The sequence below is a fragment of the Seriola dumerili genome, unplaced genomic scaffold (genome assembly GCF_002260705.1).
Source record: "Seriola dumerili isolate Sdu_G_001 unplaced genomic scaffold, Sdu_1.0 BDQW01000449.1, whole genome shotgun sequence".
NCBI lineage: Eukaryota > Metazoa > Chordata > Actinopteri > Carangiformes > Carangidae > Seriola > Seriola dumerili.
Window position 1 is genome coordinate 7142294 of NW_019174704.1, and position 141208 is coordinate 7283501.

At 39.9% G+C, this 141208-nt stretch overlaps 11 protein-coding genes across 22 annotated transcripts in view; 4 read left to right on the forward strand and 7 right to left on the reverse strand.

Annotated features, from left to right (window-relative positions):
• Positions 1-4882: 4882 nt before the first annotated feature.
• Positions 4883-19768, reverse strand: LOC111234453 (transcription initiation factor TFIID subunit 1-like). Of its 7 annotated transcripts, none has more exons than XM_022762558.1 (41): positions 19516-19768; positions 18113-18227; positions 17765-17888; positions 17559-17675; positions 17241-17363; positions 16692-16936; positions 16347-16562; positions 16002-16244; positions 15676-15919; positions 15442-15549; positions 15164-15331; positions 14878-15005; positions 14496-14603; positions 14197-14370; positions 13916-14089; positions 13656-13760; positions 13365-13565; positions 13141-13282; positions 12594-12724; positions 12415-12495; positions 12162-12311; positions 11951-12070; positions 11520-11695; positions 11204-11430; positions 10881-11088; positions 10295-10466; positions 9888-10099; positions 9611-9719; positions 9408-9506; positions 9134-9311; positions 8937-9004; positions 8718-8840; positions 8471-8563; positions 8260-8344; positions 8063-8130; positions 7666-7782; positions 7198-7305; positions 6886-6981; positions 6265-6487; positions 5885-6056; positions 4883-5704 (listed from the first exon to the last, which is right to left on the reverse strand). In XM_022762558.1, the coding sequence occupies exons 2-41, from the start codon at positions 18224-18226 to the stop codon at positions 5482-5484; spliced, it is 5973 nt and encodes a 1990-aa protein (XP_022618279.1). In that variant the 5' UTR covers position 18227; positions 19516-19768; the 3' UTR covers positions 4883-5481. The 7 variants fall into 7 exon arrangements, with proteins under 7 accessions (XP_022618279.1, XP_022618278.1, XP_022618281.1 ...); XM_022762557.1 differs by having other exon boundaries at positions 10301-10466; positions 11198-11430; XM_022762560.1 differs by having other exon boundaries at positions 9888-10093; positions 11198-11430.
• Positions 19769-20913: 1145 nt separating this feature from the next.
• Positions 20914-25981, reverse strand: fam76b (family with sequence similarity 76 member B). Of its 2 annotated transcripts, none has more exons than XM_022762452.1 (10): positions 25458-25981; positions 24420-24484; positions 24276-24330; positions 23964-24119; positions 23699-23883; positions 23498-23548; positions 23314-23391; positions 23046-23178; positions 22836-22937; positions 20914-22051 (listed from the first exon to the last, which is right to left on the reverse strand). In XM_022762452.1, the coding sequence occupies exons 1-10, from the start codon at positions 25542-25544 to the stop codon at positions 21962-21964; spliced, it is 1002 nt and encodes a 333-aa protein (XP_022618173.1). In that variant the 5' UTR covers positions 25545-25981; the 3' UTR covers positions 20914-21961. The 2 variants fall into 2 exon arrangements, with proteins under 2 accessions (XP_022618173.1, XP_022618172.1); XM_022762451.1 differs by having other exon boundaries at positions 23046-23181.
• Positions 25982-26970: 989 nt separating this feature from the next.
• Positions 26971-33222, reverse strand: mtmr2 (myotubularin related protein 2). Its single transcript, XM_022762775.1, has 16 exons — positions 32996-33222; positions 32222-32324; positions 32107-32130; positions 31905-31971; positions 31651-31745; positions 31463-31567; positions 31074-31178; positions 30905-30988; positions 30676-30825; positions 30396-30584; positions 30004-30189; positions 29723-29929; positions 29524-29616; positions 29321-29434; positions 29026-29202; positions 26971-28898 (listed from the first exon to the last, which is right to left on the reverse strand). The coding sequence occupies exons 1-16, from the start codon at positions 33073-33075 to the stop codon at positions 28734-28736; spliced, it is 1944 nt and encodes a 647-aa protein (XP_022618496.1). The 5' UTR covers positions 33076-33222; the 3' UTR covers positions 26971-28733.
• A 1208-nt stretch (positions 33223-34430) lies between these two features.
• Positions 34431-37340, reverse strand: cwc15 (CWC15 spliceosome associated protein homolog). The gene is made up of 7 exons (XM_022762541.1): positions 37274-37340; positions 36082-36226; positions 35766-35878; positions 35530-35630; positions 35331-35441; positions 35014-35174; positions 34431-34812 (listed from the first exon to the last, which is right to left on the reverse strand). Exons 2-7 carry the CDS (start codon positions 36210-36212, stop codon positions 34683-34685), a joined length of 747 nt encoding a protein of 248 aa, XP_022618262.1. The 5' UTR covers positions 36213-36226; positions 37274-37340; the 3' UTR covers positions 34431-34682.
• A 2703-nt stretch (positions 37341-40043) lies between these two features.
• On the forward strand, positions 40044-49128 carry LOC111234556. The gene is made up of 8 exons (XM_022762703.1): positions 40044-40087; positions 40797-40834; positions 40940-41051; positions 41329-41406; positions 47865-47924; positions 48117-48209; positions 48323-48818; positions 49075-49128. Exons 2-8 carry the CDS (start codon positions 40825-40827, stop codon positions 49126-49128), a joined length of 903 nt encoding a protein of 300 aa, XP_022618424.1. The 5' UTR covers positions 40044-40087; positions 40797-40824.
• LOC111234633 lies at positions 42439-46741 on the reverse strand. 3 transcript variants are annotated; one of them, XM_022762812.1, is made up of 3 exons: positions 46687-46741; positions 46440-46530; positions 42439-45346 (listed from the first exon to the last, which is right to left on the reverse strand). In XM_022762812.1, the coding sequence occupies exon 3, from the start codon at positions 45339-45341 to the stop codon at positions 44043-44045; it is 1299 nt and encodes a 432-aa protein (XP_022618533.1). In that variant the 5' UTR covers positions 45342-45346; positions 46440-46530; positions 46687-46741; the 3' UTR covers positions 42439-44042. The 3 variants fall into 3 exon arrangements, with proteins under 3 accessions (XP_022618533.1, XP_022618534.1, XP_022618532.1); XM_022762813.1 differs by lacking the exon at positions 46440-46530 and having other exon boundaries at positions 46607-46730; XM_022762811.1 differs by having other exon boundaries at positions 46432-46730.
• Positions 48778-50224, forward strand: LOC111234476 (LIM and calponin homology domains-containing protein 1-like). Its single transcript, XM_022762594.1, has 4 exons — positions 48778-49429; positions 49548-49610; positions 49779-49881; positions 49981-50224. The coding sequence occupies exons 1-4, from the start codon at positions 49233-49235 to the stop codon at positions 50083-50085; spliced, it is 468 nt and encodes a 155-aa protein (XP_022618315.1). The 5' UTR covers positions 48778-49232; the 3' UTR covers positions 50086-50224.
• Positions 50225-50375: 151 nt separating this feature from the next.
• Positions 50376-55560, reverse strand: LOC111234475 (myelin proteolipid protein-like). 2 transcript variants are annotated; one of them, XM_022762593.1, is made up of 7 exons: positions 55449-55560; positions 53271-53457; positions 53012-53168; positions 52578-52755; positions 52234-52307; positions 51966-52031; positions 50376-51276 (listed from the first exon to the last, which is right to left on the reverse strand). In XM_022762593.1, exons 1-7 carry the CDS (start codon positions 55450-55452, stop codon positions 51205-51207), a joined length of 738 nt encoding a protein of 245 aa, XP_022618314.1. In that variant the 5' UTR covers positions 55453-55560; the 3' UTR covers positions 50376-51204. The 2 variants fall into 2 exon arrangements, with proteins under 2 accessions (XP_022618314.1, XP_022618312.1); XM_022762591.1 differs by lacking the exon at positions 55449-55560 and adding an exon at positions 53831-54042.
• A 4363-nt stretch (positions 55561-59923) lies between these two features.
• Positions 59924-74621, reverse strand: LOC111234325 (neuroligin-3-like). The gene is made up of 7 exons (XM_022762339.1): positions 74475-74621; positions 70470-71141; positions 68470-68529; positions 67416-67565; positions 66354-66539; positions 63531-64320; positions 59924-61388 (listed from the first exon to the last, which is right to left on the reverse strand). Exons 2-7 carry the CDS (start codon positions 70948-70950, stop codon positions 60590-60592), a joined length of 2466 nt encoding a protein of 821 aa, XP_022618060.1. The 5' UTR covers positions 70951-71141; positions 74475-74621; the 3' UTR covers positions 59924-60589.
• A 6279-nt stretch (positions 74622-80900) lies between these two features.
• On the forward strand, positions 80901-86897 carry cchcr1 (coiled-coil alpha-helical rod protein 1). The gene is made up of 14 exons (XM_022762754.1): positions 80901-81000; positions 81101-81215; positions 81405-81515; positions 82158-82301; positions 82380-82490; positions 82748-82854; positions 82957-83069; positions 83175-83247; positions 84104-84222; positions 84329-84517; positions 85546-85647; positions 85812-85954; positions 86045-86186; positions 86300-86897. Exons 1-14 carry the CDS (start codon positions 80921-80923, stop codon positions 86428-86430), a joined length of 1680 nt encoding a protein of 559 aa, XP_022618475.1. The 5' UTR covers positions 80901-80920; the 3' UTR covers positions 86431-86897.
• Positions 86898-99673: 12776 nt separating this feature from the next.
• Positions 99674-141208, forward strand: part of LOC111234369 (glutamate receptor 3) — a 67821-nt gene continuing 26286 nt past the window's right edge. For both annotated transcript variants that reach the window (XM_022762421.1, XM_022762420.1), the window contains exons 1-8: positions 99674-99814; positions 100156-100314; positions 112871-113110; positions 127422-127609; positions 137133-137186; positions 137414-137575; positions 137956-138123; positions 138843-138947. In XM_022762421.1, the coding sequence (XP_022618142.1) occupies positions 99727-99814; positions 100156-100314; positions 112871-113110; positions 127422-127609; positions 137133-137186; positions 137414-137575; positions 137956-138123; positions 138843-138947 (1164 nt within the window). In that variant the 5' untranslated portion in view covers positions 99674-99726. The remainder of the gene's footprint in view (positions 99815-100155; positions 100315-112870; positions 113111-127421; positions 127610-137132; positions 137187-137413; positions 137576-137955; positions 138124-138842; positions 138948-141208) is intronic.

Sequence of the window (141208 nt, forward strand, 5' to 3'; positions counted from 1 at the left end):
AACACTTCAGATAGAGCAGTTCCTCCTTGGTGCATTGAATGTAAAGAGTTTAATGTCCTTGACAGCTAAATAGAAACATGACATACTCTGTGACTAAACCAAGAAAGCAAACAAATACTTGTAACAGCTTTTACCTTCACTAGCCTATAGGTATTGTTCACATTAGTCTTGATGGTGTGATGCTGGGTGGCTATTTTTCTTTCTTAGTAGCCACTCACAAACTCTTTAATCCACATAAGCTCATGATGCTTCTCTAAATCCATCCAATCTGTTGGGTGTCTATACTTAACAGCACTACTCAACAAATCTAGGTCAATATATGGCACAGTGAAGCTACACAGTTGCTGCTTGTGCAGACCGATAATGACCATAACTGGACCTTTAAAGAATCATATTATTTTAAAATAAAGATTTAGTCAGATGTAGCTAACATCGTCATTACTGAGGTGGAATAAACCAAAACTGGATGAGAGATTGAAGAAGTGAGAAGCATTGAGGATTTCACCAGGAAAATGGAAGTCCAAGACCAACTGAAGAGCGACTGGAGCCGGTATTTTTGCAATCAGTCACCAGTGGAGATCGATACAAGTGCAAACCACTGTCTTCTCTGCAGTGATCTGAGAAGCAACTCTGTAAAGCTGGAGGGCAGTTCAGATACGTACAGCAGCACCTGGACCGACACTGAGCCAGCAAGGTTTAAGAGTTGTAACAGTCGGTCGTTTGCCATGGATGCAAGGATAAGACTAGATCATTTGAAGTCGGGGTGTAAGTCTCCCTCACCTTGCTGTGCCATGGATGGGCCATTGTACAACTATAACTGTCAAAAAGACATCTTGGACCCTGAGCCAAAAGAAGAAGAGTCTGCTTTGGACTTGGTAGAGCTCCTTGATGTAGACGGTGATGAGCGGGATGAAGAGAGCTGGTTAGTAGCATCAGACCATCAATGATATTCTTTTGAGAGTGTGGTAAAAAAAAAATGTGTTTCATTTTTCTGTCTTCACTGTGGTCAGACTTTAAGTAAGGGACGATGTCTAATATAAAAATGACAAGAAGCTAGGTTTGATCTATTGTCCAAGTCACTACACAATTGAAAAGATATGTAAAGGAGCTAGAATGGTGGAGCTTTGAAAACTGTTCAGTCTCTTTTCTACCTGTGAGTGAATGTAGTCTCTTATTCCTCACAGGTTATATGAGTCTCCAAAGAAGCAGGTGACTGTGGAGAAAACAGAGTCTGCTCTCAGATGGTGTCGACATGTCCTAGACAACCCCAGTCCTGAGATGGAGGCAGCATGTCGTCTGCTGATAAATAGGCTTGATGAAAGTAAGCAAGCAGCACCTAGGCTCCATCAAATCAATCAAATTGTTTTGATTAAAAAAGAAAAAAGATTTTTCTGAGGGGCGATCATCCTGGTCGCAGGTTTACTTTATGCTCACTTTCTGTATTGTCAGGATCAAGCAGTCACTTCTACAGACGTCCTGCAGTTTTTCATCATACTGACACTGTTTGCTCTTTTATGGACAAATCATCTGTCAACACAACACGGAACACCTCTGAAAGTTTAGGTAATATAGTGATGACAGCTTCAGGATTCTCAACTTCTTTTTATACAAATAACCTGAGATATTCTTTATAATTCATCAACATTGATCAGTATTTTAGTTGCATATTTTGCATTTATTAATCTTCACAGATAACAGTGATCTGAGCAACTCCCATGACTCCATAAACACAAACTACAGACTGGATGACATCACAGATGTCCACATTATGGCTCGTATACAGGAGGCCAGTGGGTGTAGAGGAATCTTTTTGATTATTTAGTGTATACTGTATACTCACTGAACGTTGGGTAGAGATAACTTGAGTCTGTCTTCCAGGTTTACGACAAGACTATGTTTCTGCGCCTGCTGCTGCCTCACCTTGGAGAAGCCCTGAGTCACCAGCGATGCCTTCGTGTTATTTTAACACCACATTAGAAAATGTTGATGATTTCACTCCAGGAAATAAAACTGAGGTTTCATCTTCCTCTCGCTGGCAGCCTGCTCTGTTGTCACTGAGCTCTTCCTCTTCCTCACCAACATCAGCTGCTGAGCAGAACTGCCAAAGCCCAAACCTGGCCAGACTTCACCAGCAAGTCACCCAGTTCAAGCTGCTTAAACTCGCTCAGAATCAAGGTACACAGAGCAGGCGCAGTCTGACATCTACAGACACTCTCTATTCTGTTTTTAATTACACCCTACTATATTATCAGATCATCAGATTATCATATTATCAGACACCACGTTAGATTGGTGCAAGGCGTTATCATTATTGATTGATTTTGATTGAATAATCTTAGCTTTCGTGTGTGGTGGGTGAGGTCTCAGCCAAACAAAAAGGCTGTTTGTGGCTTTAATGAGATTTTCATGATCCCTAGATCAAATAGTTTTTTAGTAATAGGATTTGAACACTTTTTAAAGAAGTACTTCATTAATTTCTGCTTTTAGGTAGAAGAAATAGAGATACTGAATCACTTTGGAACAGGATAATAATGAGATGATATCCAATTAATACATTTTTTTTGTATAAAAGTTACTCCTATGATAAAGTTCATAATAAACACATTTTCCAGTTTGGTAAAACCCTTGACAAACTGTGCCTACAAACACAATGTTTTGGAAAAAACCCTGATGTGTTTTGCAGCAACATCACCAGGCAGGACCAGGTCGCCTGCACGGACCAGCCTCCGCTCCCTCCAGGCTGTTAGGAACAGCCGAAGTTTAGACACAGACAGCTGCCACCCTGCTGATGAAATAGTTCATCCTCCATCAGGTTTGGATCTCTTTCCTCACATTTCAAAAAAACAAATGAAAAAAGGTCCAAATTGGTCTGATTCGGTAATGTTACATGAGCGCTGAAACAGAGACACATAGCACAGTTACAACAATTTAAGGAAAAAAATCTCTGATTGTTTTCCTAGGTGTATCATCTACCAGAATGGGGTCAAGTCACTGGTCTCCATCACTTTCTGCAGCATCCATGAACTCCAGTGTTTTGTTGCAATCGGTGAGAGACTCCTCAGTCCGGGTCCCAGCCATGAAGAGACTGCAGAGGTCACAGTCTCTCAGCCCCTGCAGGATTCCTCACCCTGCTAAAGGATACCTGTCTGTACATGGACGTGTTTTTGCCTCACCTGAGAGGTCAACCGTTGTAGCTTGGGCCAGAAATGCACCATCCACTTAACGGTGAAAGAAGCCAACAGTGAATCCCTGAGACGTATTATGATGAAGTATAATTAAAACATAAAGAAGTCCATGTAATATTTTGTAATAATTGTATGGTTGTTGAGCCTGCATAATCATATATACATATCTTTACACTGTGAAGGAATTAGAGTCTGCGTTACAATCGTTTATTTCATGGCATGTTGCTTTTGGGGGAAGATATTGTATGTACGGCATTTGTGTGAACTTTTCATGCCAGAGTGTGAAGCTGAAAGTGTTGCATCCTGGAGGGGTGGATTTTATATAACTAAGACCCCTGTTGTGTTGTCTGAACAAAAACCTAAATAATGTGGACTATTATAAGAGTGTGAAGTCAGAAGAATGTAGAAATGTCAGCAACCTTGTTCTGCTGATAAATTGACCCATCTGAGATGCCCTTGAATCAATGACAGTGAAGACTGACGCTCCGTTCTGTGCTGCAGGACTCAGTACTGTATGTTCTGTACTATCAGTCATTTTGCGAGCATGCTGCATTGCATAAGCTCAAATAATTCTTAGGGCGGATCATATAATGCATCAACAGACGTAGTAGCACAATGTGATGAATTGAAAGTGTATCAGTGTAGGTCACAAACTGATTTGCTTATATGCTGATTTGAATGTGGAAGTGCAGTTATACTTTGCTTTAGATTGCAGCTGTTTTCTGCAGAGCTGTTGCAACAGGAAGTGGGCCGCTTGCTGTCACAAAAGAGACACTAAACAGGTAACCTATGCATAATAGGAAACTTGCTTGTTGCCAGGAAACAGAGGTGCAGCTTCTTTTGAAAATGTACTCAGTGTCATTCACTTCTTCAGTGGAGGCTACATTTTGCTGATAATTTGTGCTGAAAACATGATGTGGTTCAACACAACCAATGGATTTTCAGTTCAACTGTTTTCCAGATCTTTTTTAAAAATTCAAAACTACCTGAATCCTTCCAGAAGAGCAGTTTGAGCACTTGACATTGAATGAAGTGACTATTAAATGGGAAAAGCCTTTAGATGTTTATATATAGCACAGGTTTAGTACATGGTATAATTTGTCTCAGGGAAGCTATTTTTCTCATGTTGCTACATGTCATGTAAGGTCCAATGCCGTGTTTACATTGCTGTGGTTTTCAGCCTTTTCAGTCTTTTATTCATAGCAAATCTATCAGTCTGTTCAGTCTCTTTGATACCTTGTCATCTTTTTGTGCCTGAATGGGATCCAATGAGCCCTACATAGTGAACAAATAAAGTGCTTAAGGAATGACTTCTATGTTCAGATGTTTATCATAATGAATTGGTGAAGAAATGAGTGGATTAATGTAGCTGAGATGACACATTTGACGAAGAGGTTTTGCTCTTGTATTTGCACTTTTGGGAGCCTGCTTATTACCCTTCATTACACAAAAATATCAAAATGAAGTCATTCAGTCCAAAATAATTTGAAACCGTGACATTTCATTAGTGTGTATACTGGAGGTACAGAGTGGTGCTGGAGTACCCTCTGCTGTTGACTGTGAGTTTTGTTTATGAATTCAGAAATAGCTAAAAAAAAAAAACAAAAAAAAACAATTTGTTAATGCTGATAAATAATATTGATTATATGATACACTTTTCAAATTTTTTTTTAATCATTATCAGTAACATCCTATAACACAACTCAGTCATGTTTTATTCTTTCGTTGAGATATTCTAAGCCTTGTGTTTTGTCACACCTGCACAAAATGCACTTTGAGCACAAAACCTGTTGCACTTATGCTTTTATGACAAAATAACCTGAGCTCGTCACAAGTGCTGTGCATCTTTCATCACAATGTAGACAGATTAGAGGAATATGTAGACATATACAAATAGATTTTCTTTAAAAATCTGAGAAAAAGAGATGGTGCCTGTAATTCTGTTTATTCTATTTTTTAAATTGGCAGTGGGGGAGAACCAACAGAGTTGCTAAACTTTTTATGAGCGCAGGATATGAATGTGTTAAAGCAGTACAAAACAACTAAACACAAACTGCCAAGTCAAAATACATCATGATGCACATATAAAAGGCAAATTGAAATTTAGAATGTGTTGTGCTGTACCCTAGAGGCACAACAGAGCTAACAGTACATAAGAAAGCTATAAACATAAACCATCATTTACAAAATTAGAAAAATGTACAATATTTACCTGAGAAATCTGAATTTCTCGATTTTAAAACAATGTTTTCTTGATACTGTGTATAGAAAACAAAAAGAACAACAAAAAAGTTAACTAGTTGTCAGAGTCCATGTCGCTGTCTCCCCCGATAGATCTGAACTCTTCGCTCTCCTCGTCTTCACTGAGTTGGACCTGGGAGAGCACAGCTGGTCCTCTCCTCCGTGCTTCATCTTCTTCATCTTCCTCTTCCTCCTCACTGATGCCGTATTCTTCTCCATTACCCATGCTAGAAGGCTGCATCTGACTGCGGCTCTCTGTCTCCTCATAACTGCCGTAACTGATACAGGAGACAGAGAAAGTCAGAAAGAGGTGTTAAAGACTTACATCAGCATATAGCAATGCATGTGACAACATTTTAAAATTTGATTCAGAAAGGAAGCGTCCACTAATATAATATAATTTATCTATTCTTAAGCATTAGAGTACTTAGTAGTATTCACTCCGGGGCCTGTTGTACCTGACGTTGCTGTCTTCCATGTGAGGCTCATCAGGTCCATCACCATCGTAGGACATCATGCTCTCATCCTGCTCCATACCCATGCGTGCTGTCTCTTGAGCTCTCCGTGGAGGTGGAGGTCGCACATCCACCTCTCTGTCAGAGTCGCTGCCGCTCTCCGACAGGTGAATGGCTGGAGGGGACACACAACGCATCAGCATAAATGTCAAACACAAAGCACATAGACTTCACATATGAATGATTAATGATCGTTTATGCCATTAGGAGAACATTTCACTTAATTTTTCCCTATTCATCTCCATAAGATCTTGTGTTTCTTTACTTTAGCTGTGAACATGTCCTGCTTTAAAAGACCCCATTTCCACCTCAGGTGGACTTACAGGAGAAAGGGTTGTCGCCCTCCTCTTCACTGGCGTCATCCTCTCCATCAGACATGAGCAGGTCCTGGTACAGCACGCTGGCTTGGGCAGGGCGGTTCAATCTTCCTTCCTCATCTTCTTCCTCCTCCTCTTCTTCCTCCTGGTCGTGCACCCGTCTGCGAGGTGGCAGTAACATCTCCTCTTCATCATCTTCATCCTCAAGATCTCCTTCTGCATCCTCTGCCTACAGACATGGGTCAGACAAACGAGAAGCAATTAAGAAAGCCATAAGCAAATTAATTATGTAGATAAAATTCAATCAAAGAATAATGATTAGTTAAAACATATCTACACATTTCCTAAGACTGTGCAAGAATTAAACACATTTCCTAAATTTGTTAATAAAGTATTGCTCCAATACAATCAGTTGCTTTGGGGTGAGGATGTATGTGTCTACTTTGTTAAAGGAAAAGTTTTGTTAAATGGTCATTTTTAGCCACAACAGTGGAATGACTATAGAGGGAGGTGATTCTGATATAGTACTTATATAAATATGCAAGGTGCATTTTCATTCATTTATACATGTACATCAGTGGTGACCTCATAAGAACTCAATGACTTTTCATAAAATCAATGTCCTACAGGAGCAGGAGTCTTGGGTTTGCCATCATCTTCCTCCTCAAAGCCTTCAATGTCCACATCTGACTCTTCCTCCCCAGGTCTTCTGCTGTGGCGTCCCTGAGAAATAGGACCATAAAAGTCTGAGAACGCCCTTGCCAAATGACGAAGGCAAGGCGCAAAATAACAATTCTCATCAGTTATCTGTAATGTTCTTTGTAAGAAAGGGCTTGTACATAAGGTACAACAAAGTGTGTAAACAGGCCTGGTGCTCTGAGGATAGTTTGAGGAGAGGTGGCATGTGGTTGCAAGCCTTATTTCTGTCTCTCTCCATACCTGCCCCCCTCTCTTCTCTGGAGCAACCACTAGAGGTCCCTCAGAGAAAAGGCTGCTGGGCTCTCTGGGCAGACTCCCTGAAGCCCCGCTGTCAAACAGATCAGCAGGCTGGCCAACACCACACAGAGTGGCACACACAAATGGAGAGACAGGACAAGACGGTGGGATTGAAGGAGAAAAACAGGTTGGGAGAAAGAAGACACTACAGTGAAGAAAGTACATTGTAGAGAGGAAACATGAAAGTCTAGAAAGGAGAGTTAGTGCAGAGAACGAGAAAAAAAATACTAGGGGAGGAAGAACACTGCAAGGTGTGGCAAGGAGACTACTGTACGCAGAAAGGTTTTGACTACCTGGTGTGGCACATAAACAGCTAGAGGCCTTAAGTCTATTGTCAATGTGGAAAGATACCCTGGAAACCACCAATTGCCAAGCTAGTATATAAAAACAGAGTCCTCGCTGCTCTCCTACCTGTGGTGTGTATGGCCCTGGAGTCATTGGGTCCAGACTCTCCAAGTCTGCTGCATCCAGAGCTGCCTCTTTAGCAGTCGAGATGTCCTTCTCCAACTGGGTCAAGTGCTCATCGTACTGGAAACACAAAAACAGGCAATTCATACACTGATCAGTGTTTTTCCTGCTCATGAAAATACTGCTGGTATATATTTGCTGTTGTAATTTTCCAAATTTGACCCAAAAGAGATACACAGTGTTAAAGAACAACAGATTTTCACTTTTAAAATCCCTTTGCACTGTTCCCAGCTTTGCTTTGCAGGTGTTCTGATAATATGTTAAATCCCAGCCCAGTGTAATTCACTGCATAAATAGTCATGACTCTTCCCCTTAACCCACAGAATCAGACTCAACATACCTCCGCCAAGGTCTGCTTGCACACATTGACAATCTCCAGGGCTGTCTTGGTGTAAGGACTGTCTGGGCCTGTGAAAGACAAGTATTTGTTTTTACTGAACTTCAGAAATCTGTTTGAAGTTACTCACACAGTTTTTAAGGGACGCTGACTGCAGAGGTTTGGTTTGGTTTGGTTAACAGTGATGTTAATGTATTTACCATTGTACTTGATGCTGTTGGTGTGGATAAGACTGACATCTGAAAGGAAGGCATCTCGGTTCTGGTATTTGTGTTTTGAGATGTTCTGTTGATCCATGAAATACAAACAGACAAAGAGGAACATTTTCTGTTAAATTTCTTTGTATTGCTGATTTAAAAAATATCAAATGAGGATATTTGTTTGAAGGTTTACACCTTGTATGACCCTCACCTTGCGGATGGATTCCAGATCCATGGGGTTTACAATCACCTTATAATAATCGGGCACAAACTTTTTGTTGACAGGATGATGGAATGGCCATGACTACAGAGAGGGGAGGGATAGAGAATGAGCTGCAGATCATTACTTTTATTTAATGCAACCTGTTCAGTATCAAAAAAATATCTAACCTGATCAAAAAATAAATCAGTGACAGTGGTAAAGTGTGGTAAAGAAATGCTAAGAAGAGGTGACTCACATCAGGAACCACCATCATTTTCTGGGTCACTATGTTGTCCAGGATGAAGGAGAAGGCCACCTGATCATCATCATCCAGCAGTGGGTTGATGGCTTTCTCCAGCCTCACCAGCCTGTCCTCCTTCTGGACACACACACACACATACGTACATACAGAGGTGTCAGAGTAAATGAAAATGAACAATATGACGAGAAGTGGTGAAGTTATATTCACACTCACCTCCTTCAGTTTAGCATCGCACAGGTCCAGCATGGACTGTGCTACCTGTGTTATCGGATGCTTTGCCCCTGGTGAAACAAAAACAGAAAGCCATCTTGACACGCTGCTATAGGCTTAAAATAAAAGTCTTACTGAAGACTCAGTACGACATGAGTCACTTTTTGAGCCCTTTGTTAAATATGTTGTTTTAACTTTACCATTGTAGGTGGCGCTGTTTTTGACGATAACCTCCACTGCTTCACGGAACTCCTCCCTCGATGGGTACATCCGTTTGCGTACATTCTCCCTCAGTGTCTGCAGGTCCATGGGTCTAGTGATGATCTTATAATAGTCCTTCACAACCTTGGCGTTGACTGGTGTGTGGAATGGATATGTCTACGTAGAAGAGGTGAAGGTAGTAAAAGACTGCAGAGCTTTGTATGGGAACAATGAAATGTTGGGGTGAATGAGTGTTTTCATCACTGATCTTACATTGGGGTGATCGCGCATGTCATTGATGATGCTCTCTAGCACAGAAGACAAGGTCACCATGGGGTCAGTGCGTCTGCGGTGGATGGCCTTATGTGGTTTCTGTAAACAGAAACAATGGAAAACATCAGCTAAAGGTACTAAACTCACTCACTAAAGGTGAGTTCAAAAATTGTTAAAACAAGCTGTATACCGTCATTGCTTACATTGAGATAGTCGCAGTGCACAGCACTGCCTACACGCCTTTTCTTCTTTGGTGGGAGCTGTTGCTTGGGGAACTTGAGCACTAAAGACTTCCTGCGGACCTCATCAGCACTGTAAGAGAAAAAAATTGTTACAAACTGTAGGGAATAGTTTTGACTCAGAATCTCTGAAATACTTTTGAGGGACTGTTGCTGTCCATAGATCCCGTTTAGAAAATACTGCACTTCTGATAGGTAAAGAAAATGATAAAGGCAAGGAAGAACAAGGACAATCCACTACCTCTCAATGAGCTGTTTGCCAAGTACAATCTTGGTGCCCTCCACTTTGATCAGTTCCTCATTGTCGTTGTGGATGACGGTCTTTTCCAGCTCCTCCTCCTGCTCCTCTGTCATGGCAACTGGGTTAGAAGGCGGGGCATTGGTCTGATAGTACAGTGGGCAGAACTTGTTGGTCCTCATGTGTCCTATGGCTCCACATGCTCCGCACTTTAGCTAGGGAAAAGAGGCAAACATTAAGGAACACGACAAATAACCTACTTGTGCTATATGATGACAATGCTGAAAGAACAATACTACAAAATGACCAAAAGAAAGCAAATTGGCCTGAGGTTTTCATTTAGCTGGGCACTAAAAAGCTAATGAAGAAAAAAGTGAGAGAGGAGTATAGTACTGAATCAGCAAGCTTACTTTTACCTTGAGGTCTGGTCTCTCTTTGACCTTCTTGGCCTTCTTCTCTGGGGGTCCCTTGATCTTGTCCTTCTCTTGGTTTCTCTTCAGTCTCCTCAACTGCTCCTGAATACGTCTGCGCTCCTTCCTCATCTCCTCTCTGTGCTGCTCATCGAAGAGGGCGAACTTTCGTCTGCAGCCACAAATATAAACATCACTGGCTGGTTAATATCCTCTGGTTCATTTGTGGTGATTGAACGGACCTAATCTAGAGGCATTTCTACGACATAAGGTTCTGGCTTTCTGCTTAATGAGCTCCATTAATCTCAATTAGAGAATCCAGCATTATGCTGACCTGCTGGTTAACATTAGATGGTACACAATTACAAGTAACACTCAAGTATGTATTTGCCAACTATTTTAATGTAAATACATGATATAACAAATGTTTCTTTTCAAACATATGTTGCTCTATTGCATCAATGAGACACGGCTAAATAAAGATGAGACTTTGTGGCTGTGGCTATGAAACAGTCCACTGGGTTACTCTCTAGGATCAAATACAACTGTAAAGATAAAAAAGCTTCAAGTTTGATTAGAGACTTACATGAATTCGTCATCCTTGGTGGTTCTGATCCTGGTGTAGGCATCGATGACTGATGCCTTGCGTACTGTCTCACAGCGGACATATTCCTTGCCGTCCTCATCCCTGAAGGTGCGATAGATCTTCAGTCGTCGTCCTGTGGCCGAAGAGTTTAGGCTTGTGACAGAGGACGTATCGTCGTCCTTGTGCGAGCTGGTGGACAAGGAACTGGCTATAGAGTGAAGGAAAGTAATGTTTACAGTGAGAGACATGAGATTTTTCAACTTTACACAGTTAACGCGTGTTGTCAGTGAATGGAGAGAAGTTAGTATGAGAAGTACACAAGCCTTTGCGCCGCTCCTTGCGTCCCTTGTTGTCACGGTCACTCTCCTCGCCCATTAGCATCCTCTGCAGCTCCTTCCTCTCCTGCTCCTCCCTCTCACGCGAAAGCTGGGAGCTGGTCTTCTTGTTCTGCAGCATGTTCTCAATGTTCTTCCCCATCTCCTCAAAGTCACTGTCCTCTGCTGAGCTGCTGTCTGTGTCTGTGGAGAGCACCTCTGTCGATTCTAACACCCTGTGGAGGGAGTGCAACAAGGACAATGACTCCAAGTGTGCTCAGACAGAATTTCTAATGACAAATATAGCTCTAAATAAGAGTCTCACTTGTTCTGCAGGTCAAAGATCCTCTGACATTCTTCCTTGTAGCGCTCCTGGTGTTCAGCAACAGAGAAACGAGACCCTCTGGCAAACTTGCTCATGGGTCCCTCACCTGAACGTGCCTGCTCTGTAGACATGGTCCTGACCACGTCAATCACCTCCCAGCGAGAGAGCTTCTTGATCTAACACACATACAAACACGCAATAATTTTAAAAACCATAACATACCATATCAGAAGAGCAATGTCACATGCTTTTCTTACATACATATTGTAATGAGAATGATTAAAAAAAAAACAGGAGAATGGACAAGTTTAAGTTATCCATTGTTGTGATTAGTGGTTGTCATGGTTATTGCAGATCAAACATGGGATTCTCTAGTCTCACTGGACATTTCTACATCAAGGCCATGTTTTTGCATATCGCCATGCTCTTACTTCTTCCTCTGGGACACCGAACTTGCGCAGCAGCTGCTTGGCATTCTTCAGTGAGAGTCTCCTCAGGTCAGCGTCTGTCCCAGTCACCGTCTTCTTGACAGGCTGTGGCTCTTTGTCATCCTGAAAGAGCACACAGGACCAAAGTTTTCACCCTTTGTACCTACACAAAGCAGAACATGGAGTGGCAGAATTTTGCTTTAACCAGTCAGACCTTCTGCTGAGTTGGCTTGTTGGGCACTTTGACATAGGAGAAACCCTCTCCACAGCCTGTAGGATCAGCCACTCCTGTAACCTCCAACAGGCATTTCCCCTTCATGGCAGAGATGAAGGCTCTTGTTGTGTTCCATGGAGCTGTGCGCACCTATGATGTGAGACAGGATCAGCGTGGTGTAAGTCTTTTTGCTTTTTGTTAACTCAAGTCCAGAACACTTAACTTCATTATTGGGAAGCACTTGGATCAATACCTCATCGTCAATCTTCATTTGAAAGTCCTCTTCGTTCTCCTCCTCTGGAGCAAAGAAGGATTTCTCACCATATCCAGCATCCTAGAGGAGTTAAATAACTTATAGTGAAGCTGTGGACACAATACTCACTTATCTTAATCATCTGAATCAAGTTATTTAGTGTGAAACATGGTTGTTACCTTGAGTCTCTGCTCGGCCACCAGCATGCTATAGTAAGCGCAGCATTGCTCTGGAGACACCATGGCTCTGATCTCTTCTTCTGTAGGTAATCTGAAGTCAGGCTTCAGCACCCACCAGTTAGAGTCCATCCCTGGCATGTGGACAAGGAAATGTTCTCTTACCTGCCGTCTTACTCTTGATCACAGAATGCAGTAGAATAAGCAAAACCAAATCTTGTTCTCCATGTTCCCAAAACCTTGCTTGATTTGCAATTGTAAATAGTGAACATTTGTATCCTGTGTCCTTATACTGTCCTTAGACTACGTCTTACCTTCAGGATAAAATCCATAGTAGGCGTAAAAATCTCTGTCCCTGCTCAGATTCCTATCTGTCAAGTCAAGGTGCACACACAGTGCTGAGCTCATGCAGCTTCAAACAGCACATCTCTTTATAACCTCAACATTGCCCTGATACAAAACAACTAGGTTAGATTTTTGTCCTACCACATTGATGATCACTGAATGGTGAAAATACAGGGTGCAGAGTTAATGAATGAGCAAGATCTACCTGTACGTTTGAAGTCAGCACAGAGTTTTAGTCGTTTTCTGATGCTGCTCTCCGAGTGTGAAGGAAATGCTTTCTTTATATCCTCCATGCGGATCCTCCGGGGCCGATCCTTGCTCTTCCAGAACAAGCGGTAAATGAACACCTACAGAATACAGACATGACAGTTCAGCATTTGCAACAGCAACAGCTTATGTTTCTGGAAGAAGTCAGTAAATTAAACATACCTGAAGGAAGTCCCTGATGTGGGTATTGGCTCGTTTGGAGTTGGGACCAGGAACCTCAAACAAGGGGCACTCCTGACCAACCACAATAATGTCCACAATCTCTCTGATGTAGTAGCCATGTCGTGTTCGGAGAACCAAGAAATCAGTCTCTGGCATCTTGTGCAGGTAGATTGGAGCACGGAAAAGGTTGTTTTCAAACGCCTAAAAGAAAAAAATAATACATGTCACATATTTGCCATGATAACAGACCAGCGATGATAAATACCTAATCTGAATATTGACGGTGCTGACCTGGAGCAGCTGTCCAGGATGCAGAGAACCGAGGAAAGGGGATGTGTGGCAGTACACAGTCTCTCCATATTTACAGTCAGGTGCTCCAGGATCTTTTCCAGGTTTCTGAAGAATACAGTAACAACACCATGATGTAGTCTAACAACTCTTGTTAGTTTTCTTGTAAGTTTCTAAAACTTCTAAAATGCTATTTACAGCATTCTAAGATTTTTAAAGGCCTATGCAAAGTTGTGAGAGTGAGAAACAAAAACCAGACTAACCCTTTTGTAGTAGTTTTTGATCTTAGTGGCCATGCCGACCTGCATGATCAGAGGGGCATATTCCTCACTGTACTCTGCCAGGATCAGATCTCCATCTTTGCCTGTCAAGTCCTGTGGTGTTCGCATGAAGAACATGTCTCCTCCACCTGATGCCTGCCGTTCCTGCTCTCGCATCTATACAAAAAATATTAACATATACACCGCTGACATTGATCCAGAAATGGAAGAAAAGCAGCTGTGTGTTCAAAGAGTAATAATGCTTGTGCTGAGCAGGGCTCCACCTTGGCCTTCTTCTTGATGTGTTTAAGCAGCGGCTGGACAGCATGAGGACCTGGCTGAGCCAATGCTCCGAATGAGTACTTCTTCAGAGTTGGCCGATGAAACTGGCGAAGCTTCATGGGCCCCATGTGAGTGGGGAAGAAGGGTTGCCTCAGCTCCAGTGCCGGGATGGAGTGCTGTTAAAAACACAAAAGTCAATCAAATTACATGACATTCTACATTTCACAGGTCATGGCACTGCGTCCACTCTGTATTATTTGTCACAATTCCATCACAGTGTTTATTTTCAGGGGCTGCTGACCTGAATGATGTTTCCACCGAAGGTCCCCCTCAGGCCCTGCTGTTTGGGATAGTAGAACTCGTCATTGGAAAGGTTCCAGGGGTCCTTCACTTCAGGCTGGGACATGTTCTGAATTGAGAGAAAGGAATGTGATGCCATTCAAACCTTTTCTATTTTCAACTGCAATGCTTAACTACAATTTTGAGTCCAAAATGTCATAGTTGTTGCGGACACATTATGGTGGTTAAACTAAACTAAAATTTCTTTTTAACATATTTGCTGCTTCATTATGTAGCTCTGATCTTCCTTATTAGAGGCGAAGAAGAAGAAGAAGCACTGCTTTTTATCCGCCATTTCTCTTCATCAAACATGTTTATTCCCCTGCCCTGATAAAGCAGTATACCTGCTGTGGCTCATCTTTTATCACCCCAGTCTTTCCCAGTAGGATGCGGCTCTTTTTGATTGCATTTTCCTTTTTATTTTCTTTTGATGGGGAATGTGATGTTGTTTCCTCCTTTTCATCAGGAATTTCTACAAGAAACAGTTTTGGAGGTGTCACAATAAAAGAAAAAAAGAAAAAACAGTCTAAAAATAAGCTTTGGGTTAGCAGGTGTAAGGTGCCAATTTTGAATAAAGCAGAACAAAAGTGAACATGCAGTCTAATGACATGATTTTTTTTTTTTATATACCTAGAATGATATTCTCATCATTGGGATCCAGTGTGAGAACAGGTGGTATGAGCATGTGATCCATCTCCTGGTCATCCCAGATAATGTTGTCTTCCCAGCGTCCGTACACTAACTCTTCGTTGTCAATGGGAAAAATGGAGAACCAGGGACAGTCTTCTTCCTGAGAGGCTGCGGAGGAACAAACACAAATGAAAACAATGCAAACAATGAGAAATTAGCTCAAGGTGAAAAGGTCTGGTGAACCTATTACTTACATTTTGACCCAAAAATAAACTCACCTTGATTATCATGGTTGTTTTTTTCCCGCTTTGAGCCAGAGATTGAAGAAATTTTGGGCATGGGTGGAGGCGTAGGTGGCACCAACTGCGAATTACTTCTTGTCAGCCCTGTAAGATTAAAAATCTTATTACATTTCCTTTACCCACATGAAATATTACAGCATGCTGCTTCACCATCAGTTACCATTGTACACTAACAATTTTAGAATTGTGTATTTTTTCCTGGCATCTTACCCTGCTGAGCATTGTAAGCATTGGCGTTACGTGTCATACTAGAAGGTAGCCATCCTGCCAGGCTGGCTCGCTGAGTCTTTGTACCCTTGTGTTTTACGTCCTCCCCATTCCAGATAATATCATCCTCCCATTGCAGTTGAGTGACCATCAGGAAGAGCTCGTTCTCAAGGGCAGCTCTGTCCTCATCTCCATCATCATTATCATGATTATCACCATCATCATTGCTGTCGTCCTGCCTCTGAAACTAGAGTTATATCACACACAATATCAGTAACACAATCAGTGTAATTTCACTGTGATGGCTACAGATGTTCATGTCTGCGTACCTCCTGAGCAGTCTCGGTTATTTCTTTAGGTGTTTCCTGAATCTGAGGCTCACTGGACTGCTCATCTTTTAGCTTGAAGCCATAGTTGAAACTGCTTCCATCCTCTGGGACGCCTAGCATATCGTACCAGAGCTGGGCTGGACCATATCTCCATTCTGCTACTTTAGGTCGAGACTCGGTCTCCTTGTCCCCGTCACCACAAGTTTGTGAGAACTTAGATTCTACTGGAGCCATCATGGTTATCTGGATAATGCAGAAAAGCATGTAAAGTATTGAATACCAGTTATTTAAGTAGCAGGTGATATTATGAGAGCTTGATATAGCATGTAACATACAAAGATTTACCTCATCATCAGAGAGACATTGCTCTGGGGGTGGAGGAGTTGCATACTCATAAATCCATCCAGACTTCTTCTCCTGGTTTTGCTCTGTGGGCTCTCCTTCTGGAGGAGGTGTGCCAGGCTGAGCGTCCCGGTGCTTCCGTTTCTTCTTCCTGCGGGCACTCCTCCAGACTGATGGCATGCTCTTTCCAGGACCAAACAGCCTTAAGAACCTAAGCACCTAGTAGTACAGCAGAGAGAACGGGGTGTCAGTGCACTCCATGATTTTAAAATAATGATGATAAAATAAACCTTTGGTATGCCTAATGATAAAGTTCAAATCAGTACAGTGCCTGTGAAGATGCTTTACCTTTCCAGGCCTAAACTCTGGGAAAAGCTCTGTGACACTTGGCAGTGCTTTGGCAGCATCCTTCTGCATGATGCCAGCAAGAGGGAGGTTGAGCCTGTCTGGGGATCCTCCGACCCCGGAGCCCTGGCCGGGACGGTCAGTTTCTGACTCAGAGTCAGAGGAGCTGCTGAAGTCAACCTTATCAGCCGTAGAGGATGGTGCAATAATTGAGGGCAAGATGATGCCATCGCCCTCTTCACCGACTACTAGGATGACAGATCACAGCAGCAGTAGAGACAATCAAACTTCATCATTAGATATTTGTGATCTACAATACTTGAACCAAGTCTGATCTGCTATTGAATTTACTTCATAATCAAGTGTAAAATCTGTTTTTCAGAGGCTATCTAAACCTTTGACAATAACATTGCCCCTCATGAAGTACCCTTAGCAAATTCACTTTCTTACAGACTCCCGAGGTACAGCTTAGTAAACAGCAAACATCTATGGAAGGGGTGAGCCAAACACAATTCCTCCCCAGGGACTAATTATGAGTAAGCATGTATTTACCAGTTGTGGTCTGAGAGGAGGATTCATCTTTCTTAGCAGATGTAGGGAGACTTGGTGGTGGTGGAGGTGGCATAAGCTTAGAATCTATATCCTCACAGTCAGCATCATAGTCATCCTCATCATCTAGGATTAAGGAATATCAAAAGGTTTACATTAAACAAAAGAATAAAAATGAATTTAAAAAGTATGTAACATTCTCTAAAGATAAAAATATTTTCAATTTTAAAAATCAAATAAGTTTTATACATCATAAGACAAAATAATGTAAGCAAGAAAAACTAAAATAAATATGACTCCTGGGAGCTATAAAATGATCACCTGTTTTCCTGCTGGGCTTCAAAGACCCCATGGCCTGACGGTACTTCTTTGTCTCATCCTCAGCAACTTCACTGATGTCAGAATAATCAACTGCATCCTCAGTGCTTTTCACCCAACCTGAATGAGGCAAAATATTGTTAAAAAATATTACTCCATCCTGTTTCTGGCTACATTAATGCAAGGTTCCATGATATATTTGCCCTCACCCTCAGCATCCACACTACTAGAGTCTCTGTTTTCCTCCTGATCACCATCTTCATTAGCAGTAATCTCTGTAATGAGTGAGCCCAGACCCAGAGTACCCAAACCAGCCAGATGCTTTTTGGACTCCTGGGGTAAGGAAAAAGGGTAGAAACAAAACAGAACATTGCAATGAGCAGGTTTGAGGAGTTAATCATCAAAAATTGCATCCTACATTGTACATATTGTACATTGGATATGATGCATAATAATTTCCAATAGAAATTATGATCATATTTTAAATGCAATGCAAAATAACACTGATTAAAATTACTCTTAAATGTTGTGGTAGAAACTATCTTTAAAACACCCACATTGTCCAGAACACTGTCATCCTCTAGCTGCCCATCTTCGTTGATGTTTCCGAAGAGGAAGCCCGTTAGAGAGAATGGGCGATCTTGATCCTCGTCACTGTCAGAGTCTGACATCCTGAAGGGTCATGAGACATAACATTGACAGTATTGGCATTCGGCTCATCTTCTTATCCTAAGTGACTTTCAACATTAGTGAGACATCACTGTGTTCCCTGAATGATCATGCATGAGTGATGCATCCATACATACTGTTTATGTATCAACTGGTGTGGCTAAATCAAGGTTCAAATCTCTGCTCGGAAAACTTATTACTATACCAAATATAAATTGTCTTGTGTTTATCTCATACAAGATGAGAGAGATTTTGGCATGTACAGAGCAGACTTTAAGTATTTGTAGTTACACAAGTTTTGTTCTCCAGGTTCTGTGCTTTAACTTTCAATTTCAAATAAAATAATGGATACTACATTAAAGTTTCAGCTTTTATTTGAGTAGGTTTACATTAAAATACAAAGAACTTTGTGTAACACACAGCCCTGAAAACATAGTGCCTAAATTCAAAGGGTTCAGAAGTAACTAGACACTTAGACCTGGGGTGACTGTGCTGTCTAGTCAACAGCTTCAAAGCTTTGGAATAGTCTCCCACCAAATCTGAGATCCTTGGACTCTGCGGACTCTTTTAAAAAGCAACTGAAAACCCATCTATTCAGACAGGCTTTAAGATAATGTGGTATTTTATGCTTTTAACCAGTGTCCTCAATGTGTTTTTCATATGTTTATTTTTGTTTTTTATTTGATGAATTTGATTTTAATTCTTTCATTTGATTAAATTAATTTTGATTGTGAAGCACTTTGTGACAGTGCAACTTCTGTGATTTGCTGTTGTACCTAGAAATGGCCATGAATTTTTCTCTTTTGTGGGTGTATGATAATCCTGCTCTTGTCTTGGTTTCCACTCACATAGATGTTCTGATCTTCATTTCTGACTGGAAAATCATACACCTGGACTGGCCTTACTTAAAGTTGCCCCTGAATTGTAAATGTCAGTATTTTCCCACCGTTGATTTAGTGTTTATTTCTGCATCATAATAATGGGCAATCATTGTAGCTAGCACTGGTAACTTTTGTTAGTTGTTTGTTATGTACGTACCGTCACATCGTTATTCAATCTCAATCTCAATTATTAGTGAATTAGTTCATTGTGAACTAATTCATTGTGAACTAATTCACTGATAATTTTGACCTGAAGATTTGTGACATATAACCCTGATAACGTTAACATTAGCTGTGCTGCACAGAAATTATGGCGCTACTTACGTTGGCTAAAGTTCGCTAATTAACTACCTACCGTTATATAGTGAAAACCAAATATCAGAAATTGCATAAATGCATCATACACTTACCTTGCGTGACTCCTATTCAGATTCGTAAGCTTGGGTTTTATCCAGCTTGATATATCTACTGAATGCTAACCCTACCCAAAGTAAGTTAGCTCAATGCTAGCTACAAAAAATAACTTATAATACGTTAACTAAAATCTATTTTGTAAACATATTTCCACCTGTCCGTCAGTCTGCTTTGTGAGGCCGATAGAAAAACCCCACAAATGTATTTTTGGTTTCAGTATAAACCTTGTTTTTATTTATGTGTGTCACACATTGCAAAAGACCACTGACTGGTGCTAGCTAGCGTAACTCCAAGTGACCCGGATGGACAACGTGACGTGTTCAGGTACTCCTCATACGTAGTAAACTGTCGAATTTGCTACAGTGAAGCAAATTATTCAGTATCCAGACATCATTTTTGGCAACATGTATTATACACAGCCAAGGTCCGCAATCTTTCAAAGGAATATATGCTATATTTAATTTTAGATTAGTTTTGTTTCTTATCACTCCATAAAATGTTTATAAAGGCCAAACAATAATAACAATCTTTGTTTGTAGATCAGCGTTCAGGTTGTGTTTTGTCATTCTAACTATAACTTTTTACCTGCGCTTCAGTGGCCTTTTCAAACTACTAAGTGCAGCCATCACTCCCAATGAAAGTTTAGCTCTTTTTATGCTAAATAAACATCTAATGAATGTGGTTACTGACTGAGGGCACCCTCAGGTGAAGCTGGATAGTGAAAACCTTTCGACTTCTGAAGACAGACCGTCTGCAGATGTTGTTAATCTCACAACAGCAGCACTGTTTTTCTGAAATCAAGTGTCATTCAGGATGACATTTTCTTAACATAGAACATAAACTCACAAAAAATAATTATTCCTAAAGACTTTACTTTTATTCATGTGAAGAGTAGATGTTAACTTTTAGATTTTAAATATATTGTGGTTTATTTATGTAGTATATATTAGACATTGCAAATATTTAATACTACTTATTTAATTAACCTAGACTGAAGAATGGGCCCCTTCATTGGCACTATATGAACAGATAGTAAGAGAGAGAGTATACAAGCCGTTACAATACCGTTACAAGCCGCCCACTGTATTCATGTTTTAGTGCGTGCGTGATCCTATTCACCCTAGTTTCCCTTGGTCAACGGGCTTCATAATGAATCCCAAAATCTGACTTATCAGGGTAGATTTTTACTAAAGTGCAGTCTTTAAGCAAACATCTTCACATTCACATGACAGGAAGTATTGTAAAATTAAACAAATCAAGTTCAGTAAATGGTGGTAATCCTTAAGAGGTGAAAATGTATTTACTGGAAGCACCATATTTCTACCATCTTTCTACTTCTACTTTCTATCAAAAAGTCAAAGAGCTATACAGTCAATAAAAACAAGATGTACAGGAACAGTTTAGCCAGTTTTAATAGTTTTAAAACACTTGGTTTGGAAAAAAGTACAAAAGTGATCCTGGACGCCACGGTATGAAACCAGCCCAATAATGCATGAAAGGTGTGTTCCTTTAAAAAGCATCTTCTACAGACATGTTAATTTCAACTGGCCTTACCATACACATACTGTACTCACTAAAACAGATACAAGCAATAGTTTAAATACAATGGCTGACCCCAGTAATACATTTACAAGTGATTCTTAAAAAACTAATTAAAAGGAGGGGGGGGAAAGAAGTCTGACCACAATGCCATCCGGTATCTGGCAGTAAAATCATGCAGTATTACAATCGTTCCACTAAAGAGAAACAGCAAAGCACTACAGCTGTCACACAGTGAGAAAGAGGGCAGCCAAGAGGTGTCTCTCTATCAGACAGCCTTTCAAAGTGTTCATTGGTTGTTTTATGAATTGTTATTGAGCGAGAGCTCTACTGTTGAGCAGCAGCTCAGTGGTCACCTTTCTCTCATTTGCATACATTGTAAAGTTGCGCAGGGTCTCCATTAAGGAGAACTTGTCTTCCACAATCGCATCCATTTAGAAAAATATAACTAATTGCTATTGAAGAAAACCCCAAAATGTGGGATATTCTCCTAGTATGTTGTGAGGAAATAAAAAAGCTAAGAAATACAGTTGAATAAATAAATTGCATGACATCCATAAAAATTAAGTGGATACAGAGTCGACAGAATGCTATCCACATATGCACACCATGCTTTTTGTTTTGGCCCGGCAGTGTTAAAAACGAGGGCTCCATCCTCCACCCCATCCAAAGTCACATCCTATGATCCAGTGGAAAAGTTGCCATAAAATATCTAAAATATGTTGACATTTAGAGAAAGGTTTCTTTGATTCAACAATTGATTTCCATGTACAACATGGTCTCTGGCTTTACCAATTAAGAAGTAATCGATGTTGATGGCAATGAGGAAACACAGGAGGGAGACTTTCACAGTGTTACAACAATGAAGCCGCTCTGTGTTGTTACCCACTGGCCAGCCTATTGTTAGGGCAACAGCAGTGAACTTCCTGTCCGGTCAAACTTTTTTCCTTTAGAGAGAGCAGCCACTTGTTTCATCAACTCCCTGTTCTTGGCCTGTGAAGACAAATGATTAACTGTGTTAGAAATTAGATGCCTGGTCACAATTTTTAATACCTTAGTGGAAGCATTTGTAAAAATCACAATGCACAATGTACATTACAAGTTTCCTGAACTTTTGATTGTGTTTTAAATTGCAGCAAACACACTAGTAGTTTTAGGAAATCAGTTTCAAAGCATTTTTTTCATCATCGATCCAACCCTACAAATTAAAGGGTTATCTCCCCACATGGGCTACCTTCAACTGCATAGACTGTACTGATGAAAACATGTCTGGTGCATCAAATGAATATGGAGCACATCAGTCACAGATTCACACTTACAAAACAACCACCATAATAAAAAGGTTAATACCACAGCGTTTGACAGGAAATGGCTCAACCGATGCACCCATTGTATCCATAACAACAGACTGCAAACTTAGGCAACAAGTGAATCATCCATCATATTGGCTATATAACTAAATTGTTATATAGATCTATATACGGTTAACAATTTTCAGCAATTCTTTCCTAATAGAGGTAAATGATTAAACCTGGCATACCATGTCAGAAGACTATTGTGATATTAATTGTTTCTCACCAAAATAACAGAAAGGGAAATCTATTCCCATGCATTGTCCTATCCTATCCTGTCAGATGCATGGAAGTTACTGAGTTACTAGTGACTAATTTTACTTGAAGTTATGTTAACTAGGCAGAGTGATGGACAGAAATTTAATGAAAAGATATACTTTAGTAATGATTATATCATCCCTCCCCCTAAGTGTGTAGTTTCCTACCTGCTGCTGCTCCATAGCCTCTTTGTGTGATTTCTCCATTTGGTTCATCTTCACTCTCATGTTGGATTCCTGGTACTGAAAGTCTGCTTTGAGCTCTGTAAGCTGGAGGAGAGTTTTATAATCAACAACTAGAACAAATCCAAGCAACCAACAACAGCGATGCAGCTTTGACTCATTTCAGCTGGAAGTCAGGTCAGGCTGATGACCTACCTTTCGGTCCTTCTCTAGGATGGTCTGATCCCTTTGCTGTAGAAGTCTCTTCAGTGACATCACTTCCTCTTTCAGCTGGCTGATGAGAATGAAGTTGTCTGTTCCTCCAGAATCCATTGACTGGGTGATGGAACTACTGATGGGAGAAAGGAAAGAGCATGATGGGTAGTCAACAAGTGGGAGCATAAGGAATTACTATTTTTATGAGAGCAACAATGTAAGTAAAGTAATTGCATATTTTCTCAAACAGTTACAACACCTATCATACCTGTCCCCATTGGATGGCTTCATCTCCAGTTTTGGTTTCTTCTTTGGAGTCTCCTTCTGGATTGAAGACGATTTATGGCTGCAAAGAAAATCAGATGGCAATATACAGTCTGGGCCTAAAAACGCTATCAAAACACAGTTCTCTCAGGTACATTAAGTGGGTTTAATGAAAGGGAACATGTTACCTCTGCTTCCACAGTCCCTGGTCCTGCTCAGGACTCAAGCTCCCACTCAATCTGCGAAAGATAGGTAAACTTAGCAAATAACAGCACACAACAGACACACAAAGTCATTGAGTTTTAGCACTATTCTGTGCTAAAACTCAATGACTGAGCAGCCTAGGCATGGGACTGCAGGAGGGAGAAGTGACACAACAGAGGACATACTTGTGGTGAGAACTGCTGTGTCTGTGTTGGTGGTGGTGGTGGTGATGGTGAGGTCTGGAGTGGTGGTCTTTCTCGTTCAGGGATGAGGAGTTGGAAGAGCCGAAGCCCTTCCTCTGCTCCTTGGTCTTCTGCAGGACACGGCGGTAGGACAGAGTGCAGAGCCAGCACAGCAGTTTCCCATCCACCTGTAAGGAGACGGTAACTCATAAGACTCACTGTTACACATTCACTCTATAATTAGACTGCATGTGTGTCTGGTTTATACCTTTCTCCTGCCTTCCTCTTTGCGGTCAAAGGCGCATTGCTGTTTGCACTGCTCACAGGTCTGTGGAGGTCCATATTTCTTCTCTGAGTTAGTACAACGCTGGCACTTTGTCCCAATAAAAGCTGCAATGATGTTACAGTACTGGCAGGGTTTGGGCTGTAAAGCCAGACAAAAGACAAAGTTAAAAGTTAAAAGTGTACTTACACATGATGCGACTTTAAACAAATATACCCCTAAGTGCAACTGGAATCAGTGAATTCAACACGAGTTAAAACTGTGTCAATTAAAATAGAGGACAAACTTGTTACTCACAGTTCCAAACTGTTTGACATTCTGGGCACATTTCTTGCAGATTGTATTGGTTTTACTGTAAGGAAAAAATAAAATGGTATAAAATGCAAAGAAATCCATTATATCAGCAGAAATAAAATTCATCATTAGATGCACATGTCTCACCTTTCCTGCTGAAATTCAGATCTGCAGTACGTGCACTTCACTATGGGGTGTGCAATGCGACACTCCTATGGTAACAAAACAAATAAATGTTCATGAGTGTCTGTTGGCAAACACTGACAAATTGTATTACATAATATCCAGTGGACACTTTAACAAAAAGAAACAAGGCACCCCTTTAAGTTGTTTGTTGTGTAACAACTCTTGGCTGCAACATCTGTGGAAATACCAGCGCCTGGCAATTTGGGTGTATACAAGAAGTAAAGACTGCCATGTACTGTAACTGCTTTTGTTCAGTCAAGGCCACACATTATTACAGGGGGGCTTGGCAATGTGGTGAAAATAAGCACATAAAAAAAACTTTAGCTGGCATTTTTGAATATTTAAAAGTCCTTGAAGGAGAAATCTAACTGTGACTGCATAAAAGTGTTCATTGGCTGACTTTGTGCTTTAACTATCCAGTGCAAAGAAAAGTTCTCTGCATGTTCAGGGAGAAAATAGTAAAATGCTGGGGGCTGTTCACAGAATAATAACAGTATCCATTTTTTCAGCTTTTATTAAAATATGAATCAGTGCAGACTGACTGTTAAGAGAATAATGGTGGGAACTCAAGGCTCCAAGGTTGACTTCCTTCGTTACAACACTTCTCTCTTACGGAAAAAGATTTCTGTTCCTCAGCTGTACACCGCAGTTCTACTTGTGAAGCTCTACAAGAGCAACAAGTTGGCAAATATGTACATCAATACAATTTTAAAAGAATACTTGTGCCCCACGGATAAATAACCAGCTGTTAATTATATAGTATGAATGTGCCATTGTTCTTTAATAAACAGCGTGGTCGTGTGGAATAATAATAAACAAGGTTTCAGTGACTGTATTAGCATGTCCAGGCTGGAAATTTAAAAGCTGTTACATAATCCGAGCCTTGCTAACTTGCTGCCTGTCGTAACACCATCACACCCAGACGGCAAAAATACCCGCACACTTCCACAGTCTCTAAAAGCAGTGTTGTTTGTGTTTTGTTTAGAGTCACTCCCAAACCTTGCACAGCTGCTGGCCCTGCGACAGCTCCTCGAAAGGATACCGCTGGTTACACTTCGTACAGGCGTACAGAGCCGATGTTGCCATTCTCACCCAACTAATGTCACCGAGCTAGATGAAGGGTTAGCGGAGTCCAGCTGCAAACTGAACGGATTAACGGAGCCGTTTCCTTTCTAGCCGCTCGCTAATTGAGACCTAAGGAGCACACACTGTGTTGGCATCCAGCGTTAGCTAACGTTAGCTGGCTGTGCTAGGCAGCGTAGGGCAGCACAGAAATAGCTTAGTTAGCTGGAGGGAGCAGACGAAGAACAATAAACTCCAAATATCTTTGAGCTTTCACTGCTCATACGTTATCCAGACGGACTACCTTGAGATCTACCGTTAGTTATGTCGCCACATAAACAATGCGTTAGCATAGATCGGGCTATTTATATTAAGTTTCCACTGTTCTCGGCAAGAAAGGTATTTTCCTGTTTTCCTTCTATCTTTTTGTATCAACGCCGTCGTCGTCATGTAACCGGAAGTGGCCGACGGCTTCAGAAGAAGAAAGGAAACCTATCGCGACACAACATCCGTCCGCGGGATTCACAGTTTAAAATGGTCCGAGCCAATCACCTGTCTGTGTTCACTCAGCACAGCCCCTCAGCCCGGTCAACTGTTTTAACTAGTATGATAGCTAATTGACACTTTAATCATACAGTAATGTGAACAGTGGTGTTAGTATCTGTCCCTGTCTGTCCTGTCAAGGTCTGTTATGAGCGGGTCAGTGATGTCAGGTTACATTTTTCAAATGGAAATCATTCATGTTCTTCTGAAGTCTGCAAATTCTTAATTTTCTAAAAGTGAAAAAAAATTCTTTATAAATTGTTGGAACCCATCCCCTGTTTGTACTACAACTTGTGAGACAGACAGAGGTTATGATGCTGAACATTCTCAATTTCAATGAGATGCCTGATTAAATAAAGATTAAATCAATCAATCAAAATCATTCTATGCTGGACATGTGTACTGTTGACTAATAATTTGTTTTAAGGATATTATATTTTATTTTATAGTCCTTGTATGGCAGAGCTTTTGTAAATATCAGGGTTGAGTAATTTCTTTTTGGTCCTGTTGTTTTGCGTAGTGTATCCAGTGAGGGGGGTCCTGGTTAACCTGGTTTCTGGTTTATAGCACCTATAAACTTCTTTGTGTTAAAACCAAAGTTTTCTAAGATCAAAATCAGCTTTTAACATTTGGTGTGACATCAGAAGCATCTTAATTGCTACATATGCACGAGAATTGAGGAAATTTGACTTTTTATATGACTTTCTGTAAATACTTGGAATCAGTTGCTTGTTAATTAACAAAAAGGATTAATTTCTCAAAAAGCCTTGGACACACTGAAACCAACATATGCACATATGCAATTAGTGTTTCCCCTTAAACCCCTTTTACTAACACTCAAAAAAAACAAACAAACAAAAAAACACACACTCAAATTCACAAAAACTTGACTACATAGTATCAGCACTTTTATTAATTTATCATTTTAATACATTTTGACATTTGACAGCACAATTTGACATTGCTGTTGCCTGAAAACAAATTTTGAAGTAATGGAGTACATACAGCATTGCAGCCTCACTTAAACTGTGTGGAAAAATAGTCATACTTAAATAGCTCTACATTTTTAAAGGGAGAATTCAATACAAGTGACAATACAAATGTATTTGAAGTGATAGGCATCCATCAAATCAGTAGAATAATAAGTCTTTTAATGGGTAAAGCATAACTTAAATTCAAGTTATGGCAAGTCATCAAATATTTAGGTATGAGAGTGAAAAAGATTGAATATGGTCAAGCTAATATTTTCAGAGCCACTGCAGTCTCAAAATTTACACATTTATAATTTGTCATTTATAATAAAAGGCACTCTTTATCTTATGTTTTATGGCAAGATCAATCATAAGAAGAGATAATTATTGCTAATGTCATTGGAGCTCTGCTCTATCATTTCAAAAGCGTGTTTATTCACACCATGCTAATGTAACAACAAACCATAATGACTCCTTGTAGTCGAGTCCTGTGTTTATTGCAAGTATTCACATACACAGTGGAAATGTTAACTAACACTGTATTTAGCGTTAAACCTTGACAATTAAACCTTGCACACTATTCTTTTGTTATTCTCTCAATCATCCAGAACAAGGCACAGATATTCATTCAGATTTATTCAACTAAAAAACCACCTAAGGCTAATTATTAGTAGCTACACTTTCTGATGCCTATAAAAGTTAGCTGATACTAGCTTTAAAAAGCATCTGCAAGAAATGCTCACACATAGACATTTTGAGTAAATGACTGTTAACTGGGACTAATGAAATATTGCATATTCTGTGCAGCTTATTAACATTGCATGGGAACATCTTTTATAAACTTATGACATGGGACAGAGTGTGTTTGTGAGCCATAAATACAAGTCTGGACTAATGGATAATAAATAACGTTGACTAGTTACAAAACTTAAATCACTCAATGACAGGAATGTAATATGACACTATTATTCATATATTAAAAAAAAAAAAAAACCCCAACAGATATTTGGTCACAACAATCTAAAAGCACTGACTTGCGAGGAAAATCCGCCAACTTTTTTAATGCACTGTATGACTATTTTTTTAACATAAGAAGAAGCTAATTTTAGAGCCCTTTTGCTACATTTTTAAAATCAGTATTTAACAACTCCCAAGCTTTTTTGGTGTTAGACTGTTTAACTAGAGTTTTGACCTCAGAATATTTGCAGCATTGTTAATCTTCACAATTGCTTTAGCTCAACAAATCATTATCTAACAAATGTTTGCAGTGTAGAGGAATGAAGTGAGTGTCCCATGATATGTATAAGGCATACATACTTAACCCGAGTGATATTTTAATGTACTTCAAATACAATAAACACTGATTGTAGGTAGGTCGATATGCTAAACAGTCCCCACTATTCTGGTTACATGTCCCTTCGACCCTGGAGGGAGAGTACAATATGGCTGTAGTCAAGCAGTCTGAGACAGATGTGCTTCTGTTGCAAGCAGATTCTATATGACCTGTGAGAGATGCAAATGCAGTAATCTGCTCAATCAGACTTTTGGTGGTAGTGTATTAACATGGTGTGTCACCCAAAGAGGCAGTTTGGTACACAGGTCCTTCATGGCGCCAGCTGCAGCCTACTCATTACAACTGTATGGCACCTTCTCACAGGTAGGACTCAGCTTCTGAAACCTTAATGAGGGCCAAGTTGTGTCACACAAAAGTCTGCACTGGAGTGATGGAGCGTGTGGGGGAGCCCGCCCTTTCAGAGGATGAGGAAGCTGAGCGATTGGTCACCTCTCGCTGTAGCTCATCCACTCTCTTCTGCAGCTCAGCGCGCTTTGCCAAGAGCTCCTTGTAGCGCTGATGAACTGGTTCCTGGCAAAAGAAAAAGGCAATGTGTGAAGCTCAAGCTGAAACACCAAAGTGGAGTTAATGTGGAGTGCAAACAATTTCCTTTAAAAATATTGAATTCAAGAACAAGACGCAGGCTTCCTTGACATGCCTGAGGTCTCATGCGAGGGTTCCAGCGGATGTAGTAGCCAACCCAAAGCTCCAGGTGGCGCAGGCTGACTACAGGGAACAGCACATGGTTGGAGTAGTTCACATAAAGAGGACTCGTAAACTCCTCCAGCTGGCTGTTAATATAAGACCACAACGACACTGTCCTCTTGGGAATCTCCTGTAAAATAAAGATCTAGCTGTCAGAACACTGATTTTCCAATATCTTATTTTAAAACATCTCATTTTGCAGCAGCAAGCACAATATTAAAATGCTCAGAGTAACAAAATGCTCTTACTTCCTTCAACCTCTGCTGTTCACTGTTACACAAGAATGTCCCAAACAGGCAGCTGTACAAGTGGTCCAGGATGGTAACCAGGAAGTATTCGTTAAACTCAAAGGCTGCAGGAAACTTAGACAAAAACCGTTTCATTATTATCCTTCAAAGACCTTGTTATTCTGAAGATTTTTTTTCACATTTCGGTAACATTTATTGCTTACCTGACGAGTCAGCTGCCACACGCAGTCAATGAACTGAATAAAAACAGGTGAACGGTCTGCGTCTGTGTGGTTTTTATCGCCGTGACCGATTCGCTTAAAGTAAAAAGTAGAAAGAGAAAAGGACAAATTAATGATGCAACTGGAAAGGCCACCACACATTATGCTTGAATATCCTCAAAGCGTATGAAAGATTGTTTACCAGCTGGAAGCGGTGACCGAAGCTCAGCCACTCTTTCTCGAGCAGCACCTCGAAGCCACGGATTGTGCGGTAGTAACCGTCCAGCATGAGCATGGCCAGGGAGGTGAGCTGAGCTGTGCGGTCCCAACCGTCGCTACAGTGGACTACCACTGATGTTTTCCCAGACTCCACCTTGTCTGCAATCCGCAGCGCTCCTGCCAGGATCAACTAGAAACAAACACAACTTAGTCAAGAGCCTGGGAGCCTCATTCCTCTCCACAGTGAAGCATCATTATGCTCACCTTGATGTGCTCAAGCCAGTGAGTGGACTCCAGATTGGAAAGCCAGTGGGAGTCCTCGATGTTGGGGTAGACCACATCCTTCAGCTTGCGGAGTGACTCCCTCATCACATGGATATTGTGAATATCCAAGAACACCAGCTCTGCATTTTGATAAGCATCCTCACTTTCATATCCACCTCCTTTCATCTAGGAAAAACAAACAGATGGGTTATTAAGATACACTGGGCAGAGATTAGCAAAATCTAAATCCCTACCACCTCCAGTATGTCATCCTACAAATGAGTGTGACCTCCATGTACAGGGGGCAATAGCGTGACATTTCCTTAAAATACTATTATGATAGTTCTCCTCCTCATAAATATTACTTTTGAAATCAGATTTAGAAAATAAACCTTGTTGGCAGCAGCATTGACACTGGGCCTGGCATCAAAAATGAAGAGTTTATGGGACTGAGCATTAGCATCCATGATTGCCTGGAGATATTTCTCATCCTCTTTGCTGCGCTTTCCATTTACACCAACCATGGGCTGACTGCAGCGCGTCACTGTGGCTTGGCTTTCTGGATGGATCCATGATAAAACCTACACAGGGAGTATAACAGAATATTACCAGACTGTCCATTGAAACCAGCTGCACAGGATAATTACACTCGTGCTGAAGGGGGGCACTCACAGGTATCCTGCCCTTTGCTCGGAAGGCCGCTACCCTCTTCAGCTCTTCGTCTGGTATATTAACAGGCACTGCCAGAGTTGATGGGTAGGTATCACACATCTCGTAGTGGTCATTTATTTTCGTTATTCTCCAGCTTTCATTCGGTATGCCCTACCAAGAAACACAAGAACAACCCATGTAATAAGCTTCCTTTTAACATTTAGCTTAGGAGTCAGTCGCCTTCAAATACCTGTCTTTTGTACTCTGAGACAGCATCATACACCTTCCATCCGTTTTCAGGAAAGACTTGCCCATATTCAAAGGCAAAGATTTGCTATGGAGAGTAGGAGAGATATCTGTCAGTTGGAAGACAGTGCAGAGCTACAGTGTCAGAGACAGTGTGGCTGAGAATCACTCACCAGCCCGTTGGAAACAGGAAACGCAAATTTTATCAGCACTTCGAAAATGGACTTCCTAAGTGTGTCCTCCATCTGTTTGTGTGCAAATCGTAGATTACGCATATCCTGCAGAGAGACAGAGCAGCAGGTCATGGTCAAGTTCAGGGGTCAACAGCAGTATGTACATGAGTTTCACTGGTGTAAAGCCGCTACATGCAGTAACAGTTATTTCCTATTATGCTATCGTCGACATATTATGATCACATTGTTTCAGATGGTGCTGTTTACACAGCTGGGATAACAAGAGGTCCGTCCTCTGTGACTTAGCACTGTATTGCATTTATAACCAGTAAACATCTGAACTGCTATTTAAGTGCAGTTATTCCAGAATAGTTACACATCTTACTCACCTTGCAAACTAGCCCATAGGACACATCACCACGGCTCGATGCACTTCCGATCTTTTCCACGCGACTCACCACCCCAAGGGGCAGGTCCAGCACAAATGCTGGCTCCTAGAAAACAACTACACATTAACAAAAACAAAATGACTCCTCTACATTTCCATGAAGTCATTCTAAAAATTCACAAAACATACCCTGTCCATGCATTTGAAGAACAGTCTGTAGTTTGTAACTGTCACTGTTCCCCTCAGTGCTCCAGTGAAAGGACAGAAGTAGGTGACATCTTGGGCTGTGGAAGAAAACAAAGGGAAAATAAATCTCGATTTGCCAAATATGTGAAATACATTACAACTTGCTTTAATGTGGAAATATGAGAAATGCTGCTTTGCTTTTAATGCAAGCAAGCTATTTTGATAAGAGTTGTGACTGCAGCCAAGAGAAAACCTACCCATGTCCTGCACGGTTTCATTTGGAAGTAACTGTGGTTCCTCTTTGTCTGAATCTCTAAGCACCGGCTGGAAACATTAGATATAAATTAGACTGAATGTGGAGCAGTATGTTGTACTAAACCATGAAACTTGTGAAGGTAACTATCATATGGTATTAGTCAATAATTTGTTGGGTAGTATGTATTTCATGAGATGAGATACCTTGGCAGCAGTTTTGGGTTTGACCTGAAAGGAACAGAAAGAAGAAGAGTCATGCCTCAGTCATTATCAACAGATGCTTTAATGAAGCAGCAGGAACTATGTGCGTTCTACTAACCCTGAGCTCTGGGGAAAATTCTGCAGAGGGGGACACAGAGTCAGAGGACATTGCAGAGGGTGGTTTAGTCTGGGCAGACCGGTCGGAGCGAGAGGTGGATGTACTGTTGAAAGATGTGGTGACAAATGAAAAAACGGAAATGAAGTCATTTGTCATCTCATTTCATCCATGTTTTTCCCTGTCTCCGCAGTGGTGTTAAAACCATTATTTGATTAAACAATTAGTCAACTAACAAAGATTATTTGTTCAATATTTTTATAAGCTGAGTGGCAACTTGAAGATTTCTAACTGTTGGTCAGAGGGAGTAAGCAAATGTTTAATACTTTTCTGACGTCTTGTAGTCCAAATAGTTAATAGATTGATCGAGATATTATGAACACCTCAGGGTAATGTAGCTACGTTGATGGGTTTTAGCTGTTGATCAGACTAAAGGAGCAAACATGTTATTAAACTGGGCTCTATAACATCTGACTGACATTTGCTCATTTATCATGTCGTTTAAATGAATATCCGATTAATCGTTTCAACATGGATTATAACCAATGACGACAACATCCACTACACTATGCCCTCATTTACTGTCAAAGTCTGGTCGTTTCAGGGCACTTTTTGACCGGATTACATTATATGTGGTTTAGCAGTCACCTCTGACGGGTTATAAATAGTGCATTGGGATTACAGGTTAAATCTAGTTCTAAAATCTTAGTAAGTAACCTCGTTAGTTTCAAAACTTTGCTAGCTTATTGAGCGACGTATTGTGCTGGGTTTAGCTACCTGGACAATGAATCAACACTTGGCTGTCGTGAAGAGGAACGCTTCGAGCCCAAACTGTCGATGCTCCCGCTCTTCTCCATGTTCTCCCGGCTGAGGTGTTTGGACAACTGGTAGTGTGAACCCAGAGTGAGCGATGTGAACCCGTGTGATTACGGAGGAAAGTCTTTAGAGACCCTCTCGGAGTACAGTAAATCCGCACAAACAAAAGGAAGCTGCCATCTTTTCCCAGCAGCCTCCCGATCCCTGTCACAAGGATTTTTGAGATAGCGCCCCCTGTTGGCTCTCTCCACTGTCGACTGGTCGCATGCTGCATTCATTGCTATTCGTACGTGTTTATATTTCTCTATTGGGCTTTTACAGAAATTGTTTTGTTAGCTAATAATCAAAAAAGAAACCACAATGTGCTACACACTAAAAAGCGGACAATATCATTTTGTCAGCTTTTGAAGTTATTTTTATGAACACATTATACGTTCACATACATTACTTTGGACAGCTATACACGTTTCCAAGTTGCCATAAAATTACATAAATCCTACACCTCTATAACATCTTTGTTTTAGTTGTTTTATCAACTCGCTGCTGGAATATGAAATAAATAAATGAAAAAAATTATTACACTATTCTGTCAGGTTACACTAGTAATCACATATTCATAAAGGATATTACACAATAAGATTTGTGTTTAGGGAGATGCAGAAAATAGAAACAAGTTATTTTTTGGAATATATAGCTGTGTGGGGAAATGCAGCAAATGCAAAAGATTGTGTTGAAATTGTTCACACTATTCTGGATACTGAAAACATATAATGCGTAGCATATTATTGATTCAAATAATCTTAATAATAATCCTAATGCACTTCCAAATTGCAAAAAAAAACCATTCCAACATGTGACCTTTATGCTATAATGTGGCTTGCAGAGAAACCAAACTGAGTATGTGATTTTTACATAAATCTTAACAGTGGCAGGGTCACTTCAAAGAACTCATTCATCATATAAATGTTTTGATTTTAATGTTTGATGCCAGTGTTGTATTATCTCTGACAGTCCATTTAATATTTTGGTTGTAGAAAACCTGAAATACAAAATTAATTACATGAAATAATGTCCTTCTAATTTGTTGGATATGCAATGTAATATTCACTAAAAATGGTTACAAAACTATGATTCTGAATTAAGTTCCTCATTATCATTCTATCACCAGCTCAAGTAACTTAATTTTCCAAGGTTCAGAGCAGTTTGTATTTATATGAACATATCTAACCAATTTAATCAAAAACGTATATTTATTATTTAAGATATTGCTCACTATTGGACCATGAATAAATTCAGTACCTAGACAAGATAAAAAAAAAATTAAGCAAAAGGTAGAATAAATACTTGAAAATCAGATCATTCTCCATATCAATCCTTCTCAGAGAAATTCTTGAAATAAATTTCAAACCCAAGCCATTGTTTATTCAAATTAGTAAAAAAAAAAGAAAAAGAAAAAGAAAAGAAATCCACCTTGTTTTGAGCTTTGTTCAAAGGATGTAACTCATCAACTCATTTATATACATTTTACCTGTTGACTGTACAGAGACTGATGCATTTAATTTTGAATGCTAAAAAACAAATGGAAGTAGGAGATCAAAGAAATGAGATAAAAAAAAAGAAACAGTAAAATTAACACACATCAAGTACTTTACTTTACATATTTCTCCATAAATTTCTTGTGGAACTCCGAGCGCAGTGTATCATTGACGAAGCGTTTCTCTTTCCGTGCCTCGTCCACTCCTTTAGCACAGTTTTTGAACACAACATCATCATCCCACCTAGAAAGATATTAACAAATTCATTGTTGATGATTGGTGATAAATGAGGATAACATATTTCCCTCAAATACAAAACTCATATTATGCATACACTACAGGTCAAAAGTTTTATAAAGACCTAAAAAAAGATGCTGGTAATCTAAACCTTTTGACCCAAAGTCTACATGCATGTGCCAGTGTGTGTATGTGTATGTGAGGTACCTTCTCTTGACCCTGAATGTATTCTGACTCTGGTTCATCTGTTGTTGTTGTTGTTGCTGTTGTTGTTGTTGTTGCTGTTGCCCTGCCAAATTAATCAATGGATTGCCACTCAAGATATTCTCCATGCGAATCCTCTCCTCCTCTGCCTTTTGCTCCCGCTCCTGAGATGAGAAAAGATATAAATTCACAAAACAAAATGGGGTAACATTTGCCTCCTCTCAAACACACATTTCATGTTTTAACTTGCTGATGTTTTTGTCAGCCATGCTCTTGTCAGACAGCAGGTTCAAACACATCAGTCTGAAATGACACTTTACTTTGCGCTCTTGCTCTTCAGCCCGCTCCTTCTTGATCTTCTCCAGTTCTGCCAGAAGAGCTGCAGTGTCATCGTCATCACTGTCCTCCTCAGAGTCCTCGTCCTCATCATCCTATGAACAAACAAACAAACATTGGTGAGGGAGCCCAGTGAGCGCTACTCAGTAAGTGTCCACTAAGTCTTAAACTGCAAGCACTTACATCAGTGAGAGGGTCATCTGCATCAAGGTTGGCTGCTGGGATCTGATCCAGTCTGGGCCTCTTTGAAGATGATGACGAAGATGATGATGATGTGGTGTGCTCTGCAAAATTACGGTCAGTGCAGCATATTAAGTAGTTGTTTCCATGGGTATAAACTTAAGATAAAGTTAGTCAGAAATAGACACTAAAATAATTTTTTTATAATCAGTAAGTGTAATATCTGCAGAGACACCGACCTCTTGGTCCCCTCTCTCTGGTCTTATCACGTGCAGCTACACGCTCCCTCTCTTCCAGCTCCCTGCGGAAGTCACGGGCACGCACCTCCTCAGGGGCATCCTGGGTAGGTTGCCTGAGGTTTGGAAAACATTAGGAGGGGGAAAAAAACTGAATAAAAGAACAAATATTTTGTTTCTAGTGTATATCCACCTTAAAAATGAACAGTAGGTTCATAAGGTATCTTACTTGTTGTAAATCAGTGCCTGGCTAACCAGCAGTGCACTCAGTGACACACTGATTACAACCCACAGCTCAATTCATGTTTGATTTACTGACCTGTACTTGATCTTAGTGTGACCCGGAAGATCTCGGCTGGAATACTGCTTGGAGAGAGCACTCAGATCACCTTCTCCTTTACCTCTCCCTCCTCTCGCCGGCTCAAATGTTGGTCTTGCAGCTGTAGTCATCTTGAATGGTTCTCCTGTGGCAAACACATGAAAGGAGAACAAAAAGCTGCAAATCAAATACATTCCAAACAGTAAATACCAAGATCTGAGACCTCTTTTCCACATTGATGATGACAAAGGTATCAGCTTCTATTTTGATTATTGTATAATTGTATTTTATAATAAAACATTCAAGTATTTGCTGTTTATCACTTCTCAAATATAAGGATTTGATGTTTTTCTTTGTCAACCTCGACAGTAACCCAAGTAGCTTTGGATTTTTGGACTGTTGATCAGACAAAACATCTGAAGATGTAATTTTGGTTTGAGGGAAATTACATCTGGCTCGTCTCGCTATTTACTGTCATTTTATAGACAAAACAATTAACTGTTAAAAATAATCAGCAGATTAATTGATAATGAAAATAACTTAGTTGCAGGCCCTGACACAGGTGCCAAGTCAACCTCTCCTCATTTAAACTTATTCTATGTTCCTCCTTTATGTTTTACGTAGAAAAAAAACTCTTCTGCTAACTAATAATCAACCATGCACAATTTGTCTGCAGGAGTAGGAGAACGTTCCTTATCATTTTCAGATGATCTGATTGAGTAGTACTGTAGACGCAATTGAGCGTTATTCTACTGAAATCATCACTTTCCCAGCTGATAAAAAACTAAATTATTATGTATGTAAGTCGTCAGACAGAAAAACATTCACTAGCAAGCTAAGCAATAAAAATTACGTAAGTAAATACTTTTAGCGGACCACAGAATAATCAGGCTATGTTCTTGCTAACCTATCGTTGGGAGACATGTAACCTACATTTTTAAACAAATTAAGCTGATTGTTAGTGAATAATCGAGTGTAAAACACAAGCTAGCCTGCTAGCCGGTACAGCTACAGAGCTGTTAGCAGGCTAACCAGGTTTAACAACGGAAAACAAAGCTATTTTGCCTCTCCGACAGATTGTATACCGTGAAAGTTCAATACGAGTTGTTTAAAGAAGGTTATCTTTTAAAATAAAAATAGAATCCAAATAAACAACATTTTAGAAAAATTAATTTAGAGCAATAACACTTACGAAGCTGCTACCACACGACAAAAATGAAGACCCGATACAACGGTGTACGTCACTTCCTGTAGAAAAGGTGCGTTCCAAAACACTCGGAACTGAGAAAACTTCTAAATATACTTACTATATGCATACATATTTAGATGGTTGTTCGTTATTTAGATGTTTGTCTAATCAATTTTCAATATATGTTGCTCTGATCAGGGCATAGAATAAAAAAGAAAAAATCTAAAGCTTATATTTCTTTTTCTCCTTTGCTAGCGAGAACAAGTAAAGTGTCTTCACAATAATGTGCAGTGCTGTAGTGAGGAAGGTAGGGGGCACATAGTGGTGATAAAGAAAAATCAGACAACCCCTGTACCTGATGCCTGTGTCCTGTTCCAAGAGGTACTCTCAGGACCTTCATGTCAGGATGTTTCCCTCTCATCGTAGAGCACACTGTGTTAAAAGCTGGTATGCTGCCATCGTTAGCTTAGTAGAACATACAGTACTTAGACTTTTCGGTGTTATATGTATTACATGGTCATAACAGGAGTTCATAATTGGTTGCATTGTAAATTTAATTACATAGTTTGCACACATAATATGCAAGCCATGCAATGCAGATGCAGTACATGTGTGAGCAATAGTGAATAGATCAGGGGCAAAGTACAGGATATTTTAAAAGATTTTGAGTGGAACATACTTATATTGTTTCTGTTTATTGCATTCTCAGGCCGGTTTAAGTATCTTAACACGAGATCTTGATCTCTTATCAAATCTTCTAGGCCAGTTTTAAAAACTAACATGGAAATAAATGTCAGTGTAAATAGCTAAACCAAAACGGCCACAGAAATTCAAGGCAGTAATGCTGTCATTAACTTCCAGGTGAAACGTGAAACACATGAATACTTAAAATATAAGATATATAAATCATGATTAAAACACCTGAAAGAAAAACAGAAAAAAAGATGAAAGTTAATCAAAACAAAGCACATACAATCTGCAAGAACTAATATCTAGATTTACATTCTGCTGTGAAGTCACAACACTGGTCTGACAATCTCAGATTTGATCAAATCAGGTAGAAAATGTTTTAAATTTCCTAATTTCACCTAATATCACCTTGGCACATGTTAATGTTTACACCATGCATTTCAATGATACAGAAACATGGTTAAAATTTACTGTTTCTTTGCGACAGTTTTTATTGAGTAACACACCTGCTCCCATTCCACTGTGTCACTTCTATTTTCTACTCTATGTGATTTATCACGTTGATGATCTCGTTTTGTTTTGATACTCTACTGTGGGAATACTAAGAATTTTTATTGAAGATGTTGGCTGAAGTTCAAGGAAGCAAAGAATGAGGTTCTGCTGGATTCCACACAACATTCATAAAACTTTACATATATATATATATATATATATATATGTAAAGTTTTATATATAGATATATAGAGGTTTTATTTTACTTGTCAAGTGTAAATGTTCTACATCACGATAAAGCCCAGAGAAGTGATGACAATGCAAAATTCCTGCCAAAGAACAATTTCTGGTATTTTAAGTGTGAATAGGATTTCCTGCAAACTGAACGGTGGCCTCTTTGTTTGATGTGATCTTATGTATAATCTGTGCGTGAGTGAGTGAGTGAGTGAGTGAGTGAAAGAGCAACAGAATGTGTGCTATTGCCTTTTTAAATATGTCCTTTTCAGGCTAGGCTATATTTAAAGGGTCAGTTCACTCAAATTATTTAAAAAAAAACATATAGTTGTATCAAACCATGCAGACAGATTTGGTTTTTGGTCTATCTCTTAAGATTTTTCCCACCATCCTGATACAATGGAAGTGAATAGGTTGTGGTGCTCACAGCAACATTTAAAAATCAGTAGTAATGTTTCTTTCGTGTTTTATGTGTTTTATAGTGACAATGTCCCTGATACTGCACAGACAAAACTGTAAACATTTCAGTTTATTAAAATTAATTAATGTAGAATTACTTCACATTAAGGTTATGTTTGTCGTTTGTCTGTCTGTCTGTCTGTGTGTGTGTGTGTGTGTGTGTGTGTGTGTGTGTGTGTGTGTGTGTGTGTGTGTGTGTGGGTGTGTGTGTGTGTGTTTGTGTGTGTTTCATTGGAGTAGATGCACACTTTGTTTGGATGCATTTCGGCGTAAATGACAATGAAAGGTTCTGATGAAGCACTAGATTAAATTCCGGGTAGTTAAAGAGCAGGTCTCTCTTGATTCCTGGCATCATCCCTACTGGAACAGCATCTTTGTGAAGAAATATTTGTCTTTGGAGAGAAGGAAAACAACACTAAAAGGTTTCTTATGAAATGTCTTCAGTTAATGAACTGCAGGGTTTCACTTCTAGGCACATTTGAAGTATAGTAAGTGTAGTGTACAAGACTAAAGTCAGTGAGAAAAAAAACACCAGTAAGTACTAAATTATAGGGTTGGTTTAATGGTTTATGCTGTCGCACATTCAAAAAGCAGAAAGAATAATGCTTCAAAGAGCTTTTCATTTCATTATTCATTTCAGTAAAGAGTGATTGTGAAATCTTGCTGGAGAACAACTTTGGAATGTATCATTCCACACATTAACAATAAAACAATGGCATCCATGATTGTCATGTAGAGCAACCCACCCACTCACCTGATCAACCTGCATGGTAGCATCCAGGTGCAGCATTTCAGACTGGATGGAATGGGTGGAAACTAAATGACAGGGGGGTGGGTGCTCAGGTTGAAAAAGCTCTACCTTTCTGCTTGTGTGAGACAGAGATCCAGAGGAGGCTCGACACCACTCCGCTCTGACAGCGCCAACACAGCTGACTTTAACAGGTGAGGACGCAATATGGTGCAGGAAATGATTCAACTCTACTTCTGATTTCATGTTCATTGACTATGCAAGCTAAGGGCTCATTACAAAGTCATTCTGACTTCTGACTTTGTCATTCTGAATTCTGACTTTGCTTTCATTTTCTATGCATAATGAATTTGACCTGGTTAATTGGTGCTGGCACATCTTCAGAAAGATTGATCATAAGAGATTAAAACACTGAGTGCAGGTCAAAATGTTAAGAGGAGTACAGTGGGATGGGGAATGACACTGTAAACAGAGTGAGATCACATTCAGAGTGAAAGTGTGGATGGTGAATATGCAGTCTATGTGCAGGAACAATGTTACATAACAGGATGAAATTATCCTGTTTCAATGTTTATCTGTGCTCTTAATTCTGATCCAACTGAACATACAGTAGTTGTTCAGAGGGGTTGGTGACAGGCAATAAATACTTTTTTGTCACTTGTCCCTTTTACATTCTGAGTGAGCTGTTTCCGAGCAGAATGCAGTTTTACGGGTTGTGTATGAGATGCAGGGTCATTAAACAAGTCTGTAGTCACTGGTGGAGACAGAGACAGAAAAATACACAGACAGGACGCAAACACAGGACATCACAGTTCTGTACACAGTGATTTCTGTTCTATTTGCATTGATGTTTAAAAAAAAATTTTTTTTTAGAATAACCTCATCCTCAAATCATTTCATCAGGTTGAACGTCGAAGAAAATATTAGCATCATGTCAAAAGGTGAGTCACACTCAAAACCAATATTTCATCCTTTTATTAGATTAAAAATGTCATACAAGCATTCCTGGTATCCCAGAATATCCTGACACAGTGTGTGTGTTGTAGATGTTGACAGAGGCCAGGTGTTTAGAACCACCAGGGTGCGGACTGTACTGAAGAATGATGGCAGCTGGATCCAAAAATCTAGTCAGGAAAAAGATGAGCAAGATGAAGCACGGTATGCTCAGCAGTTATGGTGCAACATCAAAAACAGAGTGTTGATTTAAAGCGGTAACTGAAGCTGTCATGTCTTCCTGCCTCTAACTGATGTGCTGTGGTGTAGCAAGGCGTCACTCCTATTGTATCCTTAGAAAACAACATGACAGCTATGGGGTCTGTCTTAGTTTTGTCTAGTTTTTCTAATAGTGCTACCTCACCAGCAGCACTGTTTTTTGGAGAAAGAACTGGTGCAACAATCATGTTGCACATTTACAACACCTTTCTCTGTCTTGCAGGACAGACCATGCTGTGGAGACCAAACCAGCTCCAGTCAGGCAGAAATCATATGTCCTCTCCACAGCCATGAAATTTGAGTGAGTACAATTGTACAGATGTGAACATTAATTAAAAAGACTAATTATCCATTGAGAAGTAAATGGACACCAAGATTCTTACCATATTATACAGTAAACATACAGTATGTGATCTGATTAGGTAATATTTGGTAAACATAATTTTAACAGCTGTGTCTGAAGCAGATGCTACTAAATGTATCATTTTTGACAAACAGTCATTCTTGTGTAGATTCAACTAACAATTTAGCTACAAAACATCTGACATACATATCTCTATTGTTTATAAAATGTGCAGAGACCCCATGCTGATATGAGAAACAATGTGGTGGCAGTTCTGCAAGTCAAACTTAAACTGTCCTTTGACTCTGTTGTGTCAGTGAATAATAACTAAAAATGTTTAAAGCATCAGGCACAAATCACCATCTGTGATATTAACATAAATAAACATTAACTTAAGTCTGGGGCAGCTCTGCTGCATCCATAAAGACCTATAGCCTGGAGAAGAATTGTTAATTTTTATACAAACCTTAACCTTTTGGCTCGAGGCACAGAAACACACAACTGCTTTAACAGCTCCCTTTCTTGTGTTTCCTGTTAGCTTCCTAGTGACCATTATAAAAATATGAATCCTCAGTTTGAACTGTACAAATATTTTACCAGCCTTAAATTTTTTGTGGTCATGACAAGGTTGTGTTAAATACTAATCTCATTGTTTTGCTGAGCATAAAAAATCTGTAATGGTATTCAGCAATTATAAATGAATACAGCCATATTTAGAATGATCTACTTTATATTTAAATAGACCGTAAAGATGTTCTGAAACAGTCATTGACTGTTCCCACAGTAATTATGATTAATAACACATATAGTGTTGTTCCCTGCCTGGGTAATGTTTTTAGTTGTACCTATTGCATTGATATTACATCACCTGACTTTAATGCGTACATGACAGACACACATGCACAAGTACTAGTGAATTATTAAAGGTAAGGACACATTTGTGCTGCAAAATATTTTTTAAAAATCCTTTATTCTGGATTTTCTCCCTGAGGTCACACTGTGGGCTTCCTTCTACTGAGAGCATAGGAAACAGTACATATTTGAACAAGCCTATGTATTTAGACACCCCAGGGTGCGACTTTCCTCAATAGTTCTCAAAAATTTTACACAATACATTCCATTTATAGCTATCACCAAGCACATTTTGAATACTCAAGCCAAGAAATAAAAGATTCACATCTGAAGTGAGTGAGTGGTTTCAAAGACGTGTTATCATTTCTCTTCCCATGTTTACCCCTCTGTTCTGTCAGTCTATTTCACAGCAAGCTTGAATACCAAAAAGAAGCATCACTTAGCAACAAGTTTTATAAATGGATATTGTTTTTGGAAATCCTCTGGATATTAGACCATAATAAATCCTGCCAGATTTCAACATGTGACTACATTTTTTACTTCTGCATGAAGTGTATCAAGATATAGATAACACTTAATGTGGCTGAGTTTTGAATCTGTCCTTTTATCTCTGTTAACGTTATAAGAACAATTCTTTTCTCTAGATCTTCAAATCTGTAATTCAATAAATACACAGTGAATGAGTACTTGTTTGATCAGATTGAACAGAATTAGAAAGCACGCTCAGGGCTCATAACTTGTAGACTTGCCCACCGCTTGCTGTCAAGGAGCCACGAATATAGAAATCAAGCACAACACTGTCTATATTTATACTGTTTGATGTAGCTTATCGAGCTTGCTCACCGCCAATCTCATCCAAGAAAAGTGTCAGAGCTCAAGTTAAATTTGTGATACAGCAGTAGTTCCCAAACTTTTTGACTTGTGATCCCCTAAAATGAAGCAATGTCTACTTCTGGCCCCTCCTCACAGGTTATGGCTCAGTCTCTGCTCCACTAGCCCCTGTAACTCAATGCAGCCTCTCACTCAGCCTTTCTTTCACCGGTCTTTGTGATGAAATGAAGCGTGTTCCTGGGGTTTACTTTCCATATTCTAAGACAAATCAGACTCGTCACCTGTGTTGAGACATGACATTTAGCTCACGAATGTCTAGTGGTTATGGGAAATGGTGTTAAAAGCAGGTAAAAACAAAAATATTGAATAAACAACGATATTAGTAGTCACCCAAACACATGAAACCAGCCACATGACATGCTGTTGAGAAAAGCTCTGTCCCCAGCTGTATTTTACAGCTACATAGTTACAAATGTCAATGGGATTTTGAAAGAGGTTCTGTTCTCGTTTCACTTCAGTTCTCTACGTGATGAGTTGTGAACAGCTCAAAGTAAATGTGTTTTTTCCTTCCCAGATAGTTTCATTTGAAGGAGCTTGAGGTCTGAACAATAAGACAATATTCAAAAAAAGAAAACATAATGCTGTACAGCAGAAACATGGCCCAGAATTCTCTTTAATATTCTTTTAAAAATGTTTTGACAGTTTTACCTTGGGGCACCGGCAGGCTGTGAAACAGTATTGTGCAGCATTCAAATATTATTACTCAATTACTAAATCTGAGCACAACTTTGACGAGTAATTAATATCAACACACCCCTTTCTTCTTTGCCAACTAACAAACAGAGCACTCTGCAGGCAGGCTCTTTCCTCAGAGGTACTGATGGCGACTGAAAGTCTTGGGTAGTAATGAGCTACAAGGAGGGTCCGGCAGCTGTGAGGTCTCCTACAGTGTGCACCCCCTGTGCTGATGTGGACAATGTGGATCCAGCCGCTGGGCCCATGCTGTGTGATGGCATTAAATGACCCTCGTTGATGACAAAGGGGTTCAATGGGTAGATACCACATTTCCTAAAGCCTTCCTTGACAATCCTGACACCTTCGTCTTCCTTAGCTACCTGATACGTCCCTTTAAATACACCTGAGAACTCCTTCTTGCTTATTGCAAAGTGAGTATCAGTGGCACACCCATCACCTATGAGTGATGCAAAATGCTGCCTCAGGAGCACAAAGAGACCCGCGTCTAGTGGCTGCAGGACGTGAGAGCAATGAGGTGGAAGGCACAGAAGGATGACGTCCTCCTTGCGAGCTGCCTCCACCACCTCAAGGTTCACTGGCGACTTGTGGCCATCAAAAATCAGCAGCAATGGACGCTCCTTCGGTGCATGCACAAGAAAATGTTTGAGGAACCATTTCTTAAAGAGGTCAGAGTTGATACACCCCAAGTCTGACCATCCATAGAGGGCATTTGGTGGCCCTTGTGTCTTGTAGCATACTCCTCCGGGATAGGCCTTTGAGTAGATAATAAATGGGGGAATGTCCTCTCCAGCTGCGCTAAAGCAAGCCAGGACGGAGATGTGGTCCCTCGAGCCTGGCATTGGCTTGTAGCCCAGACTGGCAGGTTTGGGGAGAATCACCCTCTTCCTGCCCAGCTGAAAGCCTGTCTCATTGCAGTTGAAGATTTGGTGAGGCTTGTCTCTGAGTCCGTGAGTGTCTATGACAGTGCTCAGTAAATTAAAAAACTGATCCACCGCTTCTTTTCTCACACATACTGTCCTCCCACGGACAACATTGTCTGCTGGCTGAATGGTAATATTCTTTTCTTGCCGTTTTCTAAAATTGAGCCACCAGGTCTGGCCCAGTTTGGAAAATGCCACCCTCCGATGCTGCCGTTTATAAATGGATGAGGCAAAGGACACCAGCTGCTGCTTAGTAAGTGGGAATCCATGCTTGGACATGTACAAGGAGAACTCCACTAACAGCTCCTCATCTGCAGAGGTTATAAGCTGAGCTGGCCCGCTGCGACTCCCTGGTGTCACCCGTCCACTGACTCTGTCCCCCAATGAAGATTTAGGGACTCCAAATTCCTTGGCAGCCTGTCTCACCGTGCACCTCCCCGACTTCACCTCGATCAGTGCACGTTCCATGGCCTCCTCTGTCCACTTCTTCTTCTTCTTCCTCCCGATTTTGTCAAGATGATTTCTCGACGGCATTTTTTCTAGGATGGCACAGGAAATGCAGGCATGAATCATGTATTAAACCAATACGATAGCAACAAATGAATATTTATTATTAAAATCACAAAACCAGATATAACCAATAATAGTTAAACACTTGTCCACACTTTCACCTTGCCAAAAATGAGCCACGCATACAGCTCTATCTGGCCCTTTTCCTTTCTTGCAAAGGGATCATGTCACTGCTTCCTTTTGATCTAAGTTTTGTTAACAAAAAGGCTGTCCTATACGTTGTGTCTTACTGATGCAATGCTTAAGAACCGGAGCAACAGGACCTCCTGCATACAGCATTTATTTTCACTGCATAATGGATGGATGCACAAGGCTGACATTGGCATATGATTTGCTAGTTTAAGTGGAATTTAAATAAAACTAAAAATATATCTCACCTGATTCTCTGTTGCTACACCACTCAAAGGCATTAAGAACCTAAGTCCCCCTTTCTGATGAACTTCTAATCAATTTATGAAGACAGAAAAAGCAGTCATTGTGCCAATTTTAGTCCACCTAGAACACACAAACCAGCTCTAGATCAAAAACTGCCATTCATGGACTTGTTAAATTAGTTTCACGCCAATAAAACTCTAATTTTATAGAGAGGACAGAAATAAATGCTGCATTTTCTTCATCCATGCCACAGATACCCACATCTAGATGTAAAATACCTGCAACAATGCAGACTAGTCAACCCTGAAATGGATTACACACGGATTGTATAAACACTTAAAGATCCTGCTCAGATCTGTCTGACTTTCATTGTAATTATCAAAACAAAACAAGGTGACTTCACGGACAGGTTTTTTTAAACTGACTCCATATTAATCTTGTCCAGGTTTACCTGATTTTTTTAGAGACTTGATTGTTGCCTGGATGCAGAAAAACAGTAACAGTGATAGTAATAATAGTTGGTATATAATCTAAAATCATCTAGATACTCTTACTAATTTAACCTCAGGTTCGTGATGAAGGCACCCGTTAATTAAGCTACTAAAAATTATACTGTAGATGCACTTTCTGTCACAGACAAAGCTGTCTTTATCCGTAGAGAAACTGTTAAAAGACTCACTGACTTACTGGTCTTGAGGTCGTCGTACTAAGTTTTAAAGGGGGACAGAAAACAACTCGTCCTGTGTTGGTTGTTGTGACGCCGCGGACCGCAACGCTTCTGTTTGGAAATTAACGTTACAACAATGTGAAGCCTGGTGGTTTTTTGAAACAAAATTACGATTAAAAACACAAACCATGTGGCAATGTTTGTTGTGCAGTCGTTGCTACATGTCTGCCAGTTACACAAAGTTGAAATTACGCGGTTACACTTTACGTTGACCATGCATTTTCCTGCCTAGCATGTTATGCTGCTTCCCAAGTCAGTAGACAGCGGAACAGGACCGGAAGTTCAGTGAAGCGGTCTTCAAAATAAAATATGAAAGTTCCCGTTACCAAAATAAGTGTCCAACTCTACAGATACACAGATAAATTCAATAAATTGCATCACAATGCTCAAATGCACGTGAAAACTATAGCTACAAAAGGGATAATGTGGAAATTTTAAGAAATTAATAAAAGTAAAATAAAACATTTAATGCAAAGGTTTTCCCTAAATATATATGTCCATTCCATTTTTAATTTTTAGTGTTATTTAACACTATCTTACCTAGTTATATATAGAGTATTTGATATCATTTATGCACTATTCTGTGTTTTTGATTAATAGGCATTGACCTATTAAGGTACTCATTTGTATACACGGCCGTCAGTCGTTCATTTTAGTAAATAATGAGTGAAGCACTTGACATACTTTCAGTGTTTAAGCTTCAAGTGGGCCATTACCTTTCAATCGGCTGTAAAAATGCAGACAAATCAAGAGTTACATCAGTATCATAATTGATGCATAATTGACTTGAGTCCAAGTTTATGTGCCTCTAGTGTATTACCAACAATTGTAATGAACAAGAGACACAAACTGGGACTAAATTGAATACATGTAACTGGATCACATTCCTTGTTCAACGAAACAACTCGGTGATAGTTACATTGTTAATATTGTATTGTTATGTAACATTGTGTTGACATTTAATGGTCTATTTGTCAGCCTTGCTTCATCAATCAAAGTAGCTTTTATTTTACCACTCAGCTCATATGCTGGTGTCCTATAAAAGTACAGTGTAATAAGTTATGCTCACCTTCTACTGAAGGTCACTGTTTTTCAAATTTAACACTTTTTGGTTGAGGCTGTAGATGAATCTCTCACATATAGTAGTGTCATATTTTGTAATATTGTAAATTTACTTTATCCATTGCCCAACCCTTGACATCAGATCTGAGATCCATCCTTGAAGTTGAAACATATGGAACAGTTGGCTTTGATAGCAATTTTAAGATAAAGAATTTTTAGGCTGATGAAGCTGATGTTAATTGGTAATTAATAATTTGCGTCTGTTTTGTATTTTGCTACAAGTTTATAAATGCCCAGGTGTGTTTCTTATTCTTACCCTGTAGATCAGTAGATTCTCCACTGAGCCCTCCTCTCGAAAAGACACAGCTCTCTCCATCTAAAGGGTCTGTATATGCTGAATTTTAATTGATAGTAAACCATGAACAACTACACCGTACTCCTCTACAAATCCACTTGTATCAAAGTTTGCATTATTAATCTCAGTTGAGCCTGAACCTTTAAATCAAATTATGAAATGCTGGTGATGGTAGATGTATTTATATTGCAAATTCATTATTTTTTGTTCTTTGCTTTAGTGATTCAGCTAATCAGGCAAATGCTGATGTTATCCCTCTCCAAAATGATGCTCAGCCTGAGGGGTCAACAGTGGAGACCACAGACTATACAAAGTTAGTATATGAAGGCATCTCTCCACTGACTGTAAATACAAGTATGACATTTAAAGATGCTAAAGATCTTTTTTTTTTATCATATAGTTAGTAATAAATGACTTCCATTACAGGCCCCAAGCAGCCACAGAAGAACTTATCCAAAATGGTAAAGTACAAATAGAAAAAATTGTTGCCAACACAGCTGCAGAAAACAAGGAAGAATATGCTGATACCAAAGTCGATCAGTCAAACGTCGAACACAGTGAGGCCAAAGTCTCTGCAGTTGCTGATGTGAAAGATCCTGTTGCAGAAATCTCTGACGTGGCTGGTACAGGGGAGAGTAAAGACCCTGCAGAGGTCCCTGCTGTTCTTGCAGTGAAGGCTCAAGAGGAACCTTCAGTTGAAACAGACCCAGCAAATGCAGCACATTTGGAGGATACAGGAGTAGAATCAACTGAACCATCTGCAGAGGGGAGTTCTAACAAATGTCCTCCAGAACATGCTGCAGAAGATATTTTTAAAGCCGTAGCCGTGGTTGTGGTGGAGTCATCACCTGATACGATTGATGTAACACCAGGAGAAGAGGCTGCTCTCCAAAACCGCGTGGAAGCAGACCCTGACTTACTGGTAGAATCTGTATCCAAATCACCCACTCACTGTGCTACAGAAACTGCTGCAGAGGGGAGTTGTGAAAGATGTCCTCCAGAACAAAGTACAGAAGAAATTGTTGAAGCTGTAGCTGAGGTTGCGGTGGAGTCATCACCAGAGACCCCTGCTGTAAATAATGCAACACCAAGAGACAAGGCTGCTCTACAAGACACTGTGGAACCAATCCTTGATGCTGTATCTGAATCACCCGCTCAATCTGCTGCCGAAACTACAGTCAACCGTGTGGAGTCTGAAGTTGAGTCTGCAGCTCCAACAGAACCGGATTTAAAGGTCAGCGCTGAAGAGGTAATTGAGTGTGAAATCCAGCCTGTTAATAATACTGTTGTTAAGCAAAGTGCTGAGCCAGCATCTGAGAATTCAGCAGTTGGTGTGATGGAGTTGAGCATCGAGGATGCTCTTGAACCTGCTTCAGACACTGGAGCAGATAAGTTATGTGACAGAGCCATTGAACTGACTGATGAATTAGATGTTGAGCCGCCCACAGCTGAAGCTGTTCCTACACCTGTGGAAGATCCAAAACAATCCCACTCAGAGGAGTCAAAAGTGAACCAGTCTGACGATACCAACACGTTAGTAAAGTCTTATTAAACCAGACAATCACACCCACTGTTTTTCATATAATATTCACATGTTTTTGCTTGTGCTATGAAATGCATCTTATTGTTTGCTGATGACTTACTTCTGTAGCACTGAAATGTTTCAAAAGCCCAGGGAGGAGCTACCATCCAAACACACTCTGAAATACACCAGGTAACATCTCACTGTAAAGACAACAAAATTGGAATTTCAAACCTTATTTTAGTTATACAAAGTGAACACTTTATTAGTAGTGCAACACATTTTCATGGTACAGACCCAAAGTTCATACAAGAAGATTAAATTGGCTGATAATCTTTTCTCACTTTCTCTCTACCGCAGTGATGGCAGAGCTATTTGTTCATTCTGTGACCAAGTAATTGATGGAAACATCAAGATCTCACTCAATGAGCCTCTGGTAACCTGCCACCCTGACTGTCTGCAGGTTTGTCCTTTCAGTTAGGAAAGATACTGTTCTTACCGTATGTATATTGATTGACACACTCCTGTCATTGCATAATGTTAATGTTGATATGCTTTGCAGTGTGGAGTGTGTGCTAAGGTCCTGGGAGATCTGCTGACCCCAATGTTCCTGCATGACCAAGTGATCCACTGTGGTGGCTGCTTTGCAAAAGCTCTCAAGGCCTGAAGCCTAACTGGGACAAACATGTTGTTGGAGGACTCAAAGCATACCGTGATTAATGTGTTGTACGGGCTGAGAACCTCACCACTGTTGCCTTAACTCGGTTTTCTGTCTTTTGACCCAGTTTTCCTACAAAAGGTTTTTTAGGACATAAGAACTCTGCAAAAAGGTTTGGCTGCAGCAAATTATTTATTACTTTAACTGCCAAAATGCTTGAATGAAATACTTTGCGGTCAACAAGAGTGCTTTTATTGCAAGATGCTGTATAAGGTTAAAATAAAATCCCAGTTCAATGCTTCAGATTTAAATGGTTTAATAAGCCTTAATTTCAAATAAGCACAAACACTAAGTAGCAGGGCTACACATCAAACACTTGGAGGCAAGTTATTAAAGCATCAACACCTCAGTGACATAAAAACAGCTTATTTTAAGCAGTAACTGAAAAACCTCCATGAAATGCATATAAATATTGTTTCCCCCCCTACAGAGTGGGATTTAAACAAAGCAAAAATGCATTATGAGGGAATGCAAAGTGCATCTATTGTAAGCGAAAGCAAAGAGGGAGATGGGAGGACACATTTAACCTTTGCAGAGAACTTTGGTACGTTCAGCTTCATTTGCTTTAGTTCACACAATGTTGATACACAAGATGGTAATAATGAGGCAGCAACAAAATCATATTCAGAACCTATGTATGCATCAGTAAGCACTGAATGGTGTACAGGCAGTTACGATTTGCGAGGCAAGCTGTCATTACTCTTAATTATTCATGAAACATCATACATCACAATCTGACAACAGCATCGGCACCAATGAAGCCTCAGAGAAAGGAAAAAAGAGAGAAACAACCTGCAAGACGAAAATGAACAACAAAGCGAAGAGAATCATCTGAGAGAAGGATTTGAGGAGAAGATCAGAGCTCACTGCTGGGGGTGAATCATCTTCATCTCTCTGTCTGTTGTTCATACAAAACAGTGATGAGAAACACGTGTCTGTTATTGGACAGGTCTAAAGAAATAGTAGCAGGTGATCCAGGTTTGAAAGTTGCTGTTCCCAAGAGAATGAATGGAAATCTAGCGTTCTCATAGCCAGAAGATTGGGCTGACTGGGATGGAGATGTTGTACTTAGCGGATTCCTTTCCTGCCCAGAAACCGCAAGACTGCATAATTGTAGGTTGTAGGAACCAGATACAGAAACTGCAAAGAAGACAAGGCAAAAAAACAATGAAAAATGTGGTTTGCACATATGTGCTGGGATAATATTAAAAAGCATGGACAGGCAAACGGGTAACATTCATTTGGCTCCACTACAAAGGTTAAAAAACAAAAAAAAAAAATCATCGTTTTAAAGGGTCAGTTCATCCAAATGATAAAAAAAAAATTGTGGTGTCTAGCTGTACAGGAAGTTTGGGTTTCAGATATCAGTTTCTAACCTTTCTGCTGTTACTACAGTGAGACTGAGGTGGCTGGAATTTTGTTTGCGGTGATCACAATGGGAACTAAGACAACATCCCTGTTGTCAGATAATCCACATACTTTGCTGAAACCACTGTTCATAGGAACTATTTGCTCAGTAGAAAGTTGTGTTAAAACTCTCCAGAGCAAGGTCTGTGGATCATAGACAGGGACATTGTTTTTTGGAGAGAGGTGTTGAGTCATTTTTCAAAGCTACTTAAAGCACCATAAACTAAATTTAAATCACTTACATTGTCTTTTGGTGGCAGCCAAAATCTCAGAGATAGACATTATGAAATGTAACCAAATAAAACCAAAACTATCTGGATTGCTAAATACCACAAATATCTCTTTGTTATAATTTGGGTGAACTGATGCTTTAAATGTGGTTTAACTGCTGGTATTATCCTGACCAGAAAAGTATTGCTCACCAGTGCTAAAAGAGTGACTCCAGCACCAGCAAATGCAGCTATGTACAAGTCATAGGTGACGTAGAACTGTAAGATATAAGAAACACAGGTCTGTTTAACATATATTCAGAGAATCGAACCAGTCCCTTGTTTGTTTGTATCATTCCTTTGTACAAAGTACTCACACACGCATTAATAATTTAGAATTGATTGTACGTTGCAGACTAATCTTACTGTGAAGATGCTGACATAAAATACTGAATATTGGATATTGGATTCTTCTACTCACTTCGCTGGTTTTGCAAATAGATGCCAAGGTCATTCCACAAGCCTTGCCTGGCATCGCATTCCAAGGAAGAAGACCTTAAATGAAGACATGACGTAAGTGATGTATCTCTTACTATTGCTGAATGATGATGAGTTGTGAAGCATTTAAGTTCCCGCTTGCACACAACACATCACGGAACCACAAGTAACAAAATAAAGATAAAAGCATAGTTATCTTAATTATTTCATAACTAATTCAACAAGCAGTTTTGCATCCACTCCCCAATGATTAATTCATTGATTTCAAGGAAACATTAACATTCTCATCAGGTGGACATGTGGTCACTCATTATAAGAACAACGCACCATACTGCCTGGCGTCCATGCAAATCCAGCCATGCTGATTAATGCTGGGGGTTGTTTCAGCCAGGATGTTGATGTTGTGGCAGGTCTGCTCCATGTTGAACAAGAAGAAGACTGGGATAGCAGTGAAGGCAAACACTGCCAGCCAGATGAAGGCCAAGATGTACGTCACTATGATAAACTGTTGAGAAAATAAGTGCAGCACATAAGGTCAGAGAAATGTGGCGTGGAAACTCAAGTCTCAGTATGATAAATGTGCTGTCATTAAATCAGCTATCAACCATAATTCACAGTTCTGTGTAGAAAAGGTAGAAAACACAGAGCATTTCATTGAGGTTAGGAGCTAAAACAAACCAGAATTCAGAATTTTAGTAATGGCCTGATGTCATATTTCCACTCCCCCTTTATCTCCTCCCCCACTCTCCCTCCCCCATTACCGTCAGGCTGAGGCAGCGGCCACATTGGGTGCTCCTGAATTCACCGAAGGTCTGCTTAACAGCGCTTGTGGTGTAGAAGCCCTCAGCCAGCAGCAGGATGCCGTAGAGGAAGAAAAATGATGCCAGGCCATAGATCACATACTGGAAATATTTGATACTGAGATAGTCACAGGGAGAAATCAGTCAGACAGTTGAAATGAAGAAATTCTTGAGAGGTCAGAAATCACAATTTTAGAGAATTTAATGCAGTATCACTCACAAGGAGGCCATGACCTCATAGTCCTGAATGTTGCGGGCGAAGTAAGTCGAGACGAGGACTTCGGTCTGGGCCAAAGCTTCGTGCCCACAGCCACAAAATAACGCCATGCCAGCATAGCACAGCAAGGTGGCCACCAGGGATGGGTAGGGCACTGCCCCAATGCACCGGATACAGCAATCATAACAACCTGAGGGGGCATAATATATCAGCACACAGGCGGCACACACCGCACATATTACCACACAACACATCTATGCCACGGTGGGGAACCCTTTCACCCTGTCAGGGAGTTATGAAAAAGGCCTTGCTCTGTCTGCAAATCCATGAGCACACACCAAGCTCCACCAACAGGCAAAAAAGCAACAGAAAAAAAATTAGACAGCAGGGATAAACAAGAGTTCAAGCAGCGATTCCCAATAAAGCGTCCAAACAAAACAGTCACCACTGACTTCACGACAATATCATGCACTTCTTCATGTGTAAGCTGTGCTGTTGAAGCAGGTAGCAAATATCCAGAGTGTTAATAAATGCATTGGCAGAAATGGGATAGAGGAAAGCACCTAAGGCTTTGCAAAGCCAAGGCTGCCTGACCGGAAACATTTGCTGCTTCTGATCGTGTACTCCACAACAAGAAAGATCCCAGTGCCAACCAGTGATGTACAATGCTGCCTACAAGGTAATGCTACTGTAAAATAAGCCTCTCTGCGCTGATTTCATCCGTATGTGAAAGCTCCTCTGCTCGTACCAGCACCTCACAGCTGAACCCCTACTAACTCAGGTCCAGCCCTCTTTCTCCAGAGGTTACTGGCGTCACCAGGCGAGCGAGAGATGGTGGTGAAACACTGGCTTCAGGGCCCTGAGGAAAGAGCTTCTCTTTGTGGCTGCAAATACAATATCCTTTGTCTTTGCCACGATTAGGGGGGGAACAAAGGGCAGCGATGTCAAACAAACAAAGACCATAGTGCCACAATACACACATACACAGTAGTATGTGCTGACAGGGGGGTCACCAGGATCGTCTTAACACCACTGGCAATGTCACTACTCAGGCCATCCTCCATCCACAGCTGGCTGAGACTGGTACCATGGCACTGAGTGTCAATGCCGGCGGGGGCTGAGTTCAAGTGTTCAAAGAGTGGGTGGAAGCATAATGAACGAGAGGGGCAATTTGAATATCTTCACAACAACAACAACAACAACAACAACAACAACAACAACAACAACAACAACAACAACAACAACAAAACAACCCCACTCAAAACTACGATTACACATTGTGAAATTCTTAAGTGCCTTAGGTGACTATATCAGTGTGACAAATCATTTCTGAAAATCACAAATTATAGGATTTTAGTTGGAGGAACAGAGGCTGTGAGTTAAACAAACTGCCACGAAAGTATAAATAGTAACAGCAGGAAGACTGAGTCCCAAAAATGATAGTGCCTGCAGACGCCCACACTTCAGCTGTGCCCTGCTGCAACAGTGATGCAGTGATAGAGTGATACAGGCCATCATAACCTCTATCTGAAGTCAGTGCAAAAGGTATCTGAGCATTTCACAGTAGACACCAGATAATCAACCATGATGGCAAAGCTGTTTAAAAATGTATGAAAGTTAAAGTACAAGTTGTTTGTCAGTGAGAAACAAATGTTGGCACAAGTTGTTTGGGTCCGCAGTTCTCATGGAAAGTTGGTAATTTATGCCAGTGACACATGTGGGAGTTTCTGACCTCTTTCACATGAGTGACCTGGCATGACCTTGGCATGATGAGAGTCTCTACCCATCTTTGTCAGCCACTCGGGTTCCAGTCTAGTTTATGGTTAAAAGGGTCAGGGGAGGTAATCTTCTGAAATTACCTCCTTCTTCTGAAATCCTCATTAAGGCTTAAACTATGTTGTATATTAAGAACAAGGGCAAACAGTGAATCAGTGATGGTCAATAATCCATTCAATCCATATAAAATGATCAATAATCCATATGTGGATTTCAAAATACTTTTAATAAATGAAAACACAGGGTTAATTTGCAGTAAATCTTGCCCACAGTGCATGAGGGCAACATGATGTCAAAGGACAGAAAGGACATATTAAAAGCAACGTTAGTAAGTTATTGAAATTCACATTTTCAAATCACATTAATAATAGATGATAAGAGTTATTAAAAATTCTATGCACTCACCCATGTCCAGAAAGAAGTGTGGGGTTATTGAAGTTTTGCTGGGTGGCTTTGTGACTGTGATATGAGGATATGAGAAGTTATTCCCCGCCACTCCTATATGAATCTGACTCGCGCTTTTGTCTCATCAACAATAGATAGACCACATCTCCCCGAGTCACATCTTAAAGTCACAAAGTCCCATTTCAGCTGCCAGTCATTATTTATGGAGCAATGGGTTCAGGAGTGGGGACAGAGAGTGGGTCATAAATTCTAACATGAACTTTTTTTCTTGGTATTCGGTGAATTTTAATGTAGTTTAGCTGTTCTCACTAATACTTGTGAAAACCTTTGATTATACTATATCTATTTTTTGGGTAATTTAGTGGGAATGGGAGTTTTTGCATACAGTATATCAGCCACAAAGTATATGAATTTAATTCATACACAAATTTAAAGTAATTTTCATTTCATTTTTACAGATGAAAGATGAAAGTGTTCTGTTTTCTTTAATTTAATTTACACAATGCAAATGAACTTACACTAGTATCCAGTAATTTTCATGTTCTCACCACAGAATTCTTAAATTGTTGTGCACATTCATTTGTAGGGAGCACGGTGTTTCATTAACATTCAATAGTTCATCTGTTTATCACCAACATGCACGTGTTGTTTATCTACACACACACGTTACATGTCAGCACGACACAATAAACATCTCTGAGGGTCCTTGGAGCAGCATCTTTAGAAACGCACACAGATAAGAGGTATGCACAGACAAAAGAGTGAAATAAATCGGAGCGCCAGTGACTGACATTGATGAAGTTGACTAACAAGGGTGACATTGACGGTCGGGTCCAGCTGCTGCCCTCCTTCCCTCCCTCCCTCAAGTTTGACCCAGTTGATGTCAAAGCTGGGTTCAGCACAAAGGAGCCAGTGTGGATCAGGAGAAAACACCACTTTTATTTGGAGAAGCCCTCATCCTATTTTTGCTTACCATTTTACACCCATGACAAACAACTGCGCATAAAAAGGGACATTAATAATAATATCATTATATAACATTGTATTACTTTATAGATTTAAATTAAATGCTAACAATAATTTAACAGACTCTTTGTAAGTTACCATCACAAACTCTGAGTTTATTTTGGGAGCAATAGAAACACTGCCATTTTATCAACTGGGCTAAAGATAATCATTCATGTGATAATCATGAGGTCTCTTCAAACATGACATTTGAGGGATTGATCTATTGTTGAACATAAATTCACTGCTTTTTAGATGGTGGGTTAAAAAAAAAAATAGCTTTGTAGATTTGTAAATTGTTTGGTTTGAGTTCCAGTCTTCCTGAGCTACACTGAGCAATAACAGATCAAGTAATTAGTATGTAGAAAAGATTAATGACACTGGCTTTGTTAAGCTGAAAATGAAGAGTGCAGAGGAATCATGCCTTTGAAATCTCTGGTAAAACCAAGAGAGAGTGAGAGAGAGCGAGAGAGAGAGAAAGAGATGAGAGGCATTAATTAACCTTTGTACTATATGTGAATGTGTATAATGGCTGTCAGCTTTACTTGTGAGATGTGAATAAGAAATAATGTTGACAATCAAAGGACAGGATGAAGTAGGAGGATAAGTTTTAGAGGCTCGCTTGCTTGGGTGACATAAAAAGAGAACTTATAAATAAACTATATTCCACAAAAAGAGATGCAGATGGTGGTCAGGGATGTGAGCTGCTCGGATGATGAATTATTGGGCAATACTTAATATGACTGCCAAACAGTCATTAGATAATGTATGAACTGATTGCACATTATTCTACAAGCTTTCAGCTAAGTAGCAATTGCTATCAGGATGCATATATCAAAGTATATTTTGCGTAATCAATAGAAAATTGTGCCTATATCATGGTCAGCACCATGGACAGCAGTGGCAGCATTGTGAGGGTACTATATATCAATGCATTGTATGTGACTGTGTTTGCAGTATGCGTATGTGATAGGGCACAGTGATCTGTCTGTGAGTCATTTTGTTAATTGTTTGCTGTGTGGTCGATACACTCGCCAATATTTACGCACTAAACATGGTAATATGCATGTGTTGATACAAGGGAGGAGGAAGCCCTGTAAAAATATTTGCACCATCTCCTATCTCTGTTATGATATAGTGTGTTATGTTATCTTGTGGCAAAAGAACAAACAGCCATCAAACAAACAAACAAGCACTTGGAGGGCAAAAACATGTCAGGCTCAGTCAGAAATGTATTCAATGGCAATGACCTCCCGAGGTGTATGCCTAAATTATTTGTTTTACCGCATGATTAAATAAGTATCGAGCTCTTCTCCACCAGGGTGTTTACGTGCTTGCGTGTGTTGATTGTCTTTTATGATAATCTCAGACTCTGTTGGCTGTGTGTTTGAAACCTGGAAATCTGCAACCAGTCATGGGTTTCAGTGTTTTCAAAGATAAAACCCAAAACAGCAGGGGGAGCACAGCAATAGCAGTTAGAAGAAGATTAAGGGAAGATGGAAAAACTGTGGTGTTGCAGGTAGTTGCACATAAAATTATAAGTGACGAGCAAGTAAGATGGAGAAACACAGCGGGGTTTGGATAGTGAAGTCACCACGACCATACAATAATTTGACCAATAGTGTACGTTCATCAGTGTCAGTGGCTGCTTGGTGCACGTCTGTCTGATAGCCATATGTAGGATTCAGACAACAAAATATCACTCCAATAATGGCCCTGACCTGACAGATGTAAGGAAGTGAAAATGGGCATTGTTTTATCTTGAGTCTTGTATCAAAGTGGACAAAAACCAACACCAACCATCCGGGATGCCTCAGAATATCTGTCAGTTACACAGCATTGTCCTTTGAAAAGTTTGCTGATGTTACCAAACCTAAGCCACCATAAGATGCTGGTCATACCAGACCAAGCAAGACTGTAGTGGTAAAACCTTTGAAAGTATGAAATTGAACAAGGGTTCCCTACATTTCTTATGAATTCTATTTTATTTTAGTAAAAGGAAGAATGTGTAATTTCTTTTTCAAAAATGAATCAGTCTTGCTTTAAAGGAGCTGAGAGCGTATTTCAACCTCTTGTCTTGTGAATGCAACGATGGCTGAAGCTCTAGACTGGTAAGTAAACAGCTGTTAATGCTAACATTGGCTACATAGCATTAGCAGAACTTACAAATAGCTCCTTTAATGCCAACACTAAACTAAACCTGAACCAAATCAATTTCATTCCCAAAATAAACCCAACCTGATTCTTTTTATACTAAAAGAGTACTCCACCAATTTAGAATTACACTCATTGCTGGACTCACAATAGACATGTCAAAATTGATGCAGCAGAACCAAAGATAGCATATTTTTTTATGCAACATTACCACTGACGGCTTGATTGGACATTCGAATGTGTTATGCTAGTAGTGGCTGATGTAGCCTTGAGCTGCTAGCCTCAGGCAGAGATGAGCAGGTCTGGTACAGAGGTCTGGTAGGCTCACTTCTTTCTAATTTTTTCGTTTTCAGACTTAGTCCTCAGTCCCAACCAATTTATATTCTATGCAGCTTCCTCTAGAGCCACAAAAAAAGCTTTATAAAACTTCTTCCTCTATAAAACTTTTTTTCACATTTGCAGTAGTACTTCCAAAGACCTGCAAACAGAGCGCGATGTGTTAAATTGGTGGAGTTCCCCTTTAACCCAAACTCTCAGGTTAACCCTGACCCAGACACTGTATAGCTGAGGACTACATTTCACACAATTTTTGATTATCACTTGAAACAGTAGACTTTTAAGGACACATTACAGACACTTATTATGCCTGCATTACCCATGCAAATGGTGATCAAATCCCACCTTTTGACAAGACTCATCTTTAGTTCGAAAAATCTTTTAATAGTTGTCTCATTTAGATTAAACAACATTATGATAGGTTCAAAGGAATCAAATCTTAAAGCTTGATGTCCATCGTTTCCATTCAGTAAAGGATGACCCCTGGATATAACTTGGTATGCATGGGGTCCAAACCACAATCTGTAAGTTTCAGAAAACTCCTCTTTAAATGTGAATAATTGAATTGATATACATACAGTTACAATGTAATTACAGTTATCTTTCTGAAGACCTTACAGTTTTCATAAACAAACGACAAATAAAATGTTGGTCTAAGTTTATTCTGTACAAACAAGCCAAGCCAAAAGAACCATGAGTTGGTTAGAGTAGGAAAACACATCTCAAGCGATTCTCTTTTGAACGTGAAGCATTAGTTATAGTCCTACAATGTATTAAGCAAAATTTATGGACACATGAAAAAAAAAAATATAGCAAGGATACTCAAATAGACTACAATAGTTTACACAGCACTACATATGCAAAACTGAATTGTTAATTTCAAATATTGCCTAATTTACATTTTTGTAGCGTACTTGTCACCAACACACACACACACACACACACACACACATCCACACACCCACACACACACACACACACACACACACACATACACACACACACACACACACACACAGGGGTGCTATATTTTGCACTACCAGGTAGAAATATGTTGGACATTTTTACCACGTGTGACCAGTAACATTTCAATCCACTGTTGATATGATTCCACAGTAATTTCTTATGTGAGCGAGTTACAAGGCATTTTAAAGTAATTGCAGTAAAAATACATTTTCATAATAAGCAATGTACCATGAGAAATATGTATAAAATAGCTCGATAATAGTAATAATAATACTGCTTTCGGCTTTTCCCAGATCTCATCTCTGTCCACCACGAGTTGTAATGTCACTTCGTTCCTCGAGATCAAAATAGATATCACAGAGTAAGAAAAAGCTTTCCATACAAATCCAACTGTATAAACATTATATTAAGTTCTTGCTAGGTAAAGTTCCAAAAAAGCCAAAGTGGAAAATGAAATGCACTTTTTTCTTTTTAACTGCCTTTTAAAATGAGTATTATAAAATGACTCTGCAGTTAGACTTCCTATTATGAGAGAGCAAAGGCAGGATGTTGGCGGTTGTACACCTTTGGAAAAGACAGAACAAACATAATCAATCCTATTTTACCTACACATCCTAAATACAGCTTTACATTTCCATGTTTTACGTACGTCACATTTCTAATTTCCATCTCCTGCCAGGTTATACCCGTGTGGTAGAGTGGGTGCTGGGCAGGCCTGCAGAGCTGTAACCAGCCGGGAAGGTGCTGTACGGACTCATGTTGGAGAGGCCCATCAGGGAGTTGGGGATCATGGTGATGTTGTTGGGGGTCATCAGAGGGATGTCATCAGGAGAGCGGCGCTGGGTAAGTGAGTAGTCTAAGCTGGGTGAGACGTGAAGAGGATTGTGAAGGGCCTCACACTGGTTCCTTTGCTGGGATGACAGGGTCTCGTCTACAGTGGTGGTGTGGCTCACGTTGTTGCCTTTGCTGTCTCGCTGGGGACTGGGCTGCTGCGACGTGTCCTGCCGACTGCGCTTGTCCTTTCGGTAGTACAGAGCAGCGAAGGCCAGGACGTTGAGAAAGAGCAATGATGCCCCTACAGCAATAGTGACGCTGAGCTCTGTGGAGTAATCTCTCGGGTTCGGCATGATTAGAGGACCCATCTCCCTCCCCCCTTCCCCGTCACTGTGAGCAGTGGATACAGGAGGACGCCCTGTGCTGCCAGACTTTTTGCCATTGGACTGGGTGGGATCCAGCGGGGTGACCTTGGTGGTGGTAGAGGAGTAATGGAACATGTCGTGGAGGTTGTAGAGATGGGGTACCAGGTGTTTCCAGAAGGCCACCTTGGTGGCGCGGTAGTGATCGCGGATACGAGGCTTTAGGCCAATGTGCAAGTACAGCTGGTCATAGGGGTCGTACTTAGACCAGGCCACCTCCTCAAAGCGGTTGGCCTTGGTGTGGATGAACTTGGTGTCCTGTGGCACTGGCTTGTTAGGATCCCTGCAGACACATCATAGAAAACTTGGGTCACAAAAAATAACTGTGTTGAAAGAAAACTTTGTCTTATGGTTTGTTGATAAATCAATACATATGTCGACTTTCAGCAGAATCATATTGCGATGAAATGATCTTATCGAGTTATCAATGTAGAAATTTTGTTGTCCAAATGAATGATCCAGAACAAGCTAACAAGATTCTACACACAGTGGTACACAGTTCCTTGCACTGAACATTAGTTAGCTGGATGCTGCGATTTTGCTTATGTTTGCTATACCATATTGCTATCAGAAAATACCTTCATTAATGATTTCAACCACATTGCCCAGACATATTATAAATGCAATTTTGCCATTCGAAATACATATGGAAACAGAAGAATTTCATCAATATAAAGGCAAAAAAGGAGGTCAACACAATGTAATATCACCATCTCTCCTCAAGGGCTCAGCATTCCCTCATTCCTACACTGACACTACACAGCAGCCTACAGTGACCTGTGCTGTCTTTCTGACTGCCAGGGTCATCATGAACAAAGAGTCATTGCGGCTGTGCATTCAGTATGCAGGAAAACTGAGTGAGCTAGCAATGGAGTCCTCACTAGAGTGCAACTCACGTATTATACGTATTGCTTATTCTCAAAAACGCACAGCAAATCTTTGTTGCCGTATGACAAATTGTAAAGGAAGGTGTCAGATGGAGAGCTGTTGAGTTTTAATCTGTTGTTACTTTCAACAGGATGCTTTTTCAGCGCTGGGTCAGTGTACGTGTAATATAAAGTCAACATCAGACCATAGCTTGTCTTGAATAACACTCAATAACTCTCATTTGCTGAAAACTGGAAAACATGATCAAGCTGGAAAAGTGTTTCGTTTCTTAGAATACTTTAAAATGTCACTGCTTCTAATTATTATCCAATATCTAAAAGAAACCTATAGTTAGATATATAGAAGATGCTGTAGATACATAGATGGATACATTTTTGTGCTACAAATAAATGCTAGACAGCCAGAAGGAAAGAAATCTCCACAGTGAAGAGTTCATCTCTGACCAGTGACTTGAATACTTCATACTCAAATCTATACAGTACCTTCAATGAAGACACTATTATTTGCTACCAGTGTATGAATATTATGTATTCCAAGAAAACATGATACACAGTATATACATGATATATTTCTGTGCTGATTGTTTGTACAAAACCTACTTGAAATCACAACTCAGAGTAAAGTCGGGCAAGGTTTATGGAGTATATCTGAACTGCGTCTTCAAACTTTCTCTATAACGTAACCTTTCTGCTAAACAGTGAAGAACTGCTTTAAACATTTATGTGAATTAAGCTGTAAATTTTAAGATCCATCACCTTTAGGAAGTCTGCCAAAAGTGAGGAAAATTTGAGGGACAGTCACTTTTCAATCTCAGCACTACTGGAAAATTTGTGTATAAAAATGTATATAAAGAGACATTTCACAGAAGCCTAAACACAACACTGGCCCTTTAAAAAGAGACAACTTGGCATTTAAAAAGATACAGCTTTCATTAGATTGCGTGTACAGAATTGTGTGTAGTCTGCAGTTTTCTCAGTAAATGTAACTAGACAGTAGAGCATAACCTGTTTTTTTAGCATTTGGCATTGGATACTTATTTTTGTCAAAAGTATGGGGGCAAAATTAAGCTGTTTTTCACACACATAGTTTCGTCAAACCAGTTAGAGCAAGTGGAAGCACACATAACATACAATTAGACATGACAATTTATAGATGTTCGATGTTTGATATTAATTGGCAAAAGCTGAAGCACCACTTTTCATGTGCAAGTTCTTATGGACTAACAAAGGAGAAAAGGCTAGAAGACGTGGCAGTGGGAGTTCAGGCTGCACTTAATTAGGAGGAACTACTTAAGGCTGAATCCTACAGTCCTTTAATCAGGGTGATAAAAGAAGGGTAAATGTAGACAGAAGTTTAACATCTCAACACAAATCAGCTCTGCACAAGTAAGGCCAGTTATGTTATACCCCCACACTCTGACCATCTCTAAGCCACGACTAGAATGCAAAATGAGATGCTGCACGAGATTCTAATGCATGGTAACTGTGTATCTAAGGCATATTCATGTACTTTGTACTTTGGATTTGCTGTTACTCACCCACTTTTGGCAAAGTTGGTCCAATAAGTCATAACCACAGCGCTGAGCATGATGTCATTCCTAGAGAAGTTACAGGGGAAAAGATCCGTTGGGCCCACCATGGGGATGCCAAACACATAAGGCACCTCATCTCCGTGCGCTGAGTCTGACCACACAGGCTTCATGAGGCTCTGGCAGTGGTGGTAGAAGGCGTAGAAGTACGTGGGAGAGCCGTAGCGGGCATGTAGGTCAGCCGTCACCACTGAGGGCTCCACCCATTGGTGGTCGGTGAATAGAGCCACCAGGGTCTTCCTCCTTGTTTCTGGGTTGTCCTTGTCAGCCCAGTCTGTGTACATGAATTTAATTGTCTCCCTCAGTGTGTCCTTCCCTTCTGGGTAACCGTACAAACTGTCCACAAAGTCTGACACAGCAAAGTCAAAGTCGCTGCCAGACACACCGTCCTCCAGGTCCATCACATTCTCCACAAAGCGCAATCCCTCTCCTTGGTTAACCCCCAGCATTATGTCATAGTTAAGGAACTCGCCCTGCTCCATCAGGATCTCGGGGTCATCTGGGATGACGTCACCGTCAATGACAGGGCCAAAAGCCACGCGGTATCGCGCAGCCTGGATGTCTTGCTCCACCAGCTCCTTAGCACTCTTCTTCTGCAGGCAGGAGACCATGTCCACGGTATCCAGCACGTTGCAGCCAACCCTTTCGGCCAGCATTCGAGTGTACTTGACTGGCTGGTAGTTGACAGCCCAGCTGGACAGAGCTGAACCGCTCTGGATGATGGCTCTGTGGAATAAACCTTGGGACACAAAATTCAGAACAAAAAGACGAAGGACAAAGGTCCAAAGAATAGTGGTTAGTATTTAACTCTACAAAATCATTATAATTAATAGCATTATGAACTACCCTAAGCAAATTCTATTAAGAATTGAATAGTTTGTTGCCACACAAAATTTAAGTAGACAAAAGCAAACTAGCCTACATGTGATGCACTTGGCATACTAGCCAGGGATATAAAGCAGTACAGAGAGTGTACAGGCCAGATAGCTGAACCTTGCTGATGAGAAGCTGCTCAGTGAAGCAGCTGGGAGAAGAAATTAACTGGTATCCTATTACCAGTTCATTTCAATAATTTCTAGTTGGTCCCATCTATTGTTATTATAATGATGAAAAAAACTTGCTTTTCTCTGTTGATCCTCTTATTTGTTTCATGTGGTGGCATTGCTATATGCAGATGAGGGTGAATACATGTCAAATTAATGATCAATTTGCTTCATTGTTTCTGTGCAGAGGTGCAGAGGTAGGTTACTCTACACTAGTTACTGGCAGACGTACAGTAATGGTAGAATCGTTAAAACTGTGTGTCTAACAAGCTGCATAGCATACACATAGACTGCTGATGCCAACTGTGCAGTGTAGGGTCTGTGCAGAGAGCTGAATATGCAGTAACTCTGATCCTTCAATGTTGATACAGTCAACACGCTGCTCTGTTGAATTGTTTATATGCAGTGCGTCACCTCTGTCTCTAGGGAGTTTGTATCTAAAACTAAAAATGACAAGTGATATGTATCAACTCAAAAAATACTCTGCTGAGGTTAAGGCATTGCAGTCTCTGGAAAAAGAGTGCAAGGACAGTGTCACTTTCTCCCTCCTTTGCTGTCATTTATTTCAATTTTTTTAGGGCAGCAGCTAGCTAGTCTACTTCAAAGACAGCCGGAGATCTTTGTGCGTTTGCTGCAGCCCAGCTAGGGCATCAAAGACAAACCTCACAAAGGACAGTTGCCGCAGCCTCCATGGCATTGATAAAAACACACAATTTCTGCCCTTCCTGTGATTCTGTCCAGCATCAATGGGACGACCAGAGCAATAATACCAAAAAGATAAGAGGTTAAATTCCCAGTGGGCCACCTCTATTGAAATACACACCTTTGATTCTTACAAGGAGCATTGGATAGGTGTTCACCAAATGGCATGTTTTAATGTTACCTATTTTATTTTTCAGTGGATATCAGCTACCAGTTGCCCATTGATTTTGTATACGGTATATAATTAAAAATACATTGATTTATGTTGTCATTTTAAAATAATCTTACAGCAGTTGATGATATGATGATATGAGAATATCCCATTTTCAATTAAGATACCTTCCACACATATTTGTGGGGAAAAACAACATATGACTTTAGGATCCTGCTTCATCTGCACACAAAGCTAGTCTTTGGTGAAACAATGCATTCACTCAAGGTTTTACAATAGCGGAAGACCAATACACCAAAATCAATGGTAATCTTGATATTTTTACCACACCGTGCAGGTAGGTAAACAAGGGTAAAAATAATGACACTGAGAGACTGAAATATTAATCAGTCGAAAAAACTGACAGAATAGGTGAACGTGATGACATGCTGAAAACTTCATAATGCCGGTAGGTTTCTTTAAGAGTTTCACATTTTAAGAGGCAAAGCTTTTAGGCTGATTAGATTGAGTAGAGGGGAACAAAAGCAATCACTTACTTAACAAATACCCCCTTTACCCCATTCCCATATCATAACACTTCATCTCTTGGAAAGACCATTTAGAGCTGCACTTGAAACAACATTCCAGAATGAGAACAACATTCCAGAATGATTAAAAAAGATTGTTCCAAAAGTAACACTGACATCTTTAAGATAAGAAATTAATTTGATTGAGAATTTTTTTTTTATCTTGTATGTAAAAGTTTGTGGATTTTGACATTGATTTTTCATTGCTGTATTTTCCTGTGCATTAATTACTACTTGCATTAATTATTGATGCCAGCGATAAGTTAGATTACAAATAGCAGATTTTTACCCTCTGAGTGGTGGGACAATGTTAGCAGACTGACACAGGATGCACCGATCCCAGATCCAAAGACTGTGATGCGGCCCGGGTCTCCTCCAAAGTAACCGATGTTCTTACTGATCCAACGAAGAGCTTGAATCTGGTCCAGGAGTCCATAGTTTCCTTTTGCTGCTTGGTCACCGGTACTGAGGAAGCCTGAAATATACAGAGAGACACCAGAGCCAGTACTGAAATAGAGATCTACAATATGTGTCACAGCTTTGATCTAAAGTTGTAGCCCAGCAGAGCATCTGAATAAACTGACACCGTTTCCCCTCAGGTGCAAATATGCCTTTGCTCTAACCCACAGTGTCTCGACTGCTTTAGTCAACTCCTTGTGATAGTCTCTAAGCCGCAGTGGCCCTCAGGAAGTGAACAGGGCTCTGCTCATCAAATCTGAATGCTCTCCTCGCAAAAGTGACTTCATAACATTCAGCATGGATAAAGAAATAAATCTTTCACCTGTGGCTATTTCTTTAAATTAATTACATAAAACCACACAGAGGTCACTGGTGCTCTTACAATTGATGCTATTACTTATTGCCTTGTCTAGTCTCATCTAAACAACATAGTGTTTTGAATGTTAAACATGGGGACATGAAAAACTCTTGACTTTGTGAATGCTGGTGAATGCTGCACCCCCACCATACTGTATCTAAATCATTTCTTCTTTTAAGAACAGCGAAGTCTGATAATCTTGTACAGATCAGATAAATCCATCTATAGGAAGATAAATTGCATTTTCAGAATGGCTATAAAACAGCTTGTGTGCAACAAGGACAAGGCATGATAAGTATTTACCTCGCTTTTCCTCTGAGGACGACATTTGTATACAAATCAAGCTATGCCATGCTACCAAGATATCCTTTACCTATATTTTCTCATACTGTTTCACATTTTTCTGTCATATGTCTGCTTCTTTTTAAAGGTCGATGACGGTAACATAAGTGGAAATTAATGACAGTTATTACAGTTTATTCTCTCAGATTAAACAGGGATAGAAGAGTTACCACACACAGATGTTGAAATCACCTAATATTCCAATTCTGTAGTTGAGCGTGACCACAACAACATTCCCATAACTGGCCAGCACGCTGCCGTCCATCATGTTCCCAGTGCCCTCCATATAGGAGCCTCCATGGATGTAGACCATCACAGGTCGGGCTTCAGAGTCCCTTATATCTGCAATGTCAACACACACACACATGCTGAGCAAACAACTGCAGAGGCAACAGTAATGAAATGGAAAATTGATGGAGCACTGCTTCTAAAACTTTAGATCCCAACTGTTCAGTATGAGGTATGGGTAAAGACTGCTTAGAAAAGATGCTCAGAAGCAGTGATAGGCCTGTGGTTTGGAAGCTGTAATGACATTCAGAAAATGTATGGTAAATACAATCTGACACAGGGTATATGAATAAAATGGTCAAATATAATTAACAACAGTTTTAGAGTGCATGTAAGCCCTACACCAAGAATATTTGTGCTCTGTACCATATGTGAGCTTCTTTGCATTCGAGATTGAAAGAGAAAAAAACCTATTGATCTGACTTGTGGTTTGATCTCAGTTGAGGAGGAAATTCTGTAATAGGTTTTACAGTTCAACATATAATGCATGCACAGGCATAAAAAAACAAGCTTTACATTTGTAGACTTGAACTGAAAAGTAACTAATCGAGCTCTTGTTATTTATCAGCATGACCTAAAATAGAAACTGTGTTATTTTTCCTATAGAAATAGAGAATCTATGTTTTCAAACCAATCTGTTACACAGACTAATGACTGGCTTTAAAAGGGAAAATAAGACAGATAAGTAGATCATGCAATCTCTGGATCAATGTGCGTGCCAGCAGAGATGTAGCACTTACTGAAAGGACTGCAAAATAGCTCAATGAAGACACAAGGTGCAGTAACAGCAAACTCATGTAATCAGAAATCAGATAACAACATTTTTCTTAATCCACTCTAAACAAAAGAGCCCCCCATGGTTCTTCAAGAAAGTAAAAACGAACAATTTTAAGATCTTCATCCACCAAACTCAAACTAAAAGAATCCATGCAGCAAGACTTTGAGCTCTTAAAAATACCTTCAGATATATGAGTCTCAGCATGTGAGAAAGCCGCCCCCTTTTTCTTGTGTTGGCTCCCTGGGATTCACATACGGAAAAAAAAAAAGAAAAAAAAAAAAGAAATACAGAATTCAAAATAGCATGGTTGACTGTGTTTCTTATTTAATGTAAGGTCCAATCAAACTGACAGAATCTGGAGAAAAAGGATCCATGAATGAATGGCAAGAAGAAGATTACCCCATTTACATGCAGTATGTTGCACTTTTCCCTGTAGTTGCTTTTTGACAAGATGTAGATGACATTATGTAAAATCTTTAGAGACGTATGACACAATTAAACACAATTATAAAATGAGTTAGAGTTACAAAACAATAAGTACTGTAATTCTGGTTTAGTCAAGTAAACAAATTCTTGTTCCTTTTTATATTTGTAGGAAATGGCACATTGTGCATGTGTGCATGCACATGTGCACATACACACACTGTTACCTCTGAATGGTTGATTATTTCAATTATTATTACTCAGCTTTGACTGGAGCAATACATCTTTCTTGGTTCATTTTATCTCTCTATACAACTATATATACACAAAATGTCACATTGATTCTTCAAGTAAACCACTGCAAGATAATTACTGAAGATATGAGGTGTATGGTTTATCAATGCATAATCAATAAACTCAGACTTGAGTGTGGCATCAGGCCACATAAATAAATATTAAATAGTGTAAATTTTAGAAACCCTCTCTTTAATTTGACATGGCAAAAAGAATAGTGGCAAAGGTTTCAGATCAGTGAAACAAATAATAAAGTGACAGAATGCCCGGGGTGTATTTTAAATAAACAATGGCAAAGTCTGAAGAAATAAAAAATATGTTGAACCAATGGGTTAATTTATGTGTTTTAAAATATGAATGCAAATGTAAAAATTTAATTAACCTGTTTGTGTGCCGGGTGATGCGGCTTTTAGGCAGCACTCAGTCCAGGGGCTTTATGAAACGTGGGCTGCACCATTTTGGACAGCTACCTCTCAACTAGGCTGTTTATCTGTTGTTGCTACGCTACCATAGAAAAACCAGTCAAAGTGTGGCATGTTACACACACAAGCTGAACACGGTTAAACTGTGAATGCTGAGTGTTTCGTATTATATTGAATGCCTGAGAGGGGGACAATATATTCTCAGGGACCGTGTTCAATTGGCATATTGAAGTAACCTGAACTAGAGAAAGATGTTTGTTAACACCAGGTTTAGAGAACATACAGCATTGCTGTGGTATCACATTGTTCTGCTAATCTACAGATTCACCACAGACACACAAAATATTCCCTTGCTGGTTCATTTCACAGATCTATTAGATAAGAAAATAGGAAAGGATTCAGCCAGCGATAGACAGTTGACTCCTATACTCACTAATTGGCCCCCAACAGACACACTGTCTGAACAAAGCAGTGATTCAGTAAAAGAATATAAAGAAATTATAATTTTTAACAAACATGGACAGCTAGCTTTACTCGATCACCTAAGTAATTCTTCATGATTACCTTTGATGTCGTGTCCTGTCAGCCAAATATGCTAGGCTCATCGTTTTAACAGCTGAAAATTATTGCTTGGTTTAGGTGGACCAATACTTGAACATCACCTTACCTCAGCAATATTTTACTAAATGTCTATTAGTGAGAGAGCAAGCACATACCCCAGTACATTTATGTTCACTTACACCTCTCTGTGTGCATCTATAAACCCTCAGTGGAATCAGGGCAATGTCTTCATCAAAATATGAGTAAGTTCCCGCTAATCAATGGGACCATGATTGTTATTTCAAATGGAATATGATTGCAACATGTGGGTCCATGGTGACATTGCTTCGGATGGTAAATCAGCCCTGGCGGTGGCAGCAATGACATGAGCAGTGGTCACACACATGCTATGTGATGATCACAGGACGACATCAGGGCCACAATAACAGTGATCGATGGACATGGAAAGTCATTGCTGTCCGTTTTACCACACCAACTCACCATCCTCTGTTGGAGCGTAGATGTTTAGATATAAACAGTCCTCACTCTGATCCTGAATGTATGTGGCTACAGTATCCAGGTTATAGGTGAACCATATGGGCATCATGATCTCTGGCACGGTGTTGTGGATGTTCTGAGGGCACACAGGCATGAAGTGGGTAGCATTCTTGATACCTGACCAAGAGGAGGGCTGGTCTGGGGGCATGAAACGCTTCTCACCCACTGGTGGGGCGGCATAGGGGACACCTAGATACTGATCAACGGGCCTCAGCACCTCGCTGGGCACAGGAACCCTGAGGCCTCGAAGTTTCCCAAACTGGGTGGTGACTGTCGGGTAGAATTTCTGGCTCGTTGCCTTGGTGAATGACCAGCAGGAACATAATATCCACCAAAGAAGAGCACAGTGGGTGATGGTTACAGTCCCTTGCTGATGTAGCAGGTGTGCAGGCAACAGATGGTCTCTAAATGTAGCCAGCCACATGGTCTGGGCAAGACAGTGCCCTTTGCACAACACAAATGCACACTGTAGTGTCTGTTCAGTCCTGCTGTCCTGACCCTGTCAAACAGACATCACTCACTGCACCTTTGACTCCGATGGTTATCAAATCCAGATACACCTCAGCCAAGTATGGACCACCTCCACTTCCACTTTTCATTGCAGGGCACACAGATCTGGAAATGACACGATTAGAAAAATGATCAACAATGAAACTTCAAAACTATTGAAGGTCGCTTTTAAAAAAAATATATTATTTTTATATCAACTTAATATCAGTATAGCACATCCACTGTAACACTTTGATGCTAATAACATTTTGGGACAATTTGCTGGCTTAAAAGAGCAAATGTATGCTTTTACATCTAGAAATCACTGAATACTGATCTCTGTGTATCAGTGGAGGAGGCGATCTGAAAAACCCATCTGCTGAGATGTTGAAGTGACGCTGTGAAAGCATCCCAAGATAAAAGGTGTTAAGCACCTCTTATGTATAAGCAACAAAGTGAACAGCAGCAGAAAAAATCGTTAATACGTACTCATTAGGGATTAAAAAGACACACTCGGAGAGAAATTTTCGATTTCATTGTGATATTTCAGTGTTCAATATATTTCAAAAACACCAAATATAGGGAATGTGTTTGTGTCTTACATATAAGCATCACTGTCAGCCGCTGACTTGAAAGGCCGCAGAACAAACATGTCTGATGGGACCACACTAGCACCAAACCCTCCTCATAAAGCAGAGTAATTGCAGGTTAACTGAAAGACTTGAGGCAGGCTTAGAGACAGCAATAGACCATTTGAGTTCAGAGAAAAATGATTCTTCGACACTTCTTTTTAAGAGTCAGATTTGTTGCGGTCTACATCTTTCACTTCTTTCAGCAAATACGTACAGATAGGAAGTGAAACGAATGTGGAAGGTGAGTTTTTTCTCTTTCAGCTTTTATGATCAGAAGGAATCTGATTTCATTTTTCACAGTGTAATGAAATACTGCTGTTTACAAATCAGATATAATAGAAGACATAAAAGAAGTCCTGTTGATCCACATATATATCTTATTTCTAAGTGGAAGAATTCCTTGATCTTGGATCTGTTAGTCATCCCATTAATGTTGGACTGCTTGATGCAAACACATGATCTGTTTGAACCCAACTGCAGTCACCAGAGCTTCTGTGACTTGATGACAAGTGATAACTAGTTACTTAGTTCATCAGTGTGCACGCTTCAGTAAACAGGAGAATACACATTCACCCTACAGTGAACAAACTGAGCTGTGCTTCTTCTAATTAACTACTTTGTAATCCAAAATATATCCAGTCTCCATCCTTACAGTCTAGGATAGCAGTAAGTATAATATCCTTAACACAAGATTCTCACTGGCTCCACAGTGAACAAAGCAAAAACAAGCTTGTTAAATTAATCAAATTTATTGACGAGTGCTACCTCAAGCATTGACACACTGCAGCGAGACAGCTCTCGTTCAATCTGATGAACCTTTCTGTTAAGACGGGGGACAATTTCTTCCTTGGAATTTGAGAAACTAATTAACCTCAGATGTGGTGCATTGGCTTTTCTCTTTGCCTGCAACATTTTGTTTACCCTAACAGGAACATAAACACAAATAAAGGCACAGCTCATTCTCAGTTTCACATATGCAGCACATTACCTGCTATGAACATCATTGCAGTTTGTCAGTTTTTATGCAGTGAACCAAATCAGATACATTTAGTCTCAAATAGTAGTATCACAGAGGTTCATTGTAGAAATATTGTACATCTCTGCCGTAAGCCAGCTTTGCCCGTATTAATTAACACTTGCCCATAGCCAAAAAAAGGACAAGACTTGTTCCATACCCATCTGCTACGTGACAATGATGTACGGCTCCTAAGACATTAAAATGGAAAAGACAAAGAACCTGATTTTTTTTTCTTGTAGAATGGAGCACATCTTCTGGTTTGGAATTGACACTGATAATAAATGATTTGAATTTCCATTTGGAGGCAATAATCCTCTGTTCCCAAAATCTGCTGTGAAATGGTTATCACTTATCAAATTAGCAGTAACATGCTGTACAGTGGGCATCACCAGTCAGACTTGGTTAAGAAGCAGCAATGGCAGTAAAAAAAAAAGAAAAAAAAAAAGACACCTCTGGGGCTGCTGTAGATCAAAGCGATAATATGAATTCTTAAAATGAGCGGCATTTCCTTTTAAATTACACATGTATTCATGACATGAGCATCAATACATCAGCATATTCTTCCTATTTGACATCAAATCAAACAACTAATTTTATTCACTGGTGCAATGCTGAGGTAGCTTTTTAATGCATTTAGAGTATTTCATTTTGTTTTACTGATAGTAGCTACTGCAGACAGTCAAAGAAGCTGAATAGTGCCTTCAACTGGGCTGCAGACTATTCTCCCAACTTATGGTCTGCGATGGGACAGATGTGGATAAAAGCTTTATGGCTTACACCAAATGGGCCATGTAATAAAAGTGAGCCATCACTCAGCCAAGTTTGATATACTGCAAGTTTTTAGGCAATCTAGACTGGCAGCACACCTGGCAACAGGAGAGGAATAAAAAAACATGGGTAAAATATTTCTTGCCAATTAAATGCCTGCAATAACTCAACAACTGAGTGTTCAAATGTTCAAAAATAAAAATGTTTTATAACCATAACATATTATTCGATTAGACCATTTTGCACCAGTTAGAGGTTTATGCATCACAGTGTTGGTCTGGGTCAAAAGACCTGGGTCTCCTAGGTTTCCTGGACCCAAACACCTCAATTCTCATTTGACTGACTTGATCCCAGTTACAGACCTATTAGAATGATTGCTATAATCGTGTTTCACATCCACCATTACTATCTCTACACCTACATCACTGACAGGCACACAATTTAACACCAATTCACCACTAATAAAAATCTCTGGGACAACATTATTGATTAGGTTCTGGTAGCCTGGGGGCCCTTTACATGAAAGCATTTGAGAAGAAGCCTAGTGTGTCAGACATACTGGGTTCCCAATGCCCTTGTAATTCGACTGGTGTGGATCAAAACCGTTTTAGTGGATTCCCCAAATCCCCCCAATTTAGCAGTGCAATGAAAGAGGGGGTGAGATTGATGCAGATAAGACTGCCTCATAGAAAACATGCAGGTAGCACTCAACATAATGATCAGTGCTTTATAAATTAATGCAAGGATCTAGACCCACAGAGGAAACCAAGCCACAGCCCAGATAGCATCGACAAACTGCTGTAGTGTGTGTGCGCTGCCTCACGTTGTGACTGGGAAGCTTGTTTAATCTAGGTCTAGGACGGTGTAATACTGGATAAAATGGGAAAAAATACTGGCGAGCCAACAAATGTTCAAACATGGTCTATCGCTCAGCAATCCCTTTAAATGAAGCAATTCTCCCAGATGTCAATGATGAATCTGAACAAAGATTCGTCCCTTCTCTCGAAAAAAAAAACCCCCAGAATCATTAGGTTAACTCACCTGCTTTTACAGAAGCTGATACGCGCTCCATCTCGAGATTTCCTCCATACCATTCCCGACAGTTTCGTTATAAGACAATGGGCTGTGTGTGAAATATTTCTCCGGTTCCAGTATCAAACACACGGATCTTTACTCTTATCTCCTGCTTTGCACAGTCTGTGTGCTTTGCGCATTCACGACGCCAAGGTCAGGAGCGCCAACGGTTTTAATGGAGCGCCCACCATAGAGATCTCTCTACGGCGCCCACTGCCAGCGCGTTACTAGGCAACCGCCGGGATACGCCAGTGCATTAAATTCACCCTCCAACAACCGACAAAATCCCAATTTAGAAACCATTAACTAACCACCTTAACATCGGACAGCACTCCTTACACTCACACGCTTTGTGCTCTGGCAAAACCCAGCTGACCAAATGAACAATAAGTGGCTATTCAAGAGGTGTGCAGGCCTGCATGGAGAGAAGATGTGCATTTCCAGGACCAACATTACATTTCACTGGGGTGCTTAAGTATTTTTGCAAATTGTGACAACCATGATAAAATAAGGTGGAACAAGAAAACGCCAGAAAAAATGCTTTGTAATATATTTTAAATTTGATTCCTAATAAGCTGATCTCCTTGCAGCAAAGTCCATGCAATGTGAATTTACTGTATTCAAACCTCTGTTGTCACAACACTATAAGGATTATTATTTTTTAAATGAATTAAATAAATAAATAAATAAATAAATAGATAAATAAATAAATAAATAAATAAATAAATAACTAAATAGCAGTGCTGAAGAGCCCTGCAGTGACAGCCCTTAAACATCAGGCCCACGTTTAAGTGGCAGAATGGATGGACAATGCTGTGCGGCAAAAATGACCACAGGTGGCAGGAAATCAGTCCAGGAAAGGAAAGTGAAAGTTGCTTCTTTCTTAAAATAAGTCAAATACTACCAATCACTGGAATGATTTTTCTACATGTGTTTATTATAAGCATCCTTCATTTAGGGATTTGAAATTATTCAGCTGTTGGACTGTTTGCTAAACTTTCTTTAAATGAAAATATGGATCTGCTTTAACCATACACTATAATATATACAGTATGAGGTGACAGTTGCTGACAGCGCAAACATTTTCCCCACATATGCCCTTCTTTTTTTCAAATGCCTACTGGCCATAGCTGTGATGCTGTGCTTTGTGTATATATAGAGCAGAGGGATTGTCTTTGCAGCTCTTCAGAGAGATACTGCTTAGTGATGTCTGTTTCAAGCTTGGTTACCAAAGCAGGGAGAGCTTTTTACAGAAAAAAATGTCCTTCATAATGTCACTCAAGCAGGGCACAATCTTTTCCTCAGACGCAAATGGAGGGTGAATATCAGATGCAGGTAGTTGATGCATTCCAGGTCATCAGTGGTTTTAGATGGGTGCTATGGATCTACAAATATTAAGTTGGACCTAAGTGGACCAGTATTACCCTTGTGGCATGTAAAGAGTCCAACAAGTTCATTTAAGGAAAACATTTTAATTAAAGACACAATTTCCAGTTCAGATATTTGCACCATGGACAGTTTCTCCACATGAGTCCTAAGTGTGGGCTGAATCAGTGTGACTAGGGACAAAGAAAAAACTGCTTCTGTGGCCATGGATATGCCATGATATCTATTGTCCTTTGGTCAGTGTAATGAAATGATTCATAACCAGGGTTGAATTGACATGGGTTGAGTATATCAGCACTTCTACTCAAGAGGACTGTTGCCATGGTGCCACAAGCCTCAAAAACAAATTCATGTCAATCTGTCAAGCAGCATTTATTTTATTTTGTCATGTTTACAGAATTTGATCTATATGTGCCAAATGCAAGTAGGCGGGGATCAATCTGCCAGGGTCCCCACTTTCTCCTAATGGCCCCTAATGTATCATAACCTTAACCTGTCCTGATTAGTGACTGAATGCTGTTTTATCAAGTTGAAGCTGACTGGGCCCCATGATTGTAGGCCTGGGTTACTAGACTTTCTCCTACGAGTTCCTCTGCAGGGGGAGGGACTCAGTTTGGTGAGGCCATGGAGAAGTTGTCCTTTCAGTTGTCCTCATAGAAATTCAAGAAAACTGTCAGATGGGTCAGGAGGGGAAATAAGGTCAAGCCTGCGCTGTTTTCAGCAGGGGTACAGAAATGCTGACTATCATGACTATAATCCTGTGGTGGAGGGAGAACTTTATGGGAAAAACTCATAAATCTAACTTACAACTGGCCTCTGTGATTGCAAGTGTGTGGGAAAGATTAAGATCACAGTCACAAGTAAAAGCAGGATGACCTCAGACATCTGAAAAGTGCTCCAAGTAGAGCTGCGTCTTCCTAAAATTGAAAGGAACCAGTTGAGATGTGGTGGGCATCTGATAAAAAATCCCTCCCATGTGGAGGTATTTCTGGCATGTCCAACTGGGAGGAGATCCTGGAGCAACACAATGAAGAGAGATTACATATCCCACCTGGCTTGCTAACTGCTTGGGATCCTTCAGAAGGAGCGGAAGATAACCGCTGAGGATAGGGATACCTGTGCTACCTTGCTGTTGTTGCTGCAACCTGTATCCAGAGTCATTTTGCAATATTAAACTTTTCTGGTAACAATTCACAAACCTGTCTCAATCTGCTATCTTTGTCTTTCAAAATGCTCTTTTTAGCTGTCATGCACATGTTTCAAAGACTATAGGCAGTGAACTTGATTGGCTCTCTCAGAGAAACAGAGCTGCGTCTTAATTCTGACCTCTTTTTTAATAAGGGTCAGCATTGTCTTTGTTTACTGGATTCCCGATGGCCCTTTCTGATCCCTCTTTTACCCTGCTTTGCTCTTCAGGACCTACTGCAGTGTATGTCGTGTGCTCAAAGGATACAATACCAGCATGCCCAAATAATGAACAGCACTCCCATTGTTCTGCCCAAACAACTACAATATGAATATGATTCAAGGTCCACAGTCTTTGATGCTTCACTGGCATTCATTGTCTTCCTTGGCACTGCAATATATATTTTTTGTCATTTATTGTGGTACTTATGTAGCCATTACCTCTATCAATTTATTTATGTTATTTTATTGTCAGGTGGTATTGATATTTGTGATCACTCATGTAAATGAATCAAACAAATGTCTACTTTGTTCCTTGAATACACCATCATAGATTAGATTATATGAAACTTTAATGAACCCCAGGGGGAAAGTGGGTCATGTAGCTGTAGAGACGAGGATATACTGTAGGTAAGAGCAAACAGAAACAACCGCTGAAGATACGAGAGGAAAGTAACACAACAGGATATATGAAAATATAGTGGCTATAGTGAATATAGCCTACTGAATACTGAATATACTGCCAATTGTATATCAAGCAACAGATGAAGTCCTTCATTTCTACAGGTGAGTGCATGTTAGTTTATAGATTACCAGCACAAATGCAGTGTGTGCAAATGGGCATCACTGCAGATGGAGGAAAGTAAACACAGACAAACCTGTCAAAAATATGCAAATAAATTATTCACATGCTAATAATTCTACAATTGGGGACAACATATTTATAGATGCACCTAAATCCCATAATTCAGTTACATAAGACAATTTTCATCAATTACCATTCAAACCTACACTTAGTTGGTGCACTGAAAGTATGCTCTATGCTCTTTTCTACAAGACAAGAGCTATTCTGCAGAAACAGTGTTGTTTTCAGACAACCCTGAGGGTTCTTGTGGTCAGGGAGTCCCAGGCAAAGAACATGCATTAGTGATCCTTTTCCACTAATCACAATAATGTCTGAATAAAAAGCATCATTGAACCACTTTCAAGAGAATAAAATAGTATTGCCTATTCCTCATAATTAATTCCCGTATAACAATATGTTGTGTGAATGTCAATTATCTGTGGAGTCTACAACACTAAAGGGCAGGTAGGCAGATCAGGTAAGCAGTACTAATTTCATGTGGTATGTTTTGGTCTCTCCACTGTGATATCCATTCTAGTGTGTATTATTCATTGTCATTCATTTGTAATTTCCCCTGTCCTGAAGTAGAGCCCATTTAATAGGCAACACTCTGCATCAACGGATATATGTGTCTATGGCAAATGCAGGATTCTTGCGAGATTTTAAGGCAGAAGGGGCGGGGGCGTCCTGCAAGACAACACTCGGGGAAAAGGACCGACCATGTACTTGCATGTTCCTTCCACTTTCCCGTGATGCACTGCGTGGCTGTAATATATGGCGGCTGTGTTAGACAAATCATTTCAGTTTAATGAAGTTCCTAAACATACATATTCGCTGGGATAGTGCAGGCATTTGTAATTTTACTGACTTGTAATTTAAGCATTTATAGATTGGCTAGCGAAAATAGCCCAAGCGAGCTCCGGAGGTTACCGTTGTGAGCCGTAACTAAGGCAACGACAAATGATGTGACTCGCGGGAGAGTAAACGTTAAAAGAGAAGCCAAACTATCCCCGGAGTGTTTTATGCTGAAGTTCAAAATTTCCTCTGTGGAGTATGGAGAGACATAACCTGGGGAAAGAAAGACTCATAGTACCCACTGATTTCACCTCACCAGCGGTTTCAAGTAAGTTATTTCTTCTGGTTGCTTTTTAATATTTGCTAGTAACTTCGAGCAAATGTGGAGTTCAAGATGATGTTAGTTGACGTTAGCCTCTGCTGTAACCTAGTTAACTTAACGCATTACCTAGCTAGTCTGCAGTTATCAGCTCTAGTATTAACTAATAATTAACAAGAAAGAAGGCTGCATTTAGAGGAGTCATCTTGGTAACATTATTGAAAAGGCGCTACTTAGAAAATAGCAGACAACTAGTCTAGCTGATGTTCGCACTTAAACATACATTCATGTTATGTAGGAAATGTCCAGGAGGACCTGGTACCCCCATCGCATTTTGCATCGAGTGTCAAGTCTGCTGGAGCACACAGAGGCATTCAAAGCACTGGGACACCGCCACCCATGTCCTGGATAAACCCAGGTGTAACATCAATACCATCAGGGGATCCCAGTCCTACCAATCCATGGCTCGCCATCACTCAGGCCCAACAGGAAATCTTGGAGCTGAGGATGGAAAATCAGCAGATTATGATGTTACAAGAAAACAGTATAAGAGGAAGGATCCCTGTAGATCATCTGTCAGATCTTAGGGCAAGGTATCTCATTTTATACAGTCAGGAATACCATTATTGTCTGTCAGTTGGGTGAATTATTTAGCACATGAATAGGCCTCTTCCTCAAACACAGATCTGCAGAGAGAAGTGAGCAGTGGTCAAGATGGGAGTCAGAGTGGCGTCTGGAGGCAGAGAAGCACAAGGCTGAAGCTGAAAGGTTTAAGGGGCAAGTGGATGCCCTGAAGGAGAGTGCAGGGAGACACAGAGAAGAGCTTAGAGACAGAGACAGCACTGTGAACAGGTAGGAAATATGTTTATATTATTATACAGTCAAGCCCTTTTACAATTAAGTCTGACATTCTCTGTGTAAGTAAACATTTCAGTTTAATGATGAAGCGTTTTGATCAAGCTTAACGTGGGATAACCTTTTCATGACAGACACAGCCATGAGTTGGAAGCAATTCGTGAGGAACTATATAAGGCAAAGACTGAACTCAGTCAAATCAGAGAAGAGCTCATTCACAGCAGTGTGCAGAAGGAGAAGATAAGCTCACAGGTAATGCTGTTTACCAACAAAATATTTTGTTTCGACACTGATGTTCACATGAGTTAGTGGCATATTTTAACTAATTTTGGCAGTTTGTAGTCTGATGTTTTTAGTACAGTCTTGTAGTCTTAATAATACCCTTTAGTCACCTGACAGTTTTAATTTTGTTTCTCTCTGATTAGTTTCACTTATAAATATTCCCTTATATTTAATATTTCTGTTTCTTGCAGCTTGAAAGACTAAAGACAGAGTCTGATGAAGAAATTAAAAGGCTGAGGAGAGATGTAGAGAGGAGGAAAGAGGAAACCCAGGAGCTTGCTCTGAAGGCTGAAATGGGCAGATTACAGGCTGAGGAGGAGGCCAAACAGCAGTCTCTCAGACTGTCAGAACATTTAGAGGAAAAGCAGAGGAAGCAGGAGGTAGAGGTGTGTGCGCAATTAAATTTGAACCGTCATAAATCTTGTACATACTGATTTGGGTGACCTTTCTTATGCCCTACGCCCAGCATCCAAGAACCCATGTCAGCAAGCAGCTGCTCTGCGGAAGTATCCCTGGGTTGAAATCTGAGCACGTAGCTCAGTACTTTTCTGACCTTCCTCAGGAGGGAAACAAGTGAAAGAAGAACTTCTCCTTGGGGATCAATAAGGTATTACATCATTTATTCGTATGTGTCTTAAAATGTCCATTGTTTTCCTATTTCAGCTGCAACAGTTGAATGCTTCCCACTCTGCAGAGTTGGCTGCAACAAGAAAAACAAACAGTGAACTACAGGACAGACTTCAATCAATGACCTCAGAAGTGCTGCAGCTAAAAGGCACTCTGATGGAGGTATCTACCGAGAGAGATGGCCTGAAAGAACATTTAAGGTGCCACATTCAATCTAAAACTGCTAAAGAGCTAAACATCTATCTACATTTATTGTCAGATTCACTGATTCTTTTTTTGGGGATGTTGTTCATTTTTCAGCCAAATGGGACAAGCTTTTGAGACACAATCTGCAACACTGCACAGCCTCAGAAATTACATCGGCCAGCTTGCCCCAGAGAAAAGAGAGAAGGAACAATTAAATGAAGCTGTTGAGGTGGAGACTTTATAAACAGTATTGATTGCGAGCAGTCCACTGTAAAGTACTTGCATGGGAAAACACTTTTAAATGTTGTTTTTCAGTAGAGTAATGGAAGAATGGTGGCGGAAATGAGTATTACATTTCTGAATTAACATGCATATTGTAATAATTCACCCTTTTATTCTAATGTTGTACATTTTGTAGAGGCTGAACAAAGAAAATGCAGCTCTTCAGAAGACCACAGAGCTTTTGACAATCAGACTTAACTCTGTGAATGAGATACTTGCCCTCCAGGAAGAGAAAATGGTAAAGGAGGTGGGTGTTCTTCACATAAAGATGCATAATATTAGCCTAAAAGATCTCTTAAGTGTCTTAAGAAGTCTTAGGTGTTGATGCATTTGTTGGATCATGAAAGTGCTCATGTTCTCCATGTTCAGACAACAGTATATAAGGCTGATGATGGAACAATTCCAGACAGAATGACAAAAGCCCTGCAGAAGTAATTCAGTTGATTGAACACTTCAGCTGTGGTTGTCTATTGAGATGTTGTGTATATAGAGTTTAACTAGAGGTGACATATAAACTATTTTTCCACTTTTGAATGCATTTTTATTACTTTTCAAGTGCATGGAGGTTATTTTGCAGATCATCTTTCAGGAACTTCAAAAGGTCGCTTAAGATAGATAAGCAGAACAGAGAACAACTTGTACTCTTAAGTTCTTTGGATGGTGATGTATTTTAGAGCAGAGACTTTTGAAAGGTCTTCACTGTGGTGTGTTAATATACCTGAGGGAAGAAAGGAAAAAAAAAACTATGCATTTTAAGAAGCTTCAGTATGCTTCAGAAAACATCATCGTTAATTTGTAAGTACGAATTATCCATGCCCATATGGAGTATTGGCTAAAGCGGTGAGTCTGTGTCTGTATATGTGTATGACATATGTGTCTGTTTCAATAGACCTCGGCACACCCACTTGTGAGGAATGGATCTGAAGGCCTTCAATTGATTCAGCTCTGGAGAGAAAAAGTTTTCAAGTTATGCATTCATCTTCGCTCAAAGGACATTGAATTAAGAGGAGAAAAGGATGAACTCCTTTCAAAAGTATGATCTTTTAATATACCATGGTAGAATTATGTCCAGTGTGTTTGGAACAGTGTTTAAAGTGTGGTACTGTTTTAGTTCAGATTCATGGAGCAGCAGCTCCAGCAGGAGCAGCACCGGGCTAGTGTCCTCCAGCACAGTCTAGATAACAGGATAGCTGAGCTGGACCTGGAGAGAGTGGAAAAGGAGGTTAGTACCAGAGCAAGTGATGTGATTTACGTGGCTGTCTGATATTTCGATGATGAATTTGGGGCTGCTTAGGAAAGTGATAAACACTTGTACAATTTTACCCAAGCAGAGTATGCTGACTATATGGAAAATTTTGCTAGTTTCCAAGAGCAGTTGTGGTTTTAAGAACAGCAGCTGGCCACGAAGACTTAAAACTGTACATCATCATAGATTTGTGTAAGATACTCTATCATATGGATATATGTTTTTCTAACCAGACATTGAAACAGGACTTGGCCCAGGCTCACAAGGAAAATTCTCAGCTAAAGTCACAGAGGCAGAAATCAGAAGCGGATCTTAAAATCCTGACAGAGGCAGTGCGCAGGTAAAACAAATTAGAAGAAGAGAAGGAATATGCAAAGCCGCTATTTTTGTCAGTGTTGAAAGTTTCATCACAGATAATACACAGTTTGGCTGTGGCTCACAGGTTCAGTCTGGCATTTGAAAACAAGGTGGCAGAGGTGGACACAGCTCAATCAAGGTTCAACACTTTTACCCAGCGGCTAACTTTTGCTAAAAGACGAGTGGAGACAATCCAAGGTGAGGTCATACCACAGGTTGACGGGATGATTGCAATGTTTCACTTTTAGTTGCATATCTGTATGTCTGGTAAATAATTTACATTAGAATGTTTTTGTTTTACAGGTTTGATCATGAGGAAAGTGGCTCTGCAGAAGGTTCAGCAGACCAGTAAACAGACAGAACAAGCTACTCTCAGGTTTCATCATATATTTTCAATTTATTGATCAGACATTTACTCCATAATACCAAAAGTAATACCAAATGATGTCTCTAAAAGTGCTTATTTATTCTGATCAATAGCCTCCAAATTCAAAATGTTCAATTTTTAATATACCTCTTTGCATTTTTTAAGCTGTAAACAGAATAGTACTTTAGTTGGTTTGCTGGTTAATTGATTAAATGAAAATGAAATGAATCATACTGATCAGATTGGAGTGAATTAATTAGGAAAGTTTTTAAATCCATTAACCCAATAACTAGGCTAATTCAAGCCTACTAATGCAGTTCACATTACAATTATATGTATATTTATGTATACACTGTCCATATAAGGGCATATGAAATATAATTTTATTTTCATGGGGCACCCCGGTGGCTCACCTAGTAGAGCGCATACCATGAAGGCTTAGTCCTAGCTGCAGCAGCCTGCGTTAGAATCCAACCCACGGCCCTTTGCTGCATGTCATCCCCCCTCTCCCTCCCCCACTTTCCTGTCTCTCTCTCACTGCAACTGTCGAATTAAAGGGAAAAAATGCCCCCAAAAAATAATTGAAAATAAAAAATATTTCCAAAGAAACAGGGCATTTGTTTTTAACATGGCTTAAATCAATACTGTGTTATTAATAAGATTTTTTTTGGTATATACAGTATCAATATATCACATTATGACAGTTATGTGTAGTATTACAGTAGTATATGAATAATAGCAGTTGTTTTCTGGCTGTTTAGAGTTTGGCTTGCTTTGTAATACACTGTGCAGTTGCGTCTCAGTCTCTCTCCTTGACTTTCTGTTCCTTTATTTGCTCTGCCATCTTGTCTGCGTTGCCCTGCAGCATCACAAACCTCCAGACAGAGCTTAGTTTGGTGTGTGAAGAGAGAGACAAGCTCACACAGGAGCTCAAAAGAACCCCGGAGCTCATCGAGAAAGCTTTGGCTGATCTGAAAGAACAATGTGAGCAACCTTACAACTCATGACAACTTATTATAATGAATCATATGTTGGCTGTCCATGTTTTGGCAATTTATCTGTCTCAGTTCACTTTGTACGTCTTCCTCAGATGAAAGCAAACAGAGGCAGCAACAGCAGGAGCTGGAGCATAGCTGGGTGGAGGTCCGACAGGCTGTTGCTGGCCGAGAGAAGGCCGAGCAGACCCTGCAGCAGATCCAGGCCCAGCTAGAGGAGACCAAGGTCAACCTGGAAAAACTCCGCTCTGAGCTGCTCATCCAGCAGGAACACAGCAAGCAGGGTGAGGCAGCTGCTACCTTAAGATGCATTACTGTTTTTCAGCCTTGACTTATCCAGGGAAAGCAGAATGAGCACTCCTGCTCCTTTTCAGAAATGCCCTTCATGACAGTCTCCTCATATTCACGCCTGGGATGAGTCTGCCACTCCCCTCTGCTCGGTAGCTTCACTGGAGCAGCAGGGGATTAAGTGACATGCTCAAGAGCACCTTGACTAATTGTTCAGGGAGAGTTTCCTCTGAGGGAATATATATGTCTGTTTAGTTGCTAAATGCTCCATTGTTTTCACCAATTAGTTGCTAACTTAGTTTTTTTGCCATTTGGTGCTCGACATGTAGTTTACAGCAGGTGTTTTGGAGCTGTTTTTTGCTGTTTTTGCACAGCTACCTGCTGTGGCTGAAAACAGTGCTATGAGAGCAGTGTGAGTAAATCAAACCAGTAAAGTTGCAGGTCAGAAAACTAAAATGATGATCCTGAAGTCGCTAGAAAGCTCTGGAGAGGTGATAGGAACTGTGAACTTGGGTGATACATTTCTGTGTGGGTTTGTCACTATGACTGTCTCCTTTCATATACATGTTCTCATGTGAGCCATTGTTGATTTAAAAAGTACTGATAAAACCTACTTTAATGATGCTGACGTCCACTCTGTTGGATTTAATTTCCTTTTAAATACCAGGTCTTAGTATGCTCCACTGTACATTCCTCTGCCTTTACTCAAACAAAAGATCAACAAATGTTTGCCTCTAGCTATAATTTAAAAACTAAATAGTCTTTTTTCTGACCTTTAGGCTAATGCCACTTTATTTCTTTTTGTTATGCACTACCGTGGTCTCATTGTAATAATTGATAAATCTGGAATTTATTCAATCAGCTCTGTTTGTAGAGGTCTTGCCATCTATGAACATTTGCTGACATGCAATATTGCAATAAGAACCAGTTTATCCCTTGAGATGCATACAAGTACAGCATTAGACTGTTTCTCAGTGTGTGAGATACAGTATTAAGGAATGGTGCATTTGTTGTTCCCCTTCAGCCCGGCAGGAGAGGGTGTCTGAGATTGAGGACCGCTGTGCTGAGAAGCTGAGAGAGATGGAGGTTCAAGTCAATATGGCCAGGAGAGAGCACACCAAAGCAGGTAGCAGGATTATCACCATGCTACCTCAGCCCACAGAAGCTTAACACAAGGGACTGAAGTCATATCTGTAACACAGACTGTGATCTAATATGATTGGAGTTGTTTACACAGCATATAGCAACATTTCCCAATGGCTCTTAATCTGTCTGTATTGTCGCTTGCAGTTATGACTTTGTGGCAGTTTGAGAAAGAAGCAGCAAGGAAACATGAGATGAGAGAAACTCAATATTTGGGGAGTGCACACACAAAGAGGGAAGTTGAGAATAAGCAATTGAAGGAGACAGAAGAGGACGAAAACCTGCTGCTGGTAAGACTTTAAAACAAATGGCAGTTGTGAAAAATGTTCTTCCTGTCTTCATTTCTTTTTATGACCTGATATGACCTGAATCTGTTCCAGGCCACTCTTGCTGAACGAGGGCTGATGAGTGGGTATCCAAGAGTTTACACAAGAGCTCCACAAAACTCTGCTGCTCCCAGGGAACAACAACAAAAACCTTTAGAGAGGAGTCGCTCTGTAGGGGCAAAAGTACCTGCAGACGGTAAGAAGTGTCGTAACTCTTCATGCGTCAGATGCTTTTTCTTTTCTTTTTTAAGTCTTAACGTTTGTACCGATATAATTGATCTGACCAGTGGCCTGTCTGTGTCCTGTCAGAGAGACTCCTGTCTGTTTTGGAAGAGCTCCACACTCTCAGTGCTGCAGTGGTAAACAGTTCTGAGGACTCAGCGGAGGAGGAGGGACAGACTAACAGCGTGAGACCGTCCACAGGCAGTCTGCACAGCTGATACCTGAAGATGAATCACTGGAGGCAGTGAAAACCCCTTTAATTTGTACAAAAGGTTGGCAGTGTTGATGATTTAGGAGCCATGAAAACAAAGTCAGTGGAAACAGTTTGAGCCAAACATCAGAAAAACATGCATGTCACATTGCTAGTGGGCGTATCAGAAGAATAATAGTGATCTAGTGCAGACACAGTATACATAAATTTAACACAAATGTAAATTCAGGTTCATAAAATACTTTCAATACCTCTTCTGCATCTGTCTGCAGGATGACATTTAATTACAGACAATACTGTAAATACATTAATGGACAAAGTATTTAACTCAGTCAACATATTATATGTGTTTGAGAAATCTCCACAAGCTCTCCTTAACCAAAGTGAAATGAACTATTTAGATATTTATGTTCGTAATATGGTTTTTCATTCTCTTGCTTGGACTAAATCACCTCACTTATTAGACCACGTTCAACACTTTCACTGTCTTTTAATATTTTTGAATGATATTAAAAATCATAAAATCATAAACTTGGTCCTAGAGTTGTTTGATTTGTGACCAGTGAATCAATGTTTGAGATGGCACTTCAGCAAACATGTGATGTGATACATTCACAAAAGAAACTACTTATACACACATATATATATATATATATATATATATATATTTTTTTTTTTTACTGCAGATAAAATGATAGAATTTATATCCATGAAAAAAACTGGACAGATGGTGATGAATTAAATAAATTCAAATGTGTGACAAGATCTGTCACTTTCAGGGGGCTTTTTTACCAGATAGAAAAGAGGAGCCTGCCAGATAAAAATAAAGCTGACACAGTGCTTGTGCTTCTAATGCGAATAGAAGTCTGTACTGTTGAAGCTTATGTGACGTCCAAGTATTTCTTTGCTATGCAGAGACTGGTGTCTTACTTTTTAGTACAACCCATAATAAAGTATTTTTATAGTGCAAATTCTGTGGTCTTCAACAATATGGTCTAGGGTGAAATGGTGATGAAGAAATTCATGATTTGATGTAAATCTAATTTCCACTAGTGTCGTCAAAAGCCAAATGAAGAAGAGCAACTTACATATCTGATATCAGAGTTTTACAGTAAGTTAGATTTTTGCATAAAGAATTTCAAAAGATACACAGGATCTATAGAGTCAATTGAGAAATTTAATGTGACTGGTGCATCTGCCCTGTTTCTCTCGATAAAACACATATACAATTGGGAAGACCTATATGATTTCATATTGAAAAAATCAATATTTTCTATTTGAAGTTCCTTTTATAGAGGTCAATCTTAAAATGACTTTGCAGTCATAGGATGGACGATGATAAACATCATGATGAACCAGATAATAGTGCTATTTGTCATGTTGTCATGACTTATAATAAATTTTGCAATAGCTCGAAGTTTTGAGCCTCTAGGTATAAACATTCCACGGAGAACCGAGTGAGAGCAGAGTCAAAATACTAATAAAGTCTAGACTTTCCTGCTCTATTTTCTAAGAGCATCAAAAATAATTTGCAGGGACAGACTTGCTGCTTGATAGGTGATTCATCACTGCAAGTAGAGGTTTAAATTACATTTTTTTGAAAAATATTGGATTGTGCACTGCTGCTTTTATCTGGTGCCTCAGAGTTTGCAAGAGTTTGCAGCATGTAAGGCATGAGAGTTAATAAATTCATTTGTATTGCCTTTTATGTTTGGTACAAAAATCAGTAATGTCATCGATGACTCAGTGAAGGAATTATGTATTGCCGAAACTAACAGACATCACGATGGATAACTTTAAAGGAATGTGCCACCAAATTTAATATTCCATCTTTGACCGTGTTATTCTTGTAATTTATTTTAGATCACATGATGCATTAACATTGTGCATTCATGTCAGAATAAAAAAGTAATATTAATAATTGTGAATCATAACAAATGTTCAAAGTAGGCTGACTGCAAGAAAGAAAAATAATTAAAAGCAAATCATGGGTTCTCATGTCCTGATTAAAACCAGCAGAGGGCGCAATTGTCAAAGGTGAGACCTGCACATACAGTGATTTCCATTATTTGTGTGGACTGTACTTTGTAAAAGGCAGTTTCTTCACTGGAGTGTTATTGGAGATAGTAAAGCATTAAATGATTTCTCTAGGTTACACACATTTCTTACCTGCAACTATCATCTATCAGACTTAAGAATGAATCTGAATAAGAAGCCTGTCCAGAACCATTTGATGCTGTGCTGTGTCTATCCGCAAATGGCAAACGAACATGAGAACGGGACTGATGAGAGAAAGTGAGAAACTTTCAGGTTGATGTCAAATTGTTGCTCTATTGTGTAGTGTAGTGGTGAAATGTGATAATATACAGCCTGAATAAGTGCATTTACTGTATATATCTTCATTGCCTCAGCGGTGTGGAGAGAGTCACAGCCAGACAACACTGGTTAACTGATGAATAATTTAGTAGAGCATAGCAATCCAAGACATGAAATAAGTGATGTAATAAAAACCAATAAGCTCCTGAACAATTCAGCATTAACAGCATATAAATAAATGTTCTAAACAAACGACTTCAAACTGATTTTATATCTATAATATAAATAGTAGGCTGTTTTCATATTTGTAGAAATATTACCACTGACCAGAGTTATGTGCATGTGTGTGAAACCTCCTCCCTATGGTTGTGAGGCTGATACTGTGCTGTCAGATGGCAGCGTGTCAAATCAGAACATCTGCTGTCATCGGCCCTGCATGTCATCAAGTGTCTGCGTCAAGGTGCTGCATCGTTTTCTGGTTTAGTTAAAATACCCAAACCTGCAGGTTTATTTCCACTGTTTTGATTTGGTGGCAAGACTTTTGTCCTTCCACCCAATGGCATTGGTTTAATTTCAAGAAATTATTAATAACCTTATTATTGTTAAATATTGGATCAAATATTTATGACACAAAACAGAAACAAATTTATAAATACCATGGAACCTAGAAGATGAGCCAAATAGCAGGTTGCCTTTTTGCAAAACTTCTCCATGGTCCAGATGACCCACTTCTTTTTGCTGGATTATATTGAAGTAATATTCAGGGCACAGATGCAGCGCACTGTACACAGCTTGTTGCTCACTCAGCAGACCATGTTTTATATATCATTAGCTATATTAGCTATATGTTAGCTGGCCATAGCCAAAGTCATAACTTCAAATCAAAAACTTTACTCTCTGTGATGTTCTGTCACACTTTGCCAAATGTCCCCAAAGTGGAGTCCTCTTGGGGCCAGTCCTCATTCAAGTTCGCTACAGCCAGTGACTGGAATAAACTGCAGAAATCCCTAAGACTGGTCAATTATTACCACTGTATTTTCTCTCAGGGACATGTAGCTGTTCCTCAGATATGTTATTTAGAAAATTTCAGTAATCTGCCTTTTTATTTGCTGACCCTAATATTTAGTTGTAGAATGGGTAATGTGCGGGAGCACCAAGTCCTGTTGTTTTTAGATTAGATTACAAGAAACATCAATTTCCCAGTCCTCACATGACAACAACATTTTGGATTTAGATATTAACCGCCAAACAAACAGCGCCACGTCTTTGCAAAGTTCCTGCAGGCCAGAGGTCAGAACTGATTTGGATCTGTGTCTGAGGTTGATGTGATCCAGTAAGTCAGGGGTGTCGACCACCAGTGCCGCATGCTGCATCAGAGCCTGGTGGATGGTTGTACACTGCTGTGGTGGGCCATGCTACAGGGTAGAACAGCAGCCATGGAGGAGGCAGCCAAGTAACCCTATTTATAGATGCAGGCAATGTGGGGCATTGTTTGTGGGGGTTGACAGTGGACTGAACTGTCTTCAAACTACAGCAACTGCAGTGCTTTAGCATATTTTCCTGTAGTGTAAATATGAGGCAGAATTTTATTACATTTTTTTAGTGTCTGTTTTCCTGTACGGTAAGTGATATTCTTCTGACCTCTGAACAGTGACAATAGATGATAAATGTTATTGTTATTGAGATTTATCATAGAAAAAAGTTCATTATTAATTATTAGTTTATTATTATTAATGATTATACTTTTTCCAGCTGATAAATATTGGGGCAAATCAATCAATCAATCAATCAATCAATCAAGTTTGTGATCAATAAAACAGCAGCTTGAAACCAGATTTCAATGAAATGTAAAATGTAGGAATGTGATATCAACAAGTTTTCTTTTTGAAGCAGCAACAGTAAACATGTCTTTTTTCATGCATGATGAAGTCTCCACCTGTGCCAATCAGTCACCTTGTTTGGAGCTGTAATTGCACTTCCCCTTCGGGATGATCAGTGTAATTTGGAATGCAGCGCCGAGATGATGGCAGTGTTTACTAGATGACTGAATGACAAATGTTGTAAAGAATACTCACCCGTTGTTCTTACTACAGTGCAACTGACTCACTGAAAGGCACTTTGCCTGCATGTGATTTACCTGCTCTTTAAAATGAAAAAAATTATAAAAATTAGGTAAAGTAGGTGGAATCACTTTACTAAAATTATGATTAGTGACAATACAGGTCAGTGTGGGTGCAAACTCAACTAGTAAAAGTCAACCTAGGACAAAAGTGACAGGTTTTCTTAAACTGTTAGCCACCAAAATTTCTATCCAGGCCTGGATCCTATAATTGGATAATGGTTTCATGAAAAAATGTTAACTAAAGCTTCAACTCTTGAAATAAAAACTACTTTAAAAGATCCCAATAAGATCCCAAAAGTCTGTGAATCCCTAAGTCTGAATAGAAATATTTATTGTATCTGTGTAGTCTGCAGCCAGCATCATATCTTGTCATCAGTCATCAGTATCTTAATATCTCCATCAGTTCAGTTTTAGCATTCAATGTGCTTATACATTTAATGCAAACTTCTATGCACATCTAATATGCATTTAAAAAAAACCCATCAGAGCCCCCCTGTCTCTTTACTTTCATATGATTGTAAAATGTTGGCAGTAAACCTTGCTCTTACAGAGTGCCTTGCTGTTGGATGAGATTGCAAGCAATTTAGACTGGGGTCAGCTTCTGCTGGCAGGACTTGCGTTAGCAGAATGGAAAAACTGGAAAAACACATTACTTCTCTGAAAGTTCTAATTGAATATTTGACATAACAGTGAAATATGAAATTATCACATCAAATATCCTGCAGAGTGTGTTTGGACTTCTCAGTTTTAGAGGTAAAGTGAACTATGGAGAACATCAACTGAAAGTCAGCCAAAGGGCAGAAAATCTAATGTTAGTTCTGTCCTTTAAAGCATCTGTTGTCGAGATCTCATCAGGCAGAAAAAGAGACAAGGATTGTTTGAGAAAACAGAACATAGATAATTAAAATTGCCAGGCTCATTTGTTTTGTTCTGTGAGCGCTTTGCCTGTGGGATGTTCAGTTAAAGATGTGGGAATGTTTAATCAAATATCCATTAATATTCATCTGTGCTGCTGCACCTTAGCTCCCTCTGGTTACCAACATGCTGTTCAAATAAAGCTTCCTAATTACCAGATATTTTGGACTTTCATTTCGTCATTTTCACCATTTGCGCTCAATCTGTTCTACAAAGTATAATTTTGATTCAGTCACTGCTCTTTCTTCCAAAGATACTTTGTTAGACAGTATCACTATGTGACAGTTTAATTACATACTCCATATAGCCATGGACAAGTGGACTTTTCCCCAGAGTTGGATAAACTCTTTTCAGTTATGTATTATCACAGTTTTTCATCATGTCAAGAAGAAAAGAAATGGTGGTACACTGAAGCAACTATGCCATCTGCAAACAATAAATACCTTTTGGTTTCGACTTGGAAAAAAATAACTTAATGATTTCAAAACACTGATTCACTCCTCTGCATAAAAAAACATTCCCCCTGTAAATGTATATGCTAATGCTGGTAATAAAGTAAAAGGACATATAAGGGGGAAAATAAACTCACCCAAACTCATTTTTCACACACTGTGTTTGACAGACATCTGAGATTATCTCTTTGCAAATCTGTCTATATGGTATGCAGATTTTCACACAAACAAGAGCAGCTGCTGTGGTGTATGGAATAAAACGCTGAATATAAATTGTTCTCAGTAGCTCATGGTTGGCGACTCAGCAAAATACATCAAAGCAAATTACATTAAACTGGATGTTATATGAATATGCAATAAGATCTTTTAAGGAAAAAAAACAGTGAAGACAACTTTTTTGAAAGTGAATGGAGAAATACTCAGAGTATCTCATCCCAGTTGCAGTTCTGAATGGATTTATATGCAATGCGAGCCGTGATTGCAGCTTTGAGCCTGTATCAGCTTGGTGCATTTGATTTTTTGGGATTTTGCCCCATTCTTTGTTGCAGATTTGCTGAGGCTTAGTGAAGATGCATGGGGAGTGACTGAGATCAGTTGCAGAATCTCTTAAGTCACACTGGGTTTTCAGTCCAAGTCATATCAGAGCTTTGGTTGGGTTATTCAAGGATTTTCTCAGTCTTGCTCATGCCTTTGTCACATCCTGTTTAGATTATTGTGATGCACTTTCTACTTGCGTAACACAGTCATTTTTAAATCATCTTCAGTTTGTTTGAAATTCTGCTCCGAGCAAAGTCTCCTAACTAAGACTCATATTTGACCTGTTTAAGCCTCTTAACACTCAGCACATTTCAAATTGATTTAAAATCCTTCTAATTACCTATAAGTCCTTCCATGGCAGCGCTCCAACATGTATTCTCCTAAATGTACAGTATAATAATTTATGCAAATTCACAGTAGTTTGTAACACTGAAGAATGCAGCAAAGTTAAATTCATAAAGGTGAATATTTTATTAAGGCATATGCACATTATGTACTGTATTTAACTTCCTACTATATCACTGGGCAGTAGTGGGCACAGATTGGTAGTTATCTATGCAGTAAATATGTCACATGGCATATACACACTTTAGTTCCCTAATTAGGCCTATAAACACTGTGCTCAACACTGTGTGTCCAATATTTAGTAAATTAGCAAATACTTTCAAGACTAAAATGTATTCTGTTGACTAAATCACACTAGTGAGACCATTAGGTGTATTTTCCATGTAGTGTCTTCCTTTATTGATGGAATGCATTTTATTCAGCCATGCTACTTGCATAGCTTTACATGAGTGGCACTGTTGGTCTGATGGTTGATCAGTCCACCGCTTTGGTCCAGACTGAAAGATCCCAACAACGATCTTAATGTCTTTGGTGATTCCCTGACTTTTCTTCTAGCGCCACCACAACTACACAAAATGGATTGCCATGAAATTAGGTACACACATTCATGTCCCCTGTAGGATGAATTGTAATAGCTTTTGTGATCCCCTGACTTGAACGACTAGCATGGCCACAGACTCAAGTTGCCATATTTTTCTTTCTATAAAGAAAAAAGTATTTATATCTAAGGTCTACTAAATATGCAATTATACATATGAGCAATTGGTGATATAATGGAAGCCACAATTTTTCCACAGTTGCATTAAAAAATACTGTATAACCCTTACCAAAATCACATGTTCTACACCAACAGAATATGGAAAAGAAATTTGAATATTCTCAAAGGAAAACGTTTTGCAAACATGTGAAAAGATTAAAAGATGCACATCTCTTGACACTGACGCTCTTCCTCCCTCCCTCCCTCACCTAAAACAAAGTGATACCTGCTTGTTATCACGAGTAGAGCTGTGAGCTGAGAGATCTGAAAAAAAAAAAAAAATAACAAGACATTATATCAATTTGTTCAGTGATTATAATCCAAGTTTCTTTCCATCTTCCATAATGTTCTGTAGTCATCACCTGCAGGTCAAACTCTGACACATCCTCTGCTGTTTACTCAGAGCTGATTACACAGAGCTGTCAGATAAAACCAGTGTCATGGCAGGACACATCTGCACTTTGCTTTTGCCCACTCAGCTGCTCCAAAGAAATATGTTGGCTTCCCTTTGCCCCCTCCGACAGCATCCTCAGTATTCAACACCGTAACAAACTCTCATGCTGATGAACTCACTGGCTCTGTGCACTTGACATTATCACTGTCTGCTTTGTGTGCTTGCAATTCCTAGTGGTATTTCTCCTGTTTGTTTCCGCCCCAAAACACATTTGTTTTAATCTGACACATAAACCTCCGTATAATAACATAATTTTAATGATAACCTGCAAAGGTAAAACATGTCATTGAACAAGATTTGAATGGTCAATATCAAACAGGCAGTCAGTAAGTGAAGAGCAATATAAAATGACAGCGTGTATTGTAAGATGTGGCATGTTGAGAGGCTCAGAGCACTCTCTGCGGCCGAGGCTCTACGGTGAGCAATAAATACAGGGGTTTTACAGGAAGCCTTAGGAGAATGAAACACAAAAGGTTTTATCGGAGGGTTTAATAGCACTCAGCAAGCTCTTTTTATCTCCTGACCTTTCTGTGAAGCTTCAGACCACTTATTTCAGCCCTGACCTTGGGTACCGTAACACAGAGTGCAATGTTATAATTTCATTTCAAGAATTTTATGCTAGTTTTGTTTAGTTACACATAAAACCTCTCCTGGGAGCATGTTACATGCTGCCCATGGTTTTGGTTTTGGTGTATTATTAATCCTAGTTAATCCACTACAGAATATCCCCTCAGGTTTTCTCTCTGTGTATGATTTTGGCTGAATGCAAGTTGTGATATTACGCATTATCACACTTTTTATTTACTACCTCTTGATCCCTGACCAAGAATGAATAATGCCGCTGGATTCACAGAGCGCTGTTTGGTTTTTGAAGACTTTGTTTACAACTGTATTTCTCATCTTTAATTATCCGCTGCCAACCCTCATTTACGTTATCTGCCCAAGGAAAATGAGGCCGCGCACGCATCAGAGCACTTCTGCTGTGCACTTTTCAATTCTCCCAGCAGGCTTTGGCCCTAATGTCACCTTAAATGTGAAATGCGGAGCTGTACACGTGGCTGCAAAGTTCCACATCCAATTTCACAGGTTCCAGCTCTGAGCAATGACGCTACAACAGAGATTTTGACTTAATAAACAAGTAACGAGGCAACCTGCAAAACATGTAGTATTTCAATTAATAAACTGTTAAACGAAAGGAGTTTACAGTGCTGTAGAAAATACATAACTAGCTCTGGTTTATAGCTGATAAATGTTAGATTAGATTAACCAAGCCTGTATCAGATCTTATCGTATCAGAATTTAATTGCTGTAAAAGACAGAATGTCAGCTTTTTATGAAACGTAGTGATGCAGACACTTGCACAATGTGAATCTGATAGATTTTATTTGTATGTTAGCATCTGTTGCCGGACAGTTGTTCAAACTGTAAAAATCAGTGGTCTATTTGATGACTTAATTACTGTGAATGGCTGATGTGTCTGATTGTAACTGTGTGCTCTCTGTTAACTGTGCTATGTGTAACACTGGATATGCCTGTATTTAGGCCACTCCACTCCCTCAGGCTTACAACTTGAGTGCATAATTCTGTGGGTTATAACAAGCATTTGCTATATATAAAACAAGGTTAAGTTCACAGACTTTGATAGATTGGTATTGACAAGTGATCAACCATCTGTATGTTTAGCGATACCTGTGGCTGGCAAAGATATTTTAAGTATTTGCATATTATTTCTATTTTTAACACAAACCGTCAATCACCTTAAACAGTGTTGATGTTTGTCTGCACTGTATCTCACCACCATCTACCAGGACTTCACTGTTTATCATCATATCGCCCTGTTGCCTCTTGGAGCAATGCCAGAACCACACCACGCTATTAATTGCACCGACCATATGGTTGACACTTCATAAATGCCATTTTTACTTAAACTCCATTGGAAGTTATGGAAAGGCCTGCTGACATTTAGACTCGGCTGAATCTCGCTAAAGAGGCTGTGCATCAGACGGAGAGCAAGAGACTTCCCGACAGATCTCATTTGCTGCTGCGGAAAAGTGGGAAGGATTCGCAAGGTGTGCTGTAGTGGCAGAGCAGTGATAATCTGAAAGCTCTCCTAAATACTTCTAACACTTATTGAAATGCTGTCAGATATGTGTTGGGGGAACTCCTCACTGAAGGAGACTGTTAACCTCTGTGAAACCAGAGATTCGGTGCTCAGCTGTAGAGCTTGCAAAGTCACACTGGTATGACTTTTACCATCAAAGCAACAAAAGAAAGATAGGACAGTGTAATAAAGATGGCAAATATGTCATTATAATTCTTAACATGTGTAGTGATAATTTGACTGCAGAAAAGTTTTCACAGGCCACAAATCACTTGATACAGAAGCTTATTCTTGCTGAGAAATGTGCGCGTGTCAGACTGTGACACATTAGAGACTGTGTAAAAGTTATTAGCCGTGGTAGGGGTGGGGTATTGTAATTTTATGCATGAAGATAGGATAGTCTGACTTTTCAGGAGAGCAGAGAAGAGGTATTTTATTCTGATCTTTTTATTATTTATTTTATTTTATTTTAGCTTTCCTTTGTAATATAGTTACATTAATATAAAATCAAAAACACGACTTTAACTTGCACCATTGTTTAATATCCTGTTTCAGCATATTTATTGAGTCGCACATCAGTGGTTCACAAGACCCATTAAGATACTGAGGTGTAACTTGGGGAATACAATGTAGCAAGTTGTACCAATATAAGTTATATTATTTTTCCCATGTTGTAGGGAGGATGTTACTTTTTGTCTAAGTCATTATGAGAGCTTGAAGATAACATTAACAACCCGGGGGAGGACGTGTATGTGAGGAAGTACAACAATAAGTTCAGCCTCCCTGACTGCACCAGCAATTTTTGTACAGTACCTTATCCGTCTCAGCAGCATAGAGAATTTAGTTAAATGTAGTTTATTGCAGGCTGCACTTTGGGCTATACTTATATTAACCTGTTGTTGATATGCCGACCCCTCTGGTGTGTATATGTTTTGCAAGGATTTCATTTAAACAATATGGGTTTATGTGCAAGTGGCCTGAAATTAATTGGATCGTTTTTCAAGTGGCAAGGAACTCATATCTGCAAACGACAAACTAACAGTGGTGTATGTCTGCGAAAAGGTCATACCATCCAGACAGTATTTTCCCTCATGAAATTGAACTTAATTATATTGCAGTTGTTCTACTTGCCGTGTCCTATGAAAGATTAGAGTTGTATGGCAAGCATTAAATCACATCCAGATCAATAAGCACAGACTCTGTAGCCTGTTCTGCTGTGCTGGTTTTGCAGCAGTCCGAAAAGGAAGCTGTAATGATTTCTACCATTCCAGCACACATATAGTGTATAGACACGCACGTCCCTGTTCCAACAAATCACACTCTGTGAGCATAATTGATATTGTATTGCTCAGCTAATCTAATGGAATGTAAGAGTCGCCCATAGTGAGTAAGCACTACTGGAGTGAATAAAGCGATATAATGTCTTGAAATAGATAAATAATTAAGGAGAATGAACTTCAGGCAGAGGAGTACTTGTCCTTAAAAAATGGTGTTCAATAACTAATTTAAGTAGATTTAAATCACATTCCTTTGCAGTACAGCAGTTCTGAGTACAGAGTCTGCTTTGAATTACATACAGTGTAATAAAAAAGCACTATGAAAGACAACGATTAAATTTCAAAGCCTGAAAATCACCTGTAAACCTAAAAGATGGCTATTAGGTTTTTATGGAGCTGCAGTGTTTTAAATGAGAAGCAGTAAAAAAGAAAAAAAAAAACATCAAGTTTGTGGCATTAACGCCAGATCAAGCACAACTGCTTTAGCAGAATTGTATCAAGCTCTTGATAACTGGAGTATGTTTGAAATTGGCTGCAGATTCACTGACTTTGTTAACTTTTTGGGCCAGACATTACCTGGCAATCAACATGTGAGGTGAGAGAGATGAGTGCACTTGCTGTGCTGCTGGTGCACCCACGTTGTTCATGATTCCTGCAAAGTGAGTCTGATTGCCGGGCAGAGCACAATTTCCCTGTCATGGTGGTGTATTAAATGCATGGCCCAGAGTAACCCCCAAACAAGCTTCTATAAGGTTAAAGATCTGTCTGTACTGATCCTTGTAGAATCTCCATTGTCTGTCTGGGACACAGCCAGTTTTATAGACAATCGCTTAAGATAATCTGCTAAGAATGATGATGACCTCAGGCATCTTATCATATTTTGTATTTTGTGAGCCAGGGTTGCGTTGGCCAAAACATCACTTTCTTTTATACTGACAAAAACAGCATAAAGATACAAACAGTGATCAATAAACCTAATGTCAATAATGAATTCAATACATACAAATTAGATTCCTGCTCATGGACTCTCTGCATCAACTGTTCATGTTGTTGACAAAACTGACTGTGAATTCAAATGACTAACACAAGTGAGTCAATTGGATTCCAGTATATAACACTAGCTGGGAACACTTGGCAAACAGTGATTAAACAGTGATAAATCAGTGCATTAGCTCCCACATCTACAGCCTCTGCACCCAAACACCTGCAGGGGACAGCCTAAGATTATGCTGCAAGTGTTCAGGAGTGTTGCTGCATGAGAGCACACATCTGAACACAACAGGGAGAGAGACAGAGATAGACAGATAGACAGATAGATAGATAGATAGATAGATAGATAGATAGATAGATAGATAGATAGATAGATAGATAGATAGATAGATAGATAGATATGGCCTCATGATCACTTACAAGTCAACAGTATAGAGTTAAACTAGATGCCGGTGTGTGCTGCTCTGACTTTGCACCACACACACCAAATTCAGCTCAGGCTGCACCGCCTCACACTCCAACTCTGCAGTGACGTGAGGAGGAAGACTGGAGGCTGCTCTTATTATAATTCAACGTCAGACCAAGTTTGACAAACGCCCCCCCCCCTCCTCCCTCCCTCACTCCCTCACTCCCTCTCTCTCTCTCTCTCTCTCTCTCTCTCTCTCTCTCTCTCTCCCTCCTTCCATCCATCCCTCCCTCCTTCCGTCTCTGTGGTCCATTTCAAAGGTCTTTATCCACAGTAAGGAGATCCGCTTTCCCTCTCCTCCTCCTCCACCACCACCATCTTTGAGATAGAACATTGGCTTTAGGTTTCCAGCAGCAGCAGCAGCAGCAGCAGCAGTAGCAGCAGCAGTAGCAGCAAAGAGGCTGGCGCTGCAGTTGCGCTGGCACACATTCAACGTGGGTGCACACAGTGAGTGAGAGAAAGACCCGCCGCATCTTGTGGATTTCTTTGCGTACAAGCCCGTTTACATGGTTCTCCCTGCTTCTCCTCTGTCACATCCAGACCAGGAGTTGATTCCACTTCTCCGAGAAAAATGTGGCATCGCACAATAGCGACAGTCCTTGTTTTGTTGTATTTTTGGGGGGATTCGCTGGCAGGGTTTCCGAATCAAATCAACATTGGTAAGTTCACTGGGATGCTCTGACTACATGGACATTTCTTGTCCTAATAGGACGCACTGATTTGGTGATTTACATAATTCATTGCCAAGTTCACTTCTTATAGAGCCAGGAGGTTGTAGGATTTTAAAATTCTTTGTGGGCGGTTTGGTAAAAAAATAGAGTTGATCCAAATGATCAGAACGAGTTTCCGTTTCTGCAGCGCATTATTTAGTAAATGTGCTAACACATTTATCTACTAACTGATCTAGTTACAATGTCCTTATGAAATGAAACGCGCATTCTTCATGTATATTTGGATGAGCTCATTGAGCGCTGTCAATTGTGACATTTTCTCCCTGTAGGTGGACTGTTCATGCGCTCTACGGTGCAGGAGCACAGCGCATTCAGGTTCGCTGTCCAGCTGTATAACACCAACCAGAATGTGACGGAGAAACCCTTCCACCTCAATTACAATGTTGACAACCTGGAGTCGTCCAACAGTTTCTCTGTCACACATGCGTGTGAGTAGTTCTACAATGTTTGTGTGTATGAACAGCAGGGAAAGCTCACTGTTTTTTTGTTTAAAATAACACATGATGCAGATATAGGGTGTTTTTCAAATTGTATCCAGAGATGATGCTGAATGCTGTTTATGAACTGAAATTGCTGCTTGAATGAAATGGATGGTCACCTGCCAAGTGTCCGGCCTAATGCTCCTGAGTCACAGGCTACCATCCAAAATTAACCTGCTGGATGATGGAACATGATGGCCTCTAATTGGCCAAACCCAGTGACTTTGTAAACCAAGTAATTCAGTAATTCTAGAAGGGAAAACAAATATTGCTGTTCTGGTTATTGTCTGGCTGGCTTTAGATGATAGTTTCAAGTGTAATTGTGGTGGTAGCTACTGGTTGAGTTGGTTGTATCATGCAAATTGTTGCATTTGATCTTGTCTTTTTAAACCTAACTGTACTATACACATATTATATATACTATATAAGTATATATAATATGTGTATATATGTGTGTATATATATATATATAGATCAGTAGCCATCTTTAGGCTTTGTTACCCATTTTCCATTTGTGTGGCTCCAAATCATTCTACCTGATCATCAGTGCCTTTGATAATGATTTGAAATATAACATTAGGTTATACCTGCAGAACAGTGCTGTAAATTCTTCTGACTGCACTTTTGATGGATAAATAGGCTACTGTATCAACTCTAACATGCTGTAATCCATGTAGTCATCTCCAAGAACATGATGGATTTGAAAGGAAGGGCTGTGGAGTGTGAGATGGCTTCATAATTGGTCTACCAGTCACTCGTCTGCCATGTAGGGCACCAAGTTCTGTCTGGAGAATTAATTTGTTATCTTTCTTCCCACCAACTGCACTTCACACTTCACGCTTAAGGATCAGCTGCAGCTCTCCAAACTCTGTCAGCTGCCGTCCAGACGCCTGTGTAGAAAAGAAAAAAACAAAAGAGAAAAGAAATGAAAATTGAGCCAAATTGTGCACATCAGGGGCTCAGTTATAATAAAAATGCAAAATGCTGCTGAAGAGACGTAGTTGTTAACCTGTGTGTAACTGGGGACAAGGAGCAGGCTTGGGGAGAAGTTGCAGGCGGAAGCAGGATTACACACATTCACACACTCACACCTTGACGCTGCCCAGTTCGACCACAGCCTTGCACTGTCGGCTGCTGAGTAATTACACTGGAGCAGCTGTGGGGTCAGTGCTTAGCTCAAGGGCACTTCCTCCGCTGTTGTTGAAGAAGAGATGAATCTGACATGCTTGGCTTGTCCGGATCAGGGACAAAGCGCAAACTCTTGTTCATTTTAAGGACGCAAAAAAAGGGATGTCATTATGTAAAATAAGTCATCCAGCAAAACACGGTGTCAATGAGCTGTTTTTCCTCCTGTCATATTTAAACCACAGGTCGTCTTTTGGTCACATACAAATAATTGCATTATGTATATAGGCTATAAATAGATGTTTTGAGTCATTTATTCCACAGGATAACGCTTCTATTGCAAGTTTTGTAGGGACCTAAAACCCTTTTTTCCTTCCACATGTGGATCCCTGTAATGAAAATAGAGGCCTGTTGAATTACAAAAGCAGTTACTGTATATTTTTGGATCATGCACCTATTAACCATTTGGACCATAGCCAGGACTGACTTTGACTAAACCTGAATCCATTGTTTTTGAAAGAAGCTTAAGGTTTTTCCTCCTAAAGCTTAAGAAGAAAAACAAGATAATCAGGAGGATTCATCTCATCGAGATGAGCTGACGCTACAGAACTGATGCTAGATGCTCTCCAGTTGAAAAAGACCAGAGAGCGGCTCATTATGCAGACCAGCCAGGCCACTTTTTGTGACTAAGACATTGCTTGAAAGTGCACCAAGCTACATGGTTCTTATTATAGTAGTCTGGATTGTATAATGTCCTGTTTGCCTGGCAGGTGTTGATCTAGCAAAGGAATGTGATGATTATCATTTGACACATTTCTATTCTGGCAAGAATTACAGGTTAGTCATTGCTATGCTTTCCTGCAGCTCATATCAATCCATTTTGAAAATATTAGCAAAGTGTTAAGATGAGTGAGATTTTAAATCTGCTTATTGCTTGTGATCTTTGGGTTTGTCTACAAAACTCCCTCCTTAGTATGAAATAAACAACTGAATGAAAGGAAGGTTGGATTGGTTGTATGAAAGAGAGGAAGTACTTTTTACTCAGAGCTCATTTGTTGCAGTTGTTGTAGGTATTCTGACTGAAATAAAGCAGGACAACACTGCTGTCCTCCAGCTGGGTCAGTATATAATGATTGTTACAAATCCCTGATGGCAAATGACTCTGTTATTGGCAGTGTGGATCAATAGGTGGAAGGCTATAGTTCAGCGGTGGTGTGTGTTTATGTGTGTGTGTGTGTGTGTGTGTGGCTCCAGTTTGTTCTCCAGTATGGAAAAATCAATTCTCACCAAGCTTTCATTTTCTCTATCGCAGTCTCTCTCCTCTAATAAATATCTGATTTGCCAACTTCCTCTGGCCCGAGACACTAATTTTTCAGTTTGATGCTTGCATTGCAGATATAAAAAAAAAAACCCAAACCAAACTGTAAACAGCCAGTGGTGTATTGCAGCAAATAATTCCCAGTCACTGTAAATGGATTGAATTGATCCCGACAATGACTTCACTCTGCTGTTGTGTTTATTATCTCACCAATTTGTGGCTGGAGTGAAGCTGCAGGATGTATCGATGTGACACCTTTCCCCAGGCCAGGACTGAGTGTGCACAAATGTAGAGATAGGATGGTTAGATCCATTAAGACTGAGGTCAGGCCAGGAAGAGATTAGGAAAACCAAGTGGGATTATAGCTTGGATGTTGTGACGGGGCAGATAGGAATCAGATCATTTCAAAATGACATATATTTAAGCTTCTGTATTTAGCCTTATACTACATCAAACATTTTTGCAAAGTGTAAAATGCATGAATTGAAATTTTCTGAGTAATTTGTAAGCTCATTTTAGTTTAAATGGACATTTCTCATCTGTTGTCCCACTTAAAAAAAAACTCCAGAAAAAGCCACATCATGCATTTTTTAAGACTTTCCTTTTCACTTTTCTCATCTGAAGCAGAAACAGGATGGATGTGCTCGCACCAGAATCTATCCAGAGATGAACTTTGATTTCATCAAACGTCAATGTGACTGTGTTTCTCATTAGATTGTCTATTATAGCTACCTATCCTCCCTCTGCTATGACTCAACCAGTGTGATGTTGCTCAGACAGAGGCTAATGTTAGAGCACTTCAGTGTGTAGGCAATGGACAGTCCCACTAATGCAGCATAGACCAGTTCATGTAGCCAGATATCCTCCTCCTCCTTCTCCTCCTCCTCTCCTTCTTCTTCTTCTTCTTCTTCTTCTTTTTCTGCATTATAAAGACTGCATAAGCTGTGTCCAAATAAGGAATTATTTTTTATTATTATTATTATTATTGCCTTGTTATTGGCATAGAAACAGTGCAGGCAGGGGACCAGAGAGCGGCAACCCACAATGACAAATTCCGACATGTATTTTTAACAATTTTGTGATTTAAGAAAAAGTGTTATCAGAGCCAAAGACAGACAGCTTGCGGTCATACTCGCTTGGTCTGAAAGTCATATTGTTCATAGTTAGCTGTGTAAACTGAGTTGTATGATCTAAGGGAATAGGTCAACATTTTGGGAGACGCACTCTCAATGCTTTCTTAGATGAGAAGATTGACACTGCTCTCTGCTCTGTACATTAAATATGAAGCTACAGGGAGCAGCTGGTCATCTTCGCTTCACGTTAGGACTGGAATCAGGGTTTTTCCAATCTTTTAAACTAAGCTAAGTGGCTGATGGCAGTAGCTTCACATTTAGTCATGGGAAAAATATTGATCTTCACATCTAATTCCTTCAAGAAGAAACCAAATGAGAACTATTCAAGTAAGTATTTAAGAATGAAACAACTCATTTCAGAAGCTGTAAGGTTTCAGGAAGAAAAAAAGAAAAATTTTTTTTTCTTTTTTTTCAATTAGACAATGCTTTACATCATTTATCCTCTAGTTACTGTTGTAAAACAAACATGCTAGGATGTAACCAAACAACACATAACCTTGTACCCATCATAACTCAGAGAACTCATTTAAACCGACAAGACATGAATGATGCATGAGCACCAGAGACAAGGTTGTCAAATTGTTTGGCCTGAGGGAGAGCATTCAGCATGATAGTTTCTATCTTAATCCACACAGTATAGCAGCACTAGTATCAGTGAGGTCACATCAGAGGGAGAAGAAAGTCCACTCTCGACTTTATAGCTACAATGTGCAGGCCTAAATTCAATTATCAAAACTTTTTCAGCATGAAAAACAGCTTCACCACGACCTTCGCTTAGGTATTTGGAAAGTCAGATGTATGTGTTTGCGTTTGATAGCTTTAAATGGATCCTCTCGATTTGGGAGCCCTTGAACAGAAAGAGACACTTACCCAAAAGCATGTCCTTTTTTATCACGATACACTGAGGAAAATATCTGAGTTACTGCTACTGCAGCCAGAGTCCTGTCAGTTTGGATGACCTGCCCCAACTTGACAAGTACTCATCCTCAGATTTGTCATAGCTTTGTCATTATGGAGCATAACAAATACATAGGAGCTTTTTAATGTCTTTGGAGTAATTTTATCTAGCTTAAGAGTCATTTCAGTTGCAGGCAATGCTGTTCTCTAACTGCTACTTTCACAGACATGAATAGATGTTTTGACCCTTTATAATAAGATAATAATGATAAGAGCTTTTAGGATGTACTGCTGTGGGGCAATACAGCACTCATGGGTCATCATGCAGCATAAATGTAGTACCTTTCTTTGAACAGGGGAGTACTAATGCTAAATAAATGGCCATGACGACAACAGAGGCTTTTAAATATTGGCTGACTGAAGACACCAGTGTCTGTCACGTGCAAGAAAGCTCCATGTATTTGGCCAAACAGGCTCGTAGTTGTCCTCAGAAAGAATCTTATTTCTTATTGTGAGTCGCTCAGTGCTGGCTGGTCATAGTGCTGTAAAATGGCGGAATAGTACTGGATTGGTTCGGGGGCAAGCCACTGGAGAAGTACAGTTAGTTTTTTCATCCTGTGCATCAGAATGTGCTTACATGCCAGCGCTTTAACGGACCGACAGTGATCACTACTGACAAGCTACAGTGATGCTGCAGCAGTTTGTTGCAGTCTTACACAATGGCTTTCAGCGCGGCTGCTTCTGAAAGCTCTGCTGTTATTCACTAAATGTTACCTGAGATTATCCAAGGACAACAAGCTGAACTACACAGATTGATGCAAAAGAAAAGCAAAGATGCCACCGGGGCAGTGAATAATTTAGAGCAGCTGCTTTCATAAATTTGGAAAAGTTGGATATGTGCCTCATAGTGTATGGGAATTTGAGTTGTTGAATGTGAAGAAACAGAATGTTTTTAATGTACTCGAAACAAGAATCCTCAAAATCTCATTAGTTTGATATTCATATTTGATACTTTATTGCCTTTATTCAGTCTGATTTCTGTCCATTTTACAATAGTGAGCACCAGAACATATGGTTAGAGTTGATGAATTTTTAACAGTTGTGTATTCAAATTAAGAACTTGAATATTTGTTAAGTTATTTGAAGCAGCTTTGCACACAGAGTCATCAGATTCCTGTGTCTTCTTCTGCACCACAGCATTACAACCTTTTTAAATTGAGCGTATTCTATTCCTCTGTCTCCTATAATAGTGGTCCTTGGTTGATGTTTTTGCAGAATATGCAAAGCATGTGTAGGTGGAGTGTTAGCAGTGCTCTTACTGCTGTGCAGTGCAATATTAAAGTCTATTCTTCCATACAAGGCTCCAGTAGCCCCAGGCCTTGTCCGCGTATCGCTGCTGTAGATTTCCTTCTGTCATGTTGTTTTAGCATGTGGGCTAAATCCAGTTGTATTTCTCAGATTATAGCTAATCCAACGAGTGTTGCCCCACTCTTTGCTTATAATGAGTATCTGCAGGGGGTAACCCACTGGAAGAAAATGTGTGCTTTTACGAAGCTGTAATCTGTAGAGAAGAGGGAATTCCAGCCAGCATGCAACCACACACTGCCTGAGGAGAAACACCTACTCAGGCTTCAGTCCCTATATGCCCTGTGCTTTCTCTGTGGTTGGTCAACTGAGACGAATTGCACAACAATGCAGACTGTAATGCGGATAAAAATATGAAACACTTAAATGTCATAACACAGAGATCATTTAAACTGTGTGCACTTTGCCTTCAGTTAGATTTTCATCTTAAAACAAACATTTACTGTGTTTTTATTGTAAAATTGAACTAGCGGGTCCTAATAAGGTAGAATGAATGCAGTTTATTAAACTCAGACCAGAATAGATGCTGGAAAGAAATCACTATTAAAAAGCCCATGCACAATGTTGGAAATGTATTTTTAAATCACAAGATTAAATGACTGTGTTTCTAAGTATGTGGACAAGCTGAGTTGTTGCATCCTGTTGTCTCCACAGTATTTTACAAAGTACAGTATGTTGAAATTTTAATTGAAATTTAACATTTTAATTTCTCACCTAAGGCTGTTATAAAACAAAGCTGAAAGTTTACAGCTATGCTAGCAGCACTGTGAGGCTTGAGCTAAATGCCAACGTCAGCACGCTAACGTGCTCACAATAACAATTATGTGAAGAAGCACCGCTGGTGCTGGATGAAATGTTAACTTGTTACAATTCATCCTAAAGGTGACGTGAATGTATGTACCAACTTTCTTGGACGTGGATCCAATAATTGTTGAGACATTTCGCACAAAACCACAAATGTGAACCTCATGGTGTCACGAGAAGTTGTTTGTCTTCTAGCTAAAAACATACATGAAGTGGACACAGTTAAAGCAGCACATTGTACAACTGTACACAGCGGCCTTGAAATTACTATAAGCAGTGCTGACCTGCAACTATGCCTCCTTGGGTGCGACTCGAGGTTGCGTTTGTGTCAGCCAATTGTATATAAACTAACATTACTTAAACCTGCTATTTGAAAATACACACACAAAATCCATTTGACAACTCATTTAGTATGGCAGAATTATGATCCAGAGTACATCGATATGCAATAATACTGTATATCAATGCAGTTTCCATTTTAATTTTGACGGTTGTGATGCATTAACAAACACAAAAATGAAAATTGGATTTCTGAACTTTACTTTTGTCCTATAACTTAAATGTTTTGACTTGTTTACAGAGGCTAGAAGGAATAAACTGAACTGCAGCACCCTGAAAGGTTAAAGGATGACGCATAAGCAAACAAGCTCTTATTTTGTGCTTTGAAAACACAGCATCAGCCATGGTTAGGGCAGGCAGGTTCGCAGTTACACAGTACTGGTCTGCAATTGCATTTTTGCATTTTTGAGTTAAACCTTCACTGACCTTACATGTGTATGTTTTCAAATGTGGCCTTTTATTTGATATGTGTCCACTCATGCTTATTCAAAAGCCCTGCTGCCGTCAGTACAAACTGATGGCAAACTGAATTGCAGACTTTTCATCTTTCCCCGTCTTTCTGCTGAGACATTGCATATAAATAAAGAGTGCACTTTTGTTTTTTTGTGGTACCTGTGCACAAAAAATGCTTTGGAAAAATGCTCATGGAGCATTAATTAGATAAAAAATTTAAAAAACACTTATACTTGTAAACTATTTTGTTTTTTCTTAATGAGATCCAGCTGGAGATGATAGTATACTGAATGATTCCTGTGTCAACCCAGTCCGTTTTGCTGTTTTCTCTCTCCAGTGCATTCTGGATAGACCACAACCCCCATGACTCTAAACAAGCAGAAGCACCTATAGTGAACTTGGCTAGTGATGGCAACATTACTACAACTGTTGATACTGAGGATGTTTGGAAATATCTGCGACACAGTTTAATGTGTCCACGCTCAGGTGTCAGATACAGACAGAGAAATATTCCCACGACATCCTGTCCTGCAGACACAGTGAGCAGCTGCTGGCAGAACGCAAAGGATGCATGTTACCTGGAATAACAGGGGAGTGATGTTGGCTGTGTGCTCTGACCCCGCAAATCATCATTTAGTGAACAGCACCAGCTTAGCTGCCCAGCTTGTTTCCATGAGGATACACTGAATCTGCTGAGTGTCAGTCAGCTCATTTACAAGATTTGTCGGCGCCCTCTGTCCAGCTTTGTAATGCAGTCTCATTTGACAATCTCCTTTAAAACTGGAGGGGAAAGAGATCTTCATTACCTTTAGTTTTTCACAGCATCATTCACAGCTCTTTGTTTCCTCAATATTTACCAATTCAAATGCCTGGGAAAGTGGTCTCAGAGTTATGGACCCCACTTTGTATATGATATAGTATATGTGTATCATGATAGGAAAATGGATCACCTTGATTTACAGTTGATAATTCCTCTCACAGTTGTATATCATGCAGAGGTTACATAACCCTACATGTGGCATCATGGGTTAATGGGCAGGACGTCTCACAATAAAGCTGCTGTAAGAATCAGTGTGTAGCATTCAGTCTGCATCAGCTGCGTGATGAATGACACAAATTCTTACAGTATGAATTTGACATCTGGGTTTATTGTAGAAAAAAAACAATCCTCAGCTAAGACATCAGATTCATTCATAGTCCTTAAAGTAACTGATCAACACAGGTAACTGTCTATTTTTAGCAGTGTGGCAATGTTGGTCCGTTGGTCAGTCGACCACTTTGGTCCAGACTGAAACATGTCAACAACTACATGACGGATGGCCTTGACATTCTGGAAGATGACGTTCCGCCCTGAGGTTGACATTTGTGGTTTTAAGTGAAATGTCTCATAAAATGTCTGCCATAAAATTTGGTATAAAAAGTCATGTACCCCTCAGGATAAATCCGAATCATTTTGCCTCTCCCTTCATTTTTCATCTTGTGCCATCAGCAGGCACAGCAGCTACATGTTTGTGCTGTGTCCTCTGCCTTCTTCTCTTACTGAACATCTGACCCTGGGACAGAACAGGACAAGACAGGACAGGTATCCCCATGTGGCTGAGGCCAACACAGCCTCCCTCTCTCTCACAAAAAATGAATTGAAGTCCTGCTGCTCTGCTCTCCTCTCCTCCAGTGCTGCCGAAGGCACTGCTCTCAGAAAAGCGGCAGAAAAGTACCTTTCCACAAGGCAGCAAGACACACATAAACAGGTTATTTGTTATCGTCACAAAAAGTGAAATTGTTGTCCTCACTTTGTGCAAATGCAAAATCCAATCCCTTCAAGCCTCCAGGCGGTCACCAGTGACTCTGTCCAAAAAAGTTCACTCCCTCATCTCAGTGTGAGTCCTCCTCTATCCTTTTCCTCATTCTCACTTTCTTATATGCATAAAGTTCAATTTCCTCACCGCGTGCAGTGTTAAGGCGAGGACAGCAAGCTCCCTTCTATTCCCCCTTAGCAATAGAGCTTTAAGAATTCACTTTGTAGGCTTGGCCCTGCTGTGCACATACACTACAACTTCATCCGTACATCAGTTTTATGATAGAAAATTCCCTGAACTGTGAACAAGAGAGACCCTAAAGCTGCAAAGCCCTGAGTTTCTGGAAGACGTGAGACAGTGCTGGTGCTGCTGCATCTACGTTAAGTTTGACGAGGTGGCAGGAGCTGAAGAGACGCCGCAGAGAGATGGAGGGAGAGGGGGAGAGCCATGCAGATAGTAACTGTAATGACAGGCAGATTCGGGTGTTTGTTAGGCGATGGAGAAAATAAGATGGAAGTGCACAGAGACTGTGAGAGGTGTAAGTATTCTGATGCTCAGAGAGACAGCGTTTGCAGTAGCTACCCTTTCCCTCTATAATAAAGTCAATGATGCATATCTTTATTGCTGACCATGATAAGGGGAATTTACTGTAGTTGAATATTGTTTACTGCTTGATGAGCCCAACTGTATGATTTCATTAGTCCTTTAGGGGAACAGGCTGTCTATTTAAGCTTGACAATCAAAAAATATTGGTGCCATTTTGAGAAAAGAATTGGATGATATTGGATGAGCTTAGAGGTGTTAATTTTATGGCTGCCTTCTAATTTCAAGCTGAATATTGTCTGCTGCTGCAGAGATTTGTGAATCTGTAATTTGTGAAGCCAAAACTGAAAAAAGATCATCCGCTCTGACATTTTTCTTTTTTTTACGAAAGGGGAGCATTATTTACCACAGGCTATTTATCAAACGCCCATCGAGTCCTTGAAGTGATGCTTAGAAATGGTCCTTCAGCGCACAACAATGGTGCAGCAACCCCTGGAAGATTTTTGTGCTTGATTACAGTATCATCTCAAACAGGTGCAGCTATTTCATTTCTGTGGATGCCTGTGTTAGTGTATTTCTTACACCAGTGAGATCTGATGTGATGTGTGAAGGCTGAGAAAATGGTGGGATGGAGGAATGATAAAATGACTGAGAGAAAGATGACTGAACCGAGCTATCAGGCATGTGTGGGTGAATGAATGGTTGTCTTAATGGAAAAGTCAAGCCGAAGAGAGGCAACTGTTGAAAAACATAACCGCGCTGAACTCCAACTGAACACATGGAGGAACTGTGAAATAGTTTTAATGCATTTGAACACATAAATGTGTGGGGATGATATGACAGTTTTAACCAATCATATCTAATGTGCATTTATGGAAACTAAAGTTCCTCATTTTTAGTACAATCCTGTGAATGTGTTTGCCAAATGTTAGCTCAAAATCTGGTAACCCTTAAGGGTACAAAACTTATTCTGGCTATCTCTTTTCAATATAGTAGATATAGTAGAATTAAGTATAGGCCTACACTTTGCTCAGCCAGAACTGTCTTCAGAGGTGGAAAGCAACACCAATGTTAACTATGGTCTCTAACACCATTTTTCTTCTGCTGAAGTTAGCACACTAATCAGCTAGCCCCGGCCCGTCTTGTCACTTTCCAATAGCGACTCACTGTAGCCTCCAATCTGCCCTGAAGATGTAGCGCTGCTCAGAGGGCGTATTATAACCTCTTGTATTACAAAGACAACAATGGCCGAAGCTTTTGTCAAGCAACAATCGCCACTCCCGGCAAGAAACCACGTTTGGCCACAGAGAAAACTTGCAGGTAGCCCCTTTAGGTAATAGCAAATACGTGCTTTGAGTGAATCTACAATCACTAATTATTTACAGTTTAGTACCAGGATGTAACTTGAGGGAGCACAAGTCAACCAGGTTATTTGTTGGTGATCTTGTGTGTGAAGTTATGATAAAGTGATAATGAAAACTTTTTCTGTTTTTTGCATCAGGCCTATGCTCCGTATGTCCATGCTTCCTTGATTTGTTAACTGCTATTGCTACATGTTTTTGGTTTTACAGCAGCATTTACTTGCACCTTCTGAGTTACACTCCATTTATCGTTCCATGAGCAAAAATAAAAACTGTAATAAAAACAAAAAAAAGAAAAAACCTCACATGCCATGTCCTTTTTGAAGTAGCTGGACCCCAGCTAATTTGGCGGTATATTAATTCATGTATGAAGTAACTGTGAATTAGCTAATTAGTTAATGGGGGACAACAGGGATTCTTGATACATCCTGCAAAATTCATGGATTAAATCATCATGAGTCATGCTCCATTTATGCATTGCTTAACATGTGTTTTGTTCCCATATTATAAAGTGTTAGCAGACATTCACACAGTGTGTACCAGGATACACTTTACACAGAATAACTGGATTTCAGCCTACAGATTCTTGAAAAAGACAGCTCATTAAATCCCATCAGGTAGATAATAACATCATTAAACGCTGATTTGTGATACTGAGCAGGTTCAATGAACAGCATTGTGATCTATGTGGAGCAGAGGGTCATAAATATCAGAGCAGCATTTCCTTCAGTTATTATTAATATTAAGACATAGGTCATATCCCTGATTCAGCCCTGCTTGGTGTTATTAAACTCATTTATTATGTACAAATAAAATAAAATACTTAACACCGTGTAAGACTGAGTGTCTGATGCACTAAGTGTTTATGGCTGGAGCTCATTTCCATAGGCACGCAGATGGTAGCAGATAGAGCTCCATATAAATCTTTTATACTGCAGCACAGCCCGGTGCTCGCACATTTGCATGCTCATGTTTCAGGGTATTTGTCCATTAAAAGCTGTGGCCAGTGCACTGATTTCCCCATTATATCTAGTTGATTACCCAAGCAGTTGCATTTAGACCAAGGAGAAGTGAAGGGCACCGGGCAGCACAGCATGGCCATGGGGAGCAGACATCCCACATGGCATCCATTTATTCAGATAGCCAGAAATTCACTCAGATTAATTCCATCATGAATTCTCTGTCATCCCAACCTAACATTGAATTTTTTTTTTACCCATACATTGGTCATTAGCAGACTCAGCAGTTTAACTTAAAATATGTGAATAAAATGAAATTTGGGCTTAGACTTTGGCACCCTCTGTGATGGAAGGACATGAATGACTCTGTGCTTGTCCCCAACCTGAACCTGCTCTCTGTCTCTGTCACCAGTCTGCTCTCAGTTCTCCCGAGGAGTGTATGCCATCTTCGGCTTCTATGACAGGAAGTCCATGAACACGCTGACCTCCTTCTGTGGGGCGCTGCACACCTCCTTCATTACGCCTAGCTTCCCCATAGATGCTGATGTGCAGTTTGTCATCCAGATGAGGCCCGGGTTGCGAGGAGCTGTTCTCAGTCTGCTGGACCATTACAAGTGGGAGAAGTTCGTCTACCTTTATGACACTGATAGAGGTAAGAGTGGTAAATAAGTAAAACAATTTCACACATCTATGCAAACACCACTGGCTAACACTCAGCAGAAGACAGATGCATAGTAGCAGAACATCTCATTGCTGGAGAAAGTGGAAAAAGTAATAGGCACGCCAAGCGCCGTTCATGCAGATGTGTTATTATACAGTGTATATGATCACTGTTTAATATGTAAATCCCTCATCCCCAATCCTCATTCTAAGTGGTCTGATACATTTTTAATCTATGCCAGTAATGGCCCTAAATTGCTTCACTGTGTGGCTGAATGCTGCTTACAGAGGCACTCAATAGCTCCTTGCTTCCGAGGAATGAGTCATTCACAGGTGCTGCTGATCTGCCGCCATAGTGTGACTCCAGCCGCCTGAGCCTCTAATCCTCAGCACTCTCTGATTATCATTTAGCTCTAATTGGATTATATAAAGACAGAGCACAACATACTCAAACTTCTGCGTGTGCTTCATGGCCTCTCGCTCCCGTCATGTAGGCCAACTATTTACAGACTCGAGTCTTTGTCATCCTCTGAGGATCAGCATCTGCAGAGGCCGTGTGAAGAAACAGCACAACAATCTGTCTGGGATAAGGATTTTGGACCACAAGCTGGTCACAGGCTGATTGTAGCAGCAAAGATGTGCTGTATGATGTGACGCCATTTGTGTTAGTTGTATTTCAAATGATTCAGTAGGTTTAGAAGTTTTCTGGGTGCAGTCTCTGCTGGTAAATGTGCCAAACTGTTCAAAACTGTACATTCTAAGTATTTTTAAACTGACATAGAGCATTTCTAGGACAAGTGCACTCCTTTTCCACTGCCCCCACCTCACTTTATATATCTCCATTTCAGGTGGGTGTCTAATCTACTGCTCAGTCACTAAACGGATTCTTACAGAGCCATTTTGTGCATCTGCAAAAACACTTTTTTGGCAGCATGTTAGACAGATTTACATACATCTGGCATAAAGTAAGAGCTTATTTAAACCCTTATAACAAACAAAGTCAACAGCAACACTTCTCTAATTGGGATGTGAGGGGACCTGAGTTTTATTGATCTGACCGATGTGTCTGTGTGAATCTGTGGCAGATTGTAGAAGCTGATAATTGGTTGGCTGGTGTGGTTCACACAAAATGATTAAGGAGTTTATAACCTCTCCTGGGCATAATCAACCTTCTCAGAAGTGCTTCCTGATGTGGCCCTTAGAGCTCTGCTTGACTTTGTTGGCCTCTTTCACTTGCTGTGTTGAGGCTGACGGGCCACCATCTGTAATACCCGGCCACTTTCCACAGCATGACACAGTGTAAACACTGTAGTTTAGGATGGATTCCCACATGCTGCACAGCTTGTGTTTGCTGAGAGGCTAGTTAGCCGTCCTATTTTGGCTGCCAGTCCCTTCCCGCTCCTCCCCATCAAGGTTCTGGAACAATATACCCACCACTCATCCAAATGTCAGTTTAATCTTCATTGTAGGAAGGAGCTCCAATCAGGGCCAGAGGGGGACAAGCAAGGGGCTCCTGAGAGATGCTTTTGTGAGTGAATGTTGATAGTTTGTTGGGGACTGTGACGGTGTCTTTTTACAGTGATATGTATAATGTCTGTCACTTAACAAGACTCTTGCCTCATCTGAACAGAGACTTTCATCAGAACAAAAAGCAAAGGCGTCTAAAAGTCGTCTTGAAATCAGAAAAATCATTAAAATGAAAGTGTTGATTCCTTGCAGTAGATCTTGAGGAAGTGGACTCCGTCTACTCTTTCATCACACGGCATAAAGAGATGTTTTTTTCATCATAGCCTGAAGGCATAGCTACCATCAAACCTGTATCTGTAGGACGGGATTTTGACTGTAATAGAAACTAAAATGCCCAGAGATACCACTTCATGTATGAACAGCGCATTTAATTTTCAGCATGTATTTCAAATTGGACATGGTATCAACATCAGACAAGTTCAGCTTCACTATCATGTTGGACATGCCTTCCTCTGTCAGCAGTATTGTACAGATTTAAACTGTTTTAATTGCAAAACATATTCATAAGTATTATTATATAATGAGTGGAGCTTGTTTCCCACAGCTGGTTTTTACAGGAATCTGCTCCTTTTTTCATCCCATTAGAAGAATTGATTGTTTGATAATTAATTAAAAAAACTTAGGAAACTGAGTAGGTCGCAGAGATCCTGGAGAAGCACAACAAAGAAAAAGACAGACTTTATACCTTTACAGACACATGGGTCATTAAAGACATGTTAATCTGCTGCAGTGGAACATCACCTATTTATCCTAGATGTACTGGCTACGAAATGTCCTCATTAAACAGACTAATGGCCACTGGCAGGAAAGACCTCTTGAACCGAGAACATCTGGGCATTACCAGCTGGCCACTGAGAGTAGGACCGCACCAGGTTTTCTCATGTTTAGCTTATTTACTGCCAATTTGCAAATACTGCTTAACCATTTTACCAGAAGTACCACAGTATAACCGTTCATGACAGGTCAAAAGCACACAGTTTAGTCAAAATTATGACAGTTTCTAAAATAATCTTCATATTGAACTGATCCTCAAACTGATTAAACAAGAAATCCATTGCAATGTTATTCTGCTATTTTTTATATTTAGCATTTGATGTATTGAGATCAGTGGTGAAGAAAATACTTAAAAAAGTACAAAAACAACTATGTGAAAGTACAGTTGTAACTCCAAATTCTACTTCAAGTTTCAAAAGTAAAACAAAACCTTTATATTACAAAAAAGAATCGATTGATTGGAAGAAGTCTTCACCAAGAAGAAACTACCGAGGCACAGAGGTGAAGTCACTGTGAACGTGTCCTAAGCCGCAGTTTTTTAGAAAACAAAGATTGTTCTGATGTCAAGAGAAACACAGTCCAACTTCTGTTGTGAAATATAAAATATAAAATGAAAAGACATTTCCACAAGACATCAGGGTCTTAATGGATAAAATAACTTATTCTAATCTTTGCCTTTGTGGTGATTGAGAGGATCATCATTTCATTAAAGAAATATAAAGAGAAGCGCTGCATGTTCTCCATTTGATACTTATAGAGATGATTGTGGTGCATTATAGTTTTCACCTCCATTGTTGTCCTCTCCTTTACGGTGATCTCTCAGGAGTCTTCTGTGTGTAATACACTACTAGCTCGAAGCAATGTCAATCTGCAGTTTTTGAGTATTTAATTGAGATCAGTGGTGGAGGATCTAAAAGAAGAGAAAAAGTCAAGTGAAGTAAAAGTCAAAATACTGCAGTGAGAATAACTGTTACAAGTAAAAGTCCTGCTCTCAAAATTTGATTTAGTAATTGCATCAAAATATACTTAAAATACCACAAATGAAAGTAGTCATTCTGAAGAATAACACACTGTATTGTATTAATGAATTATAATTATTGATGCATAGGTGGAGCTGTATACGGCTGGGAAGCCTGTGAATTTCCCTGTGGGGATCAATAAAGTTTTAGCTTATACACCGTCATTTATTTTTAACCTGAATTTGCAATGTAAATAAAGTACAATATTTCTCCCTGAATTGTAAGGTAAATAGTAGAAATACAGAGTACCAGAAAACAGAAATAATCAAGTAAAGTACAAATAATTCAAAACTATAAGTAGCTACAGAAAGCTACTTGAGTAAATGTTTGCGTGTGAGATCTTCCTGTGTAGTCTAATCCTTGCTTTCTAATGTAAGCCTCCTGATTCATGTACTCAACATAATGCAAACTAGATCTTTTTTTTTGTTGCCATCAAAATGAAGGACTGCAATCTAACAGCCTTTAACTGCAGCTTTTCCTGCATTCTCCTGCTGCTCTGACAAATAGGGATGGTGGGGACGTTGGAGAATTTGCATTCGGTGTGTAATCACACCGCCCTGCTGCTGAATGTCTGGTTGGTTTCGTCTCCGCAAGGAAACATCTGATTAATTGCATGCTGCTAAAGAGCTGCACTCAGCAGCCAGGCACACCGGCTCATTAACAGAGAGTGGGAGAGACAGAGAGACAGAGACAGAGAGAGAGTGTCACCGAGCAGCTGTTCCACTTTATGAACACCTTACTGCACCTTCACTTTGAGATGGACACGTATCAATAGGCCTTGAACCCCCTCTGTGAGTAAACAATGTTTCCCTCCCGGGCCCTAATATTGGGACAGAGGCAGAGATTCATCAATCAAGCTATTCTGCTTCAAGAGAGTTGTTTTCCTCTCTGTTCAAGGACTCTATTATGCCCTGTAGAAAACACAGAAAGAGCAAAGGAGAGCGTCACTGGGATACACATGTAACAGCATAAACAAGTAGTGACTGAAAGGTGCTAGATGGGTTTCAAAGGGTAATAAAAAACAAAGAGATGCAGATGGGAAAGCACAAGACTCTCACTTTAACTTTAAAAATTGATAAGGATACACAGGACTATGTCAAATTTAATGAAGTTTCAAAATAGAGCAGTGTATATCTTCTCATGTATTCTTATGGATAACATATTTATTTGGCTCAGTGCTTTTGAGAACCTTCTCTAACTCAGCATGTTGAATGAATTTTATATTCTCAATGGGAATCAGATTGCCCTTAGATTTACAGCAGGGAATGGAGTGTGTTTGGAAAGGCAGCTCAGATGCTGCATGTGTGTAACTGCGCGGTGACCTCATTGGTGAAAACCTCAAAGGGCAGTGTGCATTCACTGAGAAGATACAGCTGAGGCGTTAGCTGTCGGGGTGTTTCTGCATGAACCAAACCTCTGTTATCCAGGGCTCACTCTGTCAGATGCCCAAAATGGCACCAATTGATCCATGCACATCCACGCATGCAGAGGCAGTGCAGCTGAAAACAACATCAAACAACATGTAAGCTGCAGACATTCTGCTGCACTCTGCAGTATCGAGCCCATTGTATCTTCACGTATTTGAATTATTAATGCATAATACCAAACATTTTCAGCAGTTTTTCAGCGTCGGAGAATTTATCAAACCATTTTATTCCTCAGTATGGATGATTTGACCACCATAAAGCCCAGATTTAAATGAACACAGCTTCTTATTATGGGCATTCCTGCTTTCACATATGAAGACATCTTCTCACACTAGTGCCACTACAGCAACCTTCAGGAAAACATTACATAACTTTAAACAGTAGCATCACTGTAAATCTTTTGGGCTTTGCTTGAAAAGGGTAGTTGCAATGCTTGTTACAGACAGTCTGTAGTTTGGGCATCTCTACATAACCCGCTCACTCTGCCAATGTATGTGAACAAGCTCTTACTGCAGCAATCTGGCTGCATGAATTGTTAAACTGGCAGAAGTGGATAGAAAGTGTACATTTAGATCCTTTTTGCTCTGTGTCCATGTGTACTGAATGCGTTCACTATTCCAGGGTTTGATAAAAAAAAACTGTGCAGAGATCATTGTTTCAGGACCACGGACAGTTCCTACATTCCACTCAGCTTTTACCGTCACTCCTTTTACCATCACTACTGTGAACTGCTGTGACAAATTCATTGCAAATTAAAGCACAAGCACTCAAAAGATATTTTTCACTAATACAGCCACTATCACTGTAAACTGTATGTAATTTTGTATCATGATATTGTTTTATGTTTTTGTTCATTTTCTGAAAAATCAATTTAGAAATTGTTCGTTCAGACATACGTCAAGGAACTGACCACTTACAGCAAATAGTTCTACATGTGAAGTTAGCTGTTTTAGGGAGCTCTCAGTTAATCTATGCAGTGATCGAAGTACTTAATCGAATTGATGCATAAAAATCATACACAAAACACCAATACAATAAATCATGGTGTAAAAATGGTTGACAAAAGTGAAATATTTTGCACAGGAAATGAAAGTTCTATTTAAATAGCGAGACAACCAGATTTTTACTCACTCACTTATGTTTGTTATATGGAGGCATTCAAATTAATCTGAGATCTCACACACCTGTAACTCTTGTCAATAAGTGGCCTGAAGTGGGATCAATCACATTTGCCATATCTGTTACTATACCATCAATGCCCCCCCTTTTGACTCAAAATGCTGCCACTTAAAAAATGAGAAATCAATACACAGGGTAATCACTGATTATCAAACCTTTAATCCTGTTCTTATTTTATATGTCTGTTCAGTCCTGCCGGCTCAGGGAGTAAACAGGGCACAGGGCAGGCGAGCATCTTGGGAGCAAGAGGTTTATTCCAGCTACAGTTAAGATTTTCTTCTCTTCCGCAGCTCAACATTGTTGAGAGATTGAAATAGCCACATCTTCAAATTAATAGAAAAGAAAATGAAACTGTGCTGGAGACGAAGAGCGAGGGAAGGAACAGAGGAGTCAGCAAAGCCTTTGTGTCCCTCTCCTGCGTCAGAATACAGCAAATGGCACAGAGGGCCAAGCACTGTCAGATATGCTGTCAGATGCACCAAATGTTTTTTACTATGAATCCGAAGGCCCCCTCCCCTCCCATCTTTTACTGTGAGATCCAGCTTGTCATATCTAATCTGCTCTAACCTTAGCACTTGGCAGGGCCAAATAAGAAACCAGGTGACTGCTTCATTAGCCACTTCTCTGTTTATGCCTTGACTTTTGTATCTGTTTTGCTAAAATGCCTCTTATCTATTTCAGGATAGTCGCTATCAGGATAACGCAAGGCCATTACAACAGTAGTCATTTTGCACTATGAAAGAGATTGATGTGATGTGCGCTTCCCTGTTTGCCCAAGAGGAAACGCCATTTATATTTTGCTTAAGAGATGGGAGGGTGTTTTTTTTTTATAGCAGAGTAGAAATAGAACAGGCAGTTAGTGCAGCTCTCACTGATGGTCAAGAGCCAGCTTGCTCCATTTCTCTGTATCTGGTTCAAATACAAATATCTATGCTTTATGCATGTGTTTTTTAGTCTCTCGCTCTGTCTTTATGTTTTTATGTGTAAATGTATTCAGAGTCTGAATCATCTTAAAGCACGACAAAAGTTACATAAAAAATGAAAGGAGACAGGAGGAGAAATGCTCAACATTCTGTTAGCAACTTTGCAGCTGTCATTAGATAAGAAATAATCTGTTTGATTAGCTCTGATCAGGGATTTGGCAGGAGTGGGTGGTGTGGGGGTGCAGGGCTCTTTGCAGTTCAGCTAATTTGGAACAAGGAGCTGTTATCTGCATTGGTCTGCATTGGGAGTAGGCGTTAGGCTAATTGTACTCAAAAGTGTCCTTTTACTGTCATTTGGCAGCTTTAATTCTTTTTTATTTCACTGGCTCTGTTAACATTGCCCACTGAAAACAGTCTTCTCTGTGGAGCCACATATAAGCTTTGAGATTTTTGGAAATTTCTCTGAAGTACATTCAGTGGCTTTGTCTGTTGCGCTCAGCTTTGGGCATCCAATGACAACGGCGCAGTTCAGATGCCTGCAAGAGAATTTTAAAGAGGTCACCTTCTCCAGGGAGGGGGAGGGACGACTGAGTCACAGTTGAGACTGCACACCACCCTCAGCCGTCATGTGAGCCGCTGCCCAAGACAGACAAGAGGAAACACCCGGACAGGTGCCAGCAGAGCCTCAGTCAGTCTCTCTCTTCCAGCTCTGTCTGCCACGAAGGAAATTAATCTCCTGGTAAATGTACTATTCTACATTTGATCAAATATTTTTCCCTCATGATTTAAAATCTAAAAACCGAAGTAATTTGTTAAACAAAAACAACCAATTATATAATATGCCAGTTAGACAATAGCCTACTTTTGTCCAAACATGCGCTACATGACTGTGAGTAGCCTACAATACTACACACACTTGAGCAAAATAGCTAAACAGTGTTGTGCTCTATAAAGCCAATCCTCTGAGCTGCAAAGAACACCACATCAGAGGAGTACACTCTGATCTCCTGGGCAGTGCTGTGTGGGCTACTGAGCTCGTATATTCAAGAGAATCCCGCATGCAGGCCAGCTCTGCTTTGTGTTGCCTGCACTAACAATGGCCTTCATCTTTAGGCATTTCTCTGGGTGCATTTTGTGGACAAACTTCACAGCAAAGTGTGTTTAACAATGTTTGTGTTTGTAGACTTGAGCATAAATACAGTATGGAATATAATCCCATTATTGTGATTATAGTGTGGTATCTTGGGAGGATGTGACATTTGGGACAGCATATACAGTATTTGTTTTGTTCTGTGCTGGAGCTCTAGCTGAAGTATTTTGCCCAACTCATGTTAGACATTAGACCATTAGTTTGCCACTCTTCCTGGTTCAAGAACCAATTGCCATGGCAATCTTGCACTGCAAATGTCATGCTCATTTGCATGACATTAAACCATTTTACCTATTGTCACCATGATGCAGGTCTGGTCCATGTCACCACTTATCTCCTCAGGAAAACAGTTGTCCTCTCTTGCTTCTCTTTGAGAAGCTGCCAGTAAAAATTGATTTCTATTGTGAGCTGATGGAAGAGGAACCTGTCCCTTTGAGTACTGGTGCATCATAACTGCAGATGATGTTGCAGTAAAAACTCAAAGCTTTTTATTCCCTTTTGTTCTTTGCCTACAGATACTGTGTCTGTCTCTCTTTGTGTTTGAGACTTCAAATCCCACAGATGCTTGCATAACTGCATATATGCAAATATAAAAAAGTATAAATGTAAAGAGAAAGTAATATGAAAAAGTAGTATTTCAATTATGTATATATGTCTTATTTTATTATTTTGTTTATTCTTAGTTTTCAGTATTTACAGTGTGAGGATGAAGTCGTACTTATACTCAAAGTTGCAATAACTGATTTTTTGGCTACTTGGGGGTGGTGCAGTTTCCCATTTACACCCAGAAGATATGGAGTAACACTATACTGTTTTTGGAGTTATGTTTCTGTCACCTGGCAAATATTCAAATGTTCACTCTCCCTTCAGCTCGGTTTTTGGTCTCCACCAACTTCTGATGGAAAGATCTGGCTCTTTAGTTGCTAAATATTCACCAGCTAGTTGCTAACTTAGTCCGTATGCCTTTTGGTGCTCAGCAGCTCTAAAAACCTACTGTTTTTAGAGCTGCTTCCCCTGATGTCAAGACTGTTTCTGTAAGATGTTATTTGAGTGCTATATATAGCCTTGAGACAATATGCTCATGATTTTGAATATGTATTATTTTTCAGAACGCTACTGAATAATTGACTCTGTAAAATGCCCTTGATGGTTGTCCTGCCTGCTGGCTGTTACCAAACCATACCATCTGTTTACAAAGTCAACCCAAACTCTTTGACCAAAAGACTTTGTCATCTGTGCACCGACTGATAAATCACACCAGTGTTAATATTCACCAAGAGACTTGGGTGTCCTTTGACATTCAGACTTCACATCTGCATTGTGGCTGTGGACGTTACAGTGCACTGAATGTCACATTCAGTTAATTCCTTCAGTTCAGGACATTTTCGAACTTAGCTTTTATTTCCACATATCTTCAATTGTGAGCACACTCTGTAGCTTAACATCGACAAGCTCATACAAACGTTTAAATCCAGAATATCCAGCTTAGTTTAGTGTCAGAAAAGGAATGAAAATAAAACTCTTGAGGGAATCATTTGTAAATCCCTCTAAATCCTTTTTCTTAAGCAACTACTAACACATTTCAAAATGTCATGCATATCCCAGCTTAAGGTTTTCAGTGCTATGTGTCAAAATACTGGGAAGAGAGCTGACACTCAGCCTTTGCCTTTTCATTTCCCCTCTGCCACCAGAGATATACTGTGTTGGAGTCTAGTTTTGATATCGATGAACTGATAAAAAAACAAAACAAAACATGCTTCTTCCTGTTTGACTTTATAAAGGCAGGGCAATGACAGAGTTGGGCCCAGTCGGAGGTTAGCTCAGCAGTTTCCTATCTATAATCACAATGCTCTGAGACAGGACAGTCGCACTAACACCCTTTCTGAATTCCCTGACCTCCCTAAGTAGGAGACATGTGGACGCACATCGCCTCTTTAGACTTCTGAGTGACTGTTGTGGTGGTGCCCAGCAAGAGCCACTTGTCTTTAAAGGCCATACCTGATCTGAGTGCTGTTTGCCAAGCACTTCACTGTGAAGGTCACCAGCAAGGGAATGGAGGGTGAACATGTCAGCCGAGTCACTGTGCTCTGAATACAGGAGTTGTGTTGGCAACACGTCAGCTCAGATGTCCATATGTAACTGAATGCTTGAGCCTGTTGAGAACAGCTAGTTCTTTTTGCTGTGAATGTAATTCTTTTTTCAATTTTCTTAATTTTTTTTTTCTACATTTCTGATTAAATGATGCATGTGAGTCAGAAGTGCAGATCATGTTTTTATTCTGGGTTATGCTAAAGACAAAATCTTATAGCCCTGCTACTGGCCCCCAAAAGAACACGCTGTGCTTTTACATCAGTGCTTGCCAAGTCATTTTAAACCTCTGCACTCCCACATAATAATTATTTTTTTCAAGTTCAGTCATCTCTGACCACGTTGAATGCTGAGATGTATCTGATGTATGCTGATATGTATTACAGTGACTACTAATCTTTCCATTGTTTGGTCACTATGTCCAGCTGCTGTGTACCTGGAAGGCAGCAGTCGAACAGCGTGTTTGCTTTATTACGATAACAGTAACTGTGCTCTTTTCTGCCATTGTTTGCAGCATAACTGCATATTGAGTAACAGAGTTTTTAATATGGCGATTTTGACGTTTGCAGCTTATTTCTATAGTTCTGATATGTTTCAAATGTTAAAAAGTAGTAAACGTCTTTTTTTAATGTGTCAACATGTAATTAATGTGAAAAACAAAATGAAAAATGGAAATGAACAAACGTTTCAGCTCCCTTTAACCTTTAGGAACCTTTGTATTAGCTTTTACCATAACTAACCAGGCACATTTAATCATAATCAGTGCAACTCAACCAACTGGTAAATGACCAGTATTACCACAGATATCCTACAAACTTGTACATTTTAATGGAACTAAATAGGAATTTAGCGCTGACAAAAGCTTAATATTAAGGTAAGTATTATTACATACAATGAAAAAAAATGGATGGTGGGGTTCATCAGCTAATCTAACCTATATTTCCCTCTGCATCTGCAAGAAAACCAGTAAAACCAGTACGGCATGTAGTTTGACTGGACTGATCTGTGTCTGGATTTAACAGTTTTTAAGGCGACGTCTTATATACAGCTGGTCATGTATGATGCAGCCTCTACAATGTAGTTTCTTCTTCTTAGTTTGAAAAACACTTAAGATCACCTTCTGACACGGTTTTAGACATCTGAATCTTCTCTTCTTGGAATTTGTGTCATTTCAATTATTTTGTCAAAAATTCTTAAGATTACAGGTGCTGCTTCTCCCATTTTGAAAAAAAAAACAGGATCTGTGAACTGCTAGACAAGATGTACTTCACTGAAAAGTCTATTCTTAGTGTGTGTGCCTTGATGCCTCAAGTCACATTTGTGTAACTTGCATACTGGACCATGATTGGCTTCCAAACTTGTGATGTCACAAAACCATGTTTGTAGATATGCGTCTTGAACTCAGATTTAGGGAGAGTACAGAGAAACTTTCCTCCGTCAGCCAATGAGCATGTAAACAGTTTTCTAATGTCAAAGTGTCATAACTGTGTAACTCGCCCAAACTCAGTCTGAAGTATTTATGAGCAGTGGCTTATATACATTTCTACATAAGGGAGGGAGGTTGTGTATCATTTGTCTGGTATACAGAGCGAGAACCAGTGTTCATTTAGCCTGTGTGATGCCTGCGTCCGGCAGTGAGGGTCTGTAGCCGACTTGTATTTATATAAACACATTTTACACCAGCTTATTCAACACCCGTAATAAAAACCAGTATTTTATGGAATCAGTGGTTTTATCCCTGCTCTGAGAGAAAAGGGTAACACAGCATGTGATGTTGCTTCTGCACATTTAGTCCAGTCAGCCGTAATGTTTTGACTCTGTGGTAAACAGAAAAAGGTCTGTATTTTTACTCTGTCCATTAGTTATGACCTAATACAGCACGTAATGAGCTTCTGCCACCCTATGGTTTCACCACCGCTCAACTGCACTGTTCTTCTGATAATAGAAATATGCAAATTTCTGATGCATGTTATTAATTTCCACACTGTCATTTTCTCTCTTTGGAGCTGCTATTCATTCTGCTGTTTTTAATATTTTTTCTGCTTGATAATGTGTTACCTTTTCATGGGTCGCTGGTCTTGTTACATGCTTTTTAAATGGCACACATCCTAGTTTATACTTCTCAATATACAATGAACTGGATTTATGTTGAGCTGCACAAATGTTAAGTTTATTCAGCGAAACTAGACACAAGCTTTCAACCCAAGCCAGTTTAATATCTGCTGTTTCTGTATAGAGGCGGATTGATGCTTGACAAGCGATTGATCACTTTAAATAGGCAACATGGCCTCATGCCCTTGGCAGTGACCCATCTTCTGTAACTTCAGGTCAAGCAGCCAAACACTGTGTTTCTAATGATCTTGTTCCTATAACCCAAAAACATAAAGTAAATATAATATTAAATAACCTATTTGTATCAATGAATCACATTTATGTAGAACTGTAACTAGGGTACTACGTCACTATTTCAAATCAACTTTTGTAACAGAAAATTGATTGTGAACCACTGTAACATTGTTTATTTAACACAGTTATGTTTTGTTGCTGGATTATACGACTGGCAAAGCATTATCATGATCCAATTTTAATTGCGACCTTAGAAACTAACATTTATTAATGTTATAATATTGTACAGAATTAAGATCAATAACATAAGAAGTTAAAAAGTGCTTCAACTGTCAAACCTGAAAGTTCCCATGTTGCTTAACCTTTTGGAAAACTAACCAATCAGAATTTATTGGCATTTTCCAAAACCCAGGGTATAATGATTTCTTCCGGTTGTTAGCATCTGTGTAGGTGCTTAGCTCAGAGAACAGTGTGTTTGTGTGTGTAGGTCCAAGTATGTCGCTGTATTTGTCGTCACATAACAGATGTTTCGTTGAATCGGCTCCATGAAAGCTTCAAATAGCTCAGCAGGAGATTCTGGCTTCATGGAACAATCCCAGCAGACTGACAATTCACCTTTACCTCCTTTTAACATCGCCAACAACTGAATAAATCCAGATTTACAAAAAAAAAAAAAAAAATCATAATTACAAGTAGCTGATAATGTCACCACTGATTTTATTGTAACAACATTAGATTAATGGAAACAAAGCTGGGAGTTCGTGCTTGAAACAATATTCTCAATAGAAACAAAACTAAATTAGCAAGCAGCAGGATTGAAAGTGTATAAAATGACCATGACATGCTGTTTCTGAAGGGAAATTGATAAGCTGATGGCGGCCTTGCTCAATTTCCGGGCAAAAACTCTTGTTTTGCCAAAAGGCACAAATCATTTTTTTCTTTTTAACTATAACAATCTTTAACTAAAACAAAGAAGAGATTTCTGGTTTCTTTTTTTTTTTTACCTAGAGTCACTGCCGTCTCTTTTTGACTGACTTAGAAACTGCCTTTATGGCCAGTCATGACTGCTGACCATGAATTCTTAAACCCCTTAGTAAACTATCAGTGGAACTCCCCGAATTCCTGTGTGTGTACAGTGGCTTTTCAGTGTCCCTGCTCAGCCAGGTTACTGTTAGCTCAGCTTCTTCCTTTCATATGCCTCATCTACCAATTCATCCCATGGCACAGTGTGCTCTGCAAAGTAACACACCATTGAGTTACACCAATTGTGCTTGTTCAACTGCTTCTTTAGCAGTTCATTTCACTGCATTTGCTGGAGTATGTGCTACATGTCTTATTGTGGTGTCTTGTCTCACCTACAGCCTTAAATTTGGAGGTCTGAAATATCTGTCAGTGAGGCAAGAAAGAGAAAACTAAGGTGACCTCCTGTGACACACTGCTAAAGCAGCATAGACACTAATTATGCTCTGTAACCCTTTCTTTGTTATAGATGCCACAGCTTTAACCTAATCTTTTGTGGGTGTGTCAGCCTCTCTGTTAACCTGCTGTAGACATTTTCTGTCTTCATTTATTTTGGATCACTACTATAAACAGATTATAAGCTGCAGTATGTCTGCGGGTAACTCTTACAAGAGGATTGTATTGTTCAGATAAACATTTCAACGATGCATCATGGGTTTGTTACTAGTTTGTAATAAAAAGCTGGCCAAAAGCTTTTCCTACATTAAACATGTTGCTAACCATTGTTGAAAGCCAGCGTACCCTCATAGCTCTTCAGTTTGGATTCTCAGCACAGCTTTTATCTGTTGCTGTGCTCTGAAATCCAAAAAGACAGATGTGTGATGGAGCCCTTCTCCCTCTGCTCCCCCAGGGTTTACCATCCTCCAGGCCATCATGGAGTCGGCTGTAGCCAATAACTGGCAGGTGACAGCTCGCTCGGTGGGGAACATTGTGGACCCCACCGAGTACAGACGCATCATCGAGGAGATGGACCGCCGGCAGGAGAAGCGCTTTCTCATCGACTGTGAGGTGGACAGGATCAACTCCATACTGGAGCAGGTACACAGCGACACACAATCTGCTTAATGTGAGCAAAATAAGGCACTGGAAAAACAGCTTCTTCCCTTAAATACCGTTATTCAGCCTCATGTCTCTGCATGTTTCATTGTTTCTAAAGGAATAAACACTGTCTGCCTCTCACTTTTTGCCTTGAACACCATCTCCATTTACACTCTTAGTGAAATAAGGCACACTCCTTGCTTGCTCTGCTCCCTCTTTTTCATTTCTTTTTTGTTATTACCCTAAGCACTTGGAGTGCATCATGATTGCCTCAGATCTCAGCATCCTCATTTAGAGACGATGTTAAAACAAGCGAGACGGGTACATTCAATTACGGCTTGTTATTTGTTATTTTTTGTGCGTGCATTGTTTGAGGTCACCTGGGTTTAATTCATGTGGAGGAATTAAACAGCCTCCTCATCCTTGTTTCCTAGGTGATCATCAGCTAGCAGTTTTCCCACATGAGTCTTGATTCACATTCAGTGTTTGCTAAGGCGTGCCACTCACTGTGGCTGCGCCATAGAAAATACTTTATCATCAAAAATGTATTCAATGAGGCTTAACTGGGACTTTGCTTGCTCACTCAGAAGATCATTATTGTTCATTTGGAGGATTAGAAGCTATGTTGCACATGTGGTCACATTTTGTCTTGCAAATGGATTTTGAAGTGTGCTGTTTCTCAGGCTTTGTGCAGTTGGATAGAGACCAATGCTGGAATACAATTGCCTCAAGCAAACGGATGGACTTTTATTTGGATAGTTGAATGTTAATAATCTCAACTAACTAACCCAAATCCTGACTTAAACCAAATTTAGCCACATTATAGTCACCTCATGGGGAGTTACAAAAGGTGTATTAACACTAGACCAGTTACATACAAGACTGTTCTCACCAGCATTTATCTCTATGTTCATGTTTTCATGATATGCATCATCATATAGCCAATCAAATAATTACTGTCCTTTTTTAGGGGTGTGACATTGTTATTGTAATGCAGTGCTTAGACAGTGCTTAGGCAGAGGTCAGGGTTGATTGTCTGAGCATACTGAACATACAAAGGGTGTGAGTTTGAAGCTGGAGCAGCATTTGGTTTCTTTTAACCATGAAGCCGAGCTTCCCCTAACATTAACTGAAAAGTGTGGATTGTCTGAACCAGCTGAACGAAGCCTTAACGGAGAGGGAGTAGAAAACACTCAGTGGGTCCTTATTTTGAACGACCGATCTTGTTAAGGTATGAGCATTTATTGGGAAATAAAATAAATCTTGACAGCTAAAGGTTGTGTATTTCTTTTCAGCTTGGGTTTATTGTATCTGTTGTAGATGGCTGCACAGCAAAGTCATATGTTAGAAAAACAATTAGGCCCACAAGTACAGTTTGTTTTCTAAGTGTGTGTGTGTGTGAGAGAGAGAGAGAGAGAGAGAGAGAGAGAGAGAGAGAGAGAGAGAGAGAGAGAGCGCTCCTTTGAACCATTAATCCTGAGAACATCTTAACCTTCTGTTTTTTACGGAGATATTTGTGTGTCGAGTCCTCAGCCCTCTACATAATGATCTTCATTACCACCGGCCTTACAAGTTTCACTCTGACCTTCACTGCGGATCTGTCTTCATTTCTTCAGACGCGGGGGAATATGTTTAGTGACAGCACAGAACATTTTTATTCATCAAAAGAAGTTTGCTGTCTTCACGTTGATACAGAGGGTTTCTTCAATTGTTCTCAAAAGGCCTCCATATTAGATTCAAGTTTATCCAATCAGATAATGATGGTCATTCGTGTGTCATGCCGGGCTGATCCGATCATAATGTCTTCACTGTGGTGGATTAATGTGAATGGTGGCCTTGTAGGCAGCATCTGTCAGAAAAGTGTCTCTCCAGATGTTCAAGAGTGGCAAGACGTGCCTGCGTCTCTAGAGAACGACTCCTTGTACGAGCTGTGACATCAACACTTGCTTTAATGTAATATCAGCTCCCACAGTAAGTAGGACACACTGTCCCATAACAGCAACAACAATGAGCCTACTATAAATAGCCTACCCTCCTAGCCTGAGGGAAGATCTCTTACAAAGTCAGGAGTGAGCAAACACTTCAAGATCACTCAGGCAATAAGGACGCAACCATTCTGGACATTATTTATTTTTTAATTAGACCTCAGACCTCATGAAGAGACCACAATCATCAAAATAATAGTTACATTTGCTTGATACCTGCATTCAGGCTATTATGTCTACCCAGTACATTATTAATGAATTTATACGCATACATCCATCATTTAATTTGAGCAAATTACTTTTGTTATCAGGGTAGCTTCAATTGTAACAGACTTTATTTGTTGATAAATGTACTGTGGGATTTTCTTCCTCCCCTGCTGGCTCTCTTACCACCTTTAAAGATATCAGTCTGCTCATCCCTTCAGTAAAGTAAAGACGGAGCGATAAACACCTCTAAGGCTTCTCATCAATAATAGAAGCACAGTGGATTTGTAATCGCTGCCAGAGAGGACCCGTCACCTCCAGCCTCCTCCTGCTCAGTGGACGGACAGAGGAAGAGTTAGAGAGAGAAAAAAAGACTCGGAAGGCAGAGAGCTTGTGGGAATTGAGCCATGTAGTGTGAGTCTCTCTGTCTAGTGCTGTGGAGGGAAATAGGAGAATTGCTGAACACCCAGAGGTGCACTGAAATTCCACACCCAGTGAGTAGGATAGTAAAACAAGAAGCTGTAATGGGATTATTCAGATTACATCTGTGGGGATGTTATTTAATCTTGTAGGTGAATTGTAGTTTTATCTGTTTCTTTGCATGGGCTTTGGCTTTAATGGCATGACATAAAGAATGTTTTCTGAAGTATATTTTCTCTGAGGGGTTGATTTTTTTGTAGGTTTAATGCTTAATATGTTCACTATCCTAATTTAGCCTGTTAGCATGAATTTGCTAATGAGCAGTAAACACAGAGTACAGATGAGGCACTGGGCAAATTGAAATATTGAATGTAATGTAAACGTAAGAGGATCATCAAGGTCAATAAGATACATACTTCAGGGACCTTGAAAGTGTGTACTAAATTTCATGGTAGAGCCCTAGAGCCATGCTGCTAGCTGCAAAAATGTATATATAGGTAACTCAAAAACCCTTAATTGCTAGGAGTAGGTTTATCATACTGTGATCTCATCCTCTGATACTGAATTATTTTAGTTTTATAACAGTTTTGGAAATGATGCATGTGTTAGGGCAGGGCAATTAATCGAATTTTACTTTCGATTACGATTTTGGCCTCTAATGATTATAAAAACGAGATAATAAAGAGAAAACAATTATTGTGCCACATTCTGTTTCACAAAAAATTTCATCCCCGCTACAAAACCCATCCAACGATATCGGTTCTGCTCTCATTACTGAAGTAATTAGGAAAATAGATTTTGTATTTGTTATTGCAACATAAAAGTTCATCTGCATCTCTCTCTGACCCTGTGTGTGAGGGGCGGGGCAGCGCTCTCACACACCTCAGACCACACGCAGACCCTGTCTGTGGAGAGAAATAAAACGTTTTGAAGTGTGGTTCAGTCTTTTTCATGTAAGGACTGAAACACGAGCAATCTCTGGAAAACATCCGATGAAAGTTCATCACATACAGACGGAGAAATGTACACTTTTCTACCGACTAGCTTGTAGCTCATACATCATTGCGTCAGGTGTTTTGTATGCTGCAGCCTGGAGCCCACACACAGAGTTAACTACATTATACGAACATGGGCTAATGAAGAAAACTGATCATTATCCAGCTGATTGTTCTACAAGTGTTCCCAAATTCAATCTGAAATGGATAGAGCTTCATCTGAACTGTCGTTTAGAAATTCTGTTTCAGGTCAGTCAGGCGGGCGTATCCCATGCTCAGATATCTTTAACTTATATTGTGTATAACGGGAGTAACTACATAGACACATTGCTTTTTGTTTTGAAATAATTAAAAAAAATTTTTTTTTTTTTCTTTTTTCCAAAGTCAATGAGAAATAGTGTTGAATAATCATCCTTGTGCTGTAGTGGCGCCGTAGAGCAATGTGCTGTGATGAGGATGTCCTTGTATTGTTTTTCATGCTCTACCAGCATGAACATGAGGATGAGTAAAGGTGCTGACTTGATGCACATTTGCGCAGACTACAGAGTGGGAATTTTGTATTTTGGTGAGACTCGTTGAACATAAAGAATGAAAGGATTAAATGAAAATTCCATAGGGTATCTTTAATTATTGTGAAGCAAGCAGTGGATAAGACACAACTGCTATGAAGCGAACACTTTGCCACCTTTTTACATTACTACTACTGGATCCATAACCTAAAACAAACTGAAGACCAAGGAACAGTTATAACTCTGGTAAATTAACCTCAGGCTACACAAAAATAATAGATTATAACAATATAAACATTATCAGGAGAGTTGTCCTTTGCAAGTCCTCTTCACTAGGTCATGTCTGGACTACTGTGTATGTGACATCATCTTAAAAACCAGCATGAAAAGTATGTGACACTGCAGCTTGATTTATAATGCCCCACAAATAAACAACAACAACAACAAGAGAAGACCTTTTCCTTCATTTCCTTTTTTCTTAACATTGACTACAAAAAGAAAACATAGCTTCTGAGAAAGAAAAAGAAAAACATTGACTGTGATAGAGGAAGTTATTGTACAGCCTTGTTTGTAGCCCAGGCGTCCAAAGGAGACCCAAGAGAAGTCTGAGTTAAAAGCAACCCAAATGAAAAACAACATCAAACACACACAAGCAGGAGAGTTGGCAGCTGTAACAAGGATAGTAAGGACATTACAACTTCATACGCATTTTTTATTTTGCTGATATTGGCACAGTCTATAAGAGTGTGTGGGGCAGATGCTACTGCAAATCAGCCGCTTGCACCATCAGACTGTACTCAGTCTCAACAACAAGACTAGAAAAAATGATCATTTAAGTGGTTGTATTGTACTGAGTTCATTCTATAAATGATAAGGATAATGTTTTATTCATATGTCATTGCGTATATTGTGTATAATGTGCAGACAGGCAGAAGTTTCATCATGTGACACAATTACTTTCCACTCAAAGATTCAGCTTTGTAGTGAGGACTGGTGAACAAGAGGTTTTACAGTGGAGCAATGTTTAACTGATTTACAGCCATGTCCTTCCCCTGCTATAATTTCTTTCTTTACTGCACTTATTTGACAGTTAAATCCTTCCTCACATTTTGCCCTGTTTCTAGTAGCATAACAATAATTAGTTGACTAGTGAAAAGGGACAGTTATCAACCTTGCGATGCCCGTTCCAGTTCTGAAGAAGGCAGATGACAAATCACTGTAACAAAGAGATGCCTCCATCAGTAGGAAGAGAGTCAAATCCTCTTGAAGGCACTTGGGCAGACATCCAGCTCTGCACAGGACTCTGGCTCTAGTCTGCTTAATTAGAGTCTATTCCCACAGGAAAATTTAGGCTGATCATCCTGCAGCTCGGGCCAGGCCCAGGCCGGCATCAGGCAGCACAGCGCAGACCTGCCCATCCAGACAGGCGGGCAGCAGGAGTCCTGAGGATGGACAAATAATGATCATTTAGACCTGAGACAACTGCTTTCCCTCTTTTTCTCTCTGTTTGCGTCCAGTTTGTCTCCTCCACAGCAAAGAGAGATGGCCCCTTGTTTCTGATTATATCCTCAGCAAAGATAAAGAGGTGACTACTAATGTGGAGCTGTAACAGGAGTCTGAGTGCTGGGTTTATTTGTCTGTTAGTGATGATTCATATGATTGTAATGCACTAGCGGGGGATGGAAGGTGATGTGCTGTGATTTATTTTTAACTGTGAATTTTAAAACAGGGAGCATCCTGCACACCAATATCTTACTACTGTTTTAACTGTTTTAGACTGGACGACCATTTTGGATTTTTGTCTTGAGTTAAAGTATATTGATATTTTCTTCCCTTTCTTGCAGAGTTAAATGAGAAGATCAATACCACTCTAAACATAAACTACAGCCTGGCAATGCTGAGTTTAGCTTAGCATAACGACATGAAACAAGAGAGAAACAGCTAACCTGGCTCCGTCCAAAGGAAAAAACAATGTCTCCTTTGTTTATCTATATAGAAAGTGCTTCACAGCTCCTGGCCAAGAAATAGTCTGGCACGTAACTTCTCATTAAATCACAACTTGTTGTTTTTATGTTTTGGTTTTTCTACAGATTAAACAAACATGGTGAATAATATGTCATGCTAAACTAAGATAATCCTGCCTGTTGCTTCATATTTAACAGTCAGACTGAAATGAGAGTGGTGTCACTCTTCGCATATCACTCCTGGCAAGAAAGTGAATGAGCGTATTTCTCAAAATGTTGAATTCTATTAAAGGCACCCAGTAGAGTTATATTGTAAATAAACACAGCTGTTTCCATTCAGTATTTCTATCCTCGATGCCTAAAATACATGTGGAGTGCATTTCCTTCATTATAAAACATTTCTAAAGCAGATGCATTGGTTGTCTCACCCATGTCTGCTAACGTGCGGTCTTCTTCATCCTTAATTTTTATGTGTCATTGCTATGTTTCTTGGTATGTTACCGGCACCAGTTGTCAATCAGCGCAAAAGACCATGAAACCATGGAATGGGCGTCACGTCGCTTGCGTGAATATACATAAAACAAAGTAGGGACCCACTTTTAAAAACACTGCTTAATAGCTCTACTCGTGGTCAAAAACTTTAAGTTAAAAAAAAAAAAAAAACATTTATACCAGTTGTTGTTTTCTCAGTCTGTTTCCAGATGACAACCTCCATCCATTCATTAGCTGCACCGCTCCTCCTTCAAGGGTCATGGGGGACTGGAGCCCATCGCAGCTGACATTGGGTGTGAGATGGGGGCAGGCCGCCAGTCTATCACAGGGCTGACATGAAGACACAAACAACCATTCATGCTCATATTCACAATTGCACCTACGGGCAATTTTGAGTCGCTAGTTAACCTAATCTGCATGTTTTTAGACTGACACCAGAGCACCCGCAGGAAACCCGCACTAGATAAAAACATTAACAGTAGAAAACAGTTGAATGGGAATGGCACCTGGACTTTATTATTTCCATTCCATGAGCATTAAAAATGTAGTAGCTGTTCAGTACAACCAGTGCTGCTGGTGACTTCTCCAAGGTCTTCTTTTCCCTGGGCTGTTTGAGGAGACTGTTTTGTGAGAGATGGATTTTGACAGAGACGAAGATATGAGTCCTATGACACTAAAAGTGTTATTCTCTCAGTGACTGTGATGCCTGACCTCCTGCGGGTTCCTGGTGGTTTCATATACTCACAAAAAGCGATTATCCCAGGGGACCATGAAACTGGAGCATCAGGATCCTAAAAATATTTGTTATGCCCAGATGCTTTTTTTCAGAACAGCACTGCCGACAAAGAAGGGAGAAACCCCACAGCAAATGAAATGAAATTATCCTTTACCAGAACATGTACCGTGCTCAATTCGTGACACGTGGAAATTTTTTTTTTTTCATGCAAGTCAAACTATTTTGAGGTTGTTTTGAAAAGAAATACCTCACACAGAAACCAAGTGGAACTCTATCAACCAAATGAGCACAAGAGTAAATAAAATCAACAGTGAATGACTATGAGGCAATATTTGGGTGATGAAATGCAGTGGCTTTACATTAATTATCTAATTTTAGGAATAAAATGTTTGAAATATTTGAATCGTGACTGCAGAAGCTTGAAGCATTTAACACTATGCTGCAATTACCCCAGCAGGCTATTTAGAATGGGTTTGAAAGAAACTCCAGACTGTTGGCGGTGTAATGGGGTGGCAGGGGACTTAGTCCATGCACCATGGTCATGCCCACACATGCAAGCTTTTGGGACCAGAATTCATGAATATATCACAGAAGTAGCGGGGATAGATTAAGAACTCTGTCCGGAGCTATAAATCCATCGACCGTATGGTCAGACCTTTAGCTAACTGGGTTCAGACAAGTATCATGATGATAATAGAACTGAATAAGGTGGCAGCTTTTGAAAGAATATCATACAGCCGGATAAATGAGGTAGAAAAATACAATGATAAATGGGGAATGTTTCTGCGATTTCACTCATTGCGAGCGACTGAATGAACACAATCTTTCATTTTTGTGTACTGTCCTATTTGCATCTGTAGATATACCTTTTTGGGATGTGGCAGTCATGAAGGTGGAGAGATGGATGTGATGATGGTACAACAGAAATGAACACATGGACACTGTTTTAATGTCTTTTCTTGATTATTATGATTGTTCATGTGACAGTGGTACTGTGGACATTGGACAGGTTTACTGGACATTCTATTCTATTCTTTTATTTATTTATTATTATTTTTATTTTTATTTGCATTTTTTGTCTGTTTGTGTGGAGTTGATATATTTGTTGTTTGTCTCTTTCTGTCACTGTTTAATGCTGTTTGGAGACTGTTAAGTTTTTGTAATGTGGAACACAATGAAATCATTTTGCATTTCCTGGCAAAGTAATAGGATTTATTGTTGAAATTGCTGTACGTGTATAAAAGCATCAAGGACATTCTCTCTCTGGAGAGAATTACAAGACATTGAGGTATGAGTAAGCAGAAGGTGTGAATGAAAGCACTGGTGTGAGAGGAGCCACTGGATATGAGAAAGGGATCAACAACAAAAAAAAACCACAGGGATGACTGTTGTTTCAAGTTCTGTATGAAATCTCTTCAATATGATATCTCTTTCACTCCGGACATTTAACATTTAGATGATTTCAGAGCCTGAGTACACTTATAAAAACTGTGGGCGAGTGTAGAAAGTGAAAAGACAAGGGGAAAAAAACACAAAAACAACTATCCACCCCCACAGTATCTTTTTGAATCTCTGTATACTCTGCAGTGGAGAATCAGAACTAAGGCAGATATGGAGAAAGTGAGTGCACGTGAAAGGGTGAGCGAGAGAGAGAGAGAGACTGAGAGAGAGAGAGAGAGAGAGAGAGAGAGAGGTTTGGCTAGTGAAGAAGTTTAAAAGAAATCAGCAAGTGTAGCTCTCCCTGTGTCTGCTGGCGCAGACAGGTGCTGTACAACGTTTTGGGTTTAATTAAGACTCTTGTGCGACTGAGACATAGTGAAGCAGGAAGAGGCAGACTGTAGAGCACAGGCAGCTGCAGAGAGAGAGAGTGAGAAGAGAGCGAGAGAGAGAGGTTTGCCTAAGCCTTGACCTTATTTTACATGTTGAAGTTAATGGAAAGGAACAAGCACTGTCATCACAGTTTCTCTCCTCTCTGTGTGTGTGTCTCATCTCAAAAACACACAAATGTACAAATGTGCCCACACGTTCCCTCTTGCCCTTGCAAATCTAGCTTTAAAATGTCTTTCTTTTTTTTTTTTTCCTTTCTTTCTTTCAATTTTTCGGCGTGTGTAATGAAATTGAAGTTCTTTGTCACTTCTGAATCTCAGCCTCTCTAAAGGTTCTCAGTGTTTTCAGATGTATATGTGACTCACTGTGTGTCTCCTCCTGCGACTTGTAGGTGGTGACCTCGGGAAAAAACAGCAGAGGATACCACTACATCCTCGCCAACTTGGTGAGAGCTCGCAACATGACACAATTCAACACAACGCCGCAAAAAAAAAATACTACTCACTGTGATGCAATGCAGCGCAAAGAAATGCAACACTCAATCGTAGTTCTCTCAATATGTAGTTATGATAGATTTCATGATGGACAAGCCCAAGCAGTTTTTAAGTGTTTTTTCTTTGCTGCTAATGATTCTTTGCTCCACTACCAGCCAGTTGTGCTCTTTGCTCTCAGGGTTTTTCCAACATGAGCCTGGACAGGGTCTTTTCTGGTGGAGCCAACATCACAGGCTTCCAGATCATCAACCCAGACAGCCCCATCGTCCAGCAGTTCCTCCAGCGCTGGGAGCGCCTGGATGAAAGAGAATTTCCAGAGGCCAAAAACACTCCATTGAAGGTCAGACAGGCATAGTGTCGAGGCTGCAGTTAGATTTTATTTAACATCTTCAAAGATCCTTTTTTTTCCTTCCCTTCTTTCCTAAGTTTTAAAGTAGTAACTATAGTTAAACAAGTGAAATATGTCAGCCTGAATCTTTTCACTGAGATGCTGCTAAAATAACTTGTTACCTGCTTGTCCTTGAATAGAGGCGGCTTTCAGTCTCAGACGATTTTTATGTCAATCATTATGAGAGGCTTCGATTTTCTTACTTTTTACATCAGTAGCATTGCTCTGTACCAAGTACTGGTGTGGAAATAGTAACCTTGATCTGGTTGCAGTCCAGTGTTTACGTGATGTCATTGGTGTATCACTGGTGTTTCTTGTGCCCTTTGTCTCAGTATACATCAGCACTGACCCATGATGCCATCCTTGTGATTGCGGAGGCCTTTCGGTACCTTCGGCGGCAGCGAGTGGATGTGTCTCGCAGGGGGAGTGCGGGCGACTGCCTCGCCAACCCTGCTGTGCCCTGGAGCCAAGGCATTGACATAGAGCGAGCCCTCAAAATGGTAGGACCGAGGGCGCTGGACGTCTCTGTATACATCTCTGATTTTTTTTTTTTTACCCTGTGGTTGAATCTTTGCTTTATCTCATTCTTCACTTGGTTCTGCCTCAAAATTGATCAGTTTTACCATTGTGGGATCTAAGTGCCATCACAATTTTTTTCTTTTTTTCTTCATCTTTCTTCTTACAATCTTGAAAGATCCCTAAACACTGATCCACAACTCTATAAACCATGAACTGTAACCAATCAGGCACCATATTTCATTCACATAGCAAAATTAAATATTTTTAAATTCACCCATTCCTTACTGCAATGTGAGTAAATGAACAATTTGTTGAACTGTGTCCTTTATTCCCAGTTATTCTGACCTATAATCTTCGCTTTGTCTCAGCAAATAGTAAAAGCAATCTTTCCCTTGTTTTAAAAATCTGACCTTTCCCATATTTCTGCTAAACTTTACAGACTTGCTCCCTCTGTACATTGATCCAGACCTCATAATCAGCCCAAACACTTGCCTCTCAAATAGAGTGGGAATATGAAAAAAACATGATGCTGTTGGAAGTATTTATTAAACAAACAACACACCGGGGAAAGCTAAAGTCACTGTGGAGAATGTTAGACACTGATATATAAAGATCATTTGTTGCATGTTTTCATGTGGAGTTTGCTCACCTGCTGTGTGGAAGGAACAGGTGTCATCACTCTTTTCTTGGTGCCTGGCAGGTCCAAGTACAAGGTATGACAGGAAACATCCAGTTTGACACATTTGGTCGGCGATCTAATTACACAATCGATGTGTACGAGATGAAGACAGGAGGCCCCAGGAAGGTAAGTGAGAACATGAGCCTTGGAAACATCCGTGATAGCTTAATTAATGTGTAACTACTCTTTGCTGAATTAGCATATGAACTAGATATCAGTACTGTATGTTAACAAATACAGGCACGTTTCAGGCAGCTTCGTGATGTGGATCTTGATTTCTCTTGGCATGCTGGCAGTACATGAGTTAGAGTTGATTCTGATTCGGACAGAAGCTGCCAGTAAGTCTTGCAAAGCCAGCTCAAATCATGTGAGCACACATTCCCCCCGAGATTTGAATCTGGAAAACATCCACCGAGAATCAGCTGAGCCCTGCAGACAGAAACTGGACCAGTCTACAAAGTGTTGGGGAGTTAGATGATGACATGGCTCAAAACTCAGAAACCTCATGAACAAACAAAGTGTAGATACACAATGAGGCATCACTCTGCTGCTGCAGGGCATACACTTTGCTTCACACTTATTCAGAAACAGATTATAGTCAACAGTTTAGAAGCATGTTTCTGGATGAGCTGCCACATATTACCAAATTCAAAATCTGATGCTAAAACCACTGACAAACCAGTGAGTGGTGCATGTGTGAACATTTGATATGTTTCATGTTGACGCCTGAATAAAGCACAGAGATGTCAATCATTTGAAGTGACATTAAGCAAAAAACCTACACAGCTCTAGCAGACAACAACAAGCAAAGTGAAGGTTGTGGGCTGGCTTTGCAAAATCATAAGTAGATGATATTATTATATGTATGTATTTGATATTTAAATGTGACTTCAGTTTTCAGCGTTTTCCTCGTGGAAATCCTCTCACAAAGGCTTTACACCATCATCGCAGTAAAACTATAATACCCTCTGTAATGATGCTGTGAGGTGGGGTTAGCAGCTCTTGTGAGGCAGGTTTTACAGCTTAAATTCTAATAGCAGTATTCACTTGTACCTACTTTTACCTGCCCCTGTCGGATTAAAGTGCAACTGAAATTAAACTGCATGTTTACTTTATGCTATAGTCTAAATAGATAGATAGATAGATAGATAGATAGATAGATAGATAGATAGATAGATAGATAGATAGATACTTTATTTATATCCTAGGGGAAATTCATATGAATTTCACCATTAGCTCATTGTTGATAATTATAATAATAATAATAATGATAACAGTTAATGACAAATTAACAATAATAATTAGATTAATCAAAATTGGAACAAATGATCTCCTGAACCTCTCTGTTCTGCAGTGCAGTGAGATGAAACGTTTCCTGCACCTGTAGCTCCTTCTCTGTCCTGCCAGAATGTTGTGGAGAGGATGGTTGGTATTGTCCAAGATGGCCTCCATCTTACATTGCATGCGTCTCTCCACAACAGTCCTGAGTGACTCCTGCCAAGCACAGACCCAGCCTTTTTGGCCAGCTTATCCAGGCTCCTTGTGTTCGTGTCTGACATGCTGGTGTCCCAGCAGACTGCAGCATAAAAGAGTACACTGGCCACCACTGACTTGTAAAACATATGCAGCATTTCACTGCAAACACTTTCACTGCCTTCACTGAAGGCCATCGTCAGATCCCTGTACTCCTTTTCCTGCCCGTTCCTGATACGCGCCACAATAGCTGTGTCATCCGAGTATTTCTGGATATGGCAGGACTCAGAGTTGTATTTAAAGTCCGCCGTATACAGGGGGAACAGGAATGGAGCCAGAACAGTCCCCTGTGGAGTTACTAAGCCTGATGTACTGTGGTCGTCTTGTCAGGTAATCAACAATCCAGGACGTGAAGCAGGGATCCACCCCCATCCCTTCCAGCTTGTCTTTAAGAATGGGGGGTTGGATGGTGTTAAATGCACTTGAGAAATCAAAGAACATAATCCTCATGTAACTACCTGGCTCATCCAAGTAAGAATGGACCCGGTGGAGCATGTAAAGGACGGCATCATCCACTCCAATATGTTCTTTGTAGGGGAACTGTAGTGGGTCTAGTGCATGTTCAACTTGTGGCTTCAGAAGGTGGACAAGCAGCCGCTCCAGGGTCTTCATGATGTGTGATGTGAGGGCCACTGGTCTGTAGTCATTTATCTCAGCCGGTCGTCCTACTTTAGGTACCGGAACAAGACATGATATTTTCCACAGGACCGGGACCCTCCCTGTTTGAAGGCTTAAGTTAAAGATACTCTGGAGAGGCTCAGCCACCTGGGCTGCACAGTCCTTTAACAGCCTCGGAAACACACCATCCGGCCTGTTGCCTTTACAGGGCGTAGTCTCTTGAGCTCCGCCCTCAC

Excerpts from the sequence above, each read along its gene's own strand:
- LOC111234453 (XM_022762556.1), bottom strand. The coding sequence starts at position 18,226 with ATGTCAGACTCTGACAGTGACGAGGATCAAGATCGCCCATTCTCTCTA. Across the intron at positions 13,283-13,364 it reads ACATCAGGGACTTCCTTCAG|GTGTTCATTTACCGCTTGTT; the intron begins GTATGTTTAATT and ends TGTATTCTGTAG. Across the intron at positions 12,071-12,161 it reads ACAAGCCAACTCAGCAGAAG|GATGACAAAGAGCCACAGCC; the intron begins GTCTGACTGGTT and ends GTGCTCTTTCAG.
- fam76b (XM_022762451.1), bottom strand. The coding sequence starts at position 25,544 with ATGGCAACATCGGCTCTGTACGCCTGTACGAAGTGTAACCAGCGGTAT. Across the intron at positions 24,331-24,419 it reads TCTGAATTTCAGCAGGAAAG|TAAAACCAATACAATCTGCA; the intron begins GTGAGACATGTG and ends TTTTCCTTACAG. Across the intron at positions 23,549-23,698 it reads CACAGCAGTTCTCACCACAA|ATTGAGTGGGAGCTTGAGTC; the intron begins GTATGTCCTCTG and ends TATCTTTCGCAG.
- mtmr2 (XM_022762775.1), bottom strand. The coding sequence starts at position 33,075 with ATGGAGAAGAGCGGGAGCATCGACAGTTTGGGCTCGAAGCGTTCCTCT. Across the intron at positions 31,746-31,904 it reads TGAAACCGTGCAGGACATGG|CCCAAGATGTCACCTACTTC; the intron begins GTAGGTTTTCTC and ends TTTCTTCCACAG. Across the intron at positions 29,203-29,320 it reads AACAGCAGAGGTTGAAGGAA|GAGATTCCCAAGAGGACAGT; the intron begins GTAAGAGCATTT and ends TTTATTTTACAG.
- cwc15 (XM_022762541.1), bottom strand. The coding sequence starts at position 36,212 with ATGACTACAGCTGCAAGACCAACATTTGAGCCGGCGAGAGGAGGGAGA. Across the intron at positions 35,879-36,081 it reads CACACTAAGATCAAGTACAG|GCAACCTACCCAGGATGCCC; the intron begins GTCAGTAAATCA and ends TCCAAACCTCAG. Across the intron at positions 35,175-35,330 it reads CTGAAGAGCAAGAGCGCAAA|GAGCGGGAGCAAAAGGCAGA; the intron begins GTAAAGTGTCAT and ends TTCTCATCTCAG.
- LOC111234556 (XM_022762703.1), top strand. Across the intron at positions 41,052-41,328 it reads GATGAGCAAGATGAAGCACG|GACAGACCATGCTGTGGAGA; the intron begins GTATGCTCAGCA and ends TCTGTCTTGCAG. Across the intron at positions 48,210-48,322 it reads GAGACCACAGACTATACAAA|GCCCCAAGCAGCCACAGAAG; the intron begins GTTAGTATATGA and ends CTTCCATTACAG.
- LOC111234633 (XM_022762812.1), bottom strand. The coding sequence starts at position 45,341 with ATGCCGTCGAGAAATCATCTTGACAAAATCGGGAGGAAGAAGAAGAAG.
- LOC111234476 (XM_022762594.1), top strand. The coding sequence starts at position 49,233 with ATGGAGTTGAGCATCGAGGATGCTCTTGAACCTGCTTCAGACACTGGA. Across the intron at positions 49,430-49,547 it reads CAGTCTGACGATACCAACAC|CACTGAAATGTTTCAAAAGC; the intron begins GTTAGTAAAGTC and ends TTACTTCTGTAG. Across the intron at positions 49,611-49,778 it reads CACACTCTGAAATACACCAG|TGATGGCAGAGCTATTTGTT; the intron begins GTAACATCTCAC and ends TCTCTACCGCAG.
- LOC111234475 (XM_022762591.1), bottom strand. The coding sequence starts at position 53,870 with ATGTTTCCGGTCAGGCAGCCTTGGCTTTGCAAAGCCTTAG. Across the intron at positions 53,169-53,270 it reads TATGAGGTCATGGCCTCCTT|TATCAAATATTTCCAGTATG; the intron begins GTGAGTGATACT and ends TGACTATCTCAG. Across the intron at positions 51,277-51,965 it reads GAGTCACTCTTTTAGCACTG|TTTCTGTATCTGGTTCCTAC; the intron begins GTGAGCAATACT and ends TCTTCTTTGCAG.
- LOC111234325 (XM_022762339.1), bottom strand. The coding sequence starts at position 70,950 with ATGTGGCTGGCTACATTTAGAGACCATCTGTTGCCTGCACACCTGCTA. Across the intron at positions 67,566-68,469 it reads TGAGACTCATATATCTGAAG|ATATAAGGGACTCTGAAGCC; the intron begins GTATTTTTAAGA and ends TTGACATTGCAG. Across the intron at positions 61,389-63,530 it reads ACCAACTTTGCCAAAAGTGG|GGATCCTAACAAGCCAGTGC; the intron begins GTGAGTAACAGC and ends ATGTGTCTGCAG.
- cchcr1 (XM_022762754.1), top strand. The coding sequence starts at position 80,921 with ATGACCTCAGAAGTGCTGCAGCTAAAAGGCACTCTGATGGAGGTATCT. Across the intron at positions 81,001-81,100 it reads GGCCTGAAAGAACATTTAAG|CCAAATGGGACAAGCTTTTG; the intron begins GTGCCACATTCA and ends TTCATTTTTCAG. Across the intron at positions 81,216-81,404 it reads AATTAAATGAAGCTGTTGAG|AGGCTGAACAAAGAAAATGC; the intron begins GTGGAGACTTTA and ends TACATTTTGTAG.